Source organism: Python bivittatus, unplaced genomic scaffold (genome assembly GCF_059951505.1).
Source record: "Python bivittatus isolate LINGU-HERP-01145 unplaced genomic scaffold, Pbiv_v1 ctg000020_np1212, whole genome shotgun sequence".
Taxonomy (NCBI): domain Eukaryota; kingdom Metazoa; phylum Chordata; class Lepidosauria; order Squamata; family Pythonidae; genus Python; species Python bivittatus.
This window is the reverse complement of record NW_028277030.1, coordinates 54,091,243-54,235,421: the sequence shown is the minus strand read 5'-3', so window position 1 is coordinate 54,235,421 and position 144,179 is coordinate 54,091,243. Positions and strand designations below refer to the sequence as shown.

Genomic DNA, 144,179 nt, shown 5'->3' with positions numbered 1-144,179 from the left:
ATCTTTGCTGTGCCAATGCCAATCCCTATTCAGATCCAGATCCACATCATATCATCACAAATCTCAGTGCGGTTGACATAATAGAGTGGCGAACAAGTGATGTTTTGTGTAGTTTAATGCTCAGAAGATTGAACTCTTACCAGAAACGAATACTATTAATAACTGACATATCACATGGACATTATTACAAACATGCTATACTGTATATACAGTGTTCTTTTCTACCACAGAGCACATGGAACTGCTTTTGGACCCTCATAGGATAGCCACATGGAAGCTGCTCCTGTCCTACACTCATGCCAGCTTGACTCTAAATTGTCTTAAGAAAACCCTGTCTAGACTGAGACACTTTGGCAACAGCTTACAAGGCATTCAGTCCAGACAGCAGACTTTTACCCCCTCCCATAGATCAGGTCTTTCTGTACATACTTTTATGTGTGGATATGCATGTGTAAGTGTATGTTTACACACACATATAAAGTTCAGTTGAATTTACAGATGCAAAGTTAAAGCATTAAAATGCACATCCATTTTTTAAAATCCTTTCTTATTGCCATTTTGCTTTCTAATTTCTTTTAGAACTATCTTCACCACAAATGCTGTAATAGCACAATTATTACAATACTTGTCTTGTAAGTAGAAAATTGCTGGTTCAACACCAACAGAAACATTCTTCTTTAAACTACTATTTTTCTTTTCCTGACCTTTCTACCTTTCCATTTGCTTTTTGGAGGGAAGGGTAGGGTAGGGTTTAGCCATGCATTGTTCATCATTTTTCCAGTCATTTAAAGTAGAAGGGTTTCATCCTCATCTTCCAAATTGCCCTACTGGCCAATGGGCCATTTGGGAGTTGAAGGTAAAACCCTCAGGTGACAGGAAAAATGATGAAGCAGCACATTACTTGACTTAAAAAAAAAAAAAGCACAGGGAAAAGAAGAAAGAAAGAAAGAAAGAAAGAAAGAAAGAAAGAAAGAAAGAAAGAAAGAAAGAAAGAAAGAAAGAAAGAAGCAAGCAGTAACTAAAAAAAAATCTGCCAGGTTTTGAACCAGCAACCTTCTATTTACCAGGCAAGTGTTAGCTATTTGTGGGGAAGGTAGCTCTAAAAGATATAAAAAACAATAGTAAGCACTGATTTGGTTGAAAGGGTGTTCTTGCCTCTGCAAAGTAGCTAGTGAATGGCTCAGCTTAGCCCACAAGAACCTGAAGTGTGCTTCTGAAATGGACAGGAGTATTCGAAGTGGATAACATGAAAAAATGTACTTCAGGAGTAGCAGAAGCAGTGCACGGAGGATTAATAGATTCAGTAAGGAAAATATTTACTCATATTAAAGTTTCATGAATAAAACTGTCTCCTAAGGAACAAATTTTATTCCATACTCCTCCCCCACCTCCCTTTTTCATGGTCATCAAATTCCCCAGGTGTAACCTGCAATGGTTCTCAAACTCCATAATTGTGATTTTTAAAGTATCAAATTATCTTTAATATCTCTGAAGATTCTTGTGCACAGAGCTCCCAGCATGGGATATTCTGGCATTTCTTGGAGTGTTCTGCTTTTATTCTGAAACATGTCAGTCAAATTCTTCTATGGGCGATTTGTATTTTTCCAGAAGTAAAACTTCTGGAAAAGGATGGGTTTGTGTGTTCAGGATGTGAAATAAGCCCCAGAACTGCTGACTGGTGTGGTCTTGCAGAAAAACAGAACACCGAGTTTAGTGCTTCCTTGATGTCCTTGTGCATGAAGCACTAATTTTATTACCATCTACATGGTTACTATTTAGTGATTTTTATATGTAATCACACTGTGGGATTAGAGTATACTTATGCATAAAGTAAGTGAGAGAGAAAGAAACACTGAAAACTAGACATCTAAGGAAAACCCTAGTAACTTTTCTCAAGCTTTCATGAAATATATATGATAAACAAACAAGCAAAATATCTGCTCTGTTCCATAAGGCCATGGCTTCCCCTCAAAAACAGTGGAAAAAAGCCATTCTTGGGAGCTAGAATATATTTGAATATTGCACTATGTGCCTTCTTTGAAAATATAAAACATGCTTTACAATATCTTTGAAAAAATAATTTGTATTTGCTGGGGAAATTTGCTTTGTAAAATCCAGGTTCTAAAACAGTAAAAAATGAGTTCCATATATGAATGGTTTGCTTCACTTTATCTGTTTCAAGCATATCACCTGCCATTTGACACATTCCAAAATTTTCCTTGCTTTAATTAAGACCAAGAAGTTAGAGAGTTGGCTCTGGCTAAATAGAGATTGAATGGAAGATGTAGCTTTAATGACCTGGACAGCATCCAGGAAGTCTGCAAAAGGCTAGCAAGCACTTCTGACAGAGAATATATTTGATAGGGAAGAGCATTCCAGCCAATTAAACAACTGGGCCAGAAATAATGATTTGCCAGTGAATGGGTAACTGAAGCCAATTGGTCCATATTAACCAATGACTTCCAATTTGTAAGTGAATTTAAAGGTCACTGTGAACTCTGTCTGATGAGTAAAAGATAATGTTAAATTAATTATGGAGGCAAAATGTTTTTCAAAAATCATACATAGACATACAACTTAGATTTGCAAATCACACAAAATTATATGGAATGAACCGAGCAAATTGCTCTTATAGCTTACTATCATAACTTTAAAACGACTAAAGTTAGAATTATGAATCAGTTATGAAATAGCTAAATCCTGACTTCACTATGAAAGTACAGGCGAAATCTTGTTTTTCAGCTCATTATGACACAATAGATTGTGAGAGGGACTAATGCAAGAAGGATCGTGAGTGATAAATTTACCACTGCTGCTGCTGTTAGTGCTTAAGAAAACCAAGAGCACTGCTGCATCAGACAAAAGGTCTATCAGTGAAAGCAAGAATTTTCCTCCACTATTAGTACTCAGCATCTGCTGTTCAGAAGTTGACTGGCATGACATATTAAAGAGAAGTTTAAAATCCATTTCATGTATCTTTAAGACTGTTTTTAATGATAGAAAAACAGGACAGAAATCAAATCAAACCAAATCAATCAATCCAATTAAAGAATGATTTGGTTAATGATTTACACCATTTTTCAAGTTCTGCTCTCTGCTTTAATTTCAGTTAAAAACAAAATTTATTCCAGATCCTTGGAGGTTGCGCATTACAAGCAATAGTTAGCTGCAGGATCTTCTGATTTCCCTTCCTGTTTTCCTTCTCTCTCTCTCTTTTAAAATAAATTGAGGTTGTAATGCTAGTTCATAATGAATGCACCAGTATGAATATGCCCTTTCCTACTTTGTAATCCATTCTTCTAAATTCACCCATACATTCATAGATGCAGGTTGTTAAACATTTTGGTTTAACTTTTTATGGACATGCTTACAAGAAATACAAAACTCTAAACTCTTTGTTTCCATCTAATGGTAAACTGGACTTTTGTAGTGTATATCTGGTATCCCCACAAAAGTGACAGAAATAGTTGGCTCTCTGGATGCCCTGAATTTCAAAGCTCTCTTTGCCTTTTCCTCATCCAGTTCCTTATAAAGTTGTCACTTCAATTACTCCATGTGCCCAAGAGTGGTATCAGAAGAATGCCATACCTGTTTTCAATTGTCCCAGAGTACAGGATCCAGAATAAGTCTTTTAAGTTACAGCAAAAAGATCCTGATTGAATTCCAGGAAATAATTGCCAGGGATAAACCAAGTGGACACTGAAATCAGTTTCTTAAGAAGATAGTGGCTACCCCTTCACTGGATGACTTCAGGCAAAGATTGGATAGCCATTTGTCAAGGATGTTGGAGATTACTAATTGTAGAAGAAGTGGTAAGCCTCTATATTTCACCAGATAATCCCTAATGGAGCCAATGCTCAGGATCTATTTACTCCACTGATTTCAGTGGGAGCTCACTGCAATTAACTCTGCCCAAATCAAACTTGGCTGTTATTACTATGAGTGTAACTGTGTGATCGTGTAACACTGAAAGCATTTTTAAAAAATTGTAAAAATCTTAAGGCATTCTACTGATTAGAATGAATGCTAGATATACTATGAACCAGATGCTGATGATGACAACAACAATTATCATCATCATCATCATCATCATCATCATCATCATCATCATCATCTGGTTCTGGTTGTTCAGGCCAATGCTAGATATACTATGAACATTTGTTTGGAACTGTGAATACTGAAAAAGAACAAGAAAGGCTGTTACACACAAGTTGCACCTTCATGCCTGAGCTGGCCTCCTTTTTTGGAGCCTTCTTCCTCTTATTTGTCATTCCATTTCTGCTTCTGTAGGAACCTTGATCTCATTAAAAGCTGTGCAGTGAGACCGGCTACACCATTACACTCGCTCAGTCTGTTAGTTGTGATCACCAGCACTTACACTACCCATAAGAACTGCCATTTAGGATTTGCAGACCTCTCTTGGCACCGCTGTCGGTTGTGTGCGTGTGAGTGTGTGCCATTCCCTTACTTTCGGAATTTACATGTCTTCAGAGCAACTAAAATTCACGAGAACAAACTAATTAATGGATTGCAGTTTTGACAGCTACAAGAAGACAGATGAGAAAGTAGCATGCTTCTGGCAGCATGTTATCAATTGGGAGGCAACAGTGCATCTCCTCTATGTGGTACAGTGAGCTGGAACAGACATTGACAGATGACACAGCCCTTGACAGTGAAGGCAGTCCAAACTGACAGCTCCCTTTGCAGTCACTCAAGTCCATATTTTGCACTGGAAGAGAACCAACTTGATGTGCAGAATATGCTTGTCTGTATCTTATTTTTTTTCCCCAAGGCCTACTTTAGGGAAAGAACACTGTTTTAACATGCTTTGCATTTAGTGCCATATCCTGTGAATGCATGGCACTACTTTTAAATAAAGCCATTAATATATACTTCAGAGTAAACACTCTGAATTCTGTAAAAATAAGTCTTGCGTTTACCATTTCACCCCTTCTACCTCAGATGCAATCATATTTTATCCTTTTAAATAAGAGTGAAAAAGGTTTGTTCTAAAACCGAGTCTTATGCAAAAACCCTAAAATAAATAGCATCCTTACCCAGAGAGTTGGGTTACATCAATCAAAGAAAGATAACTTTCAAAATGAGGGACAAAAAACCTACCCCTCACCCTAATCACACACCTCTGGCCAAATACATTTTACGGCAAGCTCATGTGCGAGTGTTTACTACTTTTGTAAACACCGAACAGTTATCCCTTAGAAGAAAGGATGAAAGCCAACCAGTGGCTTCTTCTTCCAGGTCTGATTTCAGAATTCTTCAGTTTTCTTTTCCCACCACAAGTCTTCATAGTTCTGAACAAATACAGTCCAAAGAGTTTTTATATACATGTGAAGAAAGAAATTGAATATTAAATGAATTGCATACAAATTATCTGCTCTGAGTAAGGTTCATATTCTACTGCTTTGTAGAGGTTTTGTTCATTGCTTTGCATTCTTCAAGGAATTTATTTTTTAAAAAAGTATAGTTTTATTAAGAATTTTAATTACAATAGTAAAAACGAATACAAACTAAACTTAGAGAAAGAGAAGAGATTGGAAAGAAAGAATATAATAAAAAAAAGGAAAAGAAAGAATATAATAAAAAAAGAAAAGAAATATATAAAGAAGTGACTTCTAACCTTCATCACAACAAATAAAAACAAATTTAATAACTCTTCACCCCATATAAGGTTAAACAGATATCTCTTCATCCCATATCCCATCTCTTATCTATAAGCAAACCCATAAAACATCAACTTTTCAATCATGATGTCAGCAAAAGTCCATAAAGAGTTGCCAGAACATTGCAAAAAAAGTCTTATTTTAACCTTGATCAAATAAACCAACTTTATATTCCTTCCTTTTATTTCTAACAGTTTTAATCTTTAATTCAATCAAACATCGTAGTATTTGATTTCTCTTCAATTCTTCTTTATCCCATCGCACAGATTTCTTCAAGGCTTTAACAAGCCTCTTTTGTAGATCTAATAAGAAAACATTTTCCAGGTCATTCTCTTGGTTCATCATTTGTATTTCCCTTTTAATTTTTAAAACTTCAGACATGTTTTTTTTTTTTTGTATATCCAGTAAACCATCTTTTTCCAAATCATTCTCTTGGCCTGTCATTTGTAGTTCCACATTCTGTACTTACTCTGTCTTGCCAGATAAATTTGTTCCACATCTGTCATTCCTTCATTAATATCTTTTAGCCATAGTCTATCCATAGAAGCAGACAATATTACTGACAGTGTTGATATTGTAGTTACTAACGTCTGGCTCCATTCTTCAAAGACCTCCTTTAATATTTCTGATGTTATAACATTTTGTATCGGTCTGTAAATCCCAGTATTAATTGACATCAGGCTTGTATTTTTTTTTTCTTCTGCTTAAAGTCTTTAGTCTCCTCCTGTAGGGTCCAGTTTCTAAAATCATCACTTATCTTTTGTTATGACTTGCAATAGCCAGAATAGCCAGAATAAGTCACTTTCCCATGAGAAGTTATTTTTTATAGTTAATTCCAAAATATTATAGTAAAAGTAATTATTCCAAATTTATCTGGACCCTTAAACCCGTTTATAACTTTCTTAGATCAAAATCTTATTTAGCTTTTTGCTGTTTATTTCAAATTCTTTAAGTTCTTAACCTTGTAATTAGTTTTTTTTTGTTCAGAGTTGAAGATAAACTTACCCGATAAAGACTTCAAATCTGTTATTCCAAAGGTCTCTAATAGCTTTAGAATAGTTAATAGGCAAGTTCTGAAAGTGTAGAAAGTGAGGTTTGCGAACTTAGTGTTCTTTAAAAGTCTCTGCTGTGGTAGCGAGCAAGATGGCTGATCCCATCATCTCCTGGTGCTCAAATCCATGAAAAACTGCTGTCCTGCAGTCTCCTCATAAGGACCAGCCATCCAGAGCACATGTGGGTGATCTCCCATCCTCTCCTTACCCAGAGAGATTCCAAGGAACTGGTCTACTCATCAGTTCCTTGGTGTTTGCCGCAGTTGTCAGCTCTGCTCTCTCAAAGCCGTCTTCAGTTTGCCATACCTACTGTGGAACAAAGAATTTAATGCTTTTTGTGAGAAATACCAGACACAAGGATGTATAATGGTTACTTCCTTATCTTCTCCTTCCTTGCAATTATTTCAGGGTCATTGTGACAGAATAACCCTGGCACCACCTGTATATCAAAGTTGCTAGGTTACATTTCAAAGGAGGTTACTTTAGTGTCTTCACAGTGTGAGGAAGACCCGTCTCTTTTCCTTGCTATACAGTTGTATCAGTTGTAAAGTAATTTTCTTTGGAATGAGAGGTCTTACTAACTCTGTACAAACCTGAATTGTCTTTGAACAGCATTCTACTTAAGTTCTATGTAACCTAAGGCTTTTGCTCTTGGTCTATGTGGTACAAGTGATCAATGACTCAGTGAAACCTGCTAGTTTTGAAAATGTGATTATTTGGATCCTCTCCAGTTACTGGAATTTACTGGGTAAGTTTTCTTCCCACATATAGAAGCTAAGTATAATATGTTATCTGGTTCTTGCAATCCTTCTTTTTGATGTAATCAGAATACATACCTCCTTTTAATTTCTTCCAAGAGACCGGAAGAGAAAGTAATAAGTGCTGTCATATTTTCTCCAACTGTTTCTCCCATGGTTAGATAAATACTCACAAGTGTTCTTTGCGCTCCACGTTGAAATTTGAAATAGACTTAAACAAACAAACAAACAAAAATCAGGCAAGGCATATCCGTTGGGAAGGTGCAGTTTTTCTGCTATTTCAAATTTTTTTTTAAAAGTGCATGAAAGATGTTTGCACCAGAATCATGCAAATGGAATAATGTATAACCCATTCAGAAATATTATATCTTTCCATGAATGGATTCACAAAATGGTAGAGGGCCAGAATCCACCAAAACAGTTCTTTCTAGATGGATTGGACATATCTCCACTATCCTCAGCTTATTGTCCTTTTGGAGTGATGGGAATTGTAGTTCACACACCAGGATCAATTAAGCCACAAAGAATGCGAAGTCAATGCCTCGGGCAACTCCAAATGAACTCTCCATACAAAGCAATCACAATAACAATTTTTTTGCTCTGCCTGGCTTGTAGAAAATATGGTATGCATGGAGGATAAACATCAGTGTAAAAATATCCACAGCAAAAAAACTTCAACTGTAGAGAGCAGTTTCCTCCAACTTGGCATTAATTAAAAAACAACAACAAGAACAACAATCCCAAAGCCAAATGTCTGCATTGTCTGGTTTCAGCTGGATTCCTAACCTCACGTTTTTGGGAGACAGCTCCATTGAACGCCATGTTCTCTCTCTTTACTTCTGCAAAAGATCTAGATCAGCTTTCCATAACTGGGTGCCCCTGTTGCACTTTATTCCCAGAATCTCCAGCCAGCTTGGCCAAAGGCCGAGAAAACTCAACTTATCTAAAGGACACCAAGTTGAGAAAGGCTAATCTGTACATTGTTTCTATTGTTGCTGCAGAAATGTTTATATTTTCTTATAGGTTTGCGTCTATGTTGCAGGCATTCTGTATAGAACAGGCACAGATTTGCTGAAAGTTTTAGTGCTAATGGCTATACAATAAAATAATTGCTTTATTTTTACAATTTGTATAGTGTCCTTCAAGTTTTCTCAGAGTGGTTTACAACAGATTAGAGAACAGATATACATTAGTTAAAAAAAACTTTATGCATAGAGATAGGTAATTCCTCCACCCTGCATAAGAGATAACCTTGAGGAAGTAGTGTGAAAGCAGTTATGTAAGCACCTACTCAACCTGAGAAAGAGGAGGGGGTGAGAAAAACACTCAAGATTACCTTGCCTTGATTCTCTGGCATAAAAGAAGGAAGAGAGAAATTCTGTTGGACTTTCAGGATTCTCTTATTATCCCCTTCAACAATAGAATAGAGCTCCAGTTGTACTTGTGGTGTCTGATCCCTTCTCTAGTCTACCTTGAAGGTTGACACACATAACCTCCTTAGAGAATGCCTTAAACTAGAGAAAAGAAAAACACGCATAATTGATACATTGAATATTTAATCCTGATAAATAACATTTTGTAAATGTAAATCCCAATCCTATGCACACTTAATTAAGAGTAGATATATGTAGTGTTGTACTGTTAATTATAAAGCATTAGGTAACTAGGAATGTTTCCTTGCTTACTGCATCTAGATGTAACCAATCATTCATAGTTGATTGGTATTGTACATGTGTTTTGTCATTTAAATATGGAGATTACTTTTTGAATCAGTTCAAGAAGTATGAAAGAGCTCCAGTTCAGATTCACAGATGGATCTATATTGCAAGTGGAGGGGAGAGAGGGAGGAAAATGAATAGTCAAGGGCTATGACATCCACAGAAGAAAATGGCACAGCCCAGTGGTTAAGGAGCATTAATTGTGCATTGGAGCACACACTGATGTTCTGTGTCAATGCTGTAGGATCAAAACTAATCTTTGTTCCAAGACAATTACTTAATTATTCTGCACAAACAAACTATACATGCAAAAGGAGGCTCATACTAGACACAACCATTCTTTTGGAGAATATCATTTTAATTTTCATTGTAGAGGATGAGTGATACCAAGTTTAAATAAAGCTGCAAGCATTCATACCATTTCCCTAAATGAAGGCTTGTTCTGTTACCTAATACAATGCCTGATTAATCTCTCAACAACAATAGCACAGGAGGCTGACAATGTAATTACATAGTTCTTAAGAGAAAACTATATGGGTATGGAGTCATTAAGCTACACACCACACAACCTCCTGCTTCACAATTGATAAAAATCCCTTGCTGAGCAAACAGGACTCAAAGTAAGAAGCAGAGTCCCAATTCTATGTAAGCCAATACAATACCTATGAAGAAGAGCAAACCATCACTCATACAAACCAGCACATGGTTTACAGACTAATGGTGGTATTCAGACTGTGCATTTGTGTTTGTCTTAAAGTTAGGATCTGGTTTGTATTTATACTTAACAGGTATATCTTTATGTTCTGGCTGGTTTAAGGCCAAATTTAAAATACTGTGTCAAAGTTTGCTGATGGAGTCAAGTGGCAGACTTTCCCCCAAAAAATTCTATTTGGTGTAATACTAAGACTAGTAAGAACATCTTCTCAACTTTTTAATATACAATGCTATGTGAAGTGTTACTTTCCTTGCTACTGTGCAGCCTAATACTGTATATTTCAATAACTCACTGGTAACAGGTTTTATCAAGAAATTTTCAATGAATATCCAGCCCAGATTTTCTGCTTGTGTAATGTGTAATGCTCCAGTAACTTTAATAGAGTTATGCATTTTTCACCCAATACTAGAACTCTGCCCCCCCCCATTTTTTTTCTTTTTTTGGCTTCCTGATCTTTTTGATTACAGAGACTGAAATAAATCTGCTCCTCGCCATTCTGGATCATGAAGGGAAGCAAGGCAACTTAACAGACCAGGCAGCATAAAGGTTACCATCTTCTTCCTTCAATGTTTTCAGTGATAAACAAAAATATTTAAATTGGTCCTTCAAGCACTTATAAAAAGGCTATTATGAAATGCAAAATGGTGACAGATGTTCAGGTATAATCAGTTCTCATGATTTATCATTTTTTCCTGCACAAGGTTGCATCAGTGTTTAATTATAAATAGCTCCGGTGACATCCCTCAATGATAGCGCATGCTCTGTATGTAGAAGAGTTTAGTCCGGTATCAACAAACTTTTTGGGTCCCAAATGTCATTGCACTATCAATAAATGAATCAATCAGATTGGGGGAAAAGATCTCAGAGAGATCTTAAAATAAAATAATGGAATTTCACCTGATCTTGGAAATGGCCACCAAAATCTTATGAGATTTTAGTGAGATCTCATGAGTATTGCTATGGTAAAGATAAAGACTCTCTCAAGTTAAACTCAAATTCTAGTGACACGTACATATAATTTATGGGCAACAATGTGGGTGTGATTTGTGCTTGCCTTCTTCCAGTTTTTTTTTTTCCACCTAGCCTGGAGTCCTGGGATTTCCTAGTATTCTCCTTTCCAAGTACTAATCCGATCCAATCCTGTTTAGCTTCTTCAAGATCAGCCAAGTTGGTTAGGTGCTGCCATCTGCTATGACTGAGATGTCAACATTTTTTCTCTTTGGGGAGTGATGGTGGAGTGGAGAGCAAGGAATGCTGTATAGGAGCCTAATGAGTTGTGTTGTTAACCTCTAGGAGCTAGCATGAATGCCAGTATTAGATTTAAGCTACCAATATTGGAATAGATGAGTCAATCGCCTACAAGGTTATGGTATCATATGTCAACACTATGTATTTTACTAATTAAAATATTAGACAATTTATTAAATCCCCTTATCATGAGAAGACAGTGCACATGCTATGCAGCCTTCAATGTGTGCCAGTCCTCGGTGCACCTTGGAGTGCCATTGGAGAAAGACAAAGGGTCTGACCGAACATGAATAAGGGACTGTTTAGAAAGACTCACTTGCTGTTAGGTGGGGGCTGGACTGCGAGGCCACAGTGAGGAGTATTTATGGTATTTAGCAGATAAAGTTGCTCAGATTCACTCAGAGTTTGACTCTGACTGGGCAGGTCCAAGTGAGTTACCCAAGGCACAAAAATGAGGTTATCTGGACTGAGTTTGATTCTGTAACTCCCAAGGAAGTCGACAAGATCCTCCAGTCTGTTAGTTCAACCATCTCTTTGTTAGATCCTGTCCCCTCCTAGGTTATTAACTATTGTCCATTTTCCAATCTGTTTTTTCTAGGGAAGGTTGTGTAGAAGGTGGTTGGATGGCAGCTACAGAGGATCTTGGAGGAACCTGATTCAGTAAGGTTTCAGACTGGGGTATGCAGTAGTATGGAGAAAGCACTGGTCACACTTGTCGATGATCTTTGGTAGAATTGAGATGAAAGTGGTGCATCCATCCTTGTGCTCCTTGATCTCTCAGCAGCTTCTGATACTATCAACCATGGTATCATTCTGGACCAGCTGCAGGTTTGGGAGTGGGAGGCTCTGTGTTGCAGTGGTTCACTTCCTTCCTCAGTGGTCATTTTCAATTGGTGTTGATGGCTCCTCACTTGTGGGATGTCTCAGGGTTCGATGCTCCCCCCCCCCTGTTTAACATCTATATGAAACCATTGGTAAGGTCATCAGACAGTCACATCACATACTGATGATATTCAGTTTTACAACTCAACTCCAGACTGTGAGGAGTTCAGCTCCAGGTGAAGCTGTTGATGTATTGACTCAGTGTACGGATAGAGAAGACTTCAGCTCAGTCTGAACAAGATTGAGTGGCTGTTTGATCCACTGTTAGTCTTAGATGGGGTTGCACTTCCCTATTTGAGACTGGTGCAAACATGGTGATCCTTCTGGACTTACAGCTACTTGATGAGCAGGTAGCAGCTGCGGCCGGGAGGGCCCTTTGGATAGGTTTATCTCATGTGTGAGTTATGCTCTGACCTCAACCAGAAGGCCCTTCAGATGTTCACTCACACCCTGGTCACCTCACAACTGTACTACTGCAATGCCCTCTACATGGAGCTGCCCTTGAAGACCACCCAAAAGCTACAAGGTTCAGAGTGCAGCAGCATGAGCAGCAGCAGGCACTCATGCGCATGTGTCACTGCTGTTTTGTTTCTTGAGCTGCACTGGCTGCCAGTAGGCCTCCAGGTGCAATTCAAGGTATTGGTTACTACCTTTAAAGCCCTTCACGGCACAGGGCCTGGTTATCTGAAGGACTGCTTATCTCCGGTTGTTTCTGCCCACCCAGTACATTCAGGCAGAGTGGGTGTGCGCCAGGTCGCCTCAATTAAATGTTGTCATCTTGCGGGACTAAAGAGGTGTGTGTCCTCTGTCGCTGTCCCTGCCGTCTGGAACAGCATCACCCTAGAGACACATATGGCATCTGCTCTCCAGGCGTTCTGGAAGGCTCTTTAAGGCTCTGTTCCAAGGCCTGAGGAGCCCCCTTTGTTTTTATTGGTATTATATATTTATTTATTTTATTGAATTTATATGCCGCCCATCTCCCCCAGAGGGGGACTCTGGGCAGCTCACAATTAAAATCAAACATTAAAAACTGTAAAAAAATTGTTGGTTTTGTCCAGGCTGTCTTGTTTTATGTATTTTTAATTGTCTTTTAATTATTTGTTGGATATTGTAAGCTGCCCAGAATCTTTTGGAGTGGGTGGCTGTAATAAATTTAATATAATCATCATCATCAAATTATTTGAAAACTGGAATATAATCTTTCTTGGGAAACTCTTTGATTTGCTGGTCTGAAAAGGGCTGTCCTGATCTTTAAGGCAGTTCCGTGTGCAGTAATCTATCTTTATTTGATCCATTTCATTTTTATGTTCTTTCTGATTATTTTTAATATATTACAAATCATTGTGACATACAAAAAAAATGAAAGAAACATTGCAATGATCATGTAAAAATAAGAAATAAGGATGTCACTCTGAGCATTGGCCTTATACTGGAGGAGTAGAATATGTTTTTGAAAATAAATATAGTTGGCTTCTTTTCTGTCTCTGAGATGTTACATGGAGATTATAAATCCATTTTGAAAATCCCTGTTAACGTGTAATCTTCTGATTACTTTTTAAAATGAGTTAGCATAATGTATTTATTAAGTGAAGCTGCAAGTTGAATAAAGATGGTCAGATTTCTCGATAGTATATAAAGAAAGGTGGTACAGACATTCCACTCAGGGCAGTGAATGCTGCTCCACAAGGGAAGATTTGTACCTCTTGGGGCTTACTAGCACAAAAATGTGATCCCTTTAAGGGTGTTTAGTCACTTAAGAGCAAGGTGATGGAGTTTGTCTTGACTTTGGTTATGAGAGGTTTCAAAAAACGTGAGTCTTTGTTCCAGTCTGAAAAGTTGGCCTGTTTCCATGACTGCTCCAGACAGTGAGATCATATGGTTTATTGTCTGAATATTCTCCTACATTAATATTATGTTGTTCATTCTCACTATAGTACTTGATTTAGTATGAATTTTAAAGTGTTCTATGCATTAGGCACAACAGAGAATATGCATATTATGGGCTGTAAATTACACATCCGTTAATGGGCATAAGCAAATAAACAGTAATGTGACTTATCCAAAAAAGAGTTGTGGGAAGATGTAACATACTAATTTATCCATCTCTCGAGTGAATTTATTAGATTATTTGGTAGGTGGCAATGGTTCTGTTTGCAAATCGTATTAAATATGATCTAGGCGTTTTTTGATAAAGATTAGCAAGCTAGACTTTTTAGTCATACAGCATTCTATTTACATGAAAGCAGGAAACTTTCAGTCTCAACATTTGAGACAACATGCTAAATAAAGATGCATTCAAGATCTAAAATCCACTTACAAACCCTTGAAAGAAACAAGCAGAGTTTAACATATTGTGGCAGAATTGAACTGCATATCTACAAGGCAATAAATTGTCTTAAGTGAAACATAAATAAATAAAGCCATAGCACATGGCTTATGTTGGCTTTCTTCTTAAGAATGGATTTCACCTTGAGTGAGCATTAAATATAGGCAAAGAAGAAATGGAGGCAGTTGAATATCCATTGCACTATATTCCACATTGCAAATTAATGACACACAAATGCTCCCCCAGGCCCTGAAATGTCTAAACGTATAATAGAAGATGAGCAAATTTTAAAGCATTTTCCACTTCATGGAGTGGCAAGAAGTTCCAGAGACAAGACTACACAGTGGTACTTCCTTTGAATTAAAAACAGTACTGGGGATATTTCTTCTTTTATACTTTTTAAAATATACAAATGCACAGATCAGGTAGCAAATCCACCAATCATAGATACTTTCCTCCCTAGAGATAACCTCTGCATCCCATTTCCAGCAAATTCCAGCAAACCTTTCTTCTGTTTGTCCCTTCTCTTTTCCGAACTGTACTCTTGCACTATCCTTGCAGGGCACTTGACCCTTGCTGCACAGATACTTCTCTTTTTTGTGGGGTGAGGATAGGTGGGTGGGGAGGGAGGGAGGGAGGGAGCTACAATTGTTGACAACGATTTACATTATATTTTGTCAGGTCCCTGACTACCCCTGTCAAATAACACTTTAGGTACGTTATAAGCTTCACTCGTCTGCATAAATCACAATGCCTGAGTTTACACCAACGAAGCATGTATGATTAAGTACTCAGTACTTTATTTTAGATCTTATTCCATACCTTTGTCCTCTGACTAAGACTGTAGCTAAGCAGATGCTTCATTCTGAGGGTTTTATTTCCAAGAAAACATCTTAAGGTATTTTACAATATTTTATCTCCACATTACACATTACAAGAGAAGCAGCATTATAAAGATGACAAAATGAGCTAAATTAATTATAAAATTCCAATTCAAGTGCTAATGGAATAGCCTTGTACTCTGCCAAGTCTGAAAATAACAGATGGGATACCTACTTGCTGTAGGGGGACAGCTGTGTTGTACTCCCTGTGTTTCTAAAAGGCAAGGGGACCTGCATAGGAACCAGCAGCCCGCAGAGGGACTATGGCTGGCCATTGTGCTTGAAAGCTGAGCCAATTTCTTTTTAAACTGTGTATTAAACTGAACTAAAATGAAAGTTTTCCACCATGCTGAAATAGAAGTAGCTGCCAATAAAGGTTCTTTCTCAACCAGTTTTTGGAATTCATATAGCTATGGTTTGCTGAAAGAGCCACATTCTCACAAAGTGCTAAGTTAGAAACCAGAACTTACAAACCAAACAGACCTCATTCTAGCCTGGCATGATCTCTGAATCCAGTCATGGAGTTTGGCTTAACTTTCTATTTCCTTGTTCTCCTATTTCTGGTACTGTTTATAATTTTGTAAGACTGTATGTTCAAGAGTTTTGTGGAATCTGTGTCTTAGATAACATACATCTCATATATATTTTTCTTGATTATATATATATATACTGTATATATATATATGTGTGTGTGTATATCTATATCTATATCTATATCTATATCTATATCTATATCTATATCTGATATAATCTATTTTCTTTTAAGAAACTAATAAATGTATAACAAAAATGGCAATAACAGTCTCTCAAATATACATGAACATATTTCTAGATATTTTGTTCAACTAACTACAAACATTTTATTATAAGTCCAGCACTGGAATTTTTGTCTGTACTTTCTTTGTGGACTTCAAACTTTTCAAAAGAATGTTTTTTCCATAATGAAAAATAACCCAAAGGGCGTTCATTCATTAAAATATGAGAAGCATCTGAAAGGCTGAAAGATGTAGGAGTAATGCTCTGTTGTTCTATTTTGCTCTTTGAAACATCCTATTTAACCCATTTTCCTGCTGAGTTGAAGAGACGTATGTTTGGAAAATGTGGGGTCATATTTTGAAGGCTTAACAGATGTTAAAAGATTCAGTGATAACATTAGAAGAATGTGTGTAGGTTATTACACACCAGGCAACCACAAAAATCGTGCTTGCATTTTAATAATTTCATATGTCAGACATTGCTTGGCACAGACCCACTTGGGGTTGATTTCATAACGTAAAATATCAAGAGACAAGATACAAGACAGATCTGGTGGCAGAAAGATTTTGAACATATTAAATCAATGATGACAAGAAGTTTGAATAGCATATGTAGCAAACCAAGCAACCATTGCACAATATATTCTATCCATTTCAAGCAAACTTGAAAACACAGTTGCATCACAAAAAGTTTGGGGTTGATTATATCCACAATTTACATTAACTGATTTTATTGCATACAGTATATCTAAAGACGAATTGCATTTCCTGAAAACTGTTGTCTATAGAATTTTATGTTAACTGCAAAAATCTTGGCACAGCAGTGAAGGAACACAATGTCATACCATGGAGTTCAGTGGGCAGCAATCTTTATTGCCACTGTCTAAATCAGAGCAAACAAAAAACAATTGGTTTGCAGCAAATGTATTTTAGAGAATACAGCCCAAATTATCATTGTCTGATTTAGCCAACATGCAACTCCCTTTTGGGGGAAGCAATGTGAAGCAAAGCACAAAAATGAGTAAGCCAATAAATAAATAAAATGAAGGCAGGAGATAAGAGAAAGGAAATATAGCTACATCTAGTTTACCCCAACCTTATTCACCACTGTATACCTCTCCAGACCTTTCTATCCTTGCAATTCTTGCAAAGCAGCTTTGCTTCCACTGTGTTCAAACACTACTTCATACATTGTCTTTTGTTCCTTAAACTTCTCACCTCTTCCTTTTTGAGAATCTCAGCTTCAACCAACCATAACATTCTTGGTCTTCCCCTTTCTCTCAACCCATACATTCTTTTTTTTTTTTTATTTGCTTTGCTATTCAGTCTTCATTGATTCTCTCTATATGACCAAACCACATGAATATACTTCTTTCATACCGATTACTCACTTTTGTGTTCAGGCCACATTCATTCAGCACCCATTCTTCTTAACTCTAGCTCTTCTTGTTTTTATCACACATTTCTTAGGTAGCCCATTGCTTTTAACTTACTTTTCTGTTTCTCCTGACACAGCCAACTTCTACTTCCATAAGAAGCACATTCTTATTCATAGTCATTTTCACAAATATTTCTTTCACATATAGACCACATACTTCCCCTCTATTAGCATTTTAAAATCTCCAATCCATTTTCCCATTTTAGTAAACATTCTAAAACACAACATCTACTTGTTCTAGTTCTTTGTGATTTAGGTATAATTTACAATAATTTGCTCTATCTTTTCTGTCATTTGCAACTTTCTTGGTCTTGAATACATTAATTTTCAGATCTATATTACTCTTTGCATCATACAATGTAACATGTTAGGATTCTGCATACAATAGTATACTACATCCATATCTTCAAACAACATACCTCTAATGTCATCACAAGCATTCCTCTTTATTTCAATTTTCTCGTTCTATTAATGTACAGAAAAGTAGAAAAAGAACAAAAAGAGAGCCAGAAATACAAAAACCAAACACAAAAAGAATAAATAAAATAATAAATATATATATTATATATACAGAAAAATCATTCAGCTCAATTTTTTTTAAAAAAACACAACACAGAAACAGTTGCAAAATTTGAAATGTTTAAAAAGAGTTGGCTGTCAACCTCTGTGTTTGAGATGTAAAATAGGTGAAGGAGCACTAACTCATATTATATCTACTAGAACTACTATTACTCTGTTTGATTTTAACATTGATAAGTGTGTTAATATAGTGCTACAAAGATAAATACGGTATAATGATATGAATGTACTTTAAATTATGTACCAAAATACTGGAATTTATCACTAGTTGAAGAATTATGGATTTATAGAGCAGGGGGCACAGTAAAAAAAAAATTACTGGTCAGTGTCACCACAAATATGCCTTAAAAATTTATCAATGAATACATTAAATAACCAAAGAGCTGTAATACTTTCTTGTCTTACTCCTTGCTCAAGGTTGAACCATTTGCTAAACTTTCTATTTATTCTCACCCATACTTTATTTCTATTAGATATTGGTCTTATTACCTTCAGAAATTAACCTTCAATACTGTATTCATGCAAAACATTCCATAATTCAAGCCTACTGAATATTTTATCCAATACTCTATTGAATGGGATGAAACTGTTTTCTTACATTTATACTGTATATTTCTTTTCAACTAAAGAGCAAAAATCTGTTCTGTGAACCTCCTTCCTGGTATAAATTCACACCGTGCTTACCAAATTTTGCTCATTTCTTGCACCCTTTTGATCAGAATTCTGCTAAAAACCTTCCCAAGATTTTAACAAACAAAACCCTTTGTAATGTTTGCTACTTTTCCTTTTGTATAGGAGAACAATACCTGCATTATTCCAATTATAAAGCAGAGATTGAGTCAAGTTAAAGAAATGGCACAGCCACTCCTTCAGGAAACTAATTGATTAACTGATAGATTATACACCATCAAATCAGTGTCAACTCTTAGCAACCACAAAGACAGATTTTCACCAGAACAATTTGTTCCCAATCTTGTTGTTCAGGTATTACAACAGTGTACCTATCACCATTGAAATTGAATCCATCTACACCTGGCTGCTGGTCATCATCTTCTCTTTCCTTCTACTTTTCCAGAATTATACACCTCTCAAGAGAGCTAGATCTTTGCATAATATGCCCAAGGTAATTTGACCATGGTCATTTGTGCATCAGTGAGAACTCTGGGTTGATCTGTTTAATGATCCATTTGTTTGTTTTCTTGGCTAACCATTGTATTCTCAGAAGTCTTCCAACACCAAAATTCAAAAATGTCAATATTCTTTCAGTCCTGCTTCTTCAAAGTCCAACTTTTTATTTCCATAGATTGTCAAGAAATCATTGGCTTGACAAAAATTGATATGTTGTTCACTTACTTAATTTCAGTTTTCTAGACTATATAGTCCAGCTACATTTTCCTTAATATTTCCATCTTTGGCATTCCAGTCTCCAACTATAAGCAGCATATCTTGCTTGTGTATTCTATCAGTTTCAGACTGAACATGACTATACAACTCATCACCTTTTTCTGCACCAGTGGTTTGAGCATAAATTTGGACAACTGTCATATTAAAGAGTTGTTTGCAAACTGTAATTGATATTATTCAGTCACTGATTGCATTGTAGCCAAGTACTTGCTAAATCCTTCCTAACCATGAAAGCAACATTGTTCCTTTTTTCATGTCCTGAGTAGAAGTAGTATGACCTTCTGACTGAAAATGTCCATCCATTTCAATTTGCTGATGTGTAGTTAATTTTCCTTGCATTGAGCTTTCCTATACTCATGCTTCTTACATTTCATGTTCCCATTGTACTGTCTTTACAACTCTGGATTTCCTTTTCCTGCATGGCAACATCAACAACTACACATCCCATTGATCTAGCCACATCATATATACCATTAATACTCTGAAAGATCTATAGCTCTTCCTCTGTAGTATGTTGAGCGCCATCTGACCAGATGGGCCTATCATCTGGCACTACAACATAAGTTATTTTATATAGTCTATTCATATGGTTTTCTTGGTAAAATAGAAGACTGGTTCACCGTTTCCATCTCCCACACAGTATGAAATTATGCTTTTGCCATTGTCACTAAAGTGATCATCCATCTTTAGCATCTCCTATATAATTGGTGCCCAATATAGGTACCTGCTTGCTTTAGCTGGGCAGCTGGAATGACCTTCATACCCTGGATTATATATTCTTGGCATATACTCCTGGCATTCTTCTCTCATCCCTCCCAGGAACATCCCTCTCCCACCACAATGAGGCAGCACAGTAGAATGTGTTAACATTTCTCAAATTAAACCATCAACATCTGCAGCTTTCAATGTTTCAGCAATCTCACAGTATTTACAACTTCCTTTTTATCTATTTTTTTTAACATTATCATTTATAAAAATTTCTTTTAATTCCAGTCTTTGATATATCACTAACATTCCCACATAAATCTCTTAAATACTCCTTCCACCATTTTTTCACTTCAGTTTCATCCCAAGTAATTTCATTACTTCTATTGTTAATTCCATTTGCTGTGATATAGGAGGCTTGTTTAGCCTTTTTTGCCCACTTCCAGAACAATTTTTTAAACTTCTCTCAAAATCAATCTGTATCTCCTCTTTCTCTTTTACTCTTAAACATTCTTTGTCCTCTCTGACTATATTTTTTGCAATTGTGTTCTTTCTCTGTGCACAACTTGTACAATGTCTTTCTCTCACCTCCATTTTTTTCAGCATTCTTTTATATGTAATTTTCTCATCCAGAATCTCTTCCACTTCATCATTCCACCAAGCATTCTTTTGGACTTTCTAGTAGCATAACAAACAAACTTCTGTGATACTCTGTAACATAATTCTTTTCACTCTTTTCCAAGGAGCTTCCATCTCCTCTTTTCTGGTGTCCACTTTCCTTTCATTCTGTTGGGAGATTAATTCAACTTCTAATACCTTTTCATATGTATTCTGTATATTGTTCTCCTGTATTTACTCTACTTTCAGTCTCTTTCACTTTTCCTATTCTTCTCCCATGTCCATTTTCTCTCCAGATTCATCCTTCATACTACTAAATCATAGTCCATTCCACATTCAGAACCTATCACCAGCCTTTTATCCTTTACTAATTTTCTCAGTCTTTCTGTTATAAGCAATCACGTTTTAGATTTAGGTTCCCTTTTATCACTCATTAAGAAGTCACCATTCTTCTTCATTCTTGGGTCACCAAATGGTCCAATCACTTATATAGTAATCTTCTATCTCATTCCCACCCATTCTGTCATGTCACCTGACAAATGTTTTTCTGGATCACATTTATTCAAAATGTTGTACAATTTTTCTTAAACCTCACTTCTGATTCTTCTATTATCACTATTCAATGCAGCATAAGATGCTATTAACTCAAGTCTAGGGATTCCTACTTTCACATACATTCACAACAATCTGGACGATACTAATTTATACTTTATGACATACCTTTGAACCCTTTCTTTCATAATTAAATCTACATTTTCACTTTCCTGCATGTATTCATCAGACCAAGTTCATTCAAATCTATTGCATCTTTTCCCTTTCTTTTAGTTTCCCAGACACACAACATATCTATTTTCCCTTCTTCCATTTAATTTGTTAATTCATACTCTTTACTCATCTAATACCCCAAGTCAACAACCTTCCAGATGCCACAGTCATCAGTAGATGAGTTAACAACTTTTGCCTCCTACCATGGCTTTGGGTAATTGAGATTTTCATATAATATTGTTTAGTAAAATATGAAAGGTATACACTAGGTTACCAGCTTTATACTACATTTTCTACTGATGGTAAGGACAGCACTGGTCAGCTTGGGCACATTTTGGCCAATATGTCATAAACTCAACCAAAGCTCAGCTTTACTACAAACCAGATCATACTATTCTATACAAGATAGGGTCTCCAATCTAGAGACTACCTTGCAAGCCAACATACTATTTCCCACATCCCACTAATTTGGAGGTACATGCACAAAATGACACATATTTATGATACCTGAAGTAGTTTTTTAAAAAGTGCTTAAAGTGGAAAATCAAATCTAAAAAATAATCAGATACTGTTTTGCAGCTGTTGGTGGCTTTGCATAAGCAGAAAGCAATTTTACCTACATGAGGAAGATCACCCAATTTTTGCTGCTCCATCTCTAACACAATGAAACAAAAACAAGCAAACCTTCTATAAATTGGGAGAACCTTTGGAATAGTAGGGGAATGTAGCTGAGAGTAAGGAGGATGGGTGAAAAAATCTAATGTTTCATGTTGTGTGTTCAGAAGTGCTTTATGCTGGCACAAACCTGCCTCTGGATACAAACAATTAATTAACTCATCCCCATTACATCAACCCGTCCCACCTGGACTGGCAGGGAAGGTATGTTATGGACCCCATCAGTTAAAGAATGTCACTTAATGGGTCCCAAGAAGAGAGCCTTCTCTGCCATTGTTCCTGCCCTATGGAACACTCTCCCCCCAGAGATGAGGTGGACCCTCACTCTCCTGGCGTTTTGGAAAGGGGTAAAGACTTGGCTCTGCCAGCTTGTGTGGGGCTCAAGGAGGAGTAACTAATTCTGGAGGTGGTTAGCACCCTGAAGATGCTTCCCCATGCTGGCTGGGGAATTCTGGGAGTTGAAGTCCACTCATCTTAAAGTGGCCAAGTTTGGACAACACTGACTTATGCCATCTATCCCTTGGATTATATTATGAATTTTTTATTACTGTTTTTATTTTAATTGATTTTTACTCTTATTTATTGTAAACTATCCAGAGTTGCTCGCTGAGTGAGATGGGCAGTGACTAAATCTGAAGTATAAATAAATAAATAAATTGAAAAGGTCACACTAAAATCATTTAAAAGATCTGGCATGATACCCATGGGAGGAAACCACCAGAAGATTACACGGAGTTCTTTATTTTTTACTTGTTCTCCAACTTGTCCTTAGTTACTACAAGGACACAGCTCTGCAACATGCCAGGCACTATCCTGGTATGGGACAGCTACACTGTATACCTTCCACATGGGGATCCAGCTATGCTGCTTCTCCTTGAGATCATTTGGAAAATTAGTGTCTTACACATGCAGCAGAGTTGCTGGCATTATTTACAGGAAGTGCCCATATACTTCCCACTTCATGCAATGTGTGGGCATGCTATACTAGAGGGATATTCAATGGTGGAGCATGCTGCCCTCCACCATAGTTTGCATGTGGCTCTGAGAATCACTCCAAAGGTTGATTCCAAACAACTATTCCATACATGCTTAACAGAGCTTGTTGAAATAACTTTACCAATATGCTAACAACTAACTATAGTCGATAGTTTCTCAAATTTTAAAATGTGTGACTCCACAACTCTAATGCTATTTACAGAAACGTTAGATCCAAAAATTATAGAGCTGGAAGGATTCCTCTTGACTGTATTCATAACCCTAGATTTAAAATACTATCGGTCTTCATTTACAGGGGATTCAGAACTCTGCATTCCAGACACAAGCCAACACAGTACTTGTGGGAAAGTAGCAATCTCAGATTAAGAAAAACTTATTGTACTAAACTAATTAGCAAAAGGAAAGTGTAAATACATACCATAGTATTAATGAAACAATATTAGCTTTGAACATAATCATAATAAAAAGGGGAAAGAAAAAGAAAGTCTGGAAAATTAAGTTATAAACAGAAAATTTCCAAAACCTCCATGTGGCTTGAGAGTCTTCTTCTTTGCCCCTTTGTCAAAAGAAACCTAATTCAGTTGTTAACAAACAGCATATATCAACAATCCATTCCTATGAATCATATGTAATTTTTGCCTTCTCATCTTGTATAATAATAAACTAACTTCTGTAACCCAACCTTACTTACTGGGGATATAATCTGGTACACAGCAGGAAAGTGGAGGTCTGAGATGTGTATGAACAGGGAGTTCCCCTCTGTTGTGGGGTTCATTAACCAGGATAAGTCTCAGAGTTTACAAGCAATCATATAGCATTGAATAGAAAACATACACCAATGATGCATGCTCTAGCAAGGGACAGACTGTAAAGAACCCCTAAACAACTTAGGGCTGATTTCTACTCATCAATAACATTCTATTCTTGGCCACAACATAGATTGCCATGGATTGCCATCGATTGCCACGGATTGCCTTGGCTTTTTTCTGGGATGTTTTTTCAACTCCCTAGTATAGTCAAATTATTATTCTGCAGATTTGGCCTCTGAAGATATTTAAATACATGCATGCATACCTCTGCAAATGATTTTCCACCAGAAACAACACTTTACCATTCTAACTTGCCTTCACTTTTCTTTGGGTAGATCTTTTCCATGTTACAACTATAACCACACAGTATACACTGGGTGGTAAAGACTTAGTGATTAATTGTACATGCTGTAGTGTGCAACATCTCCACATTACCATGACTAAGTATTCAGAAGGCTCCCAGTACTGGTCACTGGATGTGAATACTGGCAGCATTGCACACCTTCTACTTCATAGTTTGAATGCATGGAAATGTCTGTCTTCTGTCCTACCAGATACTCAAGATGGCAAATTACATCCATTCTTTGCAAATGACAGAGAAAACAAGAGAAAGAAAGAATTATTACTATTAGCCTCTTCAAACAGGCTGATAGAAAGTGATCACGTCATTGTTTCAGGTACCATGGCTAATCTTCTAAAGTGTTTTGCACAGGATCTGATTGTATAAGGTTGGCTTACTTGTTCACTGACAAAAGGATCCTGACCTCTTGCATGCTTTCATACGAAAACCTTGCTTATTTTGAGGCTCAGCATCCTCACTTCTATAGTTTGAGAACTGAGAGGCACAGCCAGTTCTGTTTGTCGCATAATTTCATAAACGCCAAATTGGATGAGACATTTAAAATATATATCTGTCAAATCTGAACTATTAATGTTTTTTTTCACCATCTTCTCCTGATGTTGGGTTTGACAAGCCAAGGATTTAAATGAAAAATAGACTTGGCATTGATGAAGAGTTAGAAAAGACAAGTAAAAAATAATAATAATAAAAAATGGAGAGCACCAGAAAGAGACTTAAGGGAAAAATATGAGATTAAGTTTATTCCTTTGACACTGGTTAACTGTAGGAAGCAAATAATGATAGCACATTTTCCCATCCTTTATTGGCATTGATTTTCACTTCCCCTGTGGCTGCTTTCTATAAATCCTTCAAATCTTCCTATGTGCTATGCCTAGAGTTCTGTAGCTGACAATTTCCTTCCCCAATGCAGTTGAGGTATGATCATTTGATCAGAAAAATTGTGCATGGATTATTTGTATTTAACTTTTACATTTTGATTATTTTTGAAAAATCTAAATCACCTTCAATGAGCTGCTATTTACAGTGGATTGGAGGTGGGGGAAGAGGAGAAGGAGAAATAAATAACTGTAGAACAAAGGTTCCCTTGAGTTCAGCTCAGCTCCTGGTGACTAGCTTTCTTGAGAAGAGTAGAGGTTTGCTATTGCCTTTTGGGGGAATTTTTCTTGGCTTCCTAGTTTGTGCTAGAGGCCAGGAATTCCCTGGTGGACTTACACTTTTTCAAGATCAGCTAAGGATTGCCACTGGACAACCTTATCATGTAACGAAGAGCACTCAGAATAAAAGGTAATTTGAATCAGGAAGATGTTAATTGCTGCTTCTCTGATCAAATCTGGGTATAATCTGAGTCCTACATTTTTACCCTGGGGCAAAGAGCAGGCAGGTGAAGGAAATTTCCCCATTATCTCAGTGTTGTCTCAAAGTCTGTCATGAAGTTTTCTTGCTCTGAAAAATAGAAGCATTCTGTTTTGTACTTTAGGGTTAGCTTGAACGCCTCTTTCCATGTCTTTTGGAGGTATTTTCAAGCTTATTTTCTTACTGGCGGTTGTGGAAATATAAATTGACTATATGCAGGCTGTCAGCATACATCGAACTTTGCTCTGTTTAAAAGCAAAAATAAAGCAGTGCCAAAATTAACTACAGAAGAGATAAACTGTTGCCCGTTTTTTGCTTAATGCCTTTTCTCACATCTGTGAAAGAAATTAACACCACCACGTTGTTTGTCCCAATTAAGCAGTTCTCCTGGTATCTTTCAGGTATTTTCACACTAACATTTACACACAAGAAAAAGGGGTTACCAAAGTGCATGAACACTCACTGCAACTAAAGGAGCTCCAACTTAACAACGCTTTTAAAAATTACGTGTGACAGAGTGGATGTTAAAAAGACAGGAACTGCTAACCCACAGCTTTCATTCCTCCTGCCTTGCATGAGCAAAGATTATGAGAAGATCTAATTGTTGCTTATTCGTTTGTTTGAACTCAAGCAAAGTATACCAACAGTAGCTAATTATACACATTGAATCCCGTTCAGAGGAGATGCATACCCAGTGGTAACTTAGTATAAACAAAGAGCCATCATCTATTACCACGGTAGGTGTAAAGAGACAAGAAGCTATTGCTGCTAATTAGCTTGGCATTTTTGTGCTTGCAACATCAGAAGCAAATTGAAAATGAAAATTTATTTGGAGCCCAAGCACACCTCTTCCTGTAGCTCCATCTGCTGCATGCCCTCTGGATTACCCAGAATGTTTGGCTGCCAGACTGAAGGACACCATTTGATAGTAGGCCAAGTTGAAAGGTCTCCTGGCGGTAAAACAATGACCATCCTTTTACAAGTGGATCATTGTTTTTGAACAATAAAGCTTTCTGGCTTATTTGAATGTCAACAATTCAGAAAAGTTGATGTTTTGGAGCCATCAAATAAAATGTTTTTTGTGAAACAGTTTATTATTTCAGTGGTAATTATTTGAATCATTCATGGCAAAGGATGTTTACTAATGAGGGCTTGGCGGCCGCAAATTCCAGAGAGACTGAATGCTCTTTGTGCTGACAAAAAGGCTCAAATCACAAGAGAGGAACTGACTGGACAAATCATTCATCTATGCAAATGCCAGCTAAAATGGTCAGATGCATTTATTACCCTCCTCATTATAGTAAACAAGGGAGGAATCGTGACTGGCAGTTATCAACTTGCCCTGAAGTATGATTTGCTCTCCTACTACTATTTAAATGAGAGGGAAAAAGGCACTGCCACCAGGGACTTTGTTGGTGTATAAAAGAGTAAATGTCACATAGCCCAGTGCTTAAAGGCTCTTGATTGACAAATGTTTTATTTGACATATCAAACAATGATGGTTTTCATATCAAATAGCCCACATTTGTGAACCAAAAGTTAACCCTTGAAAGACTGGTGTAAAACTAAAGCAGGCTCAAGGAAGAAGTCACAGCTCAAAATAGAGATAAGCAGTTCTGTTCCTAAGGAACTAAAAATATATTCTGCAGCAGGTAACAGGAATGACAAAATGTTTTATCACTGCACACACACACAGACAATCACACAAAGTACAGTGTAAAAAGAAGTTCTTACCACTGGCTTGAACTGACCTACTTGCATTCTGTAGCTGTGATGTTGCTATTTAATAGTGGGAGAAGTGCCTAGCAAAGAATTAGTCAAAAGTACTTGTCAAAATAATCTTGCCAGTTTGGGATTGCCATTCCATTTTCATAAAGGCCAGATTATCCCAAGATGAAATGGTTTTTTTGGGCAAGAAGAGGACTCTTACATATGAATGTCAAAGGTCTTGTCAGCACTTCTATAGCTGAGTCTTCAGGGCTTGACTGAAGAGACCCTTTTGTAATGTCATGTTTAGTTGATAGGCTGATTTGCCATGATGCAAATACCAGCAGGATAGGAGCTACTAACACCATGCTGTGGTGCATCCTCTAGTAATATGGATAAGGGTTGATTCCCTCAACATTATACAGTAGTTAGAGTTATTTCTAAAAAGTTTTTTAAAAATGGGATGTTGATTTCCTGCTGAAACACACAGGGACCAGAGTCTGTGTGGTTGTGCTTCTAAACAGGACTTCCAGCCATCAGGCTATAATACTGTGATAGAAAAACAATAAAATAAAGCTGAAAACTCTCCCCCCCCTTGCCTCTCCTGCAGCAAACTCTTTACTCCCCCCGCTTCTCCCTGCCTCTCTTTCTGCCCCCCCATTTGCCTCTCCTGCAAACTCTTTCCTCTACTTCCTTCTGCCATTCTTTGCTCATGCAAAACAGAACCAGTCCCAAGCTATGGCATGACCCAAGGATGACCATGTTTCTGCTGCTGAAGTAGCCCTCTTAATGCTATCACATTGAAACAATGGGAGCGTCATCACCTGTCTGCTTAAGGGCTTGCTGAAGGGGCAACTCCGATAAGGAAATCCTTTGCTAATAAGTGAGAAACTACAGGAATTCCATCTGTATTAAGGGCACACAACATTCCATTCTCTTTTGCAATAGATTCCTTGACTTGACTAAAGCATGGTTGTTATCTCATAATAGAAAAACCATTTATCCCCCCTTTAACATCTATCCAAACCTATCCTTGAATCAGATCCCTCAGATTTCCCACCTCTCAACCTCAAAAGTGCATAAATTCTATACTTTTCTATTGTTCAAGGTCCCTCTTTCTTGAAAGCAGGCACCCAATGATCATTGCAATAAACATGGTTCTTCTCCGCAGTGTTGTGCTCCTTTCTTTGGTAAAATTCCACAACAGTACTTTACCCCCTCTATCAACTGATCTCTTGCTTCCACTGCAAACCTGACTGACTAAACCTTATGGTTCAAAGATACCACTTTGATTAAAGGCCATTCTTGCTGACTGGTGATAATGAGAGCTGTACTCCAGAATATTCACAAGGAAGAATGCATAGCAAGTCAGCCCAATCTCTTCCACCGAGGTACTCGATTAGTATAATCTACTGCTGCTTGTGCCACTGTAGCGTACTGTAGTTCTTTGGGGATGATATTCTTATCAGGAATTTTTTTTTTCTTACCGTACTTATTTTCTAAGATAAGACTCTGAAAAACTTTAGGAGATACAAAATGGCTAATTCAAAGCTAGGCTCTCATTTCTTGAACTAAGGAAGAAGAAGCCAAACAGAAGAAGCCAGTGAAGCTGCATTAACCTTACATCAAAAATATTTAGCAATGGCTAATAGTTCCAAAGTCAATACTTCTTATCAAAACCATTTAACTAGGCTAAAATGCTATGGACAACACCTCCCTCCCATATATATCTGCATACCAGCTCTTTTTCATATTATAATAAATGTATCCCTGAACATACCATAAACTGCAAGTGTAACAGCACTTCACAGATTGTACTCTTGAGAACTGAATACCTTACGGATCTTCTGGCAGAAAAGACAATTTTACCATAATGCCCCCTTATTTTGTATCTTGGGTTCATCTCAGGAACACTCTGGTCATGCCACCTTCTATAAAATCTCTTTCTGCGATCATTACCCTTTGAATGCTTTGAAGGAGTCATAACTTCTGAATGAATATTTACTGTTCTCTGTAATTTCCAGGTTAAATGTTATTAAAGAACTGTTCTTAGTTGTGGTAGAAGGAAACTAATCTCTACGGGTAATATTTGCAGTGGCATAAAGAGGACAATACATCAAGTGAATCAAGGAAGGAAGGAAGGAAGGAAGGAAGGAAGGAAGGAAGGAAGGAAGGAAGGACGGAAGGAAGGAATTTGTACAGAAATTCAGTTAAGAATATGGTATGGGTGACAATATATGTATATTAGCCTTTGGATTTTTGGATTTCAACTTTCAGAATCTCAGTCAGTCAGTATGGTTGTGTCCAACACATTTGAAGAGAAGCAGGTTAAGCATGGTGGATGCATGCATTTTACATTAATAGTTTCATATTCATCTGCCAAGGGTTGATCCCTTCCTTGTTCCTGTTCTGTTTCCACTTTCTGTGCATGTGATGGGTGCAAAAGAACTAAGGACTGCCTTTTCTTTGTCTAATTTATATTCTATATCTCAAAACAGTTGAAATGTCTGAGTTCCCTGATCATTTGTATTCATTTGACCAGATGTGATTATAAAAGTTGTCAGATGGGCATGCACAGAAAGGAATAGAAACAGTATTACCAAGGAGATCATTTTCGGTTTGGCCAATTACAAAATAAACATTTTTATTACAAATAATCAGCTACAAAAAGCTGACTTCTTATAATAAGTCCTTTACAAAAAGGCAGAGAGAGTGCCCACTTCCTATTTTTCAGTTAATGTTTTCTATATGCTATGGGATCCTATGTATATATCTTTATAGTATTTTGAATATCTCCTAAAATCCTCATGTAACTATGTATTTTTTTATCTTAGCTGAGTGGCAAATCAGCTTGATTGGAATGAGATAACATGGATATTATTTAATAACTTCTGCCCTATTAGTTTCCTGTATTTTATTTTTTCCAATAAAATACAGGGGTAGTCAAGCAGCTATTTGTGGGTGGGTATGATTCAGCACAGCTGCTTTGTTATTTTGTGGGTATAATTTAATACTGTAACTCTTTTCCATTCATTTGCTGCATGATTGCCAGTTCACATCAGTTTGGAGTTACAGATTCCTGCGTGAACCCAAGCTTGTCTTAAGGACTGCCAATTAAGCAAAGGGAGAAGTGGGCAAACAGTGATTGGTAGATGAGAAAATACACAATCTAAACAGGCAGGAAGAATTTATTTTTTTTAAATAGTAATTTTATTAAAAATTACACTTACAACGATAAAAAAAACTAATACAAACTAAAAAAATTAAAAGAATAAAAAAACATAGAAGGTCCAGAAAAAAATACAAAATAGAAGAGAAAAAGAAATATATTAGTAACTTCCCTCTTCATCACAAGTATAAACAATTTTAATAACTTATCATCTTCTCTTAAAATACAACAAATGATCTCTTCTTCCCATATCCCATCTCTTATCTATGAACAAGTCCTTAAAACCTCATCATCCAGCCCTGATCAACAAAAGTCCATTAAGGGTTACCAGAAATAACAACTTATGTATTTTAACCTTGATCAAATAAATCAACTTTATATTCCTTCCTTTTACTCTTAATGATCTTTAGTCCCTTCAAATAATGTCCTAGAACTTGATTTCTTTTCATTTTTTCTTTGTCCCTTCTTACAAAATTCTTCAAAGCTTTAACAAGCCTCTTTTGTAAATCCAATATAGGAAAATTATCCAGGTCACTCTCTTGGTTTGTTATTTGTATAGCCCTTTTAATTATTAAGACATCAGCCAGTTTCTTTGTATCTCCAGTGTAGCATCTTTTTTCACATCATTCTTGTAGCCTGTCATCTGTAAATCCATTTTCAGATCAGTCTCAGTCTTGTCTGGTAAAACTTATTCCCCTTCTATAACATATTTTAAACACAGAGGTAGACACTCTTAAAATTAACTTCTGGGTCCATTGGTAAAAAATATTGTTCAATATGTCCAATGTTAAAATATTTTGCTCTGTTCTGTATTAGTAAGTCAAATTTAAGTGTTCTTTAATTGTAATCTTTAGTTCCTTCTAGTTCCCTCTAGTGACCAACCTTCAAAGTCCCATCCTATCATTTTTTTTAAAAAAAAGAATTCAAAACAAAAACATTTTCCCACAGGAAGAATTCTTATAATTAATTCCAAAATCTTATTTCAAATCTATCTGGACCCTTAGTCCATTTGTAACTTTCCAAAATCAAAGTTCTAATGACCCTTTTGCTGTTTATTAAAAAAAAAAAATCTTTAAACTTGTATTTAAAACTTCTTTCCCTAAGAATTGAAGGAGACTCATCCAGTGTTTTCAGATTTGCTGATCCAAAGGTTCCTTATAGCTGAAAAGCAGTTAACAAGCAATTTCCGAAAGTGATTAGAAAAGGAAGTATGCAAACCCAGTGTCCTTTTGAGGGCACTGACCATGGATTGAGCAAGATGGCTATTCCTTCATCTCCCAGAGCATTAAACCCTCCAGAGACAGCTATCTTGCAGTCTCCTCATGAGGAGCAACTGTATGAGGCACTTGTGGGTGCCTCAAGTCCCCTTCTTGTCCTGAGAGGAATTATGAAGAGCCAGTCTATTCGCTGTTTCTTCATTCCACCGCAGTTGTTACCTTCATCATAATAACAAAGGAATAACTAGAGAAGACACATGAAATAATCAACAACATCTTCACAGGAATAAAATTCACAAGGGAAGAAGAAAACAACAAAAAACTACCCTTCCTGGATATCCTCATCAATCTACTTGCTGGCTCTTTATTCTGCTGCAGTTGTTGGCTCCACTAAGAGTTCACCATTTCTTCCCTGGAAGTCCAGGCAGGAAGAATTCCAAAGAAAGATATGCTTGATTTCCTTGGCATGGTAGAGCCACCATAGAACTCTTCCTTCTCACTGAAAAGGCTCAGGGTAGTTCACATAAAGTCAAGAAGTCAGTGAATCTTTTTCTTCAATCATACAACTGTAGAGCATTCAAAATGAAACAGAAGAAAAGAAGCAAACAAATTCATGAATCACTTGTTAAAGTGCATATCCTATTCAAGGCACAAGAATGGGCAGGAATTATGCCCATTCCAGATGTTGTTCAACTTCAACTTTCACCTGCCCCAGCAAGAGTACCAGTAATTAGGGATGCTGGAAGTTGTAGTTCAGATGTTGCACTGTAGTTCAGCAACAAAGGCTGCCAAACTCTGCATTTAGAGCAATTTGTGCTGGAAGAATGGGGATGTGCATGGCATCCTCACCCCTAGCTCACTGCCTCTTAAGTAGGCTCCTATTGATAGACAATGTTTAAATTATTACTACAATGTCCAGTATGAATTAAAACAGTTCAGGAGATAAATAAGGCTACTCTCTCAACAGATCCAGTTGAGCAAGTCCTGCTTCCATCCCTCTGTCTGCTACTGCTTGATAGATTTACTGCTATTAAATGTTAGTAGATGGAGCCCAATGAAACTGGAATGGCCCTTCTTCCAATCTTTGTAGGTATACATGGCATGAGGCTGGGATATTGGAGGGACTGTCTCTCCCCGGTCACATCTACAAGTCCCATCAGATCCAGCAGGAAAAGCATGTTATGGGTCCTGTCTACTAAGGAGTGTCATCTGATGGGACCCAGGAAGAGAGCCTTTTCTGCCATGGTGCCCACCCTTTGGAACATCATTAGATTGGCATCTACCTCTCTGGCCTTCAGGAAGGGCCTGAAGACTTGGCTGTGCCATCAAGCTTGGGGGTCTGGCAGTAGTGGTGAGGCTTGGCAAAGGCTATATTAAATGGCAATATGATTTATATTTATTAACTGACTGTGATTATGTTTTATTTAATTTTTAATCATGGTTTTAGGTTAGTTGTATGAGGTTTTTACTGTTTCTGTTATTTTAATTGTTGTGAGCCCCCCAGAGTCAGACTTGTGAGATAAGTGGCTATACAAATTTAATAAATACATTCTTCCTTTGCTGAAGCCTGATGGAATAGTGAGTTAATAAGGGTCAAGAAAGCATGGAATGATTACAAACAGCAGATTATATCTTCTGGATCTCTGTAAAATTCTGAAAATGTGGCAGAGCTATTGCACAGTAGAAAGCTTTTCATAGAAGCAACTATGATCTTCAGTGAGTGGTAAACAGCAAGTTACATATGAAATATCAACTTTTAAGGGAAGTGCCAAGGAACAAAAATATAATAAGTATTTCCAAATGACTGCTTAAAAATAACAATCTACTGTTAAATTTGCTGTAACAAGTCTCATTAACCAATTATTTACATATGTGTGAATAAGACTTTTGTGATGCTGACTTCTCTTTCTCAGTTAAAAGACATACATTCCTAAACATCCTAAAGAGACAAATTGTTCCTGAATTATTTGTATCTGGAAAGCATCTGCAGATAAAGGTAAAATACTGGACTCTTTTCATAAGAAAAAGAAAATAAAACTATGAGACGATTAGTGTTTTAAGGATATTTCAGAATAGACTTCTTATGATTAACACTGTATTACCATTTATTCTACTGATATTCTTTCTGCCCAGAGTTTGTTGACTGTGTGTTATGTTTATGCAAATTAATTAATGCATTACAATGGCTTATTGCAGGGTCATATTCTCTAGGAGCTATATTTTAATGCCAATATAAATGCCATTTACTTTAAATTATGTATCATACTACTTCAATATATATTATAGCAAAAGATCTAATGCAAAGTATTAATTGAAAATTTAGACAAAATATTTATATGGGTGACCACATCCATTCTATTCATGAACTTCTGGGACTAGTGAGTCATTTTTTCCACTGGCCTCCAGTTTGGCTATGTAAACACTCATGATTCCAGGGCTGAATTAGTCAGCTATGTTTTGAATTTCCTTTTTTATGACTCACTTTTATGACTCTCAAATAGACCTGTACTATACTGGAATAAAATAGCATCCAAGCCATTCTTGAAGGTGTCTATGCACATTCTGCTTCTTTTAAAAAGATAACAAAAAATTGCAAAACAATGCTGCACTTAGAATATTCTTTATGTAATTTATGTCTTTGTCACATACTGGGAGATTCCTGGAATGCCCTTCATCAGTTGTTGCATGGTGCAATGAAATACTCCAGAGGTAGAAAGGCATGTGATGAAATTTCTACTGACCATTTATCTAATGGTGTGTACCAAAATGCAACTAATGCATCTAGTTTGGAAAATATCTTTACTCTGCCAGTTCTGTTAGGAGTTGTGTCAGGATGTGATAATGCTCTCTTTAAATACAGTTGTTCAATTCTTTGAGATCCAGGCAATGGTCCTACTTCCATCTTTCTTATGAACTATAACTAGGAAACGGAATTCATTCATTTGGTTCTTCAGTGCAGTAAATAATTACTCTTGTTTCCATTCTATCCAGTTCCGCTTTCAGTTTTGTTCTCAATGTTTTTGGTATAAGTTTCATAGCATACGGAATTTGTTGTGCATTTTTACTAAGAACAGTGTGATGAGTTATTGCAAGACACCCAAAACAGAACATACTAACATGTACACATTAATAGAGCCCTTCATTTATTTATTTTTTTAAGGTTTGCCTTTCCAGCTTTCCTCCAGTTTAGGGAAGATTTCCCTTCCCAGCTTTCCTTTGGTTAGCTCAGTGTTTCTCAATCTTAGCAACTTTAAGATATGTGGACTTCAACTCCCAGAATTCCCCAGCCAGCCACGGCTGGGGAATTCTGGGAGTTGAAGTCCACATATCTTAAAGTTGCTAGGTTGAGAAACATTGGGTTAGCCCCTCCTTCCATATAAAAACCTCACTCCAGAAAGTCACAATTGGGAAAGGTAGAGGAGTATAAGAATCAGGATAGGATATGGAAATGCAAGTTCACACACTTTGTCATGTTGTGTACAGTCACCTGTTGCTTGAAGCAGCTACTTGAACAGGGATCAGATGTCAAAAGATGAGCTTGGCCTGGTTCTGATTGATCATGTATCTCTTACTCACATTCCAATGGAAATCCTCATTACTCTTAGGTCAACTGTACATAGGTGGCTACCCCACTGCCTGCCAGGAAGTTTTTGGGGCTTGTGGCATCCAGCTGAGGTCTATTCACATAATCAGTGGCAATTTAATTGATTAAGCTTTCTGTGTATACACTTTGTTTATTCCCATGTATCTTGCTGATACTGAGCTTTCAGAGTACATTTAAATATATATTTTGCTAGTTTGTAGAGCCTGGCAATTTCAAATGCATTAGTAATGTTTTTATTTCTATTTTATGTTGTAATATTAATATTATTCATGCAAAGTTTAAGCAGCTGCCACACTATTGTTTTGCAATAATCCCAGTACAGTGGCAGAGTAAAATACTGGCTAAATAAATAAAAGTACAGAAAAGAAATAGGAACTGCATTTTGTTTTTCCTTGAACCTGCTAAATAAGTAGAAGTCCATGTTGATTGCTATCTACCATCTGATCCTACTAAAAACTGGCTGCATGGGTGATTTAATTGTTTACTTTTTTTTTCAAATTAAAAATCCTATAGGAAACAAAGGAAGCACTATTTCTATTGTTTCCTGTGGGGATTCTTTTAACTTTTAACTTTGAAAAAATAATCCCCTTGCCAATTGTTATGTTACTTGGGTGGCAAGTAGCAGTCAGCATAGACTATCACTTCATTTATTCTTGTGGTTTTATAGTCTTGTCTTCTTCCAAGTTCCCATGCTTTATTATGACTGGAATACTGGAACTATTTTTAATTTTTTTCCATCAGAACAAGGAACATTCAACACATTTTGAGTTTTGTCCCACTGTAAAACAGTCAATGATATATTTGAAGCAGAACTATTTTTCTTGAGTTTGAAATGAAGTACATTTCCTGTTTCATGCACCCTCCTACTTACAAGTCCAAAATCAATATGAAAAGCTGTAGTAAAGTAGGCTTTGGTCATCTTTATGTGTTGAATATTATAACAACCAATGAAGAAAAGTGAACTAATTAAAAAAATAATTTTAGCACTGAAAATATCTGTAGTTTGGCTGATGCAAGGATATTAATATCATGTGTGTTATTATTCTAAATTATTCCAGAAACAGCATCCAAATTTACATAGCCATTTATTTCTACGTAGTAGGAATTCATGCTAATTGTACATTAATTCCTAGGATGAATAATTGAGGTATCAGATGCAACACTTCAAAAACAAAAACAAAAAAACCCCATACTACCTTAAATCTTATTTAGAACTGAAAGTAACAAGTTCTGTGCCATGAGTTAATCAAGGAATCTATACATAGATCTTCATTAGCATACCAGGAATCAATCCACAAATGATAAAATCACTAAACATGCAGTCTTAATAGTGCATAATTCAGTCATGCTTAACACATTTTAAGCACACCAGTATCTTTCATAATTTATGGAAATTATAATTTTATAGATAAGATAACACAATCAACAACCTCAAGAAAAACATTCAGTGTTATTTTTTGAAATTTGTTTAATTTTTCTTAATATTTATAGGGTATGTTTGGGTGTGTAAAATGTGGAAAAGATGTTGAATCAACATTCTTTTTGAGTATCCCAAAGTCCAGTTACAAAGAGAAAGTAACTGGAAGATTTTCTTTTCTGTGACTAGCAAATATATTTTAGGAAAATTAGGGAATCAATTCAAATGTAAAAAAGAACTTACAAAGAAAAATTAAACTCAAACTTTTCTTACAACAGGCAGAATAGCAATATAAATATTGCAATATAAAATAGCCAGAAAGCAAGTAGGGAAAGTTTTTGTAATTGGTTTATAATTTGAAAACTTGACAGCTTACTACCAGCACAAGAAAAAGGAAAGTTATTCCTTGTTAGCAATAAACTGGCGATTATTTGGATATTGTTATAACCATGCAGTTATACTAGTGCTAAAGTACTTTAGTTATTGTATCATTTACACTCTATTTTGTAACTTTACAAATGTTGAAGTGTTTCATAAGTATTTTGGTTGTAACAACATACTTTCTTTTATTACCCTTTTAGAGATCAAATTGTCAAATTTTTGTATTTCATATAAAATGTTATATTTTATTTAATTTTATTAATAACTGGACTTTTTCATGGGAGTTGAAGTTTTAAAGATCGGCTTCCAGGATGGTGTCCCATCCAGATACTAATCAGATATGATAAAATGGTAACATTTCCTTTGAATTGATCTTGACTCCTGGTATGTCCATATAGCCTTATCAGCAGCATCACAGAACTGCTTTGTCGTTACCTCCTTCCACAATGTTTTCTGACTTCCTAGTCTACCATATAGCCCTAGGGTATCCTGATAATGTCTTGTCCAAGTCCTAAACAGTTTTGCCCCTGCTTAATTTTTTTAAGTTAGTGAGGTCAGTTAGGTGCGTAACTTCAACAAGGGTCTTGTATCAAGCCCTCTTAGACCATGCCTCTGAGATTAGACTAATACTTATGTTATGAAAATAACAAGGTGGGTAAACCATGATGATGCCATGCTGATAAAAGGACACAGCCAAAAGGTCCTAATCTTAAAAATATATACACAAGATTCTTGGGCATGGCATCTATCGTCTTCTGAGAGCACAATGAGTTTCCACCTGGTGCAAACTTTGCCATTCAATCAAGAAAAATCCTATGTACTGTACTTCTGATGACTAAGTTCATGAGTAAAGTCCTCAGTAGTAACTCATAATGTATACATTGGTTTACTATTTAATAATTATATTCGTTCAGAGTACAGCCATTGATGACAAGTGAAAATGATTTTATAATGTTTCAATTTTCAGTTGGGCTTTAAGTGGCAATATTTTTACATTAGTTTTTTTTTTTCTGAATTAAGAAACATCATGAATTTAATCTAATTAGTGGTTAATGTGGATTTAAAAAATCATTATGTTAGATGTGCCATATTGACAATATGGAATAGATACAAATCCAGGTTGTACCTGAAAACACTTTTGCGGCTCTCAGCACAAGAAGCATTTTTTATACAAGAAATAATAGGCAAATAAAAATGGTTAACTTATCATTAGATACTAGAATATTGTCAAGGGGAATACAAAATAAAATCAAAAGAAGAACTGGTGGCAGAGGGACATAGTTGCCAATGATTTTCTTATTTACAGTTATTAGAAAGATTTAAAGTAGACAAAATAATTTATGGTTTTGAACATTGTAAGACTGAGTTTAAAATGGAATTATGTACAAATGATGAACATGTAATTGCTAAAATATATAAACTTCTATTGAAATTTGAAACAGAAGAAGAACAAGTGAAAGAATGTATGATCGAGTGGGCTAAAATTTTTGGTTATAATATACAGATGGAACAATGGGAAAATATGTGTTTGAAAAGATTGAAATTTATACTATGTTATAATCTTAAAGAGAATTTTTACATAATGATGTATTTTTGGTATATATCATCAGAGAAATTGTCTAGAATGTATGAAGGCACTTCAAATACATGTTCGAAATGTGAACAAGAAGGGACATTTTATTATGCTTGGTGGATGTGTAAAAAAGCTAGAAAATTTTGGATTCAAATACAAACACTGATTCAGAGGATTTTAAAGATTACAAGTGAGAGCAGAAGTCTTTCTTTTGGGACTAATGGACAAACAGTTGGAAAAAAGTCATGGAACTTTGTTTTTGGACATAACTGCAGCAAGCTTATTGTATGCACAAAGTTGGAAAGATTTGGCAATACCTACAATGGAGGAATGATTGGTGAAGATGATGGAACTCGCTGAGATGGCCAAACTGTCTTAAAGATAATACCTACATTTATTGCTGACTAGAAACCTCTTACGGACTTTTTGCGTAAAACAGAAAAAAATGAACTTATGATTGATAGTTTTGATGATTAGACAGGAAAGATTGTAGAAAGAAGAGATGTGTTGTAACTTTAGAGAAAGAGGTAAATTTATAATTCTACTTATAACTGCTGTAAAGATGATTAGAAGCCGCTTCTTTGTATCTTTTTCTATTTTTCTATTACTTTTTTCCCTTTCTTGCACCTTTAGTGTTATCTTTCATTTCTTTTTCTTTTCTTTCTTATTCATTTGTATTCGTTTTTAACTTTTTTTAAAAAAACTTTTAATAAAATTATAAAAAATGAATTTAATCTAATTAGTTACTTGTTTAAAACTTATTTGTATTCATTTTCAGTATACTCAACCTGTTTTGGATTTTTTTATGTACAAAAGATTGGGCACCAATATTTTAGAAAGATGAATAGGATTGTTATTAAGGTGAAAAATTATTTCTGTTAGAAACAAAAAGCAGATTGTTTTTTTGTTTTTTTTACTCTTCCATCTGACAGATTATAGTAGACTGGTTACAATCTGATTTTACTTGTAATACTTATGGCCTTTTAAGTGAAGGAACCCATGCTGGATCAATTGAACATAAGGTCACTGAGAACATGTGGGTGGCTGTCATCCCCCAGAAAGACCTTCAGGGTCATTGTCACTTACATGGTGTTTGACTGCATACCTATCTTCAGGAAGCTATCACAGCTCTGAAAGTATTGGCCTTGAATATATGACACACCAAAATGTATTAGTAGTTGTGTTACCAAACATATCTTAGCAGGAGCAGTCTATTGTTGATGAATAAAATACTATAGGGATTTCAGAAAAAAAAATTATGGAAAACCCAGCTTGAATTTATGTTCTGTTTTAACCATTGTCAGAGAGAGAGACACACACAGAGAGAAAAAATCCTGTTACATATTTTGTTAGGTAATTCACTACCTAGAATTTGAGGCATGAAATATTAAAACAACATTTGTATAATTATGATTGTAAATAGGAGATACAATTGTGCCAATAATAGAAGAGGCACGCTATCATATGTATAAGTATCTTGTAAGCCAGAATTGAGACCTGATTAATTGTACATATAATAGTTGAATATTGAGTCGCCTTGTGTGAGATGGATGGTTAAATAAATATGATAAATACATACATACATACATACAAGTGGCAAAATCATTGGAAATGATGTGGCTTTAGAGAACTATATCATTTCAGCCAATTCAAACTACCTTACACTTTGTGGCAATTGGTTATCATAGGGAAAGTGACTCCAGTAAGAATGGTGAAAGTGTTACATTACAACCAAGATTAATGAAACAAATGTAATTCTTCCTACTTGTAAGGTATTTAAAATAAGTTCTGACAAGTTGTGGTCATTTCCACATGTATAAATATTGGGTTTGTACTTTCTGAGGACAATATAACTGAAACACGGATGGTTCCTAAAGGATAGGAATGGTTGTATAAACCTTCTGAGCTCCTTCTGACCACACTACTAAAATTGGTGACATGAGTGGTAAAAATCAGGAGTATTATTTCCTCCTGTTTTGGAATATGAACATAAAACTGTATTATTATTATTGCTGTTATTATTATTAATTAAACATATTTCTATGCCACCACAATCAGAAGGACTCTCAGCAGCTTACAGTGAAAAAACTGTAGTGCATGGCTTAATGCAATTTAAAATGCAAATCTGAGAAAAAATAGGAAATCCGGGTTTTGTCCATTTTGCATAATTGCTCCAGTATCTGCTGTCTTCCACCCCCAAGTATTTACAGCCCTCAGCCATAAAACATTGTACACCCCTGGTCACCAGGCTTTCAAAACTTGTAATGAAGTTGCTAATATTTCAGGCATTAATAGGCCGTGACACAGAATCATCCTTCAATAGCCCAGGAAAAAGCTTCTGAAGTTGCAGCTACCTATCATCAAGGGTTTCTGCTCCCAGCCCCTCACAAATTATTTGAAGCTACCCCGCAGTCATCGTCACTTCTGCAAACCTGAAAGCAAGCAGAGAACTCCCTGAGTCAATCAATACTTCCCCCAGCTAAGCAAAAGGGATGTGCAAAAAATGTCATTCAATCAATGCCCTACCCTACCCAGGATTTTTCAAACAGAGTTTCATGACAACTTGATGGAGTTCCACAAGAGACAAAGTGCAAAAAAAAAAAAAAAAAAAATTCACTTGAACGCTGCCAGAGAGATCTATAGAAAATTTTCAAAGATACTGTGGAAAGGTGGACTTGTGCAATGACATTCAGTAGCCTCTGGGCCGGAGGGTTTTTGCTCATGATGACTCATTGCTTTGCCTCTTGATCAGGGCTTCTGGGAATTATTCCTTTTAACACACAGGTTCTGTGGTCTGAAAAAGTTTGAAAAAACCCTGCCCTAACCAGTCGGTGGTCCTGGAGTAACACATATCCTGACTGCATATAAACTCCATCAGTCCAATTCATCAAGTTGGCAGGTTCCAGAGACAAATCCTTTTGACTGCTGGTGGCTCCTCTATTTGTGACGTATGCTACTACTGCACCTTTAAGAAATGGGTCATAGTCACTACCTGTACTTGAGGATTCAGGCTTGCAGTAGTGACTCAGAGTTAAGCAGCCAGGTTACTGTTATCTGTCTGGTGCTGTTTTAATAAAGTAATTAGTAGTTTAAGCTACCTGTAGTTTAGGGTTATAGTTATACTATAGTTACAGGGGGTCCTGACTGGACGACCTGTAGGTCCATATCTCATCACAAGATCGGAACAGGTTATTTCATAGGAAACATGAAGCCATTGGTTGCTTTTAAACCTGGGTCTCTGAATCAGCTTTTGATTGAAATTACTATTAATTGGTTGATTGCTGGTCTATAGCTAAAAGTTGGGTGCTGCTATTGTATTGTTTGCAGAGATTGTGTTATTTTTATATGACTTTACAAACTTTTCAACTGCCTCCACAGGCCAGAAAGACTTACAAATGATTAAGTAAAATTCTGTTACAGAGAAACATAGCTCAGCAAAAGTATATGAGTTAATAGTACTCTTTGTTTACTTCTGCTTCAGAGCAAAAATATAGTACATATTCCTTAAACATGCTAGAAACTAGAGTAAATGTTAAGTCACATAGGAACTTAAAATACAAGAAAGAGGAAACACAGACCTTGTTTGTGTTGCTTCCTCCTAAGGAATATTTTGTATGACCACAGAAGTATAAGTACACTCAATCCTCATTATCCACAGTGGTTACGTTCTTGAAAAACCCTGCAGAAACAGAAAGTGTGCTTATCCTTGTGGGGGAGATGGGTGATATAAATTTGATATATAAATAAATAAATAAATATTGAAGCATTGATCCTAGTGAGAACATGTGAACTATTACCAGAACAACATGGAGACTTGTTAACACAACAAACACCCTGAGAACAAGAACATGGTTTCCCTTGTGTAGTTTGTGTTGACGCTGGGTGGTAAGGCTCTCAGACTTTTTTCCCTACTACACATGGCTGCGTATAGGTGCACTGAGACTGCATTTGATGAAAAATGGGTTACACTTTTATAGAAGCATATAAGAGAATCCACGGAACAGAATGTGCGGCTTACAAGGATTAGTGTATTGCCTTTCTCATTGGGCCTTGTGTCAGAAGCACGGTTCATCAATATGTCCACATTCAAGCAAGGACAACTTCTTGCTAAAAGATAGCGGATTGTTGCAGCTGCAGAAGGCCATGTCTCTTTCTACCATCAAACCCCCAACATACTTTTTGATTGTTCATGGTTTAAGCATAAAGATTCATACGTAGGACAGGAATGAATATAAATGTAAAAGCCTTAATTGTTTATGATGATTGTTTATGACTGGGAGAATTAGTGAAGGATGCAAGGGTTTTGAGAACTTCTCTGTGTGGGACAGAGCATTTATTTGGCAGTTTCAGGAATGATCTGGGGGGGAAAGGAAACTAGATAAGAAAGAAGATATGTGTACTGCATGGAACAGACTGAAAAGAATTATGTTGCAGGGTGCCAGAGAATCTTGTAGGGGTATGCTGATGGGAAGTGTGAAAATTGATGCTTGGAATGAAAAAATGTGAAAAATCTGTGGATGAGAAAATTGCATATTAAGAGAATGATTGCTGCAAAAATGAGAAATGATATTGTATAATGTGTATAAGAGAAACATAATTGCAAAGAACATAGCAAAAGAGAACAGTTCAGATTAAAAGAGGCAAAGCAAATGCAAAATGATTTTGATTGGAGAAGATTGTTTTGGAAGTCGGGAAAGAGGGCTAAACATGAGGACTCTAGCAGAGTGAATGGAATTGAAAGTTATAAAATGATTTGTGGTGAAACTGAAATGAGGAAAAATTGGAAGGAATATTTTAGAAATATGTATTGGAAATATAATGATATATTAAGGGAAGAACTGTAACAAATGGTCTAAATTTAGAATTAAGAATGAATTGGTACTGAATGTATGCAGAATGAATAAGAAAGAGAGTGACCAGTATGAAAGTACATTGAGGTGGTTTAGTTATACAGAGAAAATGAATGAGGACTGAATAAAACAGAATTATATGAAGGAAGCATAATGGGTCAAGAGGAAGGAGCAGCTCAATAAAGTTGGTTAGAGGAAGAAAGAGAGCTGAGAACTTTAAAATACAGAAGTACAGGAAGCAGTATATCTTAGACACGGTGGAATAGAAATGTATGGAGAACTAAAGCGAGGATTAACTAAAGGATTCGGCCCGTTTGCTTTTCTCGTTCTTAACCCTTTAATTTCCTTGGTTCACTATTTCTTGTTGCCTTTTCCATTATCTGCAATAACGTCGTTTATGCCAAAAGGAAATATTGTCAAGTGTGGAAGAGCAATACCATTCAACTCTTCTCGCTTTATTCTTGGTAAAATCTGCAAAACCTCCTTTTGGCAGGCATTCTTGCTTTAGCTGTAGCCGCTGGGTAACTTGCACGGATCTCAGAGTATTCGCAGCCCTGCCATCAAGGGACGGGGTTGCCACCTACCCGGCTAACCTTTCCGCAGCCCATCCTTCCTTCCTCCCGACCCAGCTCTTCCTTACCAACTACGCCACGCAGTCGGCGGCTTCTTCCTGTTCGAAGCTCCGCCTTAGAGCAAGCATGGGAGGGGGAAGCCCGCGCGAGGGAAGCCGTGCACAAGTCTTGTGCGGGCCGCTCGGCGCGTCGGCTTGAGGCCCGGGCTGAGGCTCGCTCGCCAGGTTGATTCTGTGGGTACAGCGAGGCGCTTCGTTCAAGTTGGCGGGGAGATGGGGGCGAGAAAGGCAGGAGGAAATGGTATAGCTAGTGTGCGGGAGTGATCGCCCGCCGCGCGCTGGTCGGTGGCTGCTGCTTGTGAGAACCTCTCTGTGTATGTATGCGTGCGCGCGCTCTCACCAGTCCGCTTGTAAACAACATCGCCCGGGCAGAGCCGTTTCCTGCAGCTCTTGCTTGAGACGCTGTATTATTTGACCTCTTGCCTGGCTGGTAGTGCCTGCAGGTGAAATTGAGCAATGTGCTGTATGGTGTGTGAGGCAGGGCGCTTGCACCTTGACAGCCCGCCCCCCATCAGGAACAGGCTGTCTTTTTCTCCCCTCGGGTCACTGTCGTTTCCAGATAATATAGGTCCGTCATGGTGACATCACTTTCAAAGGGATCCCGTGCTTCCTTTGTTAATCATCCAGTATAAAATTAAAAACAAAAAAGGACGGGCAAGTGGTGGTGCTATATATTAGTTAAGGAGCTTTGAGCTGTGACACTTAATTGCGAGTTATCTGCTCTCTCTGCCCATCCTACAAGAATAGTTATTGAAGATCTTTTAATGCTGTTTTAAGAACGACCAAGTGGGGAAACAGACAAATGATAAAATAATTGCAACATAAATCACAGCAAAATAATAAAAACCCTAGCCTAAAGCAAACCCACTAAAATACTTCAAGATTCAAACTACTTCAGGCAAAATATTATGACCCTTTTGAAAAGCAAGTGGGAACCTATTGCAGCTGCAAAGAGAAACTGGGAACTACTTGAAAGGCTTCCTGGTTGTTATTTTTTATTTTTTTTGTGTCTTCAAGTCAGTCTTGATTTCTGGTGACTACCTAGACAAGTCCCTGTAGTTTTCTTTGCAAGATTTCAGAAGTGGTTTATCATTGCCTGCTTCTTAAGGCTGAAAGAGAGTGACTGTAGGACAGGTCAAATCTTACAGCAGTTCCCAGAATTAAGTAATTTATTTCAGAGACAACTATTCTATGCAATGGCAAATTGACCATTTTGTATCAACTGCATTGGGCCACCTGGATGGCAGAGGAGATTGTTATTGCTGCACGTGGTACAAAGTAGGGAGGTCAGGCATATATCATTTGAGGAAGCCAGAATGTCAGGACAACTTGGTCCTTGCAAAATGTTGATTGGCCTAACAGTGTCAACCTAAGATTCGGCCTGCTCTGTGGTTTAGCTAATTGCCACCAACATTTTAATTGAAACTCTTTTGTTATGCCTATATTCTATTGCCATCTAACCACACATTTATCCATTAAGTAAAAATGAAGAGGTATTCATTCACCTTTGCCTGCTACCAGGCTTGAGCTAAATTCTGTTGATTTATTTAAAGCATTTGTAGTTTATTCTTCAGATAAAAAGTTTCCAAAGCAGCTTTTGGACTAAGAGTTATATTTCCCCTTTCCTCAAGATGGTCTGTATAATTAAATATTTACGTCCCCTTCCCCAACAACCATTTTAGGCTGTGAGGCCTCATTCAGTGAACTTCTGTAATTAAGGGTAGACTTGAACCTGGATCTCCTCGATCCTAGTCCATCATCCTAAAATACCATATTGTCTCCTTACTCTCAGGTTTACAAACTTAAAAAAAAAATTAAAAAGGAAAAGGAAAGCTAGACAACTGAGGCATGGGTTTTTTTATTGACTAGTTGTGATAAATATGGTCAGTTCAGTGGGTCCCAGATTATGATGGTCTTTGTAAAGTGGGATCCGTAGCTCAGCTGATAAGAGCAGCTAATAACTCCTCTCAGACTGCTTCTTTCAAAAGTGCCTTGCCTTGTCAGTCAATAATTAGTCTGATTATGAAGCTAGTGTTTGTACTGCCTCATAAATGTTCAGTATGCATTTGAGAAGTTACTGTCTCTGATGGCTGCAGACTTGTTTGACCACTAAACCTTGTTTCACTGATTCAGGAGTACACTGAATCTTCTTTACTCCCTAGCTAGGAAGGTTTGGCTAAACGTATTTCTGTTGGCTTGCAGACCTTTTCCCATTTGATTTCTGGATAATCTAATCTGATGATTATGTTAACTACTATTAACATAAATTATATTCCAGTCTGACATATGTAACACATACAACATAGAATAGTTACCATTTATCTAAATTTTCTGGCTTCTGTTTCACTCACAGTTACTACTGTTACTGTTATATCTAATAAAAAAGAATTCAGGTGATTTTTATTTCTTGTATTCTTTTGCTATATACAAAAGAATATACACTTGGGGAAGTATTTATTTTTCAAAAATATACTCCAGGGAAATGAGAACACAACCATTGTAGTGAAACGCCAGAAAAAAATTGCAGACTGTTCTGTGAAAACCAAATATGCTCAGTAGCCACAGAAATTTGGATGAAAACAAACATAGAATAGCATCAAGGAGAAAAAATGCTTTGTTTTAACAGGGAGAATACACTGGAAGATTTCATCGCAAACCCCATTAAATGAGAATTTGGTTTAGCAACTATCAATCTGCTGGGAAGCAAAGCAGAGTCATAAAAAATAAGTGGTTCCATATACTTGAGAGATTATCTAGAAATGGAAAGGTATAGATCTAAATTAAAAACACATATTATTAAGAAACAAAGCCTGAAAACAATCCAGTGAATTTCTAGAATATATGGTATTTGGGGTGGAATAAAGATAAGGACGTTTCAGACCAACTCATGTAATTTTCTAGAGAGTATCCAAGTTCATAATGAATGCCAGTTGTAGAAATACCTATAATTTGCTACTGCAATGTGTTAGGGAGGGTTGGATGGACAGAGGACACACTGCTTTCCAGTAATGACAATACAGTATTAGAATCCTAGATCTCTGCTCTCTCCACCTTTCTCCTGCACGGGCTCTTCTTTTGCCACAGGAGGAGACATGCTGTCAGCTGACTAACACTTTTTATGTTTTAAATGCCCTTATCTGTATCTTGGGGATCAGGAGGCTATTAGATATCTCATATTATTTTGCATGTTACATCATTATTTTTTCTCACTCTATGAAGAAACTACTGCCGCAGTCTTTCTCCTTCCTTTTTGTCAGTCCTTCCCTGCTTTCCTTCAGTGCACTCCTTTCCCTCACGTTTACGTTTCTGAAACCATCATACACCAACTTCTTTTTAAAAACTTTTATTTAGTGTGGTAGATATTTAACCACACAGTTCAGGAAAAACAAAAACAGAAATGCAACACCCACACCCACACACACAAAAGGATATTTGCAACCAGTATAACACACAGAAGCAGGTTGATAAAATAACCTGAGTTAAACAGTAGTATTCTCTCTTCCCTGCCCCCCTTATTTGCAATAATAAGAATGTTTCTCAAGTAGAGGAAGAAGGAGATATTTAAAGGGAGGAAAAAACAGACTAATGTTTCATATAACACCATTTTAGTAGTTAAAATATTTCATGCATATTTTGTTAATCCTTACTATATTGTAAGGTTAATTTAGTAAAGTTTGGAATTATTATTATTATTATTTAATTTTTCCATACTCCTCATTTTATGACTAGCTCCCCTACAGACCTGTACATTGGCTCTTTTAGGAATCTTAAGTAAGATATTGACATTCCACATGGATGTGTGAATACACATGAATAAAAGAGGAATAACCAAAGCGTTATGCTCTGCATGCTTTGGTTATTCCTCTTTTAATGCTTTTTAGAGTATTATACTTCCCTTTTTAGACTGTGTACTAGTGTACTATTGTCTTCCACTGTATTTGGCCTTTTAATATTAGGTTGACATTTTCTTAGTTTTTATTTTATAGTTGAACATTCAGAGGATAGCATATTTATATTAATATTAATTTAAATAATAGAATGTATTTTACAGAGAAATAGCTTGATTTTTTTAAAATCATAGAAATATCTGATTGAAAAACAAGAAAGAGTGTAAGTATATTATTATAATATAATATATTATATATTAATAATAATATATTATTATTTATTAGATTTAATATAACTGACCACTCCAGTGGACTTTTAATATAACTGACCACTCCAGTGGACTTTGGGAGGCTTACAAAATATAAATTAAAAACATAAAATGAAACAAAAAACTACTGTTGTATGTTCATGGGTTCTTGCTTTACTAGCCTTTCCTATCTTTCCTTAAATAATTGTTTTTAAATTATAGTTGGAAACTGTAGGGAAAAGAAATGGCAGTACACTAATTGTTTTCTGTACGTATCTTATTCCCATGGTAGCTTGGAAACAGATCTGTGTTGTGTCCCTTTCCTTGAGAGATAAACGGTTATCTTGTGCTGAATACGCATTTCCAGGATGTTTCTGATACACAAGGTTCTGGTAGGTTATATAATGACCTGTGTGCCCAGTGTGAATATTGTAATACCTTATGTTATCAAGAATGCCTAATAAATAGCCCTGTGCTCAAGTCAGCAGTTGTGAATATCAGTGGCAGAGGAAATTTACTTAATAAGTCCTGGAATTTAAATTTAGATTCTTAAGCAGAGACTGAAAACTAAAATAGCCAAAATAGCTTTATTTAAAGAACCTTCTGTCCCACATTCCAGCTAGATAGGCAGACTTGAGTGGATGAGAAAGGGATGAAATGGGAAATAACTTAGATTTTAGGACTTTTAACTTCAGATGGGCAGCAGAATAGCTTTAAAGCTGAACCTTGGAGTTGGCAAATATTCGGCGTGGGGAAAAAGTGATTGCTAAAGAATAAAGATGAAAATTCCTTAGTATATTCATTCTAGAGGGAGGTTAAAAATAAGCCTAATTTTTTATTTTTTGAAAGTGTCAAACATTTAATTAATTAATTAATTAATTAATTAATTAATATGTCGCCCATCTTCTCCAGAGGGCGACTTTGGGCAGCTCACAATTAAAATTCAAAACACTAAAAACAATAAAAATATAAATATCCATATTCAAAATAACATTAATAGGTATTTACAATAGGTATAACTAGGAAAATTTGTGGGTAGCAACCTTTCTCTAAATTTAGTACTTATCCTAAAGTACTAAAGCAGTCTAAAATTAATTTATAGGGTCCATATTCTATTGTGTTAAATGCTAAGGAGTAGCTATTTATTTCCACAGTGGACAAATGTTGCAGCGTTTCTAACACTTCCTTCTAATTCCCTTGCTATTAGATCTGAATATAGCGTAACCTTGGAGATTCATAATTTTAACATAGTTTTTTTAAATAGTTTTTTCCTGTATTGAAGCTTCATTTCTGTATATACTTCAGGTATATGCAGCACACGGCTTGAGGTGGCACTCCTTGGTGGTGGCGGCACTGGGGCTGAAGTAGAGGCCCAGTAGCAGTGGTAGCTGGCTAAGACTGCTGAAGGTTGGATCTGGGTGGATCCTTGCCTATTGACCGGTGGCATTCCATTAACTGCACTAACAATGGCAATGGGGACTGCTGGGGTTGCCATCGCTAAGTGATGTACTCATGTGATGTCATGCTTTACCACTGCATTGCTTAGTGATGGAAATTCTGGTTCCAATTACTGTCATAACTTGAGGACTACCTGTATAATGTTTTGCTAAACTGGAAAGGTATGTGAGTTAGAGATGTAAAATTAGTTTTAAATAGGCTTTTAGGGATGCAGCAAGTGAGAGTTTTACAAAAACCTGAATATGATGGGGTGAGAAATTTAGACTGAATGTCTAAAAAAAGGAAGATAATTTCAGAAATTATTTTGTACAGAGTGGAGAACGAGATATGATAAAAAAAATCAACAAAAGGATGAAGTTGTACAAATGGGAATGGGTGTGAAGAGAATAAAATAGAGCAGAATATTTTCTATTCTTGTACAGAGTTGAGAAGTTGCTTTGATTACTTGGAAAAGATCTAATGCAGATTTAGAACTCTTTTATTTAGGCCATATCTGCACTTGCCATTTAAGCTTCTCCTGTCCTTCTTGATGTGCTGTAAGCCAATTTCAGAAAATGCTATCTGGACTGAGACACTTTAGCAACAACTTGCAAAATGTTCAGTCTGAACTGCAGGCTATCATTTCCTCCCATTGGATGGTTCCTCTGCTGTTTGGTGCTCCTCCCTTTCTGTTCGGGGAAAGCAGCAGCCAGTCACTTTCCTTCCTATGGGCAGATCTTTCTGGACAGGTGCATTTTTATATATATGTAGTAAAATTAAATTCATATACTAAGCCAAGTTAAATTTATATTTACAAGGTTAAAGCATCAAAATGCATACATATGCAGAGGCAACAATTAAAAAAACAAACAAACACCTGTTATTACAGGTAGTCCCCGGGTTAAGAATGCCCGGGTTATACATGACCCATAGTTAAGAACAGAACTAGTATAGTAAAATTTGAGTTAAATACACAATGATTTGAGTTAAGTACACAATGGTTTGAATTAATTACACAACACTACTTATACAGTATTATACAATAATACTGTTCTGGCTTATATACAAATTTGACTTAAGGACAGACCTTGGGAATGGAACTTGTTCTTAAACTGGGGACTAACTGTACTGTATTTTGCTCCTAAGGGACCAACTTTTATCCTGTTACAGTAGTATACTTTTTAAAACACTTGCCTCATAATCTAAATGTTTGCAGTTTCAATTCCACTTCTTTAAAAAAAAATTTTTTTTAATGTTTTTATTTTTGAGCTTCTTGCTCACTTTAAGAAAAAAAAAATGCAGTGCCAGTATTTCACCAGTTTTCCAGTCACCTGAGATAGAAGGCACCTTCAGCTTCCAAATAGCCCTTTTAACTTTTGGTGATGTGAAAGAAGACAAAACCTCAGCCTTTTAGAAAAAGAAAAGCCTGAAGTCAATACAGCCAAGAAGCAGCAAGGCATAAAGTACAGACACTTAAGCAAAACTGACACCCAACTTAAAAGAGATGTTCAAAATGTATTACCAGACCTTTACCCAGTTAAGGTTGGTTCTCTGATTAGTCAGTCCAGCTAAAGAACAGAAGGCTACAGAGCCAGGTTAGGGCAATGGGAAAAACAGAATAAGTTCTTCCAAATACTTGAATCTCCTGGGTCTTTCTTTTAGTTCTTTTTCAGGCTCTGGAAGTCTTCTCTTCTTACTCCTGATTTGATTCTGATTGATTAAGACTCTCAGGGTATCCTGTCCGTTAAGGTGACCCTGGCTGGAGGTTGGCTGATATTTCTCAGACCACTCTGAGTTTCTCTGAACGTAACTTTGTTCCATACCAATAAAACCGAAGTCATCTTCCATCTCTGTTAGTCTAATCCATCATCTTGGGTTTTTCTGTTTCAGATTTTGATAAGAAATTTTCAGCATCTTAGATCATCTTGAAACTTGGCCTATAGGCTTATGCATCTTCTGAAGCCTGAACCAATGTTCTAATGCTCCATCTTTACTCCTAAATACCCAGCTATACTAAGCAATAATTAATATGAAAGCTCAACAGGGCCCTCTCAAACATATGGTATAAATATATAACTACTTTGTGCCTAACAAGTTCACAAGATTGTTGTGGGAAAAATGGAAGGGGGAGCGCTATATAGGTTGCCTAGAGCTCCTGAATGAAAGATGGGATCTTAATCAAATAAGTAACCATGATAAATAAATATTATAATTATATAAATGACCACATTATGGAAGTAGATTGTTATCACAGCTTACTTTAATAAACTGAACATAAGTAACTAGCATCTCCTAGACCAGTGTTGTCCAAACTTGGCCACTTTAAGATGAGTGGACTTCAACTCCCAGAATTCCCCAGCCAGCCATGGGAATGCTGGCTGGGGAATTCTGGAAGTTGAAGTCCACTCATCTTAAAGTGGCCAAGTTTGGACAACACTGTCCTAGACCAAACTAGTTATTGCAGTGTGTTTTCCTCCATAATGAATTTTATGGGAAAAATGTGTGCGAATGAGCAGCATTCATGACAATGGAAACAGTTATTTGGAAAGAGTCTTTGACATTTCCTTGAAGATATATCCTTCCAGCTACATTATTCTATGCAAACAACAAATCATCATGTAGTTACTTTTAAAACAGTTCTAAATTTATTCTGAAAAGTACATTGGTGAAGTAGACTGTTGGCAAAGTTGGATCTCAGTCCAGTTTCTGACTGGATGTAGGCAAGAAGTGATACATCTGAACACTTTGGGGGTGTTTTTCCTCTCAAATGTTTCCTAGTTAAAAAAATTCTGCAGAAGGAGAAAATTGGGCTGCCCAAACAAAATAATTCTTCTGCCTTTTGTGCTTTGAGCAGGGCTACCACTCTGCCTGTACATTTTTTCTGAACAAACACGCATGGAGTTGCACTGTCTGTTCTTTAGATGTTTTGATATCAAAACGATGAAGGGAATTATTAACATTTCTTGGCTTTATTTTTAGACAAAATAAATAGGGTGCCTTTGAAATGCAGACAACGTTTAGTAAAATATAGTGCTTGTTCTGGTAAATGCCTCTTACAGAAATCCTGCATCTATTTTAAGATATATTCTGTCATCCTCTTTGCAGACTCCTAACAGGTTATGGGCATTGCTTCTCTTTGCCATTGAACATAAAAAGCAATGAGCAAAGCCAAGAAGGTTAGCTGAGGGAGTTCATAAGTTTATACAAAAGTACCTTTCCCAAGGTTAATTTAATTCTGGCATTTCTAAGCCTCTTTGAACATACATCTTGCATTTTTCTCATTTTGTGAAAATGACTTTTTTTTAACAATGTGTATGTAGGTACATGCATGTAAACATCTGTATGAGAATTTTGTTATGTGGTTAATAAAAATTACATTTTAAAATTGACAGTATGTAAACTTTATGTAATATTATGTTAATAGTTTGGACAATGAAAGCAAGGCTTTAAAATTATTATTTATTTTATGTTTATTCTTTTATTATGGATGGTTTTCCTTATGTTATCACCTAGCAATAAAATATATCTTCATCATTAGTCTTTACTGATCATACAAGAAAGCTTTTCTTGTAACTTACCATATGTAACTGGTCCCCTTTAATTTAATTGTCTAATGAATATGATAAATTAACCATGTGCATAAAAAACCAAGGCAAATAAGTGGTATCTGCAATATAAGTACACACACTACATAACTGTAGTCTTGGATGTGCTGTGTATGAATCCATGTGAAGTGATGAGGTTAAACTTTCACTCCAGTCCCAGTTAGTTATGTGCCATCAAGACTGGGGTTGACTCTTAGATTTTCTCCAGGAGGATCTGTCCCCAACCTGGCCCTTCAGGTCCTCCAGTGGTGTACCCATTGCCACTGTGAGTCTGTCCACCTTGCTAGTGGTCTTTCTTTTCTTCTCTTTCTTCCACCTTTCCCAGCATCAGAGCCTTCTCCAGAGAATGAGTTTAAAAAAAAAATCTCCTTAAGGTTTTTTTGCAGTCCATCTTGTGTTTCCAGAGATAAATCTCAATCTAACCAGGTTACTCTGGTCAAGAGAGTGCTACATGTTTTATTTCCCCCAATAAGTGAGATAGCATAGAACATATAAAGAACATGAGAGTGGTTTTAGAAATTTAATATTTATGCCAATCTTATAAATGTTTTGTGGATATGGAAATAACAGTGTCATAGACTGAAAAACAATTAACTAGATCAAGACTATGGCTACATTCATAAGGACTGTTGCTTGTAAGTCAGACTTGTTATATTCAATGGAATACTTCTGAGTAAATGATTTTGCTATGAATTAACTATATCAAAGCCTGTTGAAATCAGTGGAACTTATAATTAATCCTGGTGAACTTTTCACCTGGATTTCGGTGTGACCTGAAAGTAAGTGACTTTCAGTGCAATTCTTTATATGACTGCTAACAAGCATGCTTCATACAGTTCTTGCTTTGTTGGTATTTGGTTCAGATTTTGCTTGGATTGCTAAGATTTCCTGGCAAAGTAGAACAAATTCCAATAGCAGTTCAGCTCCCCTCAAATTTGCTGGGAATCATGACTCACAGTTTGAGAACTCCTGGGATATACAGTTTTAAGGCCTTAAAATAATGCATAATATCAAAGATGGTGCCTATACGTTATTAGTTGGTGTATGTATTTCGTTGTTCTTTGCATTATATCTATACTTACATAAAAACAGTTTTTAAATTCATTTAAAAACTGTTTCTGTGACCACTTATGACCACAGTTGGGACCAAAACTTCTGTCACTAAGCAGTGCAGTTAAGTGAGTCATGCCTGATTTCATGACCTTTTTTGCTGTGGTTGTTAAGCGAATCACATGGGCATTAAGCAAATCCAGCTTCCCCCATTGACTTTGCTTGTCGGAAGCCCCCTGGGAAGGTTGCAAATGGCAATCACATGACCCCAGGATGCTGCAACCATTGTAAATACATGCCGGTTGCCAAGCACCCAAATTTTGTTCATGTGACCATGGGGACACTGCAATGGTTGTAACTATGAGGACCAGTTGTATGTCACTTTTTTCATCGCTGTCATAACTTCAAATAGTCATTAAACGAATGGTTATAAGTTGAGGACTACCTGTATAGTGAACTTCTTTTGAAAATTCTACCAGCAATATTCTTAAGAGGTATAATGCTGGAAATTATTGTTTTGTATTGTATGAAATGGTAGGTAGTAACACAGAATAGCTGTCAGACTGTATATCTGGGAATAAACCAAAATCCCCAAGTGTTGGGCATTTGGGTGCTTGGCAACCTGGCACCTTCTGATTTCATATGTACTCAATCAAAATATAAAGGATGGAATGGAATCAATCTAAATATTCCTGATTTATGAAAAAGCTTTGAGCTACTTTTTTCTCCTTTCCTAAGAGGTAATCTTTATGGATTTTCTTTTTTGGCAGTTTTACAAAGATATAATGGTATATATTTGGTTGGATAGTATATGGAACACTACTTGTATTTGGGGACTAGGCTGAATTTGCCTTATGAGTCATTGATAGTTAAAAAGTGTGCTGGTAGTTAATAGTAAAGATTTGGGCAAAAATATAAGTTTTGCTCTGGGTAGGTAAGTCTTCTCAGCTTACTTTTGGATTTTTCATATTTCCTATATTTAGATTTTGGTTTGTATATTGTGTGCTTCACATTTGTGACCAGTGAACTTGTTTATTTCCATCAGGAATTTCTTTGAAATAGATATTACTGGATTTAAACACAAAAGACTGAAACAGATATTTATTATTAGAGCTGTGCTAAGCACTAAAAATTGTATTTCTTAAAAAGCATATAAGTGGGAGTGAAGCATCCTTCTTTGAAGTGTTAACTATATGCTGTAAAAGGCTTACCCTGCCCTTAACAAAGACTGTCCTCAGTACAAGCAGTTGAACAAGGACCACCTTTGAAGCAGCTGTGTGAGCTTTCTGAAGGGTGCTGCTTCTTTAATACTCTTTGCACAACTCTATTTACTAAAAGCGTTTGTGATTTCAGTACACGTGATCTGTACTATTTGTCGTCAGGTTTTTGGACCAAAGTAATTTGTTAGTTCATATAAAGTGTGGGATTTATGTGGTAGCACAGCAACAATCATTTTGTGCTATGCCCAGTTTTAGGACCTGTTTCCAAATTTCCATTTTGATTCTTCAGTTCTTTCTAGATTAACTTTTGTTTTGTTGTTGCTACAAGATATCATAAATGTTGTAATCTTTTTTTGGTTGGGGGGGGGGGTCTTTGAGTCAGTATTTGACTTGTGGCAACTGCCTGATCCAGTCCCTGTGGTTTTCTTGGCAAGATGTTGAAAGTGGTTTGCTATTGCCTCCTTCTGAAGGATGGGAGAGAGGGACTGGCCCAAGGTCATGCAGCTGGCTTGGTGCCTAAGGCAGGAGTAGAATTCATGGTCTCCCAGTTTCTAGCCCAGTGCCTTAACCACTATGCCAAACTGGCTCTGAATTAAAATATTATTAATAATTAATTATCAGATATTATTAACCTTTTTTATTTTTAATATAACATGAGACATTTTTTATTAGACGCCGATACACTGATTAGATATTTTAGTAACTTTTTATGTTATACCACATTTTTATCTGCTTCAAATAAATTAAAAGTTCTTTAATTGTTTGGGCTTTTATTCAGGATCTCTTCTATTTTAAACATCTCACAAAGAAGTCTTGAAGATACTGACTTTCAGCAGTACTTTACTACCTATCTGGATGTCACCAGCATTTCCTATGTTAACAGTTCTGAGTATGTTTTACTATATTTGCCTTCGGCGCCGAGCCAGGACAGCTACAAGGGGAGAACTGATGAACAATCGGAGAGCCATTGAATCAAATAGAACCCTACCTATCAATGTTGAATTGGTCCAGTATGCCAAAGAAGTGTTGGACTTCAGCTCCCATTATGGCAGTGAAAACAGCATGTCATATACTATGTGGAATTTAGCTGGATCTCCTAATGTGTATCCTAGCTCAGGGGACTTTACACAAACTGCTGTGTTTAGGACCTATGGAAAATGGTGGGATATGTGCCCTAGTGCACGAACACCTTTTACGAGGACACCACCCAGTTTCCAAAGTCAGGACTATGTAGAACTTGCTTTTGAAGAACAAGTATATCCTACGGCCATACATATTTTGGAAACGTATCATCCTGGTGCTGTGGTTAGGATTTTGGCATGTTCTGCAAGTCCTTATTCCCAAAATCTGCCCAGTGAAGTAAGGTAATTCATTTTATTAATTTTCTCTTTCTTTTACATGGTATGTTCAAATATTTAAAACAGAAAGTAATTTTTCTTTGAAAATTCTACATAATTTACCAAATAAAAAATTCCACAAACCGCTTGGACTCTGACTGTAGGTAGCAAGGAAAGGAATTCTTGTTTTCCATGGTCTTGTCTTTTCACATGAAAGCCTCTTGCCTCCATTTGTTTGCTTTTTGTATTTCATTGTTTTGTAATACTTCAGTTTAAGGGAGGCTGCTGTAGATATTTAGGCAACATAGCTCTTGAAATTGCTTCAGAACCCTGACCTGTAGGTCTGTCTTAATAGTATACTACATTAAAACTTCATTGATTTCCAAATGCTAAATAGCCTTTCCTGAACATTCACAGTGCTTGCTGAACATAGGTTTGGGGTGAAATTTCTCAGTTCTTGTCCTACTGAACAAGTTGTTCTGCTTTGATCTCAGAGATAACCAAAGGGTCTCTTTAATTGTCTCGTTACTGAAATGCATCTTCACAGTAGCTTACTCTCTTTGTTTTCTTCCCAATGCTGTGATAGGTTAAAAAGGAATTAACACTAAAATGTTGCTGAATAATGTTCATATGTTATTTAATCTTTTTTGGGTAAGAAATTCATTACATGCTGTGGAGTAGAGTTATTAAGAGTCCTTTATATTGGCCACAGTTTAATGTTCTTTATACAGTATTAGTAGTGGGTTCCCCCCACCAATTGAAACTTGTTAAGGAAATTAAGGTACTTATACTTCTATTAACTGCCCTGTGGTACTAATATCCTTTTCTTTTGGTAGGTGGGAAATCCTTTGGTCAGAGCTACCTTCCAAGGTGAATTTGCCTCAGGCACGTCAGTTTACACCTAATATCAAACAAATAAATTTTCCTACAAATTTAATCCGTTTGGAAATAAACAGTTCCCTTCTGGATTATTATACTGAGTTGGATGCTGTAGTGCTACATGGTTTAAGAGAGAGACCTGTGCATTCGCTCAGTACTCCAGTTATTGATATGAATGATCTGGATGACGATGAAGATGGGGAGAGAGAAAGTTACAGCAGCATGGACAGTCTCAACAAGCAGTTTAGTGCTGCTGCCTTCAAAGACTGGACAACTAATGGATACTTTGATAAATTGCCTTATGAGGTAAAAGCCTGGGAATTTTTACAGGGTTAAGAAAAATTGTCGTAACTACTTAGGCTGTAGATACTATATATTGTGGTACATAAGCAGTTACAGCTTCATATATAGACTTATGGACTTTGCCTTTTTTTTTTTTAGTTCTGTTATCTTCCTAGGTTTTACTAAGTGTATTTTTTTTTTCTTAAAATGGTTGGAACTGATTCAAGTAGTTTCTTAAAAATAGAAGGATCTAACATTAGCCCTAGTTGATCTCCACATGGAAATTAATTTTTTATTTCTATGCCAAATGCTTATAAAAATGAGTGTTCACAGAAGTTTCTTGATTACAGAGGAAAATACTCCATTTTTTAAAATTCAGCTATTTTTAAGCATCTGTTAATCAAATTATTTAAAATAGGATGGTTTTCCTCTTTTGAAAAGATAATACATTATAAGTACAAATCTTAACGGTTAAGTCTGTAACATATAGTCATTACACAAATGCTATATTCCTGTCCCTTTTTAATGTAAGTCTTAAGGTTTCAAAAAGCCATCTCAGGTTCTTTAATTTTTATTTAACCTTAGTGCTTTAAAAGAAATACACAACAGCTGCCATATTTTTATGTAATAAGCTTTTACAAGATGATACTTAGCTGCATTCTGGGAATTTTCTGAACTCCTCACATATTCATTATAATATCAAATTGTGCTTTGTGCTGGGACATAAACACACACACATTTAAACCGAGTGCACTAGATCTTAAACTAGTAATGATTAATGGCTATTAGTCTGTAGGCTTGGAACTTGTTATCTTTGTTTAATCAGAAGCAAAAATATACTGTGTACTGCAGTTACATCTTAGTGTCATAATCATAGTGACATTTCATTATACCCTTTTCTTTTCAGATATTGTGAGAGGTAATTTTAGTCTAAAGTGGGATTACCTTTTCTGGTAGTGATACTGACATGTTAAGAGTTGTTTATCTCTAATGCTGATGTTGTGCTGAGTATATATATTATCAGACACATTAAGATGAGGTTAATTAAAAGGGATCTTTTGAATTTTTCCTCTTTATACTTTTTGCAGCATTTGTAGTAGATTTGGTCATTTTTATTGATCTGAAATTACACTTTGTGCTTTGACTCACTGATGGGTGTCATGATTCAGAAATAATACTGTGTATAATATGTTAGTTTTATCACATTTTTAAAATTAAAAATGCTAAATATGATCTTAGAAGTCATCGCCTTTGAGTAATTAGGCTGGTGGTACTGGTACAATGAAAATAAGACAACTTGCCCTTCTCACAACTTTTACCTGATTGCAGTCTTGTCACCAGCCTCTATAAAATAAGCCACTCTGCAGCCTGTAGTTCCCATGCTGATATTTGCTGATCCCATTGTCAAGACAATTTGTAGTCTTTTGACATTTTCTGTGGCCATAATGGTACTTTGTGAATTTTTGTCTGCCATATATTAAATGCCAAATTTGATTTTTCAAGTGATAGACATCATAATTCTGGAGTTCTTCAGATTCAGATCATGATGGTTACAGCGTCCTGTGGTCATGTAATCGCCATTTGCGACCTTCCCTGCCGGCTTCCCAAAAGCAAAGTCAGTGGGGAAGCTGGCAGGGAAGGTCACAAGTTGCTCCTGTAAGTTGCTCCCACTCCTGCTGCTTTTTCTCCCAGGGATCTTGTACTCGTAGCATGTGCCTACCTGCAGCACCCCCACCCACACTCCATAGTGCCCACCCAGCTGCACTTGTGTAGTGCTGCCGCAGCCGCCTGCACACCATCCCACACCTGGCAGCATCCACCTCTGGCCTGGCCACGTTTGCACTGTGGTAGCCACCTGCACACCCTCTTGCACCTGTCAGCAGCCACCCCCTCTGCCTGCACTTGCACTGTACTGCAGCAGCCACTTACCTACCCACTGGCCTGCTTGTGAGCTGCCTGGGGCTTCTGACTTCCTGCCAGCTTCCCCATTGACTTTGCTTGTTGGAAGCCAGCAGGAAATCATGAGGAAGTCCTCGCTTAACAATCTGTGATCCTCCTTTAAAAATAGCAGTGAGGATTGCCAGCATTGCTGTTGCTAAGCAATGTGGTCCTGTGATATCACACTTTACGACCACATTGCTTAGCGATGGAAATTCCGGTCCCAATTACCGTCATTAAGTAAGGACTACCTTAGTGCTTTTGTATAATGTGAAACATATTTATGTCTTTGAATCCAAAAAGCACAGCTCTCATAAGCATTTCTCTAAAATACAGACCCAATTTAGGTATACTCAAATCTAGTTTAGACTATATGGCAACATAAAAAATAACAGGTAGGATAGACTTCAGTTGAGATACTGATACATGAGTCTCTGTTTTAATTTTATATATACAATAGATGAGGTTATTAGATGCATTTTTATTTTTAATAGAATCAAATCCCATTTAATTCAGAATGAGTGAAGAAAGCCTAAGTTTTACTGTCCCATTGAAAGTAAAATGGCTTAAAGGTATTTCAGCTGAGACATGCCCAATAATGGTCATAATAAACATGACATAAAAATACCTGATTTCAGTATATGTGCAGAAGAACTCAACTCAAAAATAAAATTGAAAGCTTCAGGTTTCAAATATGTTAAAAATACTTCATATAAAGACAGCCAGTTTGGTGTAGTTGTTCAAGCATCAGACCAGAAACCAGGAGAATGTGAGTTCTAGTCCTGCCTTAGGCATAAGGCCGGCTGGGTGACCTTGGGCCAGTCACTCTCTCTCAGCCCTAAGAGGCAGGCAATTGCAAGCCACTTCTAAAAACTTTGCCAAGAAAACTGCAAAGAGTAGTCCAGGCAGTCTCCAGAGTCAACAATGACTTGAAGGCATCCTCTTCCATCCCCCCAAAAAATCATATAAGTGAATTTTGATTATCAGATTGTAAGTTTTAATATGACTGATAGGGAAAAATACAGGTAGTCCTTGCTTAACAACCACAACGGGGACCACATGATTGCTAAGCAAAACATCACGTGACTGTGACAGACTTACAAAGTCATTTCCCATTTGGTTGTTAAACGAGTTACTGTGGGTCGTTAAGCAAAACATCGCATGAATGCGACTTGTGATTTTACTGCTGGGATCTCCATTGACTTTGCTTGTTGGAAGCCAGCTATGAAGTCCGCAAATGGTGATTGTGTGACTGTGGGATGCTGCGACAATTGTAAACGCCAGTTGTGAAGCACCCAAATTTTGACCACATGACTGTGGGGATGCTGTGACAGTTGTAAGCATAAGGACCAGTTGTAAAGTTACTTTTTCAGTGCTGTTGTAACTTCAAATGGTTGCTAAACAGGACAGTCATTAAGCAAGGACTACCTGTATACGACTAGAGAGTAAGCATATATAATTTTAAGTACATTTGAACATAACTGAAATCATACCAGATTTAGGTCTTGTTCAACTCTTTAGAGCAATGTTTCTCAGCCTTGGCAACTTTAAGATATGTAGACTTCAACTCCCAGAATTCCCCAGCCATCCAGAATTCTGGGAGTTGAAGTCTACATATCTTAAAGTTGCCAAGGTTGAGAAACGCTGCTTTAGAGTGTAGCCAACAGTATGCCATTTGAGGCTAAGTGCAGCCCATAGTGCAGGAACAGTTATGCACCCCAAGTTAAGTCTGAAAGGTGAGGTTGAAAGTAAGCGCAAAATAGAAGTATATATAGCAGTGCAGAAATTCTGTCCTTCATTTTTTGCCTAAAATAAAGCTAAGTGAAATAATGAAAATGAAGTTAGGGAGATTAATTTAATTAGAATGAAAATTTATTTACCTAGAATGAAAATATGATTTTGATAGAATAATTTACTGTTGTTGTTGTTTCTCAATTCAGCTCATCCAGTTGATTTTGAGTCACCTTACAGTCCCGGATCTGTGCAGAGTATCACAGACATGTAAGCTACTATATCAACATTGTTGTGATCCACTACAATATATTCATCTCAGTTTGCAACCATATTGGGCAAGGATTAATGACACAGCTTTAGAATACCTACAGTCTCGTTGTATCCTGGTCCAGTGGCTTAATTTATCTTGGACTGGGAACAGAGGAACCATTTCATTTTCTGCTTTTAGCAGGTCAGTATTCTGAATAGGGATATACTGTATTATGTGAAATATAAGAGAATCATACTCTCATCCTGTTTATCCCGATCACCCAGCAGTTAGAGAAAATAGAAGTTACATACTAACATGACTGTAGTCAATCCACAATAGTTCAAGGTCGGAAACATATTTCTAGTCATGGTTTTACAGCAATAAAGACATAAAATCCAGTTGCAGAGAGATAATCTGGCAGGCAGTTTAGCAACTCTTTTTTTCACATGGTTGATCTTGTTCTGATCATTTCTTCAAGAGTGGGAGTGGAAAAGCTCAAATTTTCTTTCTGTTGTCTTTTGTATTCCTACTCAATTTTTTCCCACCTACCAAACATTTGGTTGGTTTTGAAACTTAAAGCTGTTATGTAAACACAGTAGAAAAGAGAATGGATCTTGGAATGGTTTTGTGAATTCCTCTTCCTATAGGGAAAAAGTAGGAATACAGACTAGGTTATCTAATGTTCAGCAAAAGTAAGTTTATCTGTAGGAGAACTGTTTATTTGGACCGGAAAAAAAAAAAAGCTGAACTTGCTAAGGGGTAGAAAATTGCAGCCTTTGCAAATCCTTTGTACATTGAACCGATATGAGAATAGCAATCTAATACAAAACACTGGCCAAGGAAAAGTTGCATTAAGAACACCGCAGTCTTTTGTGAAAACCAGCATCCCAACATTATTGTTTTCTGGGACATCTTGCCACTGACTGAAAATGGCAGATTTTCTAACTACAACGTTTCTGTATAATGGCGTGTAAACATTTTAGTTTGTACCTTCTGCTCTCAGAACAATCTCACGATAGTTGATGTTTATATATAATGGTTGGATCTGTCACAGAACTCATACAGTAACATATATGTAAATTCTATAAGGGCCAAGAGTATAAATGACTGTTGACATGTTTCGTTACAATCTACTTTATACATTCAAACATTTCTTTAAGGAAACACTGATCAAGAACACATCCAAAATTCTACTTGTTTCATTTATTGTTGATAATGGAAATTCTGTAAATAGTGAAAATAGGCTATAATCAGTTTGTACCTACAGTTTTAAAATACTTTTTCTGTTTTTTAAAATTGGCAATTTATAGACTGAATAATTGACAAATATTTTCAAAGAATAATAACCCATATAAATGTTATTATAATATGTTTACACCGTACAGAAAGCTATAATACATCTTGTTGAAGTTTATGGACCAATGAGTAAATTGTCCTTCAGTGAGCATCATTTAGTGTTAATATATACTTTGGAGTGGGCAGACATGTTGTTTATGTTTCTGAAAATGTAAGTATTAGTAGAATATGTATTAGTAATAAGAAATAAAACAAATTAGAATAGTAATCTAAGATAGCTGACAAGCTAACGAAGTATTACCATGAGAGGACAGAATGCTTCAGGCATTTCAATATCCTGAGGCAAGGCTGAAGGTAATTTAACTTATTGATAACGTCCACCTCCGCGGGGCTATATGAGAATGTCGTAATGTTTCACTTGTGAAAATTGCTAAGTATACTAAACTTCTTTGCTTGAGCTAGACAGAGAATTTGAGAAATATTAAATGGGACTATAAATCGTGTATAATCATATGATGTTAATGCGATATAGCTGAATAATTTTATAGTGTTATATCACTAAGCTTTAGACATTTTAATAGACGAGCTATATTATCACGTACAGATTCTTTATATAATAAATTAAATTGAGAAAATTCTTTTTTGAGCACAGCAGACTAGTAAATGCCTTTGACAGTGTTTGAAATACCAGTAGTGAGAGGCTGTTGTTTCTTCTGTAACAGGGCATTAATTCTGTTTAAATGCTTTGGCAACGTGAAATAATATGTCTACATTAAAGCAATATTCCTCCTTTAAAAATAAAAAAAACATTTATCTTTATTGTTGATGACATTTTAAACAATGAATGAATCAATACAAATTAGTTTATTTTGACTTTTTTTTAGTCTAACTACTTAACTTTTTTTTTTTTTGCTCTGTTATTTTCTAGTTTCGCTTGAACTGCTTCAGTTGAATATAAGCAGGTTAGGCTGCATGTACCACAGTTTCTGTTCTGAAAAATAATTTTATCGTAGTATCAACACCCCCTTGTTTCCTTGGGCTTTCCCCATCTGTATTGCACTTGACAGTGACAAGGTCATCTGAGCATTCCAGTTCAGGGGATGCATTGTGTAGGACATACGAAATATCTAATATGAAGTTGAACTGTGTATCTATGCAGCATCAAGAACTGTGATACAGATTTCAAAACAGAGAAGGTGTGAAAGCCAGATAGTATAATGGTCCAGATGTATTGAGACCCACTTTCAGGTCTCCGTTTCAAACCACCTGGGTGACTTTGAGCTAATCATTGTCTCTTAGCCCAATCTATCTCTTAGGGTTCATCCTATAAGGATAGAATTGTAGAGGGTACCTTTATGCATGTGACTTCAAGCTCTCAGAGGAAGCGCTGAATAGGAATGCAATAAATGAATACAAATAATGCGGTATATCAATTATTGTGAAACCCAGCTGTCAGCTGTAATTCATAATTACATGAGAGTTTGGAAGGGGTTGTTTTTGCTTTTGTTTTTGCAGATACAATGGGATGCTGCATTTTGATCCTCTGTACACTCAAATCATCGCATCACTTCTGAATACCAGTTTTGTAACACTTGTAATGGATTTAAATATATCTTAAATGCTTACATGTTGGAATTTGATCCATTGCAACTGTGACAAAGAATCCTCAGCTAGCTGGATTGTCTTGGACCCTGAAGCTGATTATGATTACCTTCCAATTATCTGGGAGGAAGTTGTTGCTATGCTAAAAAGGTTCCTTGTTAGGCATGCATAATTTTGTTCCTGAGCTACTAAGACATGGCATGGGAAATTACTGGGAATTTACCCAGTTTTTGTAAGCAATTGAAAGCAAATGTATTTCTTTTCTTGGTGAATTGATTTATATATACTCTTTACAGGTTCCTGAAAGTTTGTGGTTCAGAACTAGTGCGCCTGGAATTGTCTTGTGGCCATTTCCTCAATGAGGCTTGTTTGGAGGCTATTGCTGACACATGTTTAAATCTGCAGGAATTAAATCTCTCCTCCTGTGATAAACTTCCACCTCAGGCTTTCAACCACATTGCCAAATTGTGCAACCTTACACGTTTAATTCTTTATCGAACAAAAATAGAGGTATGAAAATCATTTTTCTTTCACCTTTACCAGTGTTAATGCGGTCTTTGTAAAGACATAGTGAAAACATAGTAAACTATTTTAAACATATAGTAAACATCAGAGGAAGATAAACTTTGGAATGTGATGTTTGAAAGGCTCAATAATGACTAATTATAATAGAAATAGTAATTGCATTGGATCTGCTAATATTAAAATATTCCTAGCTGTCACTGCATATCTGTTCATATCAGTTTAAGGATTCTTAAAGTACAGTCATGTGAAAACTAAGTACACCCCATGTAAAGTTTTTCTTTGCTTTTTTAACATATGTGGACATATTAATATTTTATCATTATTCTAACAGTATATAAAGGTGATATAATTGAACAAAAAAAAAACCTATGAAAAAATAGACTTTGCAATTATTTATTCAACAACAACAACAAATAGATAAGGCATTTCCTTCTGTGGAAGAAGAAAGCACACCCTTACCTCTAATACCTGGTATTGCCCCCTTGGGCAGAAACAACCTCAAGTAAGCATTTCTTATAACTGTCTACTAGTCTCTGACATTGACTGGGAGGAATTTTTTCCCATTCTTCCTTGCAGATTTTTTCCAGCTGTGCAATATTTGAGGAGTTTCTTGCATGCACAGCCTGTTTTAAATCACCCCGCAGCATCTCAGTGAGATTAAGATCCAGGCTTTGACTTGGCCATTCCCTCCATTTCCTTTTTTCCCCCCAGCCATTCCTTGGTGGATTTACTAGAATATTAAGAGTCATTGTCATGTAGCAAGGTCCACTTTTGGTTGAGCTTCAGTCTTCTGACAGATAGTCTCATTATCCTTCATTGTACCCTCTGGTACAATGAAGAATTCATAGTGGATTCTATGATGGTGAGCTACCCAGGCCCCAATGTAGCAAAGCAGCCCCAAACCATAACATTTCCACCACTGTGCTTTACAGCTGATATCAGGTTTTTCTGATGAAATGCTGTCTTTGGTTTTTGCCAAACCTGTCTTCTCATACTGTGACCAAATAACTCTATCTTTGCCCTGACTGTCCAGAGCATATTGTTCCAGAAGTCCTGGTCTTTGCCTAGGCATGTGTGAGCAAACTTTATTCTTGCCCTGATGTTCTTTCTGGACAGCAAAGGTTTCCTACTGGCACACCTCCCATGTGGATCTTTTTTGTGCATCTTCTTTCTAATGGTAGACTCATGCACTTCGACATCAGTAGTGGCAAGAGCTACCTGTAGGTCACATGATGAAATGTTGTGGTTCTTAGAGACTTCTTTCAGCATCTTACGTTTTGCTGTTGGGCTGAACTTGCTGACCTGGACAAGTTGAGAGTTGTTTGAAATCTTTTCCACTTGTAGATGATCTTCTGGACAGTGGAATGATTGATATCTAATTGTTTGGCGATCTTTTTAAATCTATTCCCAGACTCATAGGCATCTATAACCTTCTTTATGACGGCCTCAGAGAGCTCTTGATGTAGGCATGATGATACCACACACTTCAACAACAAAAAACAAATCAAACTAAATGTCTGAGGTTTAAATAAGACAGGTTCCTTCCAGATCCTCTCTAACAGTGTTTTAATCATTTGCATGTGATCTGGTGTACCTAATACTAATTTTATGTATTGCAGCAGAGATAAATATAGGGGTATACTTAATTTTTCCACATGTGAAATTTGCATTGGTGTTTATTTAAATTACAGAATGGATTACAAAATGAAAATGGTGCATGATATTCATTGTATTATATCCCCTTTATCTATCAGTATTGTTGGAATGAAAATCAAATGTCTGTATGTTGAAAGTTTTTGAAAAAATAAAACATTTCAATGGGGTATACTTACGTTTTTACATGGCTGTATATAAGGAACTGTATATGTTTTATTTCCTTCATTTTTATTGCATGTGTTGTTTGGTGTGCTCTCTGGTATTAGGTTGATTGCAATGTTGAGTGTTACCCTGAAATTCCTTTAAGGAAGAATCAGCCCTGTTTCAGAAATTAACAGTAATTGGAGTTTCTTGACAATGTTCATACTAAAAATACCAGTATTGTATCAGTTATTACATAAGAAAGTTGCTATTTCCAAGATTATGAAAGCATTATTTCTGCTTATTTCTTTTTCATCAGTTACAGAACCTGTTAGTAATACAGGTAGAAGCCACCTGTTGAACAAAATGCTTTTTGGCTGATCTTCACCAGCTAGTTACTTACATGTACATGTGCAGTCAGCCTTCGGCAAGAATGCATTTTTTTTCATTGCTGCCAATGGAAAATGCTTCTTTTTTAATACAAAGAAATGTAAGAAGAAAATACATATGTAATAGCATGTATGATTTTCAGTCTTAAATTACATCCTCTGACTGCAACTTAATTGCCACCATATTTCATTTTGCCCATTGTCTCTCATTTTTGAATGTGTATGGCCAAGAACGGTCCAATTTTCAACTTTTAAAAGTACCTTTTAAAAGAAAGTCCTCTGGTTACACAGTCCAAATATCACATCCTTTCATAAAATGCAGCAAGCAGTTTCCAGAATCAGAACACAATATGCAATTCATCTCCTGATTGTAAATAATTGTTAAAAGCTTCTTAACTTTGGGGAGTACTTAACATAATTTATAATTTTGTTTCAGTCAGCCAATTGGCTTAACTCTGTTCAATTGTAATCTTTCTTGCAATTATTATACACAGAATATTTTTGTGCTAATGGTCTCACCATTTGCTAATACATGACTTTAATCTTTATTCATTTAATTTATTCATTAAATATGCATTCATAGCATGCATCCAGAATTTATTGGCTTGAATGTATTTAAGGTGCACGATGGACAATAAAAGCATATTGTCAACTTCTTATGAACCATTTAATAATTGTGTATACTTGATCTGATGTATATCTTAATTTCTGTTTGCACTGTTGTGTTGAAGCCAGAGTTTCTCTTTGAAAAATATTAATTATATACTTCTAGTACTTGAATTAACTGGGATCAGCATTGAGTTGTGGTCAGGATGAAATGGGATTGTCTATATTGAAAATAGGACCTACCAGTAATGGTTTCAGGTTCTGCCTAGGACTGCTAGGATGAAGATCCAATCAGTGTTGGATGGATACACACACACACACACACACACACACACACATATATACATATACATACATATACATATACACACATACACATACATACATACATACATACACAGAATTTCTTCCATCCATGGTAGGTAAAAAGCTCAAGAAGAAATTGTCTAGTTAGTAATGCCATGTCACAGGTAGAGAATGTTTTGATTGTTGAGAGTTGTACTTATCTTTTGGGAGCCCAAGCACCAACATGGGAAGGCCAATGATGTCAGTTGAGTGGAAAATGGATTTGAGGGAGGATCTTTGGAGAGTGTTCTAACTTTTAAACTACATTAAGTCATGTGTTAAGATGGCTCAGAATGTGCCATCATTCAGACATGGCTCAGAATGTGTTGTCATGTGTTTCATGTCTCAGAATGTGTTGTTATGTGTTTTGTGGCTTGGAATGTGTTGTGTGTTTCATGGCTCAGAATGATGTCAGATGACATTGCCAGTCTTTATTTATTATACGTATACAGTCTCCCATTTTACATAAAGTGACTCTGGGTGGCTAACACAAAAACATCAATACAGTAACAAAATGCAGTAAATAAATTTGAACACACCCAAAAGCAAAAGCAAAAGGTCTGAAGACAAACCAATCAACAACAAATTCATTCAACTCGTGGGTTCAATGCTTTCCCAACCCCCACATCTGAAAAAAAAGCCAGGTCTTAAAGGCTTTACAAAAGACCAGCAGGGCTGGGGCTAATCTAATCTAATAACATTCCAGAGGGCAGGTGCTGCTACAGAAAAGTCACAATTCATGCTGCTGTTGAGCAATACTGTTGAGGTTTGGACAGCACGAAGAAGGACTTGGGGACTGTACAAAATCTTGTTGCCTGCCCCTGTGCTAGGCTTTTTTCTAAAAGTCACTTATATCCAACATTAGATAGCTTTAGAACTAGCTGCAAACCAATAATTGCGTAATTGTATTTTTCGTATATGTTTAGTCCAACATAATGACATTGTAGACATTGAATGGAATATGCCCTTTCTTGTTGCAACTTACCTTTTAAGGTACCTGGAACTTGAATTCATACTAGCAGAATCTTAGAGGCCCATCTTTTCCAAACATTCTAAAACTATCCTTGTTCCTTCCAAAAGAGATCTGTACAGATCACAGTGCATAAATACATTGAACCCCATTTGATCATTTCTGTGCTTGTTACAAACGTTTTAATATCAGAATCTGAAACTTCTCTTACTGTCCATTTTACTTATGCTTATGTACCCTTTAGGAGAATCTAGGCTTTTTTTTTTTCATTTAACACATACAGTGCAAATGTCTGATATACCCAACATTATGGAGTAAGACTGGACAACTTTCTATTATTAAACTTGTGCATCTTTCTGATAGTTGGATTTTATCTTTGCTGCTCTTTTTTCTTTTCCCATTATAGTTTGTAGAAATACTTTCTAGAGATTAAATTTATTCACTCATCCTATCTAGTGTTAAACTAAATCCAATTATGTTGTTATAATAATAATTTATAGAGACCTCAATATTAAAGAGGCTATGAAACTTATACTTGGCTACAGAAATACAGTATGTGCTTTAGAAATAGCAAATGGCTAAGAACTTTTAACAAGATTTCTACTTATTGAGGAAGTTACCTATTTATATTTGTGTGTGCTAAATAGCTTGTAGCACAGTATTGGCAATTATCTATTAATTTTACATTGCAGCTGGTATTCCCATATGTTTAAAACTGGAACATCAGACAAAGTTATAAAACTTAATCAGTTTTTGTCATAGTTTTCTTTCATGTAACTTTTTATTTTATTCAGTAAAAATCCTGAAAAGGCATGGTTGAGCTTTTGTAAAGGCTTAGACCAAATGAAAACATACAGTTTGTGAGATTACATTGAAAGATACAGATTTGAATTTTTTACTGCACTATAAACAATGCATACGTTTTGCTTGTCTTTCTGTTATTCTTTTCCTGTTAGTTTTGTAAATTAAGAATTATAACATTTAAAAAATAATTGGAAAGAAAGAAAAACATTTAGGAAAAGATAAATTGCTAATTTGAGCTGGGATAGTATGCGTGCCTGTGTGTGTTAAAAGTTATACATAAATTTGAAAAAATAGCCATTTTTCAAAGTGCATCTGATATTCTGGTAGAGTCTGTTTCATTTTTTTTTTATGTTGTGGCACTTCACTGTGAACATGCTTAAAATGGCAACAACATGAATGTAAAGTGCACGTTATATTTGTTTCCATCTGCATGTTGCTTGTGACAGGTGCTCAATGATTGTCAGTATCCTTGTCAGCAAGACCATCCTGTGACATTAAAGTCACCAACTCGATCCTGATGCTGTGTGACTATTGGCAGTTCCATCAGGCTGTAGCTGATCACTGAATGTCAGAGATGCTCTGCTTTCATAGGATGTCACCAGCCCTCTGTGTTTTTGGTTTGGCCTTGCTTGTTGTTTGAACTTACCAGACTTCTAAGAGTCCTCCTGAGGGAAAAGAGCTGATAGGTCATGGGAATAAAGGTGTCTTCAGGGCATGCAAAACCATATCCACAGTGACTTATTATATAAAGAGTTGTAATGATTACCTTGACTATAAGCCAATCAATGGTTAGAGCATCTGGGGACTCATTAAATGGCATTTGTGGTGTCTGTTTCCTAGGTTTTGAGCTGAATTTCAGGGAAAGTGGTGACAGCCTTTAATGTCTAATTGACCCTTCCTCTTTATGTTTGCTTTCTATATTTGCTTCTGATGTGTTCCCTAATGACAGCAAACAGCACTGCTCAGCATTCTGAACTTCTGTTCAGAACTTCAGCACCTCAGTCTGGGGAGCTGTGTGATGGTAAGTTTTTAAAGTTATGACTTGTGATGATGCTGCCCAAATTTGCTGGCTTGGTCCCAGAAAAAATTAACAACTTATTTCAACTTTTTTTCTGATACAAATACACCTGTACTGATAGAGGGTGTGAGTGTATGCTTGAAAGTTGCCCTTATTTACCAGATCTAAGAATATCTTGGGCCTGACCATTTTGCTTATATTACAGGAATTGTAGAAACTAGGAATCTAATCCTTCCAACCCCCCTCCTCCCAAAAAATCATGAACAGTCACTCTCTGTTATGAAGCCTTCCAGAAAGAAATATTGGGAATTTTGAGTTTAAGGCTCTATTTTCAACCCAGATTTTTCTAATTCATTTGAAGGAGAGAATGTTTCCAGAATTGGGCCAAGGATGTTTGACTTTGTTCTATCCATTATAGTTATACAATATGTAAATGGATGTTTATTTGAGATCTATAATCACAATAGAAGTGGAAAAACATGGAAAAATATCCTCCCTTGTTTGAAATTTGGCTTACATAAACAATAGTGTGTAGCTACTTAAATACAAATCCATGAAGACATTTTCATATGTCAGGTTGTTCACATGCAGGAATTCTCCGTATAAATACAGTAGTTTACATATCACATCAGTGTACTCTTTCCTCTGCATAAATATTAGCACATCTGACTACTTGATGTAGATATGAAAATAAAATTTGTTTCTACAAATGTTAATTTTTAATTTCTTGTATGGTCTGTAATGGCAATCTATTGAAGTTTTCCTGGTATTTTGCATGTTATTCCCCCCCACCCAGTTTGGGACCAAATCCCAAGAATTGGGTTCAATAATTTATTCTCTAATCACCCTGCATATTAGATTATTGCAATGCACTCTAAATAGGACTGGCTTCTGTTATCAGACAGCCTAGAAACTTCCATTAGTTCAAAATGAGATTACCTAGTTTCAAAGTAAGAGTAAAGTCAGTCTGGATGATATTACATTTATATTGTGAAAATATGTGTGTGCTTGTGACCTCAATTTAAAGTGCTTTTTGAACATGATTTTGGTAAGAATAACTTTCTTCCAGATAATGTTCCCATTTTGGAATTGTTCTTCAAGTCCAGGGATCACTAAAAATATGGGGATCAGGACTTGAAGCAGGACTTTTTCAGCAGGCAAACTCTAGAGCAGCCATTTAAGGAAGATCCACCTGAATTGTTTAAATTTGTTTTTTATTTTTCATCTCTGAGGGCACAGAGGCTTAAAAGCCCCATTGTATGTTGGATGGAATTGTGTGCCAAAAATTGTTATTTTGCTGATGAATATTGAACAGAAATGGGTTTTTTGCTGCAAGGTCTTAAAGGTCGATTGCATGGTTGATACTTATGTTTCTTCTGGACCTGTAGTCTAGACAAAATATAGATATTGTTAGATATCTACAGTGAGAGTAGATAGTACAATTTGTTTTTTAAAAAATATTTTTAATTTGACAGATTGAGGACTATGACACAATAGCTTGTATGATGGGAGCCAAATGCAAAAAACTTCGAACATTGGATTTATGGCGATGTAAAAACATTTCTGAAAATGGAATAGCAGAGCTAGCTGCTGGCTGTCCACTGTTGGAGGAGCTTGATCTTGGCTGGTGCCCAACTCTTCAGAGCAGCACGGGCTGCTTTGCAAAACTTGCCCGTAAACTCCCAAATTTGCAAAAGCTCTTTCTGACAGCCAACCGGTCTGTGTGTGACTCTGACATAGAGGAACTTGCTGCAAATTGTACTAATCTTCGGCAGCTTGATATTTTGGGTAAGTAACAAGAAGATTTAATTCTCCTGTAAGTTAATTGATTGTTATCAGTGTCACATCAGAGAAAATTGTGTTGGATAAAGATGTGATTTTGATATACTATGTTTAGGGATCTCCTCTTTCCTGATGAGAGATTGCTAAGTAAAAACAACTGATACTAGCTACCTTCATGGCTTTTAAGAATCATTGGTAATGGAATAAATCAGTTTAATTCCAAATTCTTTGATTAACAAAATTGGGAACATTTGTCTAATTAGTTATTCTTTGCTGCTACTTTTTCTTTTGAAAAAAACAAAGATCTAGGATTTTTTTTTAATGAATTCCTGAAATCCATTCAAGTACTATTGCCAGCTTTGAGAAGCTCTTGGAATTGTAATAGTGCATGACAGGATATATTTGTAAAGTAGGAACCTTATGATAAAAGAGTTTCTTGAAGAGCATAGAGCAAAGCTCCTTCTTTAAAAAAGAAATTAAAATGTTGATTTAAATATTAATAAATAAATGTACATTTTCAATTGTGCTGCGGTAGACCCAAAAAACTGTTTCTCATCATACTTAAAACTGTAGTTTTGTATGTTAATGTAATTTGCCACTAACCTGGATGTTTTTGGATTTTCCAGTCTAGTTTACAGCCCTGGTATTCCCTGATAATACTTCCATCCAAGTACTAATCTCACTTAACTTGTCATGAGCCCAGACAAGTTTAGCCAAGTGTTATCATTTGCTGAAACTTGAATCCACTACCCCACCCACCAAGTCTCTTGGAAGACTTGGGAATTTCTAAATGACCTTGGCAACAAGACACTTGTGTTAACTTATTTTCCCATTTTCTGCTATCCTTTTATATCCCTCCCCCATTATCCAGGAGCTTCCCTGACTTCCAAAGAGATTTTTCAAAAGACAGTGGAGAGGAAGACAGAGAACAGGAAGCTTTCCTTCTAACTGCATTAAATTTCTCTGAGAAACCAGATTTATATATGTGTGCTTGGTTATAAGTTCTCTTACCCATAAAATGATCCCAATTGTATGCAGTCTATGCAGTAACATTCTTTGCTGGTTTAGTTATAATTTGCTGGTTGCAAGGCTTCATTTTCCATCAGGAATGGAAGTTTAATGCTATTTTCTTTGACTATATTTGACTCATCGGCTGACATTTGCAGGTGACATAATGCCTACATATTATTTTGCATGCAATCTTTATTGAATAAGAATTCACAAATAATGGAGCCATACCCTTCAAGTGACATACAGGCAAAACACACACCTTGTAAAAACACACACACAAACCATGCACCGTCAAAAAAAGCCAAAGTATGTAAAAGACACCTCACGGGCAAAACATTCTCCTTGCTGTGCTCTTCTGTCTGCCCCTATGTGAGACTTCCAGAATGTCTTCACCATCTCCCAGTTTACACTGTTGGTGTTTCCAGGAAGGGTAGTGCATTTCAGAAGTTAGCTGTTTTATTTTCTAAGAATGCTGTGGAGGTCCTTATAGACAAGGTGAAGCTACAAGTCAGCACTTTACTTTGAAGCATGAAAAACTTTCAGCTTCATTTTAAAAATAAAATAAAATAAAAATAGAAGCAGGTGGGGTAGGAAGCTTAGTGGGAGATATGGGTGACATTTTTGTGGCCAGCTTCTTTTCCAGTCCCAGGATGCCTATCAAGGCCTTCATTTTTGGAGGGAAAGTGGTTTGTTGGATTTGTCATCACTGTAGTCCTTTTAAGTGATAGATTTGTTTGTATACTTGTATTAATTCATTGTACAAAATATCTTGAAAGTTACTGCTGCAGAATGTTTGTGGAATGACTGTAACTGAATATGAAATATGTTATTGTTTCTTTCTAAACATTTATGTCAAAACTCTCCAATACTCAAGGTTTCATTACAACAATAAATAAACAACCTAAATATTAGAAAAATGTGCATCTGGTGCTGTTAAATGCATCAGTATAGATCCTCTCCACACCCAGCACAAAAATATGCTACCTTGCTGAGTTAAATTTCTGCCATGTAAAACATTGAAATCTTTTCCACAGAGAAAAATAAATCTCTTTTCAACATCTCTTTTGACGACAAGCTAGTTTCATCCTTTCTCAGGACTCCTTTTCCTGCTGTCAGTAATAGTGAGAAATTAACAGCGAGATAAAAGTTGTGCAGTAAAATGTTTAAATCTCATGACGATAGGAGTCCGTGCAAAAATACTGGTTTGAGAGGGGTTTATTCATTTGTTACGTTTATACTGTGCCTTTCATGCAGAAGTTCGAGGCAACGTACGTGGGACCCCCTCCTCCTCCCCACTACAATAATCCTGTGAACTAGTTGGGCTGAGAGTGAATGACTGGCCCAAATGAGTTTCTGTGGCTGAGCGTGAGCTTGAGCCTAGATTTTCTGCTCCTGCTCCCATACCCGCCACTCAGCTAGTAGGTACAAATGAAGGAGTGTCTGTATGTACAAGGATGCAAACTGACCACCCTTGGAAACATCGCCTACCCTTTTGGATCATGCTCAGATGCAGCTTGCTCCCATCCCTGCTTTTCCTCTTCTCTTCCTTTGTGGTTGCTAATACTAGATGCTTGTTAATGCTAAAGTTTGAAAATGGGTAATATGTGAAAAGGGTATAGTTCTGTTCTTTGCTTGCAGAGCAACATATGCAGAACCATTATGTGATCACATAAATTGCAACATATGTTTGGATTATGCTTAAATAAGGGCATAAAACATGCTCCAGAAAAATAAACTTCCACTTGATATTTTGTCTGCAGCCAGGCAGCATAAAGTACAGTTTAGGAGAATATGGTGGGTTTAACCATCTGTATGCACCCTACCTAAATTGCTATCTCAGTTCATTGAATTAAAAACAGTAATTCTAGCAAAGTTCACACATATTTAAAAGCCCTAATATGTAAAACCATTCAGGCATGAAAGGAAGAATAACAATGCATTCTTCTTTTGCACAAGAATACTTAACTGCTTCTTAGATGCTATAAACTAAAAAAATGCCTCCCACATTTTCCTAGAATGCCAAAAGCTCCAACTGTCCCCCTTGTGCCTGTCAAAACCATCAGCTTACTTGACAGTTTCAAAATGCAGTTACTCAGTTTCTGTACAGAAATAAGCGCATTAAAAACATCCCCCCCCCCAAACTAGGAGAGGCAATAACATACCTGTATTTCTAGGAGTTTCCATTATGAGGATTTCCTCAACCATTCTTCCCATCTAAGTAAAAAATGGGGCACAAGGATCTTGGCCTGATTTCAAAAGCCCTCAATATGCAGTCGTCATATTCAGGTTGTTGGGAAGGAGATGGCCAACCTGCATTTTTGTCTGGGCTCTGCCCATTGCTGGTTGAGATTCTTTCCACCATTAGTCTAAAGTAGCTGTTCCTGCTGCTGTTATTTTATTCTTTATTAATGGTTTAATCTCCAGTAGGGGGAAGCAATAAAGTCTAACTTGGTTCATGTTATACAATACAATATTGTTGTATTATAGAACTAATTGTATTTGTTTTTATTCACAAACTATTCAGTTAATAAGGAATATGTGCTCAAATAGTATGTTTGTGATATGTACTTTATCCTTAAATGAAATCAGTATCAAACATGGATCCGAGAATTCATCTTGAACTGTGTACTAGCCAAGATTACATTTTGCTGTTCATATCGTACTCATTTTAAGTAAGATAGGTTTGTAGTTGCATTGTAAATATGCAACAGATTACAATCTAGCTATGCTATCTTGGCCATTAGCTTTTCACCACTTGGCCTGAAGCACAGATACACCACATTATTAACTTAAGTAAGCCACATTTTACCACAGTCGATTTTTGTGTTGCACTTTCTGTAATCAGCATTTGTGGTGACTGTGATCTTAACCGCCCCACATAATTGATAAGATGGAATCAATACTGCACAGGTTTATTGAGCAGACTCTCTAGTTTGCTTGGAAAAGGGAAAGAGTAGTTAGGGCAGAAGGGGATAAAATGGGCCCTCTTGTTATAATAACAAGCTCATGAGATTAAATAGTGTGAAATGTTATGATTGCCAAGCCATACAGTAAATTGTAGGGTTGAACGAAGATTTAATTCTTCTCTATTCCATATTGGCTAAATATTATTTAATTTATATTCCAGCTTTCTATTTATTCCATCATTCAAAGTGACTTATAAAAAATGCAGAGTATAAAACAAAAATAACATTTGGAGGTATTAGAAATACTCTACTTTTTGCTATGGGTTGCGGTAGGAAAAAAGCATTAAAATGAAAGCTCTGGATTAATTAGGAACATTACAGCTTTCCTTAAATAGCACAATATATTTTGTTTCTTTAAATACTACTTTTTTCCTTTAACCTTTTGTTCTCTTTCTTTTCCAGGCACACGAATGGTAAGCCCTGCTTCTTTAAGAAAATTGCTGGAGTCTTGTAAAGAATTGTCCTTACTTGATGTGTCCTTCTGTTCACAAATTGATAACCGAGTTGTCCTAGAACTGAATGCCAACTTTCCTAATGTGCTCATCAAGAAGAGCTTCACTCAGTGACTCAATTCATATGCTGCTATATAGGACTGATTTGATAATTCTGCTTCCTGTGAATTTATAATGATTTTTTCAAAGAGAAAATATATTTTTTGTGAGGCATGGGAAAAAAAGGTTAATTCTTAATATGAAGGTAAAATGTGAAATCCAAGATTTAAATAATGGTCAACCATTATTCCTGATACTATACTTGACAAATGATTAAAGTGGAAAGCATCTTGTAAATGTAAGAGGATATACGTTTAAAATGTTTATTAAGCATTTAATCTTACTAGGATATTAGTATTAAAGTAATACAGTTGAGATAAGTGGAAGATAAAATCATTTTAAGGTTTGACATTCACTTTTAAGATGCAAATGTGCTTCGGAAGAATTTAGAACCTGAATGTCTCGAAGTATGAAACCTATTTTATTCAAATAGTTTCATAGATCCATTCAGACTGCTACTTGTAGTGAGAGCCCTGGCATTTCTAGTAAATGCAGTATAATTAGTTGATTATCTTGGAATTTATTTACCATATATTTTATTTATATATTTATTTTTAAGGGGCAGTTTCACTAGACTGAAGAGAATAGCTCAGTAAAGTTCCCTGACAGTCTCTCATGGAGCTGAGAATTTCTCCACCAATTTCATTTGGGGGGGGGGGGCTTCTTCTGGTAGCAAGGAAATTCTCACTACGTTGACATCCTATACTAACTTTTCTGTTATCATGTAATCAGTCATGAACAAGGAGGGAGATGAATAGTGCTGCCTTTTGGTGTGTTTTCCACTTGCCTCCTTTTATTCACTGCTTGAATTCCAGTACAAGGTGCAACATTAGGGGATGTTCTTATTGTGGAATGTTAGCAGGTATATTTAGAATTGATAATTTAGAACTGCATCAATATGATAAGGATTGCCAACTTTAATCAAACAAATCATTTGTGCAGAAAAAAAATGACTCCCAGTTGATTAGTGGTCTGAAAACAAATTTAAAGCAGTATCTTTACTTATAAAGCAATTTGGTTAGAGCTATTTTATACACATAAAATGAAGTATTCAAATTATCAGTATTACAAAAGACTTACATCTTTTTTTTCTTTGTCTCTCAAATATCAGTCATATTCATATAATGATAATTATTTGAGCTTTGTCTAAAATAACTCGGATATTTGAGTTGTATGTAATTGTGTCCATTTTCTGACAGTTAAATTTCTAGTGAGATGGGCTTCTCTTTCCATGTTCTCCAAACCTCTCCAGATGGTTGGGAGATTCTCTCTCTTTCTCTTTTTTTTAAATAATAATAACTTCATTAAATTTTTAAAAAGACACAATGAAAACTAACAAAAACTAATATTAAGAGAAAGAATAAAAAGAAAAAGAAAATTAAAAAAAGAGAAAATAGTAAAGATCAGAAGTACAAAAAAAGAGAAACAAAGGAAAACAAGAATTGACTTCCAACCCTCCTTGCAACAGATATAAGTAATAATATACATCAAACTCTTACTCTAAATTTAAAACTTAACTTTCATTATTTCTATTAACCCATATTATGTCTAAATCATCAAATCCATACAACATAATTTCATTTTTCTTCTGTTTCTCGCAAAAAGTCCAAAGAAGTTTTCCAGTTAGCATTAAAATTACACAATGTCTTATCTCGAATCAAAGCTGTCAATTTCACCATCTCAACCAACTCCATCAGTTTCACCATCCATTTTTCCACTGTAGGCAATGTCTTATCTTTCCACCTCTATGCATATAAAAGTCTTGCTGCTGTTATCATATATAAAAGCGAAGTTCCGTGAGTTTTTTCCAACTATTTATCTACCCAAAAGGAAAGTCTCTGGTTTTGATTGGATATTAACCTTCGAAATACCGTGTATACAAATATGTATCTCATTCCAGAGGGTTTGTTTGTTTTGTTTTTTGCTTTTTTACAAGTCCACCAGAGATGATAAAATGTCTCTTCTTATTCACATTTCCAGCATACATTTGAAGTACCTTTATATATTTTAGATAATTTTTCTGGCAACAAGTACCAAAGATACATCATTTTATAAAAATTCTTTAATTGTTATAACACAATGTAAATTTCAGTCCTTTCTGCCACATATTTTCCCATCTGTACATTGTAGCCAAAGTTTTTAGCCCTTAACTTGTTCGGTCTTTGGTTTCAATAAAAGTTTATACATCTTTGCAATAACATGTTCATCATTAGTACATAATTCTGCTTCAAATTCACCATATCTTACCATATTCAAAACCATAAGCCCTTTTATCTATTTTAAAGCTTACTTGTAATTGTACATAAGAAAATCATTGACACATGTATCCTTCTGATATCAATTCCTCTTGTCTTTCATTTAAAATCTCTTTGAGAAAATTCCAATATGGCACCTTAAGTTAACCATTTATTTCTAGTTATCATTTCTCTTCTATAAAAAGTTTCTTGTGACAACCATAAAGGAACCTTTGGAGACAATGTAGATTTATATCTGTTCCATATGGCACATCTACTAAAAGGTTTTTTAAAATCTACATTAACTTTAACTTTATTCTACCATAAATAGCTGTGCCACCCAAATCTTAAGTCATGCTCCTCTAGTTCCAGTAACCTATTTTTCAATGTCACCCACTCTTTCTTTCATCCAAACCAAACAACAAGCTGCAAAGTAACACCCTTCAAATTTGGGAGACCTAAACTTCCTCTTTCTTTAGCATCTTGTAAAATTTTATACTTAATTCTTGGTTTTTTACTTTGCCACACAAATTTAGATATATCTTTATGCCATTGTTTAAATGGAGCATCAGTTGTCATAATTTGAAACATATTATTTGAAACAAAAATAACATTCTCGGTATTACTTAATCCTAATTACTGAAAATCTTCTCAGCAATGACAATTGTAATTTTTCCCATCTTAACATATCTTTTTTAATTTCATTCCAAGTCTTAACATAATTATTTTGAAACAACATACAATTACTATTTGTCAAATTCACCCCCAAATATATAACCCTTTTTTTCTACCTTAAAATCTGTTTTGTTCATCTGTTCTTGTTCTTGTATCCTCATATTTTTCATTAACATTTTAATCTCTTGTTTATTAATTTTAAAACCAGCCAAAGTGCAGATTCTTTCAACTTTTTCATTGAAGCTTCAATCCCCTTCAGGGGGCCCTCCAAACCAACACCAAATAGTCCGCAAAGGCTCTCAATTTATGTCTCTTCCTTAATTTTTATGCCCCTTATCTTCTCATCTCTCCTTATATCTCTATTCAAAACTTCCAAAATTAAAATAACAACAAGCAAGACAGTGGCAGCCTTGTCTCATTCCTTTTTGTATCTCACGTGATTTAGTTAAGTTTCCATTCACAATAATTTGCACTTTCTGTGATGTATAAATCAATTTCACTCCTTTTATAAAATTCTCTCAAAAGTTTGTATCTTCCAAAACTTTAAACATAAAAAACCAATTTAAATTGCCAAAAGCTTTCTCTGCATCCAAAAAGATTGCTGCAGCTTGTTTTTCATGATGTTGTTCCAAATATTCTATAATGTCCACCACCATTCTAACCTTATCTTTTAATTGTCTTTTAGGTAAAAATCCACACTGATCTTCAGGAATAAATTCTTGTAATATAACTTTCAACCTATCAGCTGAAATCATTGTGAACAGCTTATAGTCATTATTCAATAATGATATTGGTCTGTAATTTTTAGTTAAAGTCAAATCTTGTCCTTCTTTAGGTAATAATGCACTTTTGGCCTCCTTCCAAGACTGGCATTCCACCTTCCATCAATATAAAATTCATCATAGGTTGGAGCAGTTGTAGAATTTCATCCTCAATTTTTTTATAATATGATCCTGGAAGCCCATCTGGTCCTGGTGCTTTACTTGGTTTAATCTTTTTAATACCTTCAGATACTTCCCTTATTGTTATAGGACTGTTCATAATCTGTCTCTGCTTATCTGAAGGCAAATTTTGTTTTTTTAAAATAGTAATCTATTTTTTCTAAGGAAATATCTTGTCTTTTGTATAAATTAGAATAATATTGATAATTTTTTTGTATACTCTCATTGTCCGTTATTACAGTTTCACCCTTTTGAAGTTATATAATCATTTTCTTTTCTTTCTCCTTTCTTAATTTATATACCAACCATCTCCCCAACTTGTTTGCAGATTCAATTTTTTTTGTTTGGCATAGCTTATCTTTTTTTCTAGTTCTCTGTTAACATAGATAGCTGTTGCTGTAAAAGTTTAATTTGGTTTGAAATACTTAACTTTTGTGGTGTTAACTTTAATTCATCCTCTTCTTTATCTCATCCAAAATAGCTTGCATTTTTTCTTGATTCCTCTTTTTAAACTCAATGTTACTCTGAGTGAAATACCCTCTAATAAAAGCTTTGCTTGCATTCCAAACCATTCTCAAGTCCTGCAAATTTATTTAAATTGTTCTCAAAAAATTCCATTAATCTTTTTTTACAATCTTTCATTATCTCTTCCTTTTGTAGCAACATTTCATTTAGTCTCCATCTGAATGAATTAGATTTTCTTTTAAGAGTCCAACTCACTGGGTTATGATCAGAAAAAATCTTTGGTAAAATCTCTACTTTAGCAGTATTAACAGCCAAAGCCTTTGAAATCCAAATCATGTCTATCCTTGAAAATGATCTATGTCTTTCTGAAAAATAAATATATTCTTTAGAAGTACCATTTTTCTGTCTCCATATATCCACTAAAGATAAATTGTCCATCAAATTAAAAAAATGGTTTAGGTAGTTTACCCTGATTCTTTTTAACTTCCTTCTCTGATGTTCTATCCAATTGGGAGTATACCATTCCATTCCAATCTCCCATCAGGCACCAATTTTGATAAGAAAATCTGTCAATTTTTCCATAAGATATTTGGAAAAACTTCCTTTATCTTCATTTGGAGTGTAAAGTCCCAAGATTAACGTTTTAATTCCCTGTAGTTTGACTTCTACTCCAACAAATCTACTGTGTTCATCAACCAATACTAATTTCGGTTTTAATTGAACATTAACATATAACACAATTCCATTAACTTTTTTTGGACCTGCCGAAATAAATTATTGTCCCAAATTCTAATAAATCAAATATTTTACGTCCTTTTTTCTAATATGAGTTTCTTGTAAACAAATTACATCTTAAGTTTTTTTAAATAGTGAAATACTTCTCTTCTGTGGAGCATTTGCTCCATTTATAGACCATGTTAGCCATTTGTATTCCATAATTAAGCCTGTAGCTTAGAAAAGTCTATTACTTGTGACACCCAATTCAGAGTCCTCTTTTTCATCTTCCTCCTGGACCTGTTTGGCTTTTGAGATTGTCTGCTCATCCTCCTCCGCTTGCATCCGCTCCAGGTCTCCTTTAAATTTTTCCACAAATATTTCGGCTTTATGAACATATTTCAGTTGCAATCTTTTCCATTGGAAAGTAAAAATCACTCACTCCTGTTTATCCCAATGAAACAAAATCTTCTTCTGTTTAAATACCTCCATTAAAAAAAAATCGTCCTTTTGCATAGAATTCTGATGGGGATTATTTAATATAATGATATCCGCATTGTCAATCTTCAGTCTGGTATGCCATTGTAGAACTTGATCCCTGATCCTTTTCTTTGCAAAATATACTAATACATCTCTTATTACTTCATAATGTAATCTTATTACTTCATAATACTAATACATGTCTTATTGCTTCATAACATGAATTTACTTAATACACCTTATCAGTCTCATCTTCAGCTTTTTTTTCCTTCCCAATTTAAAAATTCTGCCAACGCTTGAACTACCTTTCTTCTAATAGCTTCACCTGACATTTCCAGAATAGCTCTGAATTTTAGGCAAAATTCCTTCTCCCTTAATTCCAACGAAGCCCCATTATCCAGTCCTTTCTCCAACTCCAGATCTCTAGATTCTGCCTTATTCTCCAACAATTCCATTCTTTCAGTAACTTGCTTCACTTCTCCAGAAATTTGTTTCATCTCTCCAGCTATTTGTTTCACATAATTGTCCACCTTATCTATTCTTTCTTCCATTTTTTTCTAAAGTAGCAAATTTAGCTCCTAATTGTCCAGTTTAAGTAAACTTAAATTGACCATCTTCTCCTTTACTGATTGTTCTACAGAGCCTCGTCTTTCTTGCATTTCTTTCACTGCTTTCCTGGTAGCCATGATCATTTATTTATTATTTATTTATTTTCCTTTGCACAAGTAAAACAGCTAACAGGATATAATTAAATACAAGAGAAAGTAAACTGACAGTTCACACATCCTGGTGTCTTTCAAGCTGGAATTGCAAGCACACAACAAAAAGAATACACAGGGATCAAGTTACAGTCATCGTCTTTTTTGAAAATCCAGCCAATTAACAGGCATAGGCTAGCACAACACGAAACTTTCCCATGGAAAAATCAAACTTTGTTACTACAAATGGAGTTTTGTAGAAAAATAAACTTCTAACAAATAAATCTTCCCTTTTCACTGTAAGTAACTTTCTAAGTCTCTGTTAATTTCCAATTTTCATCCAGCTTTTTGCAAATTAATCAGGTTCAAATTAAAGCTCTATTCCTTCTTTTAAAAATATAGTCCCAAAAATAAGGAAAAGCCCCAAGAGAATTACTTATCTGTTGCAAAGGAAGGTCTCTCTTGTTGAAAAATAACTATAATCCAAAGTGCTTTAGAAATGAGGTTCAGTCAGCTCTAGTGTCCATTTAAAGACTGTAACTGTAACTGAACGAAGATGGATCCCCTGCCTCCCAGCCTCTCAACCTGAAAGCCGTTTGCAGAGGCATTTATCTCCACGATTAGCTTTCAAGGAACAGCTGACCAGAGGGCAGATGGGTTGATTTCACACTTCCTCCTTAATCTGGAGCAAGTTAAGCAGCCAGCACTTGGTGCCAGCCACCGATCAACTGCAGTGCCATCTCCTCTCACACGAAGAGATGACTAAACTGCCGTTGTCCCCACTGGAAGTCAGATGGTCAGGAGATTCTCAGGGACTGGATTTAGGAGGGAGGAAAGAAGGGAAGCCATCTTGACCAGGTCGATGTTCATTTGTGTAACACTGGATATAGTCTTTTAACTTATTATCAGTAGTGCTAGCACTGAATTTTACAATTCACTACTGAACAATCCACTAGTTTTGATCATTGATCAGGAGGACATAAGAGAGTCCTCTTATAATGCATACTTTGATTTTAAAGCATGCTGGAACCTGTAATTTCTATTCTTTCCAATTCAGATTATTAAATCAGCTTTTGTAGAAACAAACATTTTAGTCATCTGGAAACTCCATTGCAGTTCAGAAACATTACTCTTGTACCTTTCATTTTCCCCAGCTCAATGAAGGCAGCCAGAAACATCTGAAAAATAGAATTTGGCTTTTTGGCAGCAGTGGTGGTTTCTGATCAAACCTAAGAATTTAACCATAAGGCTATTGCCAGTCTTCTTCACTACTGTCACCTCTTTTATCTCCCATCTTAAGTGAGGTTTTGGCCATTGATGATAGAAAAACTTTCTGGGAAACCTTTTTTTTCCTGAGAAAACTAATCACGAAGCAAGCCAAGGAAAATCACTATTACATTGTCAGTCCTATTTATGAAATACTTATTTTCATATGAACTACCATGATACTATTGATTTAGATTCTATGCCAGAATCTCTAGATAGTTGTATCCTTTTCATTTCTCTTGGATTTAAACATGTATAATTATTTTTGCATTGTATCTGTACTCTCTTGATACTATGTCATAGCCAATAGTAAAGCAGGCAATAAGGGTTTCTCCACCTAATGTATTTTCATTCTTAAGAAAGATGCTTCTGTGCTGAATATAATATTCAACAAAAAATACTAAATCTTAAATTGGATAAGGAGGGTTTCCTGAATAAAAAGGGATCCAAAGGGATCATGCAGTCCTCTGAAAAAGTACTTGCCCCTTTTAAAGTTTTCCAAATTTTTACATATCTTTGCAATAAATTTTATCAAAGCTTTTTGTGGAGCCTGCTAACAGAAAAGGAATCTGAGTGAATAAATAACAATGAGGTTTACTGCTTGTTTCATTTATTAATTAAAGTGATCCAGTCTTTGCCTCTTTAAATTCAGTAACTACATACACCAGTTTAGCTCTAGTAAACTAAACACTTGCTGTAACTGATAATTCATCTCTCACATTACTTTGTGAGAATTTGATCCATTCTTTCATAGTGAATTACTTCAGGATTTGAGGGCCTTCTAGCATGAACTGCTAAGTTCAGGTCCTGTCACAATGTTTATATGGGGTTTAGGTCTGGATTTTGACTTGGCCATCCTAAAACATTGAATTTATTCTTTATTCTTTTGTAGACTTTCTCTTGTAGACTTGCGTGTTTGATTGAAGTAATTATAATGCTGTATAGTTCACTTTTGCTTCAGCTGACAGACGGAAGACCTGATGTTCTATTGTAGAATTCTCTGATACAAAGCAGAATGTATACTTTCTTCAGTGATAGCAAGATATCCAAGTCCCCTTTCTTATACATAAGAACATCCATATAGCCCCAAAAGTTCCATTTTAAAGTAATATTTCCTTAGAATTCTTTTAGAAGTCTGGAGATTTATTTAGGTGCTTTTCAGCAAACTTGAGATTGTGTTCTTCATAGTCAGCCATGGCTCCTCTCCTGCTATTCTCATTTGAATCTCATTTTTACCCAGTATTTTTCTGATGCTGAATATGAACACTAGCTTTGGGCAAAGTAAGAACGGTCTGCAGATCCCTGGATATTTTTCTATGGTTCTTTGTAACTTTTTTGGATTGTTTTACTCTATGCTATTGGACTGATTTTGACAGGATGGCCATTTTTGAGAAAATGTAACACTTCATCTCTGTTTCAAACTGGGTTTGGATTGTGGAGGCTGAGAGCATTAGGGAATCATTTTATAACCTTTTGTAGGCTGATAGGAATCAATGATTTTTTTTACAGTGGTCTCCAAAACAATTTCTGAGTATGACATACAGTAATGTGCATCTAGGATCTTTGTGGTGAGAACTCCACTATAAAGAGGGTAGGTTGTTTGAGTATATTAAGTATATTGAGTATATTAAACTCTGATTGTTTAATATATTTACAGCTGGCCTTAGTTATTCCTTTAATTAAATCGAGTGAAACAAGTCAATTGCTTTTTTCCACCATTGCTTTTTCCCATCATAAGTTGGATGATTTGTTTTAATGAAATAAATTAAAGAAGTACCTAGCTTTCCTAATTTTTGTTCATTCAGACTTCCTTTATGTATCAGAAGGTCACATGTGAAGTTCTGAGAACATTCAGCGGCAAAGATGCAAAAACGTAGAAAATCCAAAAGGAGGCAAATATTTTTTTTACAGAACTTTGAAATGTCAATTGATCCTGGATTTTTTTCCTTTAAAAACCTTTTTCCTTTAAAAACCTAATAAAACATTCAGTTAAACATCTGTTTAACTTCAATGTACATTTTCAGAATCTTTTCATTCTGCAGAATGTTCAAGATCTGAAAGAATATGTGTTGATCTGTACTCCATTCTGACAGAGATGCTGCATAGAGAGTCTAGTGTCAGGTTCAGCCCAAGAACAACAGCAAGACCGTCCAGAACAGTTTAGCTCCTTTATTAGCTTACACCTAATAGACAGAATCTCGCCAGACTAAATCTACACTACAACAACAGTAACGATAACCATGAGGCCTTAGGGAAGGGCCAGTCTCCATTCTGTTGGCTTTCCCACATTCTGGCTGGGGACTGAGGAGGTGCTTCCCCTGGAATGTCTCTCCCCCCTCCTGGCAACCTTGAAGCTGCATTCCAGAACCTTCCCTGCTCATGCCTTCCGTCACATCTAGTTTCTTTCAGTTATTTGTTCAGTGAACTGGAGACAACAGGATGGTTAGTGAAAAGGGATTTGTCCCCTGGAGGTCAGGTATAAGGGTACATGACTGTATTTATTTGGGTTTAGACAACTATTACTGACAACTAAAAGGTATACAGAGATTGCTGGAACGTTTTTCTCCATTATGGCCCTGATGGCTGGCCATATTCATGCACTGTCCTGTTCAATTTAGGATTCTTCTGTATGTTTGCTTATTAGCCTATGTGATCACATAGATAAAATAAAGTGTGCATGTGTCAATCAGTTGTTAAAAGGTTTACATCTGGACTTTCTGTTTTGCTGACAGACCCTAAATATGCTATTTTTGTTTTGCATTTTAAAATATATTTTGAAATATGAATTCAGTACAATTAAGGATTATATTTATACATATCTGTAACATGAGAAAACTGCTCATTTGGATTATGCATATTTACAAATATTAATATTTTAAAACAAACTGTTCTATATAGCTCATGGTGAGCATGTTTGATTTTTAAACAAACATATGGATATATGTAACTGTAAAATAATATTAAGACTATAGTGATTAAAAGTTGTGCCTTCCATTTTTACAACCAACAGAACATAGAAGGATTCTTAAGTGGAGAGTAAATGTCACTGAAATCAGTGAAAAAAATTGTTTTGTTTAGGATGCAACTATCTTTGATTACATCCCAAAGTTACTGTGCTTCATAAAAACTAGACTAGAGCCATAATGTTTGTCCAAAAATGAATTAAACTCTGTTGAGATCGTATGTTTGCTGTTCATTATCCTGGGGACTGATAAAATACTCTGCACTGTTATCACTCAGATGAATGTTTCATTGGAGCTCTGTGAAAGAAATGTGGAAGACTAACATGGGGAAAGAGGGTTTTTGAAGTGACTGGACCTGGTCTTTGAAGAAAGGCTTCCTTGGAAATGGAAAGTAGCCTTTCAAATATCCTGCAGATACAGTGCGCAATTATTTTGGGCTGCAGTACAGAAGTTCCATGTGCACATTTGTAAAAGAGCTGTACTGCACTCAACCAGAATAACTGAATGAATGATGCACAAGTTAGTGCCTTCAAGATAACATTTGCTGCCACCACCTTCTCACCCAGACTTAGAGGAGCAAGGCTAAGGATGTCCACAGTGACAGACATTGGCTTCAAACTGGCAGGTGCATCCAGGTTAGTAAAGGAATGCACACTAAAACGGGGCAGGGCTTCAAGCACCCTGTGTCACATGTGCTTAGGACACACCTGACAAGGCCAAAACAAAAAAATGCCCCTCCTTTTTACTAATAGAGGAGCTGAAGGACACCTTAAGACCAATGTCTGGTAGTTAATTTGGAGAGGAATTCTGAGAGAGGTTGCTCCACAATACACAAATTGGCACCAAGACAATCTATAATAATATTTAGAGGCTGTTACTGCAGGGACTTGTCCAGGCAGTCTCAGAGAATTGGACACAATTGAATGGAATAAACGCGCGCGCGCACACACAACAGCAAGAAAAATATGTATGGATGTTATATTAAAAGAATAGGCTTCAAAAGAGATCGTAGGAACTGAGAAACCATGAATAGGCCCATCTAAGTTTAGGTTGAAGGAGACGGATGATGCTTGAGCATTCTGGAAATTTTGCCTCATAGTTCGCCTGGGCAGAGGAACTTGTGTGTGCATGTGTGTGTGTGTTTTAATAAGAATAAAGGAAATAAGGTGTAAGAAAAGAAAAAAACTAAAATGTATGAATAACTTCCAACCTTCTTTTCAACAGATAGTTACAATCTTAATGCCTCTCCTCCCTCTTACACGTTACACAAGTCACATTTAGCCCCTCATTTAATCCATGTCTTTGTTAATCTTCAAATCCATAAATCATCATTTTATATCTTTCTTCTTTTAGTAAAAAGTCCATATAAGGTTTTCAGTCTTTCAGAAAACTTTGTTGTTTTTTCTCTGATCAAATAGGTCAGTTTTGCCATTTCTGCGAATTCTAGCATTTTCAGAATCCATTCCTCCACTGTGGGGATTTCGTTATTCTGTCGTGCATACAATAATCTCACTGCAGTTACCATATACAAAATCAATCTACCGTAAGTCTTTTCTAATTCTGTCCATAAATCTCAATAAAGTTCTGGTTTCTTCACAATATTAATCTTAAAAATCCTTTGCATCACTGTGTGAATCTGTATCCAAAATTTCTTAGCTTTCTCAGCTGGGCAGAGGAACTTGGATTCTGTCAGCCCCACTAGGTAAACTAGACCAAGAAATCAACTCTACAGGAAAGTTAAAACTACTTTTATTGAGAGTGGCTATAATAGAATATTGCAAGTCTGATTGTGCTGTACCTCCTCCCCCTTATATTCCAGTGAATTAGGGAGGTGTCTGTCTGAGCTGCTTCTGAATATTATCTCTCTGTTATGGACCAAAAATATGCTTTACCACTTGTCTCCTGGCAATGGATCTTGCATATCTTCATAAAGGTCATCTTCCTTACTTTCTACAGATTATTTTTCTTTCCCCACAAACAGCTGCTGATTCAAAACAAGACAGACTTCCAGCAGACTCAAGGGGAGGAGAATTATTCCAATTCAGAGGTTTAGACTTTAGACCAGGAGCATCTGCTGATGTGTGTGTGTGTGTGTGTGTGTGTGTGTGTGTTCCAAAACAAAGTCATGTGATCGAACCCTTTTGTTTTTACATGCACTGATGCAGTAATGGCTATCACCAATTTGACTTTTTTGACATCACTCCACCATGGACACCCTTCCCTTAGGCATATCTTACTAGAGATAGACAGGATTAGTCTAAAATTGTGTTGCTTGTGTTGTTAGAGGTTTTGTTACAACATCCAAATGATTGGTTGCTACTTTAATTTCTTAAAGTCCAGAAAACATTACTTTGTAAGAGGCAGTGATTTGCTGAAGGACCCATGGAAGGCAAGTTCTCATGCAAAAGCCATGAAGGGTAAGTTCTGCACATAATTCTCCCTGTATCTGTAATAGAAAAAAGTATATGATAATTCCTACTTTATCAAAGTTGCATTTTTGTTGTTGTTTTATATACTTCTTTCTTCACAGTGAAAACTTCTCCAAACACTTCATATGAAAGAACATAATTTAAACAATCAATGTTGCTTTCCTCCTTAAAAAAAATCAATTGAAAAAAATGAACTTGAATTTTAAGTATTCAGCATTTATGTTGTTTATGAATATTTTGCTTTGGAGGAGGAGGGCAATGTGCTATATTCATGAAAAGTTGTTTAGAATCCTCTCCCCTTGCTCTCCCTACCATTGAATTGCACTTAGCAGTTGATTAATTTCTTGGCTGCTAGTGATGGAAAAGTACTTGAAATAATAATGTCAAATATGGAAGAGAATATGCAAGAAAAATATACAAGTCATTTTTCTCAACTTGTACTATATCGCAAGGGAGAGAAAGTGTAGAATCTCTGATATGTCACTTTTAAAGGAGATTTTGTTGGCTTAAAATGTAGGGAAGCCAATGTTAAGTCCATTTTTGCTCCCCTCAAATAAGATTAAAATCTTACTGATAATGTGAAATTCAGATTTAGAACTGAGAGTTTCTAACTCTTAGAAATGTGATCCATAAGTCATACCCATGCTTGAAAATAATGGGAAGGGGTTGCAGGAGAAAGGAAGCATAATAATTTCAGGGTGAAGAGAACATTGGTAATGCTAGAGAAGTTTCTTGCCATTTCCTAGTCATCTCTTCCATATGAGATGACCACACCACAGATGATATAAACTATAATATAATTAAATAACCCAAGTGGAAGAGGTAAACACTCTTATCTCATATTGTTCATTTCCTTCCACATTGTTGAGTCATTTGGCATCAGTCAATCATGATCTAAGTTCTTTTCTCACTTCTACTATAAGATGGCTTGTAAGATGGCTTTCACAGGGACTATCTTGAGAAAATTTTACGCAAGCATAACAGATGTTTAGATTTTTGTTTGCTTAGGCAGCAATACCACTATGAAAGTCTTTAAAAGGCTGCTTTGTTAGTATTCTAGGGAAAAAGCATTTGGCGTATCTTAAGAATAATGCTTCAGAAAATTGAAAACAGAATGCTGGGCAGATATTTTAAATATAAATGTACCTGATAGAAGAACTGGTAGAGAATGTGGATAGCTTGGAAGACAGTGAAAGATGACATATGCAGGATACTAAAGTAAGTTATTGCTATGTAATGTTTTAAAGCATTTACTTAAATTTCAACACTAATTCTTATTGAATTACAAGAGCGTATTTCTGTCAAAAACCATAAAGTTTTTTAAAATAGTTTTTTTTACAAAAATATTTTGAACACATCACCATTGGGGCAGTTTTCCAGTAAAGGAGAAGTAGCATGCAACCTTCATAAAAAGGAAATTAATCTTATGTGGAAAGTTTCACAGAAAGAGTTTTGCTACCATTAATGTTATTTCCTTTATCAAATAGCAAAACTTTAGAATACACAAATGTATTCAGGCATGGTGGAGAGTATTTGACAGCTTAATAGTTTATATAGTCATATGGTTCAAAGAAAGTGCTATTTTGAATGGGAAAGTGGATATTTCCCTCACAAAAGTCCTTCCGTTAAACTCTTTGGAACTTCCCCAGTAATTGACCAATTGCTGAGGCTGGATACTATCAGATGGAGGGGTTGTGGAGTTCAGTGATCCCTATTTTTCTCCTTAATGGATTTCCTCTGGAATGAAAAATTATGGAAGAAAGTAGTGGGAAAAGACAACTGGGTTACAAGTGGAAGATGTCAAAATATTTTCAGCTATATATCAGAAACTAAAAGTTGGAAAGCACATAGCAAGAAAAAGGACTTGCATCAGCAGTTACAAAGAATGAATAGTGACATAACACATTTGACTGTCCAATATAAATAATAAAGCAAAAATCATGTTAAGTTAACCAAAGAGCATCTAAAAGATGGCAAAGGAGTTTGTTGGGTAATCCTGCTATCATGTTTCAAGACTGGTGTGGTTAAAAGACAATGAACATTATACTTGTAGTAAAAGAGAAAGAGAATGAGCTATAGCCCCAATCCTTCCAGATTTTTAACTTCTTTAAATGCAAAGGGTTTAGATTAGATAAACTATTCATAAGCACCTACAGCATAATGGAATCATTGTTCCATTATGAAGTTAGTGTGATTTAGTATTAGGTTCTGATCATCCTATACTATTTTAATTAACTTAATTAAGAACCTCAGTTACCAAGAACTTCAGTCTACCAAAAGTTTTGATTATTGAGATCAGAATAACAACCATGATGAGAAATTAACTACATTAATTAATTGAACCATTAAACTTGTGAAAAATGCCAATAATGGAGTCAAGATAAGATTCCCAACAAGTGTCCAGAAATATTTTTATGCATTTAAGTATACTTATTGCTACATCTTAATTAAGTACTTGGATGAAGAAGTGAATGATCCTCTTATTAAATTTGTAGAAAATACATATTAACAACAACAAGAAAAATTCAAGCATAAGACAGGTTAAACAACAGTGCTTTCTCAACCACTCAATTACATTCCATTGTTCATCTTGAACTGATTAAATAAAAGGATTAAATTGAGAAGTTGACTTACTCTTAACTGAGAAAAGAGAGCAAAGACTGACTAGGCTTAGTTTATGTTGCCATTGCTGAAATAAAAACTCTTTGCTGATATTAATGATAAAGGTGAACAATTTGCATTTAAATCCATATGTGTTTAGAGCTGATGCTATTTTAAATTGTACTTTGATAAGAAATCAGTCAGATGAAATTGAAGTAATAGAAATACTCTTTCTAATAACAGAGTATTGAAGTGCCAAGTTCAGTTTTTGGAACCACCATTCCGGAAGAGTGTTGACATATTTGAAGAAATCAATGGAAAGCTAAAAGAATAAAAGGTACTTAAAAGGTTAATCATGTTGGTAAAATTGGAAATACTCATCCAATTATCTACTCCTTAGCAAATAAAGTATAACTTGCTTTGAATTTTAAAAGATGTATAATTCAGACCCCTCCCCTTTTTACCACTAGTCTCTCTGCTTCATTTCACATTTTAAATAAATTTAATTAAAAATAACGGAAAGCTGGCATATTGCAAAGCCAAATGTCAGCTTGAAGATCATCTTTACTTCCAAAAACACCTCTGTGGGGATGGAAAGTAGCACAGTGCTTGGTTAGGACGTATCACCTGCTCAGAAAAAGGGCAAAGTCAAGCAGAAGTAGGAGGGAACGTACTACAGAAGAACAACTGGAGATGATAGCAGATAGCTTTGGGGTAAATTGGTGCTTTAGAACTGGCTATGTTCTCTATTGGAATCAATGAATGAATGGGTATTCCTAGTAATTATTGGGCAAATGCTCTCACAATTAGTTATATTTCATATGCACCCACCAGTTCAAAAACCTTGGGAACATCTGTTGTACAGGATGTCTAAAAAAACCTTCAGTTTAAACACCTGTGAAGAGAAGCTCGCACAGATTGAAAGGGTGTGGCTAAATGTTGACCCCTCACCTGTCTTCCCAGGTTCTAAACTTTAGCCATCCTAAGGAGGTCTGTAAGAGCAATGTTGTCTTGAATGAATGAATGAATGAATGAATGAATGAATGAATGAATGAATGAATGAATGAATGAATGAATGAATGCTCAACTACCTATCTTAATAGTAAAGGCATCAATCTACATTTCAACAAAAATATCACAGGGGAGTTTAAAAATGCTTTATCAGAATCATGTAATGGTTACAGTGGTGTTCCCATAATTTATTATTAGTCTAGTAATGATACAGGTTTATGTGCACGTGTGTTTTAAGATAATATAAGATCTGGCATTTCTAACAAACACATGTTGGTTCTGTTAATGCATTATTTTCTAGATGTTCTTAGAATATTTTAGTAATCTAGAACATGCCCACTATTGAAATATTTACTGTGTACTACACTTGAGGAACTGTGCCCTCCAATTATTGGGCTGCAGCTCCCATTATCCTCAGCCTTCATGGTAAAATTATAAAATGTTGTGCTAAATGTATTCATTTTGTATATGAAGTGAACAGAAAGTGCACAAAAACATATTTAAAAGCTCACCGAGGAGCTTCTATTTAATGTAGAGAGCTTCTGTTTAAATATTAATTTTTACCTGGACAAGTTCATGTCTGCGTGTAGTGATAGAAGCTGTCAAAAGTTTGGTTTGCCAATTAAAAAAAAAAAATCCAGTGACTTCAACATTTTTTCCACCCACAAGCAGGATTAATGCTTGTGGAAAAAAAAATGATCTTGCCTAAACATTTAAAATATTTTCATCTTTCTCTATTACTCTCAACTGCACTCATGATTGTTTTGTAGCCAAAGTGCAATGTTTTCATATTTTATCATGTAAAATATGAAATATGTAAATGAGCACACTGCCTGCAAATCTTTTGTCATTGCAGAATAGATTGAAGGGCAAGTAATGAGTCTGTACTGATATGCAGTTAGTGCTGATATGCTTGACATCATGTAGTTGATGCTTTTGTTATGCTCAAACACAAAATATATTAATCTGACTGTATTAAGATTAATTTATTTTAGAAGCAAATGTTGGAGATACAGCTCCAGAAACACTGACTCACCATTATCTTATTGGCCACAAGGGACATTAGGAGAAGGAATAACAGGCAAGACACTTTCTTTTTGATCCTCTCTTTGTCTTTGCTCTGCTTTCTCCAAAGGAAGATTCTTAGGCTCTTCCCTTCAGACTGTTTCCTGGGAAATCTACTCCTTCCTTCTCCTTTTCTCCAACTCTGAGAAACAGAAGATCACCATGCAGGTTTCCTGTTATAATATGCAGCTTATACAATACACACTACTTGTACTTTAGCTATTCTTGATGGGTATGGTTCTTTTTTGGCACATTGTTCTTGTGTAGTTGTTCAGTTGCTTCTGCCTCTTAGTGATCATTTAATTAGAACTGTCACTCAGTAAGTGCCTCTTTGAGTTCCTGTAAGCTCATACCTCTTTTTCTTCTAGTCCAGCATTTCTCATGATATATACTGCATATAAGTTAAATAAATAAGGCCACAATATACAAGCTTGGCACATTCCTTTCCAGTTTTGATCCATTTAGTTGCTCCATAACTGCTGCTTTCTAGTAATCATACAAATTCCTCAATACAGAGATGAGATGACCCAGTACACCCATGTTTTAAAGGCTATCCACAGTTTGTCAACAAGCCTTAGTATAAACAAGAAAGCAAAAACAAAAATTGTTTTGTAATTCCCTTGCCTTTTCTACCATCCATCAGATGTTAGCAATATGATCTTTTAGGTTGCTGGAAGAAGGTTCTTGTTATAAACATTAATATTCTTGGCAGAAGTCTGTTAGTCCATCTCTTTCATTACATATGCTGACACCAGATATTCCCATTATTCCAGATGCTATTTTACTTTCAACTTTAATATTCTGGTGTCTTATAATTAGTATTATGTCTTTTTTTTTCTTGTAAGACACTTAATTGAGTCAAAATCATAGAACTGTTCAACTTCTATTTCCTTTGTATCTGTAGTAGGATCATAGTATTTTGATCACTGTAAACTTATGGCCCCAATGAACCCAAGATTTCCAACTCAGGTTATCTCAACATTTTGCCCATCAGCAAGTTGAGTATATAGTAACTTTGAATCTTAAGAATTGCCACAATCAATCAATGATATATCTAATTCAGCATTCTGGTTCCAAAAATCCAATGTCCAGTTGACTTTGGAAAGCTCATGAATAGGGCACAAAGACAACATCTTTTGAATTCTGAGCTATACAGCCTCTAACCTCCTGAGATTCTGTCTAGTTATAATTACGAAAATACCTTGACAGAGCTGCTGTATGAAATCCAGTTTTGTGCATGCTTAACACATAGTTCTCTCCTTCTTCCAAGTCTTCCCTATATTCTCCTTTAAAAGTCAGGGGGACCTACCAAACCTGCATTGAATCTTATCAGGTTACAGTAAAGAAAGAAATTGCCCCCAGTTGAGCAAAAGAATATCTAATTTTGAAGTGTTTCTGCTCTTTACAATTCCCTTTCCTCACTGCAGTCCTAAGGACACAGGCCTGGTTCTTATAAGACACTTATTTGAGCCAATGAAGAGGTTAATGTATTACAGAGACATCAAAGGGGAATCACTTGATCTACTCAACAAGTCCCCCAAATTAATCCAAAACAGATTTAGTCATGCACAGGTTTATTTATTTATTTAATTTACTAAAGAATTCATAGTCATAGACTGAAAGAAGAAGAAAAAGAAGAGGAAGAAAACTATGTTAAAATACAAAATAACCAGAATTCACAGCAGAAGCTAAGCATGTCTGCATTATGTTCAGACTACAGAATTCAGCCACCTTCCTAGAGACTTTGTGGGGTAGATTGTTTATTAGGAAGAACACTATTGCCTGCTGGGACTGGTTGAAATAATTTGTGACATATTAATTCTGTCCTCCAATAGTGATAGAGAAGCCATTTCAAAAGTACATGCCTGACCATCTCAGTTTCAGTGTCTGAACATAACATAAGCATTCTGGATAGGGGACAGGACTGAATCTCCCAGTCAATACCACTTAGGGCAAAGGGTCTAAGCATGCCAGTGTGAGAGCCTTCCTATGTGAGGGTGCAAGTATATGGTAAAAATGTTTGGGAATAGTGAAAGATGGATATATGAGCATGTTATAGCAGAGGTATGAAGTGATAAATCTATCTCTCTGTATATCAAAGTCAAAAATTCTCTGCTTGATCTCACCCCAGGCTTTTTCTAAGCTCAGCATAGTTAGGTCCTGGGGAAAAAACTCACAATGAACCAGACCAGATGTTATTTGTTTCTTCCATAGGGTACTACATCAGTCTACCAACAGTTCTTTCTCAAATCCTATTATACATGCCTCATGGGGCGGGGGTGAGGAGCGTGTTCCTGGGAGAGATGAGCAAGAATGCTGGGAGTTTATACCAACAGTATATATTCTGCAGCATGAAGGTTATCCCAGCTGCTCATCTAAAGCAAGGAGGCACCCACCAGAGATATGGGAAGGTATTGGAGGGAGATAACCACTTTAGTGACAATGGCAAAGGTGTAATTTCATACTGCACGAGAAAAGGTAATAGTAAAACACTCTTCTTTTTTCCATGAAAGCAACTTGGATAGATTGATGATGTGCCTTTTCTGTTGCAGTGCATGCCCTCTGGAATAGCATCCTTCCAGAGATCCATAGGACTCCCACCCTCATGGGGTTGCAAAATCATTTTAAACTTGGCTTTACTGCCAGGCCTGGAGGTAGGGCACCTGTTGAGCTGCTATAGAGCGCCACGGAGTTGACCTTGGGGAAGCTAGGCAGAGGCAGCAACAATTACATAAACAAAAGCATAATTTAAGCCTAGGCAACAGTGAAGGCATGAGAAAGAAACTCAGAATGACCCCTCCCTAATTCACTATAGTATAGTGAATCAAACTGACTATATGTTGCTAGAAGGAGATGGAATTGCTCAGTTATAACAGCAAAGATGTCCAGGGGCTGACTGTGGAAGAGATCATGAACTGCTCATGTGCAAGTTCCAATTCAAGACAAAGTGGAAAAACAAAGCCAACCAAGTTTTCATGATATAATCTTGAATATATAGCCACCGTTTTCAAGGAGAACATCAGGAATTACTCTGAAATCTGGAGTCTTATTAAAAGGGAACCAGAGGAACTATGGAATGAAATCAAAGAAGTTCTTAAGGATAAATATGAAAAGAGACTGCCAAAGAGCAAGAAACAGGAGAAAACAAACTGGATGTCGGAACAGATGGTGGAAATTGTACCAAATTGAAAGAAGTGAAGAGAAACCAAAGCCAAGAAAGACAAAGATCTCAAAAAGAAGGAATTTAACAAAGAATTTCAGAGAGTTATTAGAAGAGACAAGAAGACATTGGAAATGGAAATGAACATGGAAAAATAAGGAAAGTCTTCCAAAAGATCACTGAACTCAGAAGGTGGTTCCAATTTTCAACTGGTATGCCAGAAGATGCCAATGGAGGAATATTAACTGATTCAAAGATGATTAAACAAAAGTGGAAGGAGTTTACTGAGATTCTATACAGTAGAAATGACCCATCCAAGATACTTTAGAAGATATTCCCTATTTACAAGAACCTAGTCAATGAAGTTAGATCAGTGCTTTGATCTTTGCCAAATCAAAAGGCTACAGGAAATGATAAACATCTACAGAAATATGGGAAACAACAGAAGAAGAATCAATAAAAGTTCTAACTAAACTACGTCAGCAAATCTGGAGAATGAAACAGTGGCCAACAGATTGAAAGAGGTCAGCTTATATACCAAAACCATGAAAGGAGACCTAACAGAGTGTGGAATGTCCTTAGAAAAATGGGAGTCCCAGAACATATCATCCCTATGTGAAATCTGTCTATGTGAAATCTATGTGAAATCATCCCATGGAGAGGTTGAATCCACAATCCAGATGAAACATGGTGGAATAGACTGGCTCCACATCTATTTACTTATTTATTTAAGTCAATTTGAATACCACCTGACTCCAACTGACTCTGGGCAATTCACAAATAGTAACATAAAAACCAGGACAACCCTAAACAAGATGGCATCCAGGCACAGGAGTGGCAAAGGAGTGAGATAAAGTTGTATACTCTTTCCTTATTTATTCAGTCTGTATGCTGAACATATATTGAGGCAAGCAGGTTAGGAAGAAAATGAGTTGTGGGATGATTTTCTGGATTGTTTTTTTCTGTAGCCCTTGGCCAGATCGGACCCATTTTCGAGCTTTTTTCTGTTGCTGGCTTCTTCTCCCACATCAAATTTGAACCTGTTCTGCCATGTTTTCAGAGAGTTATCCTATTGACAAACAGAGAAAGCCCCAATCACTTTTATATAGTTTCTCTCCAATATGATATATTCTATTGGTTGGAAAGAATATCTATCATCCCTTTCTCTCTCTCTGTCTCTCTGTCTCTCTGTCTCTATCTATCATCTATCACAGTCTTACATGGATGAGATAAAAGATGCAAGAGGGGCAGGATGATAGAAAAGGGGACTATGATCTGTAAGAAAAATACCAAATATCCATTTTAGATCTTGAATCCTGATTTTTTTTCCTGAACATCAGAGGCTCTCCAGTTCTTGAACAACAAATCTGAGACATCCCAGACAATACAGGCAATGGGAGGGATGTTTAGAGTTATAATTCAGCAACCTTTGAATAGCCCATATCTAATGGTGATGCATGGATTGGGGAATCAAAGTTAGCTTGATGCATGAATGTGCAGCTCTCATTTTATTTACTTGAATGAAAGCAGAGGATGAAACCATAATTTATTTCTAATTTGTTAATGACTCCATTCTTTAGGTTCTTCTGACAGAGTCCCATATGCACATACTGCGCTAGTCAAATTACAGTAAATAATTAGATGTATCCAACTAATCCAACCTTTGGTTTAATGGGACCTGCTAGCTGTCCCTATAAAGATATTTAATAATATGTATTTGAAGCACTTGTGAAGTTTATGTAGAGGTTTATCTTTAATTAAACTACTGCTTGGAATGGGAAGGACTGAAAAGGGAGTGCAAGATATTTTTTAAAAGTCAGGTCTCCACCAAGTTGTTTTCACATGAGTGAACTAAACATTGATTGTTTACAAGCATTGATTGTACATACTGCTGTTCTTTATGGTAAAATTTTCACTTTTGACCATATCCCAGGCAAAACCGTGGAGAATTTACATTTCACTGTCACCTGCTTTGAGCAGCATGTGGCTATGTGAGGTGAAAGTAATAGAAGACTGGTTTTAACTACAATTTACAGAGGGTTTTTTGGTGGCAAACTCTTGCACGGATTTAATTTGGTTTGTCTTTTGTTTCAACAAACAAGTCATTTGCAGTGTATGCTACACTGAACCCATATAGCCAAGGAATTTCTTTGGATCCATCCTCATGGTTTTCCTGATTCTTCAGTGCTGTAATTAACTTCTTAAATAAGAGGTGTAATTCTGAAGCTTGTATATTTGCATCATCTCAGAAACTCTTAACTCCTAATCCCAAATATGCATTGGTACCAGTTATGGGGTAAGGAATTCTGGACATGCTCTATAGCAGGGTTCCCCAAAGTGGCCAGCATCAACCCCCAAAGGTTAATGGGACTATCCAAGGGGTTGATGTTGTTGTTGTTGTTGTTGTTGCTATTTGTAGCACTATTGAAGTAGTATTTATTAAATTATTTTCATGTAATAAATGTTTGGGGGTGAATGAACAATCTGAAACAATCTGAAGGGGTCAATGAGCTGAAGAGTTTGGGGACCCTGCTCTATTGGATCATCAGCATTATGATGCTGTGACCCATGTTTAATGCTGTCATTTTCCAAAAATATCAATAGTTGCCTCAGCTGATGCACACACCCACTGCATATTTTAAAGAAGAATTTCTAATGCCTTCCTCCCAGGTTCTCATGTTCTATATTGTATTAAGGCAATCCAATATGATTTGCAAGTCTGCAATAGGATTTAAACTACTGTATCTCCTTCCTTTAATTATTCAAATGATTGCAAGGATAGTTTAAACTTTTGCTTTGCATTGTTTTCTTGGGTTTCAAAGGAAAGATTTTTAAAACAGGATCATAAAAGCTAACATGCTGCAGTTGTGTTGAGGTAGTTTGTATATGTGGGTATTTTTCCCTCATAACTTGTCCTCAGGCCAATATTTTCCCAACGATCATCTAGAACTTGGTATACCATGTCTGATATTTCCAACAAACAAACAAATAAAATAGGTGACAGCAAACCATGCTTCTTTGCAAGCTAGACTGTATCGTTTATATTTTACCAGGGCGATATAGGAACATTTAAAAAATTTTTCAGACAATATACTTTCACACACATAGCCAAATATACACCATTTTTGCTAAAATATGCATACATCCAAAATCTACTTCCTTACATTGTATATAGTCAACTATGTTTAAGCAAGGTCATTAGGTTACCCCCTCCTAAGAATGTAAGCTTATGAAATAAGTCTTGGAAATATATGTATTGGAAAGGTATAATAAAAATTATATTTACATGTAAATGGGGGGCAAAGGGAATGTACATGTATGATCTGTTTTTGTCAAAGACGTTGCCAAAAAGCTGCTGATGCACACAGAACTCAGAAGAATCATCTTAAAGATTTCAATCTATTTTTTTAACATCTAATTGATGCTGATTATTAAAGGCAAAGCCTACTTTGCTGATGCAATTCCATTAATTGCAGTGGGAAAGTCCACTGTGTACAGGATCATTGTCTCTGTGCCTCAGTAAGGAAAGGTAGCAGCAACTGATTTACATAGGTGTTCCTAGCATCATTAAATTTGATAGAAGGGAGGGGGAGCAGCACTCTCTCTAGTTCCTTGAAGGCATTAGCAAAACAGAAAAAGGAGGGAGGGCTGTGCTTGGAGGTGAAGGGTTGATAGTGCAAGAGGAGCCCATCTTTTATAAACCAAAAGGTATTTGGAAAACCAACCACCACCAGTGCCAAGTTCTGTCAATGAGTTCTTTTACTGAGTCTTTCTCACTGTCTAAGTTTCACTTCAGTTGACTTTTCTTAAATTCTACTTCTGTGAGTTTGTTTTGCTGTCTTTAATCTTGACTTGTGGAAATAAAAATGCATGTATAGCAATGGGCATGCAACAGAAATTTTGTGTGCTAAATTATCTAGAAAAAAAAAATCTGGACTCTTATTACTTCCAGTATGAGATTTTAAAAAACCAGCAGCCTTCCTACCTTTGGTGCAGGAAGCTTAAAAATTGATATTTGCTGTTATTAGCTCAAGAGCAAAATATTCTCTTGGAATGGAACTGAGGAATGAGCGCTTATACATATCATCCTTTCCCTGGCAGTCCATTTCCAGCCATTTTTAATCTAACTACAGGTAAACCTTGGTTAATGACTGCCCTGTTTAGCGACCGTTCAAAGTTACAATGGCACTGAAAAAGTAACTTTATGGCCAGTCCTTGCATGTACAACCATTGCAGTATCCCCACAGTCATGTAATTGTGATTCAGGCACTTCGCCACCGGTGGGCGTTTATGACCATTGCAGCATCCCATGGTCATGCGATCGCCATTTGCGCACTTCACAGCCGGCTTCCACAAGCAGAATCAATGAAGAAGCCAGCAGTAAATCACAAGTCGTGGCCATGTGACGTCTTGCTTAATGTCTGTGTCACTGAGCAATGGAATTGCTGATCCCAATTGTGGTTGTTAAGCAAGGACTACCTGTATAGCTCTATGGCCCACTTCTCCCCCATCTTGCCTGGATACTCAGGTGATTATCAACAGGGGCTTTATTATACACAAGCTTGCCAGTGCCATGCTTGCTTTTGCTTGGTGCAAGCGAGCCGAGTAATCTTGTGGGGAGAAGCTTTGGGTTAGTGGGGCTAAGGGGGGAAAGGAAGGCAGCTGGGATGGGTCCCAAGGCTAGCCTATACTTCCTCTCTTGTTATACCAAATTCTTCCTACCTCAAAAGGGGGGGGGGGAGGTCTTCTGCCCCATGGAAAGGCAGCTTTATAATATCTTAGGCCCTCCTACCTACCTGTTGTGCCAAAGGGGGCACCTCGAGCTTTTTCTCCTTTTTTCTTTTTTTAGGCTTTTTTTGAGCGCATTGTTTTTACAGCTGGAGATTGATTGATTGATTAATTGATTGATTGATTGATTTTGAAACCTGACACATGTTAACAGGCTTTATTCACTGGATTTATATCCTGCCTTTCCATTCTGGAAAGTATGCAAGGAGGCAGTGAACGTTAAAAAAAAAAAGGGATATAAAAAATAGAAAAAGCACATTATAAGTAGCACTAAAATAGACACTAATATTAATTAACCATTTAAAACCTGGCAAAAGAGAAGTGTTTTACACATTTTCTAAATGCCAAGAGAGTAATGCCAAAAACAACTCCTGTGGAACTAACTTATAAAAACTGGGGATATTTAACCTGTTTATTATCTTCTAGAGCAGTCTTTCTCAACCTTGATCATTTTAAGATGTGTGGACTTCAACTCCCAGAATTCCCTAGCCATCTTAAAATGGTCAAGGTTGAGAAACATTGTTCTAAGGTTTGATGGGAGGAGATGTTTTGCTGTATTACTTTTCACATGGTCAGTGGCGATCATAATATTCTAATTAGCACAATTAAATGTAACTTGGGCATTTCAGATTCCAGTTGCAGAATTCCAATCTGTATGTTTTAGACATGTTTAAGGGCAAGATTATTAATTCTGTGTGTCACACAATGTCAACCACCTTGGTTAATATTGAAGAAGACTAAGCAGGGTCCAACTTGACTAGTACTTGGATGGAAATCACCAGGAAATCCCAGGGCAGCCAAGTAACCGGGGTCTTTGAAAAAGCAACCTGAAGAAGGCCAAGGGCAACCATGTCATACTGTAGCCAAGAAAAGTGCACAAAGTCATCAGAGGGAGGGAGGAAGGGAGTCTTACCTTTATCTCTTGAGAGTCCATCTATAGCCCAGGAGCATCACAGAATAACATAACCAGAAAGGGATCCTATCATCTTTGCATTTTTTTCTACTATCATAATATATCATGGCTTCATGATTTGAAGGTTTTCTTTTATAGAGCTGAGCCTTTTAATGCAGACCCGTAAATCTTCTCCATCTATGTGAATGTATGGGTGATTGCAATACATATAATAAGAAATACACAACATTTGCCATTGAACTTTTTATTGACTTGGGGAAAAAGAAAAGGAAAAGAAAAGAATCATCCTTTCAGGTATTTCCTGAAAGAACAAGTTCTTGATAGCACATAGTGAATGCAGGGACATTGAAGACCAACCATATTTCCACCCCTTAGCTGGGAAAGATTTGGGCTGCATTGCTATTGTGCTTGAAAAGATGCTTCTTGTTGCTCCTCTTTCATCTTCAAGTATGCAGGGACCTGGAGTGTTCTAAAGCAATCGAAACATGAGTGATGAAATTGCCTACTGTGGTGTCACTTCTAAGCTGGGAAGGGAAGGCGCTACATGTATAGATAATATAGCACTAAGCCTCAGGTTCTAGGTGAATCAAGAGAAAAGACCCCTTTTGGCAGGAAATGTCCTAATGGGTAGGAGAAGAATGCTCACTTGTGAAAAGGTTCTTGTTCCAGCTGCTTGGCTTACATGTAGGGATTTTTGTATGACTGGTTTCAAATAGAAGGTATGGAAAGATCTTGGGCCAACTGTACTATAGACCAGAGAAAGGAAATTCTTTAGCAGGTTCTCCAACCTTGCTACAGAATTACCTACCCCATTCAGACTTGAGATGTAACAACTGTAGTAAGGCAAGAGCCAAAAGATTCTAACTACTCTATACCGAGGCCATAAACAAGCTTTTGTCCATGTGGCACCACTACATACAGGGGAGCTAACTTTTATATTGGTCATATATGTGAACAAACCCACCATGCATAATGTTATCTCCTTGTCGTCTGTGTCTTCTTTCTAGGGGAAGATCATTTGGGAAAATGGAGACTGACACCCATGTCTGCCTCTGTAGCTTCAAAAGATTCCCTTTCACATGTGCATGGTGGAACACTGATCCATACTAAAATAAGTGAATCAAAAGGTAACATGACAGGTTTTTTTTTTATTGGACAATTTTTGAAGTTCAAATTAGGGTCCCAAAAATCTTCACCTATTTTGTCTTTATACATTTCACATTTTCTGACACCTCCTGCAGGACAGATGATACTGTTTGGAAAACTTACACTAGTTCATCAAGAGCAGTTTCAGAGCATACCATACATTTCTATGGAGATGTGCCCCTTAAGGAATTGTCATCTATCCTCAGCTGCAGGTAGAACCACAGTTAGCTTCTAGTGAATTACCTCTCTGGATTGGTGACAAATGGACACCTGCCTCTTGTCACAGCAACCAGGCAATAAATTATAATTTTGCACACATAAAGCTCCAAATGACCTGTGTGGTCATAAACAAACAAACAAACAAACCAAAAAAAAAAACAAAACCCAAAACTTGAAGAATGAAAAGAACTGCATCTTTCGAGCAATTACTCTTGAATACCCCACTGAATTTAGCGAGGTGGGAGTCAAAATGGTTTGAAGCATGATGATAAGCTTTTCTTGTCTAGGTGTCACCCAAAATGTGATTGTTCAAGTAAACATATTGTAATGTAATATATTTCATGATTTAGGCATTTGCTGGTAGGTAGCGCTGTTCTCTGCCAAAGATTTCTTAAGGTGTTGGTTTTGCACATTTAAAATTGTTCCAATTTGTGAGGCAAAGTTCTTAGTGGAGGAGCTTTAGAAAAGAAAAGGCAAAAAGAAGAGCAATCCTGCAAATGATTAGCTTTCTTCTGACTGTGTCTTAAGCAGGAACAATAGACTCCATGAAGAAAACTGTATTATCACCACCAGCAGCAGTAGCAATAATCAAAGGCAGGGATAGATTAAAAAACATGACGTGGTGAGCAAGGAAAGCACGTCATCTGAAGCCCCCCCAAACATAATAATAATAACAATATTAATAATAATAATAAATAAAAATAAAAATGCCCATTAGAGCCCATGGAATAGCTAGGGAACATGTTGAATTTAGATGCCTTGCGAAGGAAAGGCCGCGATCTTCTAGCCGACTATCAAGCCAGTGGTTCCGTAATTAAAGGCAGCTTTGAAGCAACGTTGTCAGGGGGTGGTTTGAAGAGAGGGGAAGAGCATCTCCCCAGTCTTGTTCCTGTAATAAGAAGGAAGAAACACATGCTGCCTCTGAACCTTCATATGCTGCCAAAGAAGTTCCAACAAAGAGTAGACTTGGGAAAGGGCTTCAAAAAAGAAAAGAAGGGGCAAAAAGCAAAATGGTATTCCCCCACCAAGAGAACAACATACCACAGACAGACTTGCCAGCTGGCTAGGAATGCAACCATCCACATGAAGTAGCTCTCTGAAGGCTGTGATCCTACATTTAAAGCCCATGAAATCAGAGCTGCTGCAATTACCTCTAGGCTTTGCTAGGTATCTGTGGTGTGTGCCATTCTGAGCCTGTTGATATGGAGAGGTGGCACAGAAATCAAAATAATAGCAATAATAATAATAACAATAATAATTTCTCTAGTTGCAGAATTTGAACTTCTATATCTTAGACGGCAGAGACTGAAGTCTATATAGCATCTGCAATGTATGTGGGAGATCACAGAACAATATAAGCATAAATAAAATAAAATAAAAATAAATAAAATAAAATAAAATATACTGTTTTCCTAATGGCCATAATATATTATGATCCCATAGTTTCTGGGTATGCATAAAATGTGTGTACGTAGTCATTTAAATATGTATGAGGGCATTGATAAATAGCATTTATACAATAATATTTATATACTAGATGCCCAAAGCATTCATGGACATCACGAAACCTGAAAAACAAAAACCTTGAATTGCAAGTAAAGGCTTTCCTGAAATATCAGGTCATGCAGTTGCTGGCACAGAATACTTCTTCTTTTATAGTTTAGAAGCATATGAATAACTTCCCAGGGCTGCATGTTGGGATATTTTGCAAATCACCTAAAGGAACTAGTTAAAGTCAGAAAAAGTATGCTTCCATGAAAAGACTGTCAAAGATATACAAATCTTAGATGGACTGAAGTCTGTGCTTAAATCTATTGCTGTTTTATCTCCCTGGGAATGGCAAACCTTGTAAAGATGTATGGGTTTTTTTCCCTACAGAAGAGGGACTCATATCACCTTAAAAATTTAGTTCTCCCTTCCCAGAAGTTTGTGTTTGAATATATTCATATGTGTATGAACAAAGAATAATGTATAGGAAAACTACTTTGCAGCATTTGTTAGTATGTTCATCATACTTATACTTAATAGATATTATAACTGCCAGGTCTAAGTCCTAAGTTTTTTGGATACCTGCTTATCTGTCCACCTGTAAACTTTATTCTTAGCATGGCTCTTTGTCATAACACAAAGAAATTATCAGTGCTATACTACTTGAAAATGAGAGGATTGGTTCAATTTCTAGTAAAGTTTGTTTTCAAAAACTTGAAATTGTTTCAGATGTAAATCTGTATCTATATCTATCTGTAGCCTTTGTTGAAGGGATCTGGGAGATGTAATTTCTAATATTATGTTACTACTATTCCTTTTTGAATTGCACTGAACATTATGAAAGCTATCCCATTTCAGGGATCATGGAATTGGAAAAAAAACACACACATCATGGAATTAGAAAAAACACAAACATCACCAACAGAACAAAGAGGACATCAACAAAATGCCCAGAAGAATTTTAAAAAATTAAAAATAAATTGGGCAATATTTCATCCCTAGCATATAGGGGTTTGCCACTTGAACATTCTTGTTTAACCTGAAACACAGACATCCACTATTTCTATTAACCTGCCTAAAGCATTCAGATTATTGTTGCTATATGCCAAAGGACCATGAACATGTTATATACTGTAAATTGTACCCAGAAAGATAGAGACACACTTCTACTGATGGATGAGGATCAGACAGGATTCAAAGGTGTAAAAAGGGAGGAAAAACTATAGCAAACATCCCCACATGGCTTATTGTTTAGAGACATGAATTAATTGTTTCAAGCACATCAGTCCATTGATCCCCAGTTTTTATATGCAGCTATCATTACAGAACGAGCCGGTTCAACTAGAATAACAGAAGTTATAAATGTTCATGAAAACATCTAGAGGCTGACAGGGAAGGGAAGACCTACAGAGCATGCCAAGGCTCCAGTATGTTTATGGTGCATCAGAAATAACTCAGCATCAGCACTTGGTCCTCTGGACGGCAGATACACCCATCTTATTCAGCAAAGATCTGTGCACTTGTACAATACCATGCAGAACAATTTTTCTCATTCCTGGTGTGGTACCTGAGAACAAATTGCCTGATCAAGATAACAGTGAGATAAGGAGAATCCTACAGCAGCCTCCTTCATGCTAATTTAATCTCCTCTGCAAATAGGCAAGATTTAAAGGTATCATATGCCTGTCCATTTAATCCCAGGAAAAAAGCCCCGTGCTACAAATGTACCTTCCGTTACCTGTGCTGCACACACTATAAGCATGGCTCTCACAACTGAACTGCCTCTGTAGGCCATCAACACATTTAGCCCTTGTGAGTACACTTTGGTGTAAACAGATTGGCATAGGAAATATAGAAACTAATCACAAAATTGCTCGAGGAGTGGATCATAAAATACTTAAATTTACATAAGTCAATAGGACTTTTATGAATGCATCCTGGACATGAGCAGGAGTGCAGTGACAACTTTGGCTTCTTATACAACGTGAGCATCACACCCTGTAATTTTAACGTGAGATTTCCAGAGTCGCTAATCCTTACCCATCACTGTAGGCATTGTTAATGTACTGAGGAGTGCTCTTGCAAAGGGATAAATGTTGTGGAGGCAGGATTGTGAGGTTATCTCCTTGTCATTGATGCACAGAGTCATAAAACCGACAGCTCTGTTATGTGCTCCTGTGCATGTTCTCTCTAAGGCAAGGCTTCCCACGTTCAGTGAGACTCAGTCCCAGGAAAAAGTGAACACCAGGCTGGAACCTTAAGACAGCTGGTAAAAATGTCCGGACATATGCTGCCAAAGCCACCATAATTTAATTTGTGTCGGGGCATTGTTCTGGGAATTATTTAGTAAAAGAAATGATAGAAGTGCTTTAGAAAAGAAGTTGAGTTGCCTTTTCCCTCCTACTGTAGGGAGTCCCTATCTCTCTTTCTTCCCAAAATGCACAAGCCACACACAGCACAATCCTCTGCTGCACAAGATGTAGCACTAGCTGCTAGCTGAGATGGCTTTCAAGGCAGATCCAACATGCCTGGAAGACAAAACTCTCACAGCTAGACACGACAACGAAAGGAACAAACGCAGACATGTCCAGAGACAGGAGGCCCCTGAGGATTAATCTCAAGCCTCTAGCAACTTCCCTGTTGCAGTTGTGAAATTCTAATTCTGAAGTCACTCCTTTTTCAGTAACTAGAGTCACTCCACTACCCAAAGCTCATCTTCAGCTGGACTGCTGTGTAATCACTGACATAATCCTTCAGATCTTCCTTCCAAGGACAGTGACACCTGAGACAGTAGAAGAACATTTAACCTTCTCTTTTTCATGCTGCTCAGGCACAAATACAAACACTTGGTTAACATGGAGTCTGTTCAGAACAGAACAAACAGGCATTCTGCTCCAGCCCAGGAATCAGCAATTTGGTGCTCTCTAAATGTTTTGAAGTATAGCTTTTTGTCATGGGTCAGGTGGGCAAAGTCTGATGGGAGCGAAAACATCTGGAAGCCATCAGGTTGCTTTCCTCTATTAGAGCTCATACACACGATTTGAGTTACAGATGTCAGGCAATGCAAAAAGAAAAGAGCTCCCCGACCTGAAGTGGGGTGGTGAAGCTCTGTTTCCTGCCCCCCCCCCACTTTGTTGCTGTGGCAGGACCCTCTAAAAAGGGACATGGGAGGCATAAAATGGTTTTAATTGTGGGCTAAGAAAACTACAGGTTCAGCCTGGTGCACAGAGACAGAACTACCTTTCTGTTCCCCCGATCTATGGAGGCTATTTCCCCTCAGAACCCAACTTTCTTCCAGCTGTGAACCAAAGCCAGAAATAGGCAGAGAATCTGGAGAGAAGGAGACGCTCTTCTCCCGCTCCCCCTTCTTTGCCTTTTAGCCTTTCTGCCCCACCAAACTGGCGTCAGGCATCCGCGAACTCGTCTTCCAAGGCGAGTATGGAAGCCAAAGCGCCCTCTTTTATTTTCGCAACGGACAAGGGGCGCTAGGAGGGTCGCCTTGCTTTGCTTTGCTTTGCTTTGCTCTGGCCCCCTCCTCCCCTCCGAGGGCTCCGTCGCTCGGTTTCTTCGAGCAACTTCGCCTCAGGCCCGCTGTGGGGCGCCCAAGTTCTATTCTGGCTTTTTTTCGCGGCGCGGAAGAAGAGCTTTCCTAGAGCAGCTGCTGCATTGACGAGAGGGGGATCAAAAGGAGGGGGAGGGGGAGGGGGAGGGGGAGGGAGGCTTTATTCTCTAATACCCACGCTGGGGAGACTTTGTTACAAAACAGATTCATGCGAGAAGGGCAGCCGGGCTGTGTAGTACAATGAACTCTCGGGGGAAGGATAAATCCTGTGGCACAGAGAATCTTTATGGCAGAGGGGCATTTGGCTGGCTCTAAACCTCGCGCGCGCGGACTCTCCCCCCCTTCTCCCTCCCCCCTCGTCCTTTTCAGACGTCAGCTCAAGTCCTGCTTGAGGAATGTTTGATCTCTCCCGGCTGGGAGACCGGCATCTCCAGCCGAGGCCTGGTCCCAGTGCCCGTCCTCTGGCTTGCCTGCTGTGACTTCTGCCAAGCAGCTCAGCCTTGTTGTTGTTGTGTTTTCCCCAGGACACCTTCGGATCCCTCCCAAACAACTTGGCCTTTTCCCTCCCCTGACTCGGATCCATGAAAAGTCAGGAGGCGGGAGGAGAGGGAAAAGGCAGGCGTGCGCCCTGCCAAAACGCGGGGGATCCGCGGAGAACTGCGGGATGCCTCCAAAGCAGGTCCACCCGGACGGGTCGGAGCTCCTGTGCCCCAGCTCGCCCGTGTGTATCGCGCGTGTGTATCTCTGGGGAACACGCAGGCACAGACCCACCTGCCCCTCGCCTTCGGACCCGAGCAGTGAGGGAGGCGACGAGCGCGCCCCTTTCAAGGCACTTCAGCGGCTGGGAGAGCAGCAAAGCGACCCCTGGAAAACGCTCTGCCTTTGCCCCAGCCGCTGACGAGTCCAGGCAGCGGGAAAAGGGTCTGACCCGGGAGCGCGGCTAGAGGGAGGCCACCGGCTCCTCGGGGGAGGACCGACGGCAGCATTCACGAAAGAGAAGGCTTGGGACTGGCGACTTGGTTTCCTTCCTTCAGGAGCTGGCCAAGGCTGGGGAAGGGACTCTACGGTTTAGCAGCTGGACTTGCTTCCAGAAAGAGGAAGGAAAGAAGGAAGGGAGGGAGGGATAGCTAGCATTTGTAAACAGGAGCAATTGCTACGGTGGGGGGGGGGGTGAGCAAAGGAATAATAACTCTCCTCTTCAGACAACGTCGATACTATTCTTGATTTCAAAGAGGGAAGAATAAAACTTCTCTCTTCTTTTTGGGGGGAGGAAGGGAAGGCAGAAAGGGCTATCCCAAAAGGAACAAGGTATTAATTTTAATGCCCTAACAAAGTAACCTGTTTGATGAACGGACAGCATTAAAAATAGTCGGCAGAGAGGCCCCCGGGAAACAGGGAGGCTTCCTTCTAAGTAAGCAGGCAGAACAGAGGACTGCGCTGTTAAAATCACTTCGCTCATCCTAACCTTGACCACTGCAGACAGGAAGAAATAGCTTTGGAGGGGAGAAAAGAAAAGTTAAATCTTATTCGTTTGAATGTTAGTTTCACTTTTAGATTTTAAACATTAAACAAGAATTTCATTGGTGGAGTGCGGGGGACCCTCAGAAGCGTCCGCAGAACCCCTCCAAACCTTTCTTTCACAACCCAAGTGTGAATTGTCCGCTTTTAATCAAGAGTGATAGTTGCCGGTACTATTATGCCTTTTGAAGGGAGGGGGCAACGTGACAACTTGCAGGGAGCGAATTATATCCTCCCCCTCCGAAAAAGGACTAGCGCGGAGCCAAGTCTTCTCAGATCAAACAGAAGCTATTGCAAGGCCCTAATTAGAGTAATTAGAATAATAAGTCTGCCTATATGTGGTAAGACAATGTGTACAAACAACTTTATTTAATGTATACTGCTAATCAGTGGTGCGCGCGTGCTTGAATGCTTTAGCGTAATAAAACTCACCCCTCGTCCGCCCAAACAATCAAATACAAATTAGTGTAATGATTGTGCCTGCTTGAACGTCTTCGCAATCCACAGGCAGAGGGAAATAAATAGCGCCCTCCTTCTTGGCACGTCTCGCCGACTGACCGCGGAGCCCGAGCCTTCCCGGAGTTGGCGCTGAGCGCCTGGAGGCTTGAAGGAGAGGAACAGGGCAGTCAAGTCGCCCCAAACTTTACTCCGGGGTGGCTCGGAGTCCGGGCTGGGCTTTGGGGAGTGGCTGGACTGCACCGGGGCAGACACCATCTCTCGGCAGCACCTCCCGATGAAAATTGGGAACTTGGCTTGGTTGGCGGAGCCGAAGCTCCGGCTGGGACGGCCAGCTGGCAGGCCTGTCCTGGGAATGGAAAGGGCCCGCTGTGCTTTTAAGATGGTCCAGCTTAACCATCAGGAAGGCTTCAGAGAATTCAAGGTGGTTTCAGGTCTTTTCAGATCCTCAGGGCTGCAGCAAAGTCTTTAAAAATGGGCGGGGGGAGAAGGAGTGGAGAGGACAATTGCAGGGTCACGTCCACGGTGGGTGGGTGGGTGGGTGGGTGGTGGGGGGGGAGGTTCAAGAATTGAGATGCTCTGCCTCCAAACGCTTTTCTTTCTGTTATTTTTTTCTCTTGCCAATCCCGTAAAAGTTTGGTGAGGGAGGGGAAGAAATTCACCCTCTGAAGTTTAGGGAGCGAGGTATACAAGTTCTCCTCCCCGCCTGCTCTGATTCATCTCCTAACTTGTCGCTTGACTGTTTACATCCCCAACTAGTATAAATGCTGAAGCTAGAATAGCCTCTCCTCCCCCTGCATGGAAGCAAAGGGCTGCAGACACTCGAAGAGTTTTCTTTGTAGAACTCAAGGGGATTCACTTTTAAATACAGTACTGAGGCTTTCTTTGGCTGGGGGGGGGGCGGCGGGAGGGGGGAGCAAGGGCTAGTAGCATGGGGGGAAGACTTGTGATTCCACCCATAAGAGATTATTATTATTATTATTATTATTATTATTATTATTATTACTACTACTACTACTACTACTACTACTACTTTATTATTTATTACTGAATCAGGAGGAAATCAGCAGTCCCCCCCTTCAAATTTTGCTAACTGTGAGTCTGCAGGAAGAAAAGGACCACTTCAAAAACTCTTCCTACCTCGGAAAAACAAAGGATAGTCTTTTTTTTTTTTTATCACTTTTAAGATGGTTTGTCTCTCCATGCTGCCTTAACTTTTCGCGTTGAGCAAACAAAACACAAAGAAAAAGCCACACTCAGCTGCAAGGCAGCAGATGGCCTCTCGCCTGGGATACCCAAGAAGGTATCCTTCAGCACCCTTTGCAAATCAGTGGAGCTTTTTGAATGTGACACCAAGATGGGCAGGACCTAAACATCACCATTCTGAAAAATGATCCTTTTGTCTGGGACACTACAAGGACAGACCAATAAGCAAAACGACCAAATATGTATATTCTTCCTGCATTCCAAGCGACCTGCAAGGCATTCAAGATTTGCTGATTGAGAAAGCTACGAATAAAAAGCCAATAATGTTCAATAGTTACATCAATGTTTACCCAAACCTCAAGAATTTCAGTGGCAAGTGTGTTTAAAAAGAACGTGTTGGGAATCTTTTCATTTCAACTCTGGTTGCAATCCAGACATGATTTACTTTACAGTAATGGGACTCTTCCTAACAAAATAAAGCCCTTTAAAGCCCCAGTGATTTTAATGGCACTTTAATTTTTTTTAAAAATCAACATTATTTGCTGTATCTTGACACTCCTGGCTGTCAGGACTTAACAGGGCCAAGTTAGGTGATTATGAGGGTTTTAAAAACAAACCAATACCGTTAATTAAACAAAAGAAGTCACTCCTGCTTTTTCACAAATGTTACACAAGCGTTTGACCTAGCTGACGTCTGTTCACAACTCAGCACTGCAACCAATTCACAACTCCAACAACATTAATATAACTTTAGAAATGCCCTCGCTAGCTTCTTTCTGCTGAGAACCGGTGGCTCCGCTTAAATAAAAGTGGGCTAAATGCTGTCTATATGCCTGTACACGTGAGAGTGACAGGGAATCTTCTAAATTGCTAGAACCCCGCTGCAGTAAACCACACAACAGCCCTGCTTCCCTGGAAGCACATTTAATCCCAATTCCTAGAACTTCTCCCCCCATTATAACAAAACTTGGCTGCTGCTGTGTTGTAATATCACGGCGCGGTTAGGACTTTCTCCTGAGTCCAGCGAGACTAGTTCTGAGTGGGGTTCCGATCTGGCGGTCCAGCCACCTCAGCTCCTCGCCGCTCAGCCCTTCCCTCTTCTCCGCCTGTTGCCTAAAAGTTACTTCCCACTGTGTTCAGTGGGGCTTTCAGCATGGAAAGCCGGAGGGAGGACTGAAGTTGTAGGTAAAGGAGCGCAATCTAGGGACCGGCAGCAGATGAAAATGCATTGTTTGTAGCTACCCAGGAATGAAAGGGCGGTTTTCCCACCAGCACTTATTCATCTGCCCCTCAGGATCGTCCTGCCTTCCCTATCCTTGGAGGAATTTTCAGTGCCTAATACGGAACCCGGTTTCTCTCATTTCCGTTTTAAAATCCGCTTTCCTAACCGAGTTGTTTTTTTGCCCTCAGCTGATGCAGGAGACCCGCACAGTGCAATAACCAGGCTGGCTAGCGACAGCTTTGGCCTGGTGGCTGCCCCAACTGCAAAGCTACGCCCTTTGGTGATCTCATTTCTGCATCCTCCTCAGTGTCAGGATCTGCGTCTCTGGCTCAAACCTTTTCAGTTCAAAGGCGAAGGGTGAAACTAGAAATATGTATGAAAGGGGAACAAGTCCCAACAGTCGTCGTGGGTTTACTTCCATATAAAGATGTTTAGGATCCGTGTGGGAGAGTATGCTAGAGGGGCGATTCTACGGAGACGCTGATTCTAAACCCCACTGAAATTGAGCTACCCTCCATACTGTCTGTCAGGGTATATGGATGGGGACTCCGAGTTCAGCCTCGTTTGATGCAGCGGGACTCGCCCCTAGATAACTGATAGGCTGGCCACCTGAAAGACACGGGGCAAGTTAAACTGTAAAAGAGGCGACTTTCAGTCCTGGCTGTCTCTTTCCTTGTCTTCAAACCGAACCAGGAGGATAGTTGAGGGAGGCCCCAAACCTTAACACTGGCAAGTGATGCCAAGGTTCAGATAGATGAAAACGATACGAAGTAAAAACAAGGAAACAAAAAGCAGCGGAAAGTGCCTGAGTCATGTCCCTGCCCCAGATGGCCAAGGAGCTGTGCCTGCGCATTTTCTGACGGGGGAGGAAGTTGCGGTCCTCATGGAAGGAATGACACGCACACCAACGGGCACAATTGCTTTGTGGATCGAGACTGTGGCTACCTGGAAAGCTGCTCTTTTCTCACAAAGGCCTCATGCAAAGGCCATCGCCCAGTGCCGATAATAACAACAACAACAACAACAACAACAATAATAATAATAATAATAAAAATAAAAAATCCTCATGTACATACTCATTTATCACTTGGCCCAGAAATGTAAACATGAACCCCGACAACTTAGGGCAGGGAGAAACAGTTTTAAAAAGAGAAGAGAAGCGATTCTTATTTAAACTACTAAACACACACACACACACACACACACACACACACAGAGGTTAAAACCCTTTGCATATTGGTCATCCAAGCCTATTTTAGTTAGTTTTAGTTATTGCTCCTAATAACTTCTGATTCAGGAAAAAAAACCCTAATATTTGTTCAAGACTGGCTCAGCCACTAACTATTCTTCTTTGACAAAATAACTGATGATGATGATGATGATGATGATGATGATACAATATGCATCACTGTTCCTCTCGTCTTCTGCAACTTCTCCAAACCTCTTTTTTATTTAGATCACTCCTTCCTTTCTTCCTCAAGTCCCCCTTTAAGCTAGGGACACATTCCCAAATAAATAAGCGATCTTCTCATTGGCTTTCAGGTCCACCTTCCCACCCCCTGGCAGCCCCCGCAAAGAAGCAAGAGGCGAATGCAACTCTGGGAGCCAGCGCAACCGCCTACTTTGTTCTTCCAGCGAGCCCCGCATCCTGTTCAAAAGTGCATCCCACGAGTTGGTTTTTAACACCCTCCTTTCGCCCGGCTCACTTTGATTATTTACTGCCGTCGACCGAGAGACAGGTTTCCCACAAAATCTACAGCGCTGTCAAATACGTGAAACGGCGAGGAGGGATCGCAAAAGCAGAAAGAAAGCGCTTTTCGAGTTGACGGAAAAGGGGAACCCTCAGTTTCGCCTGGGCAAGTTTTCCCCTTTGTGGTTCTCTAGAGAGATCCCCAATAGACCGCTAAAGAGATAGACAGAAGCAGATGGACATAAAGCCCTTTCCTTAAGCGAGAGGAGTTCCCTGAGACTTCGGATTCTGACGCGCTGCCTTTGGAGAAAGAGAAAGAGAAGGTGGGGGTGGGGGGAGGCCTTTTCAGAAGAAGTTCCCCACTACCACCACCACCGCAGCACGCCCCTTCTCTGAAGGGCCTCGCCGCTGCTCTGTTTCCCCAACAGGCAGCAGACCGAGGACTCTCCTGCCACGACTTAGTGGGAACACATGCGTGCACACGGTGGCTCGCTCGCGGGTTGGGGTGTGTGTGTTTTAAGCAAACTCAGATACAGTATGCCGACCAGAGGCCAGGGGCACAGGATGGAATCCCACCTAGGTCAGCCGAGGCCTTGCACGGGATTCCGCGCTCTCGCTCTCTGTTTCTCCCTCCCCACCCCCCCACCCCCGTCCGGTCCGCATTTGGGAAGAAGCGCAGCATTCCCTCAGAGGCCGCTCCGGTGTCCTGCAGAGGGCAGAGGCTGCCCAGTTTTCAGTGTACAGTCGCCCACCCACCCTCACTCCCTCTCCACTACTTAAAAAAAAATGCAAACAACTCAGCGAGCTATTGACCAAAGGACATTCAATCTATATCCAGCTTAAACATTTTACCCATCAGCATATCTGCGGTCGCAGAACACTCCTTCTTGCTGTCACTTCGCTTCCAGACTATTGATAAGATCATTTAGCTGAATCTGTTTGGGACGCGTGTAATATTGACTAGGAGTTAGAAAAGATGATTAAATCTAATAAGCCTGGAAAGTACCGTTAAAGGGGGGGAGGGGGAGAGAAAGGGTCTGACAGTGGGAAGGAAGGAAGGACGGCCGGGAGCAGAAGAGTCTCTATGGGGCGTTAGCGAAAGGTGAAACCCAGACACACACAGGCACACCCACAGAATCGGGGTTGTTCCTCTCCCCGCCGCCGGCGCCGCCGCCGCCGCCGCCGCTTCTGCCCCAGCCTCTCTGCAGCGGGCCTTTGTGCTCACAAGGTTCCACCTCAGCCCTCAAAGGCGCAACCGGGCGCAACAGCGGTCGCAAGCAAAGCCGGGCCTGATGCCTCGCTTCTCCTAGGAAAGGAAAAAGCCCTGCCACTGAGCACTCAGATCCTCCAGACACTGATGTGCGTGTATACATGGGGGGTGGGGGGGGGGTGGGGGGGATGTTCCCACTGCTGGGAAAGGAAATCTCGCCGGAAAGTGCAGCTCCAAAGTGGCATCAAATTCAGGGATCAGGGCTCGTCGGCTCCTCGGAAGTCTGCATGTTTATTGCAGTCTCAAAATGGGGGCAGTAGAAAGGACTACAAGGAAGATCTGCTGTGCACCGCCACCCCTCAGGAAGACAGACAGAAAGACAATCTCTCTTGACAGAACTTTTGTTCTCCTGAGAGAATACAAACTTCTCCCACCTAACTGGATATGGGCGAGGAATCGCAGCTGAACTCATATATTTCTGTGACTGAAACAGTTTAAATTAAAAAGAGTATGTATGCACATAACCCCCCACCCCCACCGCCACACACAGAGGTTGCACTGTCCCTTTCATGAAAAAGAATACCAGTTGAACTGCTGTGATCTCTAATTCACTCCTCCTGAAGTTCAGCAGGATACCAATGGCACTACTCTAGATAAAGTCTTTCAACATGCATCTCTAAACACTTCAGCCTTCCACCTGAGGAGTGATTCAATAGCTGCAAACATCCTGTCCCAGATGACACAACCTATGAATAATCCCATGTCAAGAGACATTTTTCCCAGTGAGAATTATTGCTAGGTATATATGCTAGAACTGTGCAGTCTTCAAACAGATGTCAGAATTCCCCATTTCTCTGTCCTTGAGAAATGTTCAGGGCATGCAATCACGCATTGTGCCGGCTACCCGTGATACACAGGCCCGAGCTTTAAAATCAACTTAAATCTCCCACTAGATTTGTGGCCTATATTCTTGATGCATGATATCAACTAGCAGCATCACACCAGCAAAACGAGAAAAATCTGTCTTATCAATTAGGCATAGAGTTTATTCCAAAATGTCATGAAATAAAGAGGAAGGTCAGAGAATCCACTCCAACAGAAATACTAGTTTCTATTCCCCTTGAGAGAAAGAAAGAGATGCACACACGCACACACACATTATTCTGTCACTCAATATCCACCCCCCCCCCAGCAAAAAATAAAGGATATGCCAATAAGTCGAAGAAACTATAAAGGTCTTGTGTATTTCTGTTTTATGTAGATAATAAAATATTACTTTAACATAAATATATAAGGATCTCTGCGCTTTTATTTTTCCCCACGAGCACATCCAAATGTACCAAAAAACAAAGTATTTCTTTAAAGAGACTGAACCAAAAAAAAAAAAAAATACATCCCATATAGAATTTTTGTTTGTTTGTTTACCTACTCATTTAAAGCTACAGGAAAAAAAAAAAACAGTTTCCAGAACCTGTTTGCTTTAGAAGAAATAAATATACATTGAGGCAGGCCACTTAAAAATGATATGAAAATATTTCCCTGGGTAGCATTTAAAAAGAAAAAGAAAAAATAGACAAAGGAAACATTTCAACTATTTCTGCATTTCAAAGGACAAATATTAAACATATATACAGAGCGGTAAGGTTTGCTTGGTCACTTTTTTAAAAATTATTTTTAAGTAAATCTTGCCAAGAGTTAGGAGGTCTACCTCCTCCAAACTCCTTCTTTTGACCTTACCCAGGTATTAATAAGTGTTACTGTCCCCCTGCTGCCACTTCTTCATCCCTGACCTGAATAGCAATAGAGAAGGAGTTTGTATCCATCTTATAATCAACAGCAGCTACAATAGTCTCAAAAAGAAATTAGTATCCACATTGTCTAGATGGGGAAAAAAATCCCCACAATGTGAAAATAGAATAAAGACTTCCTAGAAAGCTACATTATGTCTTCTGAGGAAACTGGGAGAATAAAATCCAGTGTCAGACTGGGGCTTAGAGCTCCCTTGGAGACCAGAATATTATGAAATCCCACTGACCTAATCCAATGTTTTATCTGCAAATTTATCTGAGAGATTATTCAATTGGCCTCAGAATTCTCAATCATTTCATCAGGCAAACTTTTGTAAAAATTATTAGGAAAAAAAATACACAGACAGCCCCGTTTTGTGCTGAGTAGATGTTTCAGAATGAATTACGATCACAGTTTCAAGGGTTACCCCTAATATGGAATATAATACACAATTTCAAGGCCCTCCCCCAAAGCTCCCTCTCTAAAGCCTTCCGCCTTGTTTTGCTTTGTTTGGAGAAAGTTAACCATTTTCAACCAAGTCAATGTACCCATTAAAACCATGAACCACAAGGAGAAGGCAAAGGATGGATTGAAAAATGTCATTCAGGTTGTTTTTGTTTTCACTTCATTTGACTTCCTTCAAAAATAAACCCACATAGAGTTAAACTGGCCTTTTTCATGCCATCTACATTAAGCTGATATGCCAGGCAGCATTTGGGATGCATTTAAACCCTAGAGGGAAATTCTCCCACCTGCACAAGGCCTCAGCAACCTTAAGCGCAGACCGCCTCCTCAACCATGCCCTTGATTTTGAAAGCAATCTTCACAGACATTTTTGATTTGGAAATCAACCTCACTGATTTCAGTGAACGAAAGTCTGACTTCTTTATCATCCTGAACTCCTCATATTTCAATGGGGCAAATACTCTCCAAAGCAGCTCTTTTGAAAGAACCTATCTCTCCCTCTACTGAAGTCAAACCTCCTGAGATGAATGGATCTAGGCTTGTTCGCAAGGGCTGTAATTTTTCCATCACTGAACTCACAGCGTAGTTCATGAGGTGGAAGCCAGCCAGCCCCATTTATAGTGGGCATCCCTCCGGTTCTGATCTTCGATAAAGCAAATCAAAGGGAAAGGCTCTACCTTAGGATCACAGAATGCCTTCTCTGAGCTTTGTTACTTCGATCAGTGGGGTTTCCCTTCAAGGGTCCCCTTTCCCCACAGGTCAGAATGAAGGATTTTGCCTTCCGGGGCTCCCCCTTCTTCATTTCACATTTAAAAGCAGATGTCAGCATCAGTGTCCTAAGGTTCAGGTAGTGCTGGATATGCAAGGTATATAGGGAACTTTCTGAAGTTAAGCAGTCCTTGCATTCTCTCTCATTCTACCCCATTGTTAGAATCATCTCCCCAAAGTGCCACTTCCTGGTGGGAAAAGCTGCCAGAGTCTTTCTACAGTCACCCATTTTTTTGCTTTTGCTCTAATTAAATGTGGCTTGCCCAGATGTCTTGACTTTCCCCCAGATGACCTTCAGAGATGTTGGACTAGGACAGCATGGGCATGCTGGCAGGGAGTGATGGGGGCTGTAGTTCAACTTAGCTGGAGGGCATCAACTTGGGGAAGGGAGGCCTAACAGTAAGTATTCATTCTTCACCTTCCTTTCCCACTTCTCACATACCAACAATTTGTTGTCTCTGGAGCTGAATAATTTCAGAACCACATTTCTGGGAAGTGGCTGTTATTTATCCCCCCCCCCTTTCCTGGTCCTCTTTCTACTACTTTCTGCAAGACTAAAGAGCCCAGCTTCCCCTTTCTGTGGGCTAAAGGTGGTAGAAAGAGCAAACTAAACGTGACCTCCACCAAAGGTGGTCCTCAAACTTCAAGACATCCATACAAAGAGGAAAGGCCAGGTCCACAGGGATGGCTACCCTGGGCCAGGTAAAAAATGCAAATCATTTCCCAGCTGAGAATGAGAAGGAGATGAATAATGGGCAAACATCTATTTCCTTGCAGCACAAATTCATCAGCTTGGCCTTTTTAACCCCTCCTTCTTGCCTTCACATTTGCCCTCTCCCTCCCCAAACCAAGGCCAAAACTAATGTGTGTGGCAAAGCATCTTTCTTGTGTTGGAGGTGCACCTGGCCTAAATCTCCCAAGGACTCAGCCGCTAAGTCAAGCCTAACTTTCCCCTTCGCTCCTCTCACATTTGGAGTCTCTCGGCCTGTGCCTGGCTGCAAGGAAGAGAGAGAAAGAGAGAAAGAGAGAGAAAGAGAAGAGAGGGAGAGCGCGCGCATGCCAGCGAGCCTGCCTGCCAGCGGGTGGAAGGAAGGGGCAGGCAGCTCTCATCTCTCACACATCTCTCCATATACTCACTGCACTCCATTGCCAGGTTACTCGCCTGTAAAGGTCAAAACACACCCTCATTCATTACCCACTCCGCTACTGTTTCAAGCATAGTTCAGTGCAGTCTCCTTCCTTCCTTCCTTCCTTCCTTCCTTCCTTCCTTCCTTCCTTCCTTCCTTCCTTCCTTCCTTCCTTCCTTCCTTCCTTCCTTCCTTCCTGTTTTGTTTTTTGTTTGTTTTTGTCTGCTTTTTGCTTTGTTTTAAAGGGGAGGGAAACAATCAAAAGGGTTGGAGGAGTCGGGTCAGAGGGAAGAGGCCGGGGCTCGGCCCCCCCGACCCCCAGCCCACTCCTCCTCCGCCCCAGGCGGAGTTCACTGCACAGGAGTCTGTACCCCATGGTGCGGCGGCGGCGTGTCCCTGCTGGCCCCATACACGTCCTCGGCTCCCGGCAGAGCCCCTCCCGGGGGAGTCATGCGTTTCTCTTTCTGTCTCCTGTTACAAAACCACACGCGGACCACCTCCTTCTCGAGCTGGAGGCTGTCCGCCAGTGAGGTGATCTCCTGGGCGGAGGGCTTGGGGCACTTGAGGAAATGGCTCTCGAGGGCGCCCTTGACGCTCACCTCGATGGAGGTGCGCTTTTTCCGCTTGCGCCCCTGCGCCGCGATCTTGTCTATGCTGGTGGGGCTGCCGGACGAGGAGTCCGCCTCCTCCAGCCACTTGTTCAACAAAGGCTTCAACTTGCACATGTTCTTGAAGCTCAGCTGCAGCGCCTCGAACCTGCAGATGGTGGTCTGCGAGAAGACGTTGCCGTAGAGGGTGCCCAAGGCCAAGCCCACGTCCGCTTGGGTAAATCCCAGTTTGATCCGCCGCTGCTTGAACTGCTTGGCGAACTGCTCCAGGTCGTCCGAGGTCGGCGTGTCCTCGTCCGAGTGCGCCTCGTGGTGGTGGTGGTGCGGAGGCGGCGGCGGCTGCCCCCCGTGCGGGTGGTGGTGCGGGTGCTGGGGCTGCTGCTGCTGCGAGAGGTGGTCCGGGTGGTGAGGGGGCGGCGGCGGCTGCTGCGGAGGCGGCGGGGGCTCTTCGTGGGCATCCCGCAGGCCGTGATGGTGCATGCCTGGCTGGCCTGAGCCCAGCATTCCGTTGACCGTGAAGCCCGGCGGCTGAGAGTAGAGCAGCCCGCCCTGGCCGCCGCCGTTGGACGCAGCCATGCCGGGCGGCAGGTGAGCCGAGCCGCCGGTCCTCCAAGCCACGGCCGCAGCCACGGCAGCGTGGTGGCTCCCGGCGTGGTGAACCAAGTGCGGTGGTCTCCCTTGCTGCTGCTGCTGCTGCGGCTGCTGGTGATGCTGCTGCTGCTGGAGCTCGTCGCCCCGACCGCCGGCCTGCACCACCGAGGGCTTGATGTCCTGCTGGCCCAGCGGGCTGGGGGACCACGGAGAGTCCCCACCGTTGCCGCCGCCGCCGCCGCCGCCGCCGCCGCCACCCCCGCCGCCGCCGCCGCCGCCGTGGGACAGCGCCGTGATCCACTGGTGAGCGTGGCTGAGCGGATGCCCGTTACTCTGCAGCGCGTAGTCCGCCTGCACCAGTGCCTGGGCGTCTCTGTAGCCGGCGCCGGGCTGCATGCTCCCCGGCGGCTCGGTGTGCACCATGGGCGAGCTGGAGGTAAGCAGGCTGTAGTGGTTAGACGCTGTGGTCGCCATGACTCTCCGAGCCGGACTGAGGGCTCTGCTTAAAGGAGCCGCGCATTTGACAGCTACTTTTTCGCCTCGGGCTCCTCTCGCCGCTCGCTTCCCCCGCAAGTCCGCTTGGCAGAGCCCACTGCAAAGGCACGCGTCCCTGCTCCTCCCTCCCTCCGGCCCCCATTGGCTCCCTGCGCTTTGATTTACGTGGAGACCTCTAGCAACCGGCTCAGGGGGAGCCTCCCATTGGCCCCGGCCCTGGTGCTGACACCACGCCTCCTACACAGCGTCTCTCTCTCTCTCTCTCTCCCCCCCCCCCCCGTATCTCTTTGTAATCAAACTCCAAGGAGGGAGAGAAGGAAGGAGCGCGCGCATGGGGGGTGGGTGGGTGGGGGGGGGAGGAAAAGGCAAAGAAAGGAGGGGGGAACAGACGAACACGCACCGAGAAAGCAGAAGGAGCCGCTCAGTCGCTTCTGGCCACCTGCGCTGCGCCCGGTGGGTGGGGGAGCCAGATGAGACTCACCCCCTCTTTCAAAGTGAGGGCCGTTCAGATCTCAGCCTTCTCTCTGTTGAAGGGAACTGCAAGCAGAACGGAAAGTGCTCCGGAGGGCTGTAGGAGGGGCGCCCCTGTTGCTGCTGGCCAACTTGATTGAATTCTTCCCCCCGGCATCGTTTCTCCTTATGGTACCCCCTCCCCACCGGCAAGTCACGGAGGGCCAAGTGAGAGCGGGAGGGAGGGAAGAGAAGGGCCTTATCCATTTAATGGAAAGCACCATCCGCAGGCTGGATTAGAATCCCTTGCCTGCCGGCGCCTCCCCCCTTTGGGATTCCAGATGATTGGCGTCTTTGCGTCTTACCAGCCACCTTTCTGGTTTGCAAGGAAGGCTCACTTTGAGCGAGAGTTTCTCTTGCCAACTTTGTAACGTGTTTTCGGAAGCGAGGCTGACCCTGTCAGCGCCACCAGAAAGAGAGAGTAACGGTCTCCCCACTCGTCCTGGCTTGGAAATGAGACTCGCTAATATCAGCGGGACCGCTACTCCCCAAAGAAGTGCCTGGAGCGGCAATGCAGTCCACTGCCGAGTGCTTTCCTGCCACCTCCCCCCCCCACCCCACCCCCCACCCCTCCAAGCACGTCTCCTTGGGTCTTTGCGCCCAATAATCCAAGAGAAACCTGCTCCTCGTTGTCCACAATGGAAGGATAAGGAAGATGGGGTGGGAGGAGGGAGGGTCTCACAAGCCCCCAGAGTGTCCCAGCAGCAGGTGCTGCTGGAGAACAAAACTTACAGTCGGGAAGAATTTCAAGGCTTAGCACTGCGCAAAGCGCAGAGGCGAACCTAAGGGCTATTGTGTGCCGAGGTTCTCGCTCCCGGGAGACCACCAGTGGGTTTACAGATCAGCCACTTTTCTTTCTTCACAAAGAAGGCGTGTTGTTCCTGCAGGAGCTTAGGGACAGGGAAAGCGAAACAGCCTGATCTAATACTATCCCCTCCCCGCCCCACCCCCGATTAAATCCATTTATGACTTAAATCCCTCGTCCAGGGCGGCCCATAGCTGGGTCCGACTGCTTTACAGATCCTCCAACCCAGCTCTCCCAAATGGAACGCTTCGTTTCAGACAGAGCGCTGCTGGCCTTGCGGAGGTCAAACGCGTGCTTAGCCAGAATGGATCCATCCATTGTCCTGAGAAGTCTGCCTAGACATTTCCTTCCAATAAGGCCCTCCACGTTGCACCCGGTGTCCGATCTCTTGCTTCCAGCCAAGGAGAAATAACGCTTTGTTGTGCTAACCACATACTGCTCTGGGTCAGGCTATGGACACGGTATACACTCCAGTATCCCCTTGTATGAATGGCCCCGTTAAGACAGGAGGGAGAATTTACGACCACCACAAGCTAGGAGCAGCTTCCTTTTCAGCGAGCTCTCTACAATTTATCATTCAAAGGAAGGTTATTTGGTTAGTAAGATTTCTCTCTGTGGTGTGCGTGTGAGGCTGTATGTGGTGTCTACACATAGCTTTTTATATTACATTTGCATACGCAAACACGAGAGGAGATGCAGGGATAGGAAGAAAGAGATGTCACCTCTTAGCTCAGGAGAACTGGTAAGAACCTTTCAGGTGAACGTAGATGCTTGCAGCCGCCTCAAAATCCCTTGCTGGAGTCGGGGCGCTGGCGAATCAATAGCTTTTGAGTCAATGGGGTTGCAAGGTTCACAATCGACCTCCAGGGTCCTGGGCTGGGTGCTTGTCCTCTCTTCCTTGTGCTTGGTTAAACAGAACTGGCTGTAAAGGTGTTGATTTACATTTGTGCCTGTGGATATTCCCAGTAAAATGACATCGGTGAATTCTCAAAGAAAGTGGCAAAAGTGTCCCAGAAATATGTTGGTTGGGGCTCTTTATTAGTTCTTTCTAAAATTAATGTACAACGGTAAAAGTAATAACAAAAGTAGATTCTTAACTCTCATTTGGGACTTTTTAAGAGCATTCCGGTAACACCTGATTTTCTCAAAAGTTTTGAATCTAGTTATACCTATATTTAGATACTTTCTCTGTCTCTAGCTTTCTGATTCAGCATTGAACAATAGTTATCCTCTAGCCCATAGCAACTCAACAAAGTAGCAAATTCATCTAGAACCAGGGAATGGTTCAACTTATTCTCTTTCAATGAAAAGTTCTAGGTAGGTGTGTGCTTACAAAGGATGCACCACCTCGCCTGTGCTTTGGCTTGCTGGCTTCAATAACCGCTTCTCTCTTCTCTCTACTTCATTGGCAGCCCAAATCAACAGCCCGCGGCTTTGCAGAGAAGGCGAAGGTAACCAGGCCAGGGAGTCCTCAAATGCCTACGAGAATGGCTTCAAGCAGGGAAGGTGCGTACGCCGTGAAAAACCAGGGATAAAGGATGCTCACAAAGGGAACGGGCGGGAACAGAAGGGTCTTTCTCCCCTTAATTCTGATTGTCTCAATGGCTGACAGAAAGCCATTAAGAAAAAGTTTCTTCTGCTCCGGCCGAGAACTCTGAATAAAGAGATTTACTAAGAGGCCACTCTTGCCCTGGGGCTACCGAAAGGAGACTGGAAAGCGGGCAGCGACTTTGGGGGCTGTTCTCGATCCAGTCTCAGCTCTGGCCACCTACAATCAAGTTGCCCATCCGCTCCAGAGCGCCTGCGCTTGGACCTGCCTTGGAAGGAAAGGGGCAGCTCTCCACCGACCCGGCAAGGCTGCCCTGAGGTCCCAGGCCCGGAAGCGAGCCTCTCCCGGTCCACTTGCTGGAGACGCAGCTGCAGATCCTGGGAGTCGGTCCTTAAGTGCCCTGCGGGGTAGAAACGACCGCGAATGGCTCTATAAACAGCGAAACAAAACAATCCAAAGCAAAGCGAGAGGTCCTTTCTTGCCGCCAGTGAAGACGCAGCCGTTTCCCCTCTCCATGAGCTATCTCCTCACCCCACCCCCCGCCGAAATTAATCTTCCCGGGTCTTCTCTTGCGGAGAAGCGCGGGAGATGCTGGAAGCCAAGTCCCGCCTCTCCGTCCCCCGCCCCCTATTTCGGCGCATCCCGGTCAGGAATAGCTCCTTCGAGCATTGCTTTGCGGCGGGAGGACAGCGCGGCATAGGCGCTTTGGGTGCTGGGCGAGGAGAGGGCAGGTATGACATGTGCTGTCCCCATCACCAGTCCCTCTCCTGCATCCACTGTCTTCCCTCCAAAGTAATGGGTGACAAAACCTCCTAGATTGTATATCCCTTGAGGCTGCCTTTGAGCGATGTTGGAATAAGGGGGCGCGGGGGGGGGGGGGACTGCTTTAACACTGGTGCAGCTAAGCTATAATGAGCCTGTCTCGCTCATGGGATGAGCTGAAGGCAAAGGCATAGAAACAGGGCAGGAAAAAAAATGTTGCTAGGGCGTGTTTAGGTGCAAAGAGTCGTCCAGCCATCCTTGGGTGAAGCAAAGCTCATTTTCATTACTGTTAAGTTAGGCTAACAATGGTTGGTTGATGCTAAGAACTGTTACAGTCATTTCCTGCTACTGACCCACAGGAGGTGTCCTAGAGTCATTCAGCCCTCATTATGCCAATATAAAGGTAATGAGGACGGGCTTTACAGCGCTTCAGTGAGGAAGTTACTACTGTATGTAGTTGGAAATGACCAATAAGTCACTAAGGGGATCCTGTGGAGAGAGGAAAGATTCAATCATCCAAGGCTAAAAGGATTTCCTTGCTCTCTTCTCCCTTCACTCTTCCTGGCATCAGCAGTTCATTGCTAACTATTGGGATCATTTGCAAATCACAAGTAGAAACAGTTACTTCTTGTAATAACAATCTCTCTGTGTGCGTGGATGCTTGCACACACCCCTGCACCTGCAACCATCTCTAGATTCATTCAGTGCCTTCAGTGTAATTTTGCAAACAATAAATAAGAACCATTTAGCAGAGAGTAACATTTTTAAAAATCCCCCCATCCCATCGTTCACACATTAACCATCCCATTGTTCCCTCCCATATTTCACATATTTCATCCCTATGAAAACTTTGGATTTATCAGCGGGTCGTTTTGGAAAAGGCCATTTCCAATCCATTCTATACTCGCAGGGGGAATTAATTCTAGTGAATTTAGTAACACTAAATCTGCAATATGATGATTCTCTCCCTCTCTCTCTCTCTCTCTCTCTTTCATGCACACACACACAAAGCTCTCTTTGCTCTACTGCTTTCACACCTTGATCCAAGTAAAGTCCAAGTAAAAGAGTCCCCGCCCCCTTATGCCTTCCCCCGCATCGAAAGGCCAAGCTCGGAGCCAGGCGCACACGTGCTCTTGCCCAGGACGCATTTAATGTAATTATTGTGAGCGTGGGCTCTTTTTGATCTTGTTCCCTTTCAACCTTTCCGAATGACGAATCATTCAATCTTGGGCTTTGGTGCAGCTTTTTATTTTCCCCTACTGGGGCTAGTAGGAGCCCGATTTATTGGAGAGAGAGCAGGGAGAGAGAAAGCCCATGCGCGCATGAATGGAACTTCAACTTTTAAGAGCCTGTACACAGAAGGACCGGGAGGGGGTGGGAAGTCCCTCCGAAGCCGAGGCTTCACAAGTGATGGCTTGGAGAATCTGATCTGGCACAAAGAGGCAGCTTTAATGAAATCTGCCTTCCAGTCGCGAGAACGGCAGCCTCAGGGATGCATTTATAAGATGACTGAAAAGCTACACTTTCAAGTCGGGGCTCCTCCAGGTGGCTTGCACAAACACAGGACTTCAGGAAGAAACCGAAACAAGAATGGGCAGAAATGGATCACTGGGATTGCTCCCTGAAATTCAAGCTGCCCATTCAAGTGGCCTTCTGCCTTCTTAGGACTAACACTCAGGCGCCCAGGCGTTTTCCTCCAAGCCTTTCAATCTCGGCCTCCCGGAAGACCCAACAGGAGCTGGTCTCTTTCTTTCTCTTTCTGGTCTCCCGTCCAGCTCGTGCAAAGTTTGATGGAAATTACTGCACATTTCTCACTTTTTCTTCAGCCAGCCTTTCACTGACAATTCGTAAGCCCGCTGCCAAGTTTTTAGCGGCCTTGCGATTTCAGCAAATGCAGGAGTGGAAAGTTCAGGACTTGAAATTACAACACTTTGAATGCCAGGATATTAATCTCCACCCACCCCCCACCCCCACCCACCATGTTTCATCCTCTGTTTCTGAATCGTGTCATTAAACGCGATCCCCGGTGTTTAAAGCAGGCAAGATACTGTTTCGAACACTTCTAACAGAAAGTCAGCAAGCCTTTAGCAGTTCCTCGGACTTCTCTGAGTAATGTATAGAAAATGGTTAAATCTGGAGTGCTGAATGTGAGACCTGTAGGGGGAAGGTGGAGAATGAAAGGCAATCATTTTCATCAGGGTGGGAGACAAAACGCTGCATTCATACATGGTGTTTATTTATACTGAAATGTCATAAAGAGCCAAGATGCTATTAGAAATCAGTTTATTTACCAGTAGCTTCCAAAGGATGCATTTCATTTTTTAAAGACACTTTTCTACTTCTGTCCACTTAACAATGGGCCTTAAAGGTGACTTAAAGGTTTTGACAGCCAAATAAGTAAATTAGCAATAGAGAGGATGCAAGAATTGTTGCAGCATATTTAAAATCTCTCTTCCCCCCCCCCCACATTTTAAATCTATTTAAAAAACAAGAATATCTGGGAGGGTTGCCCACCCTTTCTTTCTTGTTCTACCTTCTTTCTTTTTGGTTGACACCCCCCCCCTCCCCTATTCTTCTGGTCATTGCAAACCCAGGTTTTGCCGTCCTTTGTAAAGTCTCTCTAAACAAGCTATTTCCAACCTGCCCTTTCTGCAGATATGCTGGACTTCAGTGTCTGCAAATCTCAGCTGCAAAGTCTGGTGATGGTGGAGAGTTGCACCCCAACCTATTTGGAAAGACCCAGGTTGGGAAAGGCTATTTTGGAAATGTAGAAATCTAGCCCTTCAGCATGCGAAGCTCCCGGGGAGAAGGTTACAGCATGTTCTCTTTACATATTGTATAGAGAAAGATTGGATTTCTATTTCTGACCCTCGCTGGGTGTGTGTTTATGTGAGGGAGGTGCCCCATCATGATACATACTTCCTGATAACTAAAAGAGTTACTATTTTCTTTGGCATCACATAAGGTTAAGCATGGGGGAGAGAAATGCCTGCAGCTCTGAAAAGATTTCATTCTGATTTTATGTGACTTCTTCTTGGAACAGGTACACCAGCCTTCCTTAAACTGGTGTCCCAAGAGGTGCTGGACTACAACCTGCGTGGTAATACATTGGCTTTGTGTTAGTTCTGGTTGCGCGTGTGATAGAGAAATGGGACAATGTCACCCACACATTGGAGGGCGCCAGGTTTAGGACTGCTCTGAATGGTTAGAAGTGGGGAAGACTGGGGGGGGGAGGGGTAAGAAAGAGAGGAAAAAGGATGCTGCAATCCAATGACTCTGGTGCTTCTTTCTTTTCCCCTCCTTAAAAGACTGTAACATCTTGAGGATGTATTCCCTCCCCAAAAAGAACCAAGACTCAGTGTCATCAGCTATTCATCTCTTCTTAACAAGATGGGAGAGGGGTGGATGTTTAAGACCAATCTCTAGCTGTAAGGCTATAACAGAAGGAAGAGAGGGAGGGGAGAAGCGGAGAAAAAAATTAACTAGAACTGTATCCAGTGAAACTTTATCCTGGTAGCCCAGCATCAGTCTAAGGGAGAAGATGATTAAAATACTCCATTCGCTGGAGATGGGCAAGCCCTTAGGGGAGGCTAAGTGGGAAGGCCTCACCCACTCCTGGAAGAACTGGGTGCAGCTAAAATAACTCATTTCTGCTTTCTGGGAGGGCAACTGCTACCTTCCCCCCTCCCTGCAGCCCTTTTATGAGCCCCATAAAGCCAAGAGGAGGAATAAGCCCACCCCTGCGATTGCCAGTTATCTGACATCCCTCCAAGGTAAGGCTGACAAAGCCTAACGGATTTTACACCCTGCAAGGCTGCCTTTGGGGGGTGAGACATAGGCCCTCTCATGTGGGCTGCTTCGGTAGGGACAGAAGGAAGGCAACATCATGGGCCCAAGGTAGAAAAAGGCTGTTCTTGAGGCATGTGTTTTGTGCCTGGTTAGGCTTCGGCGGGAGAGGTCCCAAGGCTGCTCAAGGGATGCCACCACTAAGATCCAGAGCAGCTGAGCTCGGGAGAGAACCCGAGTTAGTGGTTCAGCGGACAGCCAACGGGGCAATCCGAGCTTTTAAATCATCTCCCCCCTCCCCACCGTCCCCGTCCAGAGCTTGATGATGAAGGGCGCTTAGCTGGCCCTGGGTGGGGGGAGAGAGGCATTTGAAGGAGGAGCCCCCTCCTTCCTCTCCCCGGCAGGGCTGGGATGGAGGTCGCTAGGGCGGCTGGCGAGGGGGAAGGGAGGGGTGGGTGTGTCCCCCTCCCTTTGCTGGGCTTTCCAAGAGGAGAAGGAGGGAAGCAAACAGCGAGGCGGGCTCATTGTCCAGCGAGGGTGCATTTTTGTCAGCCCACTGCTGGTTGCTATAGCGAGGACGCCAAACCAAACAGAAGACAGAGCACACACAGTTCGCCCCGCTCAGCTCTCCCGGGCTCCTGCCAGAGGCCGTCCCCTCCCTCCCCAACTAAAATAAAAGCGACAATCCCGACCCAAGGGAGCCGTCTGGCCTCAAACGAGGGATGGAGGTGAGGGCGCAGGTCAGGATTAGGGAGAGGCGGGAGCTGGGTCTGCGGGGGCAAAGGACAGATCACCCACCTGACTGTTGAGAATCTGAATCGCTTACACAAAACTGGAATCCGGTGAAAACCGGAGCCCCGCCATTTAAGCCGATTGAGGTCCCACTGGGGAGCCTGGCCCGCGTTGCTGTGAGCGTTTGGCTTCACGTGGGCTGTCCAGCTGGCGGTAAAGGGAGCGGGCCACTGGCCTGGCCTTTTATTCCAGCCAGCGGAGAAAATGCAGAAATCATCTGCCACCAGGAAGAGACGTTGCTCTCCGATCCTGCTGGAGTTCTCTGGAACTCAAGCGAGCAGGCTTCGGCTGGGGGGCTGCTGTAAACTCAGACCGCGGCGCTTCTCTGCGCTTGCCGAGCAGGAGCGCGCGCTCTCTTCCTCCCCTGCCCAGGCTCGCCGTGCCGCCGGTCCGGAAGCCTCTTTTGTCTTTTGATTATCTAATTAAAGACGAACAACAGCCAGACCAACAGCCCCCTCCCCCCCAGCAAATGGTTTCCACTAAGAACCGGGGGGGGGGGGGGAGGAGAGACTCTTATTTTGCAGCGGCGAGTTCTTCCCTCTCGGAGAGTCTCTCTAATTTTTGCTGGGCTATTCAGCTTTGAAAACGGCAAGCCAGCAAGAGAAAGCAATATAATGGTGGCTTTTAGGTCAAATATGAGCGAAGATCGCGCCTCGAGACGGCACGGAGAAAATGTACTGTGCCCGGTCCCCCGAAAGGAAGCCCCATGGAGTTCAGTGCGGCTTCTTCTCATAGAAAGAGGGCATAGGATCGCAGCTTTGAAAAGTTAAATGGGAATTAGTTGTCCGAGAATAAACCTTTCAGCAGTTTGTTTCAGCGGCCCGGGTGAATTTTTGTTCAATTTTTTTTCTGCTGAGTCCCCACACGCACTTCTCACCCGGAGAATTTATATTCCAGTTGAAGAAAAGAAGTAAACATTCGCACAACACATTCAGACATGGTTAAGTGAACCGTGATTTATTAAGTAACCCAGGTGTCTGGGTTCACGCAACATACTGAACGTTTAACTAATTAGCCAACCACATTTTAATTTGGCTCATTGTGCATACTTATCCTATATAGATCTGATTCTGTCGTTGCTATCCTCCTCTACAAAAGGAAGTAAGGGGTGTAAACTTTTGATGTTCTTGCCTCCTTCTCATTCATTCTGGGTGATTTACAGCCGACAAGATCTAGATAATTCTGAAACTTCACTGCTACAATGGGAGGCATTTAAAATGAAAACTTTTTTAAAAGGTCGCAACCTATTACCTTGGACAATTGTTCTGCTGCTGTGTGCGTGCCCGCTTCTACTACTTTGTCTTCTTTGGGAATGGTAGCTGGCGAATATTATTGCTACGGGGGTGGGGGTGGGGCTCTACAGGCGGCCATTTAATGCATTATTCACATTTTAATAAAAATGCTTGAAAGAAATCATCTTAATGAAGAGAACATTTGTAGTCATTTGGTGATAATTATCAGAATCACCCAATATTCGCAGAGGCTGTATCATTACGTGTTAGAAGAAAAGCAAAGCGCATTATTTTAATAGTCTGATATGCAAACTATGGACCATTCAATTACATGGCTTAATAATGCATACCTGATGGGATCTGGTTATTGGGATAGAGAGGTCTGAAGTAATTCACTCCACAGATCAAGTTGTGCTGTTACATCCAGTGAAATCCATTGTAATGGATCAGGGGGCCCTGCCAAACTATGTTTAAGGGAATAAAAATTAATGGCTGAGAATCTGAGCGTTAAATTAACATTAATTATATGACCTGCTTGCTGGAAAGATTAAATCTCTTACGTTCTAATTAGATAACATCTCGTAATACATCAAACAATTTCCTGTTCCAGATTAGGACGTTACGGAAGGAAAACAACCCTGTAGAAGGAATCGGAGAGAGAAGGTGTTTATGTGAGTGTTGCTCAGTCTCCCTCCCTCCGGCATTGGCACAACCTAAACAACCTCCTCAAAGTGCGTTACTTCCTCGGGAGCTCAGTCAGGAGCGGGCTGAAGGGGACGGAACCCAGGGAATACGCGCTCAGGTCAACGTGCTTTCTTTAAGCACAGCTTTTTTTAAGCAATCCCGCCGCATACTCTGGGCAATTTAGAGCAGGCAGCAATCCCTCAGCCCCAGCCAGCCCCCCCAGTACCGAATCCCTCCGCTAGGGGCCGGAAGAACGGGCGCGTCTCTCTCGCTCTCAGTGCGTGCGTTTTCCTAGCTGCCCTTCGCGGCTCTTCCTCCGAGGGAGCAAGTTGTCAGAAGCTGCCTGAAGGGACGCGCTGCTGCTTCCTCCCTCCATTTCGCTGCCGCGGGATGTGCATCTCCGCTCCACCGCCGGCCCAAGCCTTTCTTTCTCGGCGGCATTTCAAGGACCGCGGCAGGGCAAGGCAGGGCAGGGCAGGGCAGGGCAGGGCGGTCCCCTTGCCCGGTCATCAAGGGCGCCCGCTGTTTGCAGCAGCAGCATCGTCTCCGCTGCCGACTAGGGGTCGCCGGCTCTCTCCGACCAGCTGCCTGAGCCTCCCTCTGTCGCCACCGCCGCCACGTCTGATCGGCGGGCGGCGGTGGTGGTGGTTCACTGAACGCCAGAGTCGCAGCTTCTGCCGGAGTTTCTTCTTCAGCGGCCCAAGTCGGTACTGCAAAGCGAGCTGGACCGCGGCCGCTCAGACCGTTCGTGGCAAAACCCAGACCGCGGAGGAGGAGATGCGGACCAAAGGCCGGGCTTTCAGCCAGACCCAAAACAAGCCCCTCGCCCCGGGTTTCTGTGCCTTCCGATTCCTGGGGGGTTCGGCTTTGCCAGCTTTTCACTTCCCTCTCTTTGTAACGCCTCAGTCAGCTTCCTTCAGTCTGGTGCTCTCCAGATGTCTCCCCACCCCATGTTGGGGATGATGGGAATTTGCCTCAGTATAGCTGAGGGAAGCCTAAGCTAGTTTTTTCACTTAGTTTAAGAAAATGAAGTTAATAGTATTAATCTGGGTAGAAAAAAAGGGTTTTCTTCTTGACTTCCTCATATTGGTCCTTTTGCTGCAGTCTTTCTGGATCCCACCTTTATTCCTCTTTTGCCTTCCCTGCCATCCTTTCCTGAGAATTGTTCCAATTTCTTTCCATACTAACACAGACTTTTACTTGAACTAGAAGACTGGGAAGTTGACCAAAATAGACTTTAAAACCCTCTTTCATGTTAATCCAATCTTATCTGCTACTGAATCTTTCAGATATGTTGAACTATTACTTCCATTGTCCAATTACCATGCTGAGAATGGGTTTTTGGAGCTGTGGTCCAACATGTATGGAAGATGCCTGAATATTGAACACTACTGTACTTTTTCCACAGTTATATGAATGTATGACATTTTAAACAAAATAAATAATTACTGTATTTTATCAGTTTCTTTGCCTGAAGAGGTGATAGCAACTTGTCTTGCCTATGGCATTCTTAGAGGCACCTTGTTGGCTTCTACCCTGTGAGAAATGCTGCAATACTGAGGCTCTTCTTTAAATTATGTTCTTTGGGTGCTTGATGTCTGAAATTAATTGTTCCCACTTCCCACTCCTTGTCCAAGGAGAAGGACCACAATAAGAAGGCTATGATCTAGCAACTAGGTCCTTGGAATTGTAATTGAATCTACAGTTGTGCTATTCAAGCTACAGTTGTGAGGATGCCTTGGAGAAAGCTGCTCATGAAATAACCTGGGAGTCATAAAAGAAAAGATATGCCTCATAGAAGCATACATTTCACAGAATCAAAGAGCAGGAAGAGAGCGCTTAGGCCACCTTCTGCTCCGTGCAAAGATTCAGACTAAAGCATCCTCAATATGGAATTGTGCAGTCTCTGATTTGACTATTAAGGAATAATAATAACAATATCTTTTATCATGCTTAAAAACTAAGTTGCAGGTTGTCCTTATCAGTGTGAGGTTTTCCAAACATTCAATCAGAATCTGCCGTCTTGTATTTTAAAACATTTATTCTGTGTTCTGCACTCTGGACTGATATAGTACAGTTCTTGATCTTTCATGTGGCACCCCTTCATGTACTTGAAGAGTGTTATATCTACCCTCTATCATCCATTCTTAAGGCTAAACATACCCAATTCCATCAGTCTTTCCTCATAGGACTTAATTTCCAGGAGCTTTTCAAACCAATCATGAATCCGCCTAATAGAAATGTCATTCAGATGGAATTAATCTGATCCTGGAGTTTTAAATTCATTCAAAGTAGGCAGGCATCCCCTCCCTGACTTCTTCAACTTGCTGCTCACAATTTCACAGATATCCTCTTTGTACAGAGGACTGAGCCAAGATAGCAATGCTCTTTCAATTTTATTTTCTTTATAACATCTACACTAAACAGTTTCCCTGTCTCTTTTCTCTTTCTTTTATTGTGGTCTCTTTTCTCTTTCTTTTATTGTGAAGAAATCCTTTTTTGTTGTTGTTCTTAGAATCCTTTACCAACCTCATTCTGGCCTCTAGCTTTCCAGATATCCTTTCAACAGTTTCAGCTGTAGCTATCCATATGTATTTTGTATTTCTTGGTGAGCATCACTTCTTCCCACCTCCTCTCTACCCCCCCCTTTTTTTTGTTTTCAGATCATCCCTAAGCTTTTTCTCTGCAACCGTGCAGTTTTCTTTTTTGACTTCCATTTTTATCTTTATTGGAATTGTTTGCAATTGTGCTTTTATTATTATTTTTAGTATCTCTTAAATCAGTAAGAACAACAACTTCCATTAGCTTCTCCTGCCGTGAAATTCTTCTGATCATTGCTCTGCATTTATTAAAATCTGCATTTATTAAAATCTGCATTCTTGAGGATCAAGTGACTCACCCTTACTTTCTCTTCAAATCAAGAACTCCACCATTACTTTTCCAAAGTTCCCATTACTTCTACTTTATTTACTATGTCTTCAGTATAAATTATGTTCAAGTCAGCCATAGCTGATCTACTCTTTCATGGAAAAAGTTGCCAGCAAGACAGGTCAGGAAATTCCTGGAAGTACCATGTTTGGCAGTTTGTCTCCCAACAGACATTGGAGTAAATTGAAGTTCCTCATCACTATTTCCATCCTTTTAACATGTTTCTCACTGATCATGTCTGCTTTCATACAGTTTTGGCTGGAAAAATGGCCTCTTGGTTACTGAATGCATTGTTTTAAATCTCTCCTACTATAGGGATGTGGCCCTCCTGATGCTGTTTAAACACAATGCCTAACAGCTCCAGTCAGCATAGCCAATGGTTAGGAATGCTGACCATTGTAATCCAGCAACATTTGGAAGACAAGAGGTTTCCCATTCCTGTTCCAATATTTTGGCTCTTGAAGAGCAATCCCTCTGAGCATGAGAGAATTGCATTTCCTTAAAAGAGAAAGATATAATAATGGAATGCAATGAAGAGTAAGTGGTGCATAAAGAGATTCTCTCTCTCTCTCTTTATCAGAATTGTTGTATTTACAGAACATGATGCCCAAACGCATCATTGCTCAATCATAAGACAGTGGCTGGATTCACAACATGCTGAAGATGATCTATTCAAGCACACTGTAGTTTAGTCTACACTGTTGTGTAAATCTACCAATTTACTTGCCCTTAATGTAGACTGCAGACTACATTAATGTAGTACATTACTGTAGTCAGTAATGCAGACTCCTGGGGAAATCACAGGATAATCAAATGAGGCTAACAAACCTGGTTTATAGAACAATCCAATGCACACTTAGGGCCAATCCACATAGGAGTGTTAAGTTGCTTGTCTTCTGTGTAGAACCCAATGGGAAATGAATTAAGCTTAAGAAATTGCTGTCTGGATTTCAGTGTGTTCCTTGGCTTTAGCAACAATGTCAGCCAGCCGTTCAGTCTAGATAGAGGTTGCCATGGGCTCCAACTGGTGGATTCCCCTTCTTCCTCCTCTGTCCCATCCTGGGAAAGCAAGCACCAGTCATCTTCCTTCTGTGGGCAGGCCTTTGAGTATGTGTGATTTCCAGTTATCAACCTTATCCACCAATCCAGTTTTTCTATTCTTGCTGTCACTTGAGCCACAACAGGCAACTGGCAGAAAGCATGTCAATTTCATCCATGTTTCACTGACCACTGATAGCAGGTAGGGAAGCACCTTTTGCCATTCCAACCATTCCACTGGTGGACTGCTTTAAAAAAGAAAAGAGAAAGATGCAAATTTTATTTTCCACTAGTGCATGTATGTGATAAAGAAGTCCAACATTTCCCTAGTCCTCTTTGACCAGTTTTTCTTTGCCAGGAGAGTGGTTAGATGTGGGAAGCCCTTTCGGAAGTAAGTCAGTCCAGCAGCCCAACAGCCCAGACCAAAAAGGTCACAAAGGCAGGTGACCAGTGAGCATCTATATGTTCTAGTCCTCCTGAAAAGGTGGGCAAAACTTCCTTGTGTCTGGACAAGCAGAATATATGGATGAGCATTCAGCTAGGGATAGCTCCCATTGAACTCAATGGGATTGTTTTTTGAGTTTTGAGTAAGCATGGTATGATTGGGGGGTTAATTTGGTCTGGGCTTTTCTCAGCATGTAATACTGGAGCAAAAATGTACCTCCAGAAGGCTGACATTCTCACTAGAAGCTACTGCCCCCCTAAAAAAATCAATCCAGTTCTGTGAACTGGAGAACTGTGGTATGAGTGCTAATTCTCTCTCTCTCTCCTTTGAGACAAGATTGACTCTTTGTGACTACACAGACATGTTGATAGTGTTGCAACAGGGCCAAAATAATATTCCATTGCCTTCTTCTGGATTCCTTTTACTTCTCAGTTTAGTTCCTCATCCAGATGATAACTTGGTCTGAACCTGCTTACTTTTTTGCGATCAAGCAAGATCAGCTAGACCTAGGACAACCCATTTGTTAGCTAAGCAGCAGAGCCACAATAGACAGGACAGCCTACTGCGATTTTTGCAGAATTTTATATTGCTTTAGCAACGGCTCAGTTTGTGAAGGATCCCTAGCTAGGAAAGGCTCCTGGAATTAATTAAGAGAAACTCAACTTCATTTTTTAAGGATGAAGATTTCTTAGGGATTAGCACACATGTATTAATCAGTTCCTTGGTGTAAGAATGTCTGTATCGCACCAGTCTTTTGTGAATGACTGCTCTAGGTTGTTTTCACTGTCTGCAGGTCCAATCATTCACTGCCGTCTGACCTCTCCTTATACTATTCTCCTTTCTCCTCTAACAGCCAGATGCCTCTCTCACAATTATGCATCGTGCATTTGATGAAGTGAGCTATGGATGGGAAAGGCTTCTATGCAAATGCATTTCTAAGCATTTAAGATATATCAAATTGCCTTTAGTGAGGATTATACAAAATAAATGCACACAACCCCTGGCCCTGTTGCTGAGGATGGCATCAGAGGGCAGAAGATGTAGGGAAATGGACCTCCCCACACCAACAATTTGTTCCTCCCATCTCCTTCTTCTGGTGCCACCCCAGATTTCACTGAAGTATCGAAATGTGCCCAGATTTCTCCTGCTATCAGAGGATAATCCCTTTTTCCTTTAACCTTAGAAATCACTATTAAGCAAGCCCCGATTTCTGCAGCTGAAGAGTAACACTGTTTTGGATGACTTTCATGAGCAAGCAGGGAAGCCAACTCACCACTAGTTCTCTTTGCTTCTTTTCTTTGTTTCAGATTTTTTTTTTAGGTGAGATTCTCTTCATACTGTCTGAACCAGCTCAAACGAAAGAAAAAGTCAGTAACCTTCCTCAGATCTCGACCACATTTCATTTGGGCAGACGGGCGCCAATTACACGAATCCAAACACAATCCGCCTCTCTGCTACCTGCGACCTTTCTGAGTTTTATCTGATCGCACTCTCTCTGATTTGCCTTGATGGGTCGATGCTTGTCCGAGTGATTTGCTTTCACAATGTAAGCGTTCCTGGGAGATTTAAGTGTAAGTGTTCTCGGGAGAGTAAGACTGACTCTGGTGAATCATCACATTTCATAGAAGTGGTTCCTTTTGCATTTCTGTTCATACAGAAGTTGGATCATTTAGGCAGAAAGCATGAAATAAATCAGGGAGATGCTAACAGAAAATGCATTTGTACCTTTGTATTAAAAAGAATAGGCTCAAAATAATGCCTGGTTTGATTTTAGTCTCAGTGGTAGAACCCTTTCCCCTTGTCCACCATCCTTTTACTTCAAGGCAGTTTCCCTAATCCTAATAAGACTAAGTGAATTCAGGCTCAGTTTTGACCAACATTTGGAAATACAGCTGCAGTTGAATAAGTATTAGCAATTCTGCCTCCCTCCTGATTTCTGAGAATCATCAGCTTTTTCTTCTGCCCTCTATACCTGAAAAACAGTCCTTCAAAAGTTAAGCAGACAAGGGCAACCATTTGGGAGCGAAGACTTCTAACAGTATGTAATATTATCAAAACTCCTTTCTTTATTAAAATGATCTATCAAATTTAGGTTGATATCCTGCGCATGCTTACTCAGAAATAAACGTATTCGACATAGTGGTTCTAAGTAAACTGGCCCATGCCTGCATTTTTAATATCAGACTTTTTAGTCCAATTGAGGAGCCATTGATTTTAGGGTGTGTAGTGACAGTCACACCAATTTCCTACTTTCTTTTATGTGCCTCGAGCACTTACAATAAATGTGCATGCTCATGGCATTTGTTTCTCACAACAAGGACAAACCTATGACTTACTCCTCAGTAAAAGTGCATACCAATGGAGAGTTAAGTATCACACTGTTGAAAAATAACAAAGAATCTTATGGCAAGATTCTTATGGAACAATGGTTATTCAACGACAGTATGCCATTAGACTGTATGACCAAGATTGTCCACCATCAGTTGTATGACTTATGGTCCTCAGTTGTTAAATATCTACTTATATGGGTATGAAGGAGGAAAAAGAAAACATTGGATTTCTGAATAAATTAGCTCTTAAATATATGGAAAATATCTCTTCACCAAGCAGTAATTGATGATAACACAATAATCTCAGGGTTGCTGAGTAAATTAACCCTCTTTGAGGGACAGGAAACCATTGTCTCTATTCAGACCTTAATCAATAGAATTGAACTTTCTGATAAGCTGTAGTTGGATTTTTGTGCATGTAAGTCACAATTCAAAATGAGCAGAATTGTGCAGAGTAGGGTTATCTACTCTGCATTTCATACATTGACTCAAGTTGACAAATACTGAAGCCATAATAAAATGTTTTAGTCATAAGCTACTCTTGCTTCCTTTTGCTGCAACAAAAGACAAAGACTTTCTTACTGGAAACTGGGACAGCACTAAAAGTGCTTATAGGGGTCTTTGATTCTGGCATCAGCTTGAAGTTTAGGATGCAGAGGTGTTCAAGCCACAGCTGTAAGAATGGCCATCCTTCTTTCCTTCCTTTGTGCAGCCTGAGAAATTCAGAAGCATATGCTTACCAGCCGCAAGCATGGAAGAAGAATGAATAAATAGTAATATATTACCAGCGCTTACAGGGCAAGAACTAAGTAAAACAAAAGCCTCAGTGACAATCAATAGTTCTGTCTTGATAGGGCTCAACTTTTACTCTCTGAACATTTCTTGGTTTCCAATTTTTTTGACTTGGTTTTAGGTCTCGATACTGTAGTGATGCTTGAGGTAACAAGCTCAGCTTAGCCCAGGGACAGGGAGCATTTTTGCTCCTGGTGTGTGCAAGTTCTTTTATTTATACTTTTTTCCCCCAGTATCTATAATATCAGCAGAGAATTGAAACTTGGGTTTTCCATTCTTTCTTTTGATTTTGGGGATGATGTTGAAGGGCTTTTAATTTTTTTTTTTTTTTGTAGGTGTTTACATTTGACCTGAGACTTACCTTGCTGATTTTTCTTACTTTTAAATTCTTTCCCAATGAAAATTTGTTGGAAAATTATGCCACACTTTGCTGCTAGAATTCATCAAATTCATCAGATGTCAGAGTCTGCATTCTCTGGGTCATAAGTTGCTCACTTCGACCTAAGAAAGGAAAACCAAGGTGTACAACCCTATGTATATTGATTAAGTGGTAGTAAGTAAAAGTTCATGAGATTCCATTGTCCTGGGTGCTTCAGCCTGCAAATTTTGCCTTGTAAGGGCACAGTTTATGAGGGTTAATGCTATATTAAAAAGACACCATTAAAAAAAAAAAAGAATGGTAGGAGAACTAAAAGTTCATTTTGGGGCTTTTCTTCTTGCTTCTTTCAGTCTCAAAGTAATCCATCACTCCATTATTGGCTTTAGCTTAGCTCTTCTTCCTCCTCTCATCCAATACAAGCCATCAGCTACTTGGCTGTAAAATGGGACCTCTCTCTTGCAGGGTTTTTTTTTTTTTTTTTAATCAACTAGGTTTGGCTAAAACTGTAATCATTTTGGGCTGGACCATGTGGATGAAGGAAGCTCTCAGATACTCCAGCCAACTCTATGTAAAGCATTCTAATGTGCTTTTTTGCTTCTTTCAGGGCTCCCTGATATGGACTACCCAAAACAATGTTTTACAATATAAAGAATTGCAAAAAGTTAAAGCATGAAATAATAACATGGTGGACATTTTTGCTAATAAATACATGAAGTCTAAAATAAAAGAAATGGCTAGACAGTACTGAGAAACATAGCTGTTTCATTTGGAGCTTTGTGAAATTGTGAATAGACTTTATTCATGAAATAAGAAAACGATTTCACCATTTATGAAATTGCATAATTTATGAAACAATTCATCGACTAATTCATGAAAAGAGTAACAGTACTGATTCATCAGAAGTCCTTAAATGAAATTTCTTTGCAAATTGTGGAAATCAGCTAAGCTTCTGCCTTATTTGTGGAAGACGAAAACTCTTAGTGAATGAAAGAAATGGCTGGTGCAAACTTTCTGATCTCACTAACTCTGAGCTTATTTCTAGATCTGACAAAGGTGTAACTTGTTTCTTGAATGCATTGGGCAAAACTTCTTGCCTATCTATTTTAACCAAAAGCAAAATTGCATAAATTTTGGTGATTTCCTTATAGTCTGAAAATCTGTTGTTTTCAGTACCGCTATTTCTACCTGTTATTCAGCTCACCAGGGATCAGGCAATAGTTCAGTGTATATAGTTTGGTTTGAATTTGGTTTGCTGGTGAGCTTTCAAAGGATTCATTAGAACTTGTATCATGCAGCAACTGCCTCTAACGTTGACCAGATTATTTTGATGAAACATGCTTCTTATTTACCAAAATAATCCATTCAGTGTTTCTACTTTTTCTATTATGATTATGATTTTGTTCAAGCATTGTTTTTCTATTCATTTAAGAAGTTTGGTATTTGGAAAAGCAATAATGCAAGCTTCTAAGTTTGCATCATTGCTTTTCCAAATACCAAACTTCTTAAATGAGTAGAAAAGTATATATTAAGTATATATTAAGAGAGGAATGATTTCATGAAGGGGTTAAAATAAAAAAGAACAAAAATTAAATAATTATCACCTTTATTGCTGCTTGCTTGCTTGCTCGCTTGCTCGCTATTTGTTTATTTGTTTATTTACTTATTTATTTTATAAAGCAGGTCAGTATTTGATCACGGAAAAAATGAAAATATAGAAAAATAGATAAATCAGTGGTAACTCCCCTCTTAACTTTAGCCATTTGATAAGTGTATTAGATGATATGGATTTTGTCACACATCTGCCCCTAATTCAGCAATTAGGAAGATGAATTTTTTTTGAATAATTGGCAGGATGAAGTCCAACATCCAGAAAACCTCTTCACTATGTGTCTGCTGCAAAATGACAATTCATGCAGTGAGTTCCTTGCTTTCCTTGGGCAATCTGCCTAATCACAGTGAAGGCCACTTGATACATGTAGATAGTTATACAGAAGAGCTTTGTACAGAGCTCATTACCGTGCTGGGATAGGTAGCCATTATTTCACCATGTGGCCAGCCAAGAATGGCAACCATGTTTCTATAGTCTTGGAACTGCAAGACATTTGCAAAGTGAATTTAGCACCCCAGTGTTGCGCAGTATGTTGATCTCCACCCAGATTCGTTGAAGACATATTCTCTTTATAATGACTTGTTTCTGCAAAAGCCATCCTGAAATGCTATGGTGTAATTGGAACTGATCTAGATGGTGTATCTCATATCTGGACATAGCTGTAGACTTCACTGTATAGAGCACAACAACTGAAGAATACAAGCATAACTAAAATTCTTTTATAATCTTGTTAGAATGCTGTCCCAGGCTGCTTAGCATAATGTTGCTTGAATCTCTGC

At 38.7% G+C, this 144,179-nt stretch overlaps 2 protein-coding genes across 2 annotated transcripts; one reads left to right on the top strand and one right to left on the bottom strand.

Annotated features, from left to right (window-relative positions):
• Positions 1 to 44,282: 44,282 nt before the first annotated feature.
• Positions 44,283 to 78,039, top strand: FBXL4 (F-box and leucine rich repeat protein 4). Its single transcript, XM_007422504.4, has 8 exons — positions 44,283 to 44,442; positions 56,494 to 57,079; positions 57,889 to 58,237; positions 62,092 to 62,336; positions 65,330 to 65,543; positions 71,419 to 71,490; positions 72,963 to 73,275; positions 77,649 to 78,039. Exons 2-8 carry the CDS (start codon positions 56,571 to 56,573, stop codon positions 77,810 to 77,812), a joined length of 1,866 nt encoding a protein of 621 aa, XP_007422566.1. The 5' UTR covers positions 44,283 to 44,442; positions 56,494 to 56,570; the 3' UTR covers positions 77,813 to 78,039.
• Positions 78,040 to 106,202: 28,163 nt separating this feature from the next.
• Positions 106,203 to 123,738, bottom strand: POU3F2 (POU class 3 homeobox 2). The gene is made up of 2 exons (XM_007422506.3): positions 122,437 to 123,738; positions 106,203 to 106,454 (listed from the first exon to the last, which is right to left on the bottom strand). Exons 1-2 carry the CDS (start codon positions 123,736 to 123,738, stop codon positions 106,380 to 106,382), a joined length of 1,377 nt encoding a protein of 458 aa, XP_007422568.3. The 3' UTR covers positions 106,203 to 106,379.
• Positions 123,739 to 144,179: the final 20,441 nt, after the last annotated feature.

Coding starts and splice junctions, on each gene's coding strand:
- FBXL4 (XM_007422504.4), top strand. CDS start 56,571: ATGTCACCAGCATTTCCTATGTTAACAGTTCTGAGTATGTTTTACTAT. Junction 65,544..71,418: donor TTTATCGAACAAAAATAGAG/GTATGAAAATCA, acceptor CCCTAATGACAG/CAAACAGCACTGCTCAGCAT. Junction 71,491..72,962: donor GTCTGGGGAGCTGTGTGATG/GTAAGTTTTTAA, acceptor TTAATTTGACAG/ATTGAGGACTATGACACAAT.
- POU3F2 (XM_007422506.3), bottom strand. CDS start 123,738: ATGGCGACCACAGCGTCTAACCACTACAGCCTGCTTACCTCCAGCTCG. Junction 106,455..122,436: donor CGCCGCCGCCGCACCATGGG/GTACAGACTCCT, acceptor TTCTTATTACAG/GAACAAGACTGGGGAGATGC.